The following is a 144,179-nucleotide window of genomic DNA, read 5'->3' on the forward strand; positions in this document are numbered from 1 at the left end:
AGCCAGATTAAGGGGGGCTTGCAAGTCATACAGTACCCCAGGCCCCCTTTTGTTAGGGGGCCCCCCAAACAGAGCACACCGACATCGCTAGCTCTCCCTCTCACGCAGTAGCAGAACCAGAGAGCCAGAATGCGAGCAGGGCAGTGTGCACTGCAGGCAGAGTAACAAATTTTATGAGCTACCAATTGAGCTTTCAGACCAGAGGAGAGATAGGAGGGTGGAGTGACACAGGGATCCCATCTTCTCCTCCCTGCTTGGGTTTCTGGGTCCTATGTAACCTGTTATTTAATTAGGGTCTAGAGAGAGAGACACATATACAGAGTCCTCCTGAATCCTGTACCAGTGTGTAAGTAGTATAGATGCTGCTGCTGCTATTCTTGCATGTGACAAGATAAATTATAGATTTTTGTTTCTATGTGTATTCTAAGGTTGTTTAAGTTGTCTTTGTTCCAATACAAAAAAAACTTTATAAAATAGTTGTCTCTCAATTAGGTGGAGCTATAAACAGTACCCAGGTATTATTCAACTATTAGTTTAAATCTAATATACCCCATTGGATTAAATTTAATATACACAATCCATACATCCTAACATTACCCAGTCCTGGAGGGATAACATGCTATCTTAAATTATGACTGCAATCACCTGTGTTGAAACACCTTTTTAATCTATTAAATAGTTCAACACAGGTGACACCAATCATATATTAATAAGGAAGACCAAGTAGAGAGCATTTTGTTCTTCCTGGAATGGGTCATGTTGGGAGTATGCAGAATCTAAAATACACTCCCCCGCCTTCCACTGGGGGCCCCCTTGTCTTAAGTGCCCCGGGCACCCCTAAGGCTTAATCCGGTCCTGGGGTTGGGCCGGAAGTCCACACATAGGCCTTCTTAAGCTGCAACAGCCTCTAACACAGTAGAGTAAACAATTTTTTGGACAAATTATACTCAATATCTTATAGTAGTATACTGCAATGATAGAGTTCCGAACGAAAAAGGTGAAAGTTCACTTTATTGGAACCCTAAAATTATGTTTTTAAGGCAGTGTCTGAACACACAAACAACACAGTGTTTTATTTTAAAAAATGTTAACAATGCCTGAGGAACACACAATATCTCACAGTGCTCCTATGGCAATGGACCCTATAGCATTTATTTTGCTCCTAACAGTGTTTTTTTAACACAATGCATGAAAATGAAATGCACACAAGACAGTGCCTCACAGTGCAGCAGCTCCCTCCCTCTGATCTCCTGTGACAAAATAGCACACTATCATGAGGGAGGGACTTTTATATGCAATCCAAAACATGTGAGTTCCATTTTGACTTGTTTTGGGAACTGAACATAGTGTGTCGACTCATAACCGTTAATTTCAAGTGTGTTCGGTTTCCTGGAAACTAAACCAGCTCATCTCTAATTTATACCTACTTTGCTGCAAATGTTGCATCAGCCACTGGGCGTTGCCCACAGCCGCTACTTTCCAACTGTGCTCTTAACCAGGACATAGTTACACTCATAGAACAGAAATTTCAAGAGGCCATTTATAAAAGTGCATCTGTCCAACTATCCACATGTCAGAAAGCATTGTCTATAATCCCACTGTGAAGCCAAGTGATCTCGCTGACTGCTTCACCTTTATTCTTCCCTCTATGCAGCAAGCGGTTTCATTAGAAAACAGAGGCTCTTGTAGTGCCATCCTGCACAATGCTATCCTGTACTCAGGGCTCATGCACAGCTGTGATAATGGATTTAGTATGATATCCTGGTTGTCGGGATCCTGGCGGTCAGGAGACGGATGCTGGGATCCTGACAGCTGGAATACCATCGGCGAGCACACTGTGTTCCCTCACGGGCTCGCTGCACTCACCACGCTTTGGGCCCAGTGGCATCCTTTGGTCGCCACAGGGTTATATGCCCCCTCGGAATTTGACCGCCGGTATTTCAATGGGTGTCGGGATTCCGGCGTCGGTATCCTGACAGCCAGGATCCCAACAGCCAGCAAAATGACTGCCTCCCGTGTCATAGCGTGAAATACTCAAATTGGTCCCATGCATTTCCATATTGCGTGCCTCACACTGACTTGTGACTGGAGAGTGGGCAATCTAGTATTGACCGAATACAGTAAGGGCAGGATTTATTCAAATTATCAAAAACAAATGTTAGAAAAAATGGGTATTAGTGTGCCAAAGGCTTAAAGTGGTCCTGGAGAGGTGGTGGAACGCATCTACCCCCCCCCCCCCCCCCACACACACACACATACACACACACACACACACACACACACACACACACACATTATGTGGAGCCATTGCTAGTCTTTTCGGCACCCCCCTGCAAACTATAAATTAGTGCCCCACATCCCATATTTTACAAAGGAACATTGATCTCGCAAAGAAGCAGCATGGTCACATAATAGTTCCCCCAATTCAAATTACACCAAACAGTAGCACAATCTTATTCACATTACACCACATGTATTGTCCCTGATTCATATTACACCACATAGTAATGCCTCTTATTCATGTTACATCACTCAGTAGTGCCCTTTATTCACATTGCACTACACATTGGTACCCATTATACATGTTATGCCACACAGTAGTGCCCCTTATATACATTAGCCACAGTAGTAGTGCCCCTTACACATAATGCCCACAGTTGTAGTGCCCCTTACACATAATGACCACAGTAGTGCCACTTATACACGTAACCACAGAAATGCTGCTTATATACGAAATGCCCTCAGTAGTAGTGCTGCTTATATACAGATTACCCACAGTAGTAGTTCCTCTCAGACATAATGCCACAATAGTAGTGCCCCTTACACACATAATAGCCACAGTAGTGCCCCTTATACACATATCTGCCTCACTCCAGCAGTTCACCACATGTGTCCCTCCAGCAGCTCCATGCCCAGTATCCCTTCAGCAGCTTCCTCACCTCTCTTGTTCCTCCAGCTCCCTCTCATCTTGTGTTCAGGATGCTCTTCTTCATGGCTCCTCTTCACTTCAGCAACAGTGACAGCATGGCATCACATACACCGTGCCGGAAAAGGAAGCCACTGAGACCTGAGGTGGGGACCAATGCTGTCGAACAGACACAGCATGTGTGAGTACCAGGAGGAGTGGGCTGTATATGGAGGAGGATCATGGAGTCCAAAGGACCTGAGGAAGGGTGAGGTGGCTGCAGCTCATCAGCAACACTAGTGTTGCCTGAATCATCTATTGATGTAGGTGATGGGGCAGTTTTTTCAGTTGGAATTACTGTGCAGGGCAATGAAGGTGGTGAAACTAGTTCCCCCTACCATTATAGGTGGTGGAACACAGTTCCACTTCGTCCCCCCCCCCACACTTTAACCCCTAGTATGATCAAAGTCATGAAATTTATACAGCACTATTATTTGTCATGTAAATAACTCATCATCAATACTTATAAGACATCATTAATAAATAACACTGTTATACTCCTATGTTATATTGATTAACACAGGAAAAGTTACAGTATGAATGCCTGTATAACACAAGTCACTTGCTTTATGTTCCATTAAGAGAATGCCAAATATTACACATAAGAACAGGTTATTAAGCTAATCAAGCTAATGTTTTTATTTTCAAAACACTTGCCCAGCAAATAGAACATGACCAAGATATTGTATGTCAAATAATATGCTATTACAGGATTACAAGGGTGCTGGAAAGATGATTCTGTATATTTTTCTCATTGATGTTTTCTTCTGGATAAGAACTTAGCTCGGGTTTTGTTATTACAGTAACTCCACAGACGCATCCAGAGACATTCTGGCATCCAGTAACCTATAGACATCTACAGGAAAATAATGTTCCTTAATTACATGCTGGTTTTTTCCTTAATATAAATTGTTATCAACTATTTATTTTTATTATGACCACTGTTATAACAACACAAGTAAACTTTTAGTAGACTTTCTCTCCCCCAAATGTTGTAAAGTTTAAAATGCAAATTCTCTAATATAACTCCATAACTTGTTGCAACTATCTATGTTAAGTTTTTTTTGATATTGGTGACTTGCATCAGGGGTGGACAAGAGACAGCGGAGTATATTAAGTGCTTAATTGTGACAACCCCCCTTTCACAACCACCACAGCTCTGTCCATACCCATTACATTGTCCTCTATAGGTCCACAAACCAGCTCCTATTCTTACCCTGGCGGCCGGTACTCCTCTCAAAAGTCTGTCCCGTCTACCTCCTTGCAGTGGGAGCCATGGCGATCACCCAAGATTTCATAGCACACGTTTTGAGGAGATGGGACAGACCTTCTACAATTATTGTATGGATTATATCATGAAGTGAAGTATTATCAGACTGAACAAGGGTTAAACACTGACACAGAGCCTAGGCTTGTAGATTGGAATAAAACTCCTTGTTATGACTCTGATGTGACTATTGTGTCTAGCCAATCAGTCAGCTAGTGGGAGGTGGAGTTGGGCCTTAGGAGTCTTTGGTGATCATTCCGAGTTGATCGCTAGCTGAATTTGTTCGTAGCGCTGCGAACAGGCTAAAAAATGGCAGTTCTGCACATGCGTATGCGGTGCAATGCGCACGCGCATTGGCCCTCATTCCGAGTTGTTCGCTCGCAAGCTGCTTTTAGCAGCATTGCACACGCTAAGCCGCCGCCTACTGGGAGTGAATCTTAGCTTAGCAAAATTGCGAACGAAAGATTCTCAAAATTGTGAATAGAAATTTCTTTGCAGTTTCTGAGTAGCTCGACAACTACTCTGCCACTGCGATCAGTTCAGTCAGTTTCGTTCCTGGTTTTACGTCACAAACACACCCAGCATTCGCCCAGACACTCCCCCGTTTCTTCAGACACTCCCGCATTTTTCCCAGAAACGGCAGCGTTTTTTCACACACTCCCATAAAACGGCCAGTTTCCGCCCAGAAACACCCACTTCCTGTCAATCACATTACGATCACCAGAACGAAGAAAAACCTCATAATGCCGTGAGTAAAATACCAAACTTCTTAGCAAATTTACTTGGCGCAGTTGCAGTGCGAACATTGCGCATGCGCAAATAGCGGAAAATCGCTGCGATGCGAAGAAAATTACCGAGCGAACAACTCGGAATGAGGGCCCTTGTACGGGCACAACGAACTATGTAGTTTTGCACAAGGTCTAGCGATACATTTCAGTCGCACTGCTTGCCGCAGAGTGATTGACATGAAGTGGGCGTTTCTGGGTGGCAACTGACCATTTTCAGGGCGTGTGCGAAAAAACTCAGACGTGCCAGAGAATAACACAGGCATGGCTGGAGAAACGCAAACATGGCAGGGCGAACGCTGGGCGGGTTTGTGACGTCAAATCCGTAACCGAATAGTCTGAAGTGATCGCTAGCGCTGAGTAGGTTTTGAGCTACTCTGAAACTACACAAAAATTTTTGTAGCCACTCTGCGATACAACTGTTCGCACTTCTGCTAAGCTAAAATACACTCCCAGTGGGCGGCGGCATAGCATTTGCACGGCTACTAAAAACTGCTAGCGAGCGATCAACTCGAAATGACCACCTTTATGTGTATGCTATGCAGAGACTCAGGGCTCTCTGTTTGCTGGTGACCCTCCCTCCCCTTTTTCTTTTTATGTAGAATTATTTTTGTTGTTAGTACCAAAATACAGCAAGGAAAAAAGAAAGTAATATAAAAAATATAAAGAAAAAGTCAGAAGTAAACTATAGAACCACATTTCAAAAAATAGGTATTTAACATGTTTTCAAAAATAGCAGTTTTATTTAAAGTTAGCTAAAAAGAATAAAAAAGAGAGAAAAATAATAATAATTAAATAAAAAGAAGAAGGGAAAATATAAAAAAATGAAGGCCATAATCTGGGAAAAATATTATATACTAAAATCACAAATGCACATAAAAAATGTCAATAGAAAATAATACAGCAGGGTAATAAAAGCCAAGGACTGAAATGGTTTTAGGATTTAGGGGGGTAACTCCAAGTTGATCGCAGCAGGATTTTTGATAGCAACTGGGCAAAACCATGTGCACTGCAGGGGAGGCAGATATAACATGTGCAGAGAGAGTTAGATTTGGGTGTGGTGTGTTCAATCTGCAATCTAAATTGCAGTGTAAAAATAAAGCAGCCGGTATTGACCCTGCACAGAAACAAAATAACCCACCCAAATCTAACTCTCTCTGCACATGTTATATCTGCCTCCCCTGCAGTGCACATGGTTTTGCCCAGTTGCTATCAAAAATCCTGCTGCGATCAACTTGGAATTACCCCCTAGGAGTGGATCCTGAAACAAAAGTGAACCAAGTGTACCAGACCTTTTTAAACATATTAACTTTATCATGGAGAGAAGCAGTAATTTTCTCCATATTAGCATTAAACTAGATTTTAGCTTTAACGAAATGCAAAGGTGGAAATGAAGGTTGTTTCCAACATTTTGCTAAGGAACATCTATCTGCTTGAAGCACATAAAAAATTAATGAATTTAAAAAATTACTAATCCCAGAAACCGGAAGCCCTAATAGAGCCGTCCAAGGATTCAAATATCACTCAAAAGGTTCCCAATCTCACCCCAATAAGGAATGACCTTAGGGCTGGTCCACCTCCCTCCCCTTTTTCTTTTCTCATTGCAGTGTCGTAGCGGAGGGGTCTTGCAGAACAAATAATATGTGGTGCACAGCAGGTACACTCTCCTTCACAGTGGCTTGTCTGCTGTTAGCCTCTATGCTGGAGATCAGCGACTCCGTCTCACCAGATGGGTCTTACTTTATTGGTGTGGATATGGAGGATATGTTGCCTTCTGAGCCTGGATGACACCTTTTAGACATCTAAGGATGCTGTGGTTGCAGAGTATTTAACCTGATTATATGGGATTGGATTATTACACCACGTACCGTATGACATTATAAGGTTCTGTGGTTGCAGAGCCTGCTATATTACCTGACCATATATTGATATGCCTGCCCCCTTTTTCTTTGCCATAATTTTCTTCTCTTAATGTTATCAATAAATTGGTGACTAATTTTAACTCCATATAGAGTTGTTTGCCGTATGAGAGGTTTTTTTTTTAGTTTGTATGTAATTTATTTTATATCCAACATGCAGCTTTCACATACAGTATATTTATTGCAGTCAATACAACATTCTCTTGTGTGTTAAAATCGCGTCATTATAATATTATTTTGTGTACAATTAGTGTAATGCAACTTTACTGACTTTTACTATCTTATGCTATTGTGGTGTGTAATTATTCACATCTACAGTATTATTATTATTATTATTATTATTATGTATTTATTATTATCCTCTATTTATATGGTGCCACAAGGGTTCTGCAGCACCTAAAAAAAAGTACATAAACGAACAGAACAAGAAAAACAGTGACTTTTAGTACAAGACAATGTAGAATAAGTACATAGTATATAAACATTTTTGCATCAATGGACATGACACTGAAATAAGTATCAGGGTGCCGAGAGAGCTAGGTGCCATTGCAAGGAGTATGGTGTAGGAGATAGTCTAAGTAAGAGAAGGAAAGCACATGATGGAAGAGGGCCTTGCTCGTGAGAGATTTTGAGAGCTCCCTGATGGGGAGAAGCAGACAGACAAGGGTGAAACAAATTGGGTAGATAGTGAGCATTGAACAGAGGATTAGGATGAGACAGCTGGGTTTGATGAAGAAGTGAGTCTTGAGAGCCCGTTTCAAGTTTTGTAGAGAGGTGGAAAGTCTGGTGGGAAGAGTTAGAGAATTCCAGAGATTGGGAGCAGCACATACAAAATCTTGGAGGCAGGAATGGGAGGAAGTAATCAATTGGGAGGAGAGGCAGTATGCATTTGTGGAGCGAAGAGGATGGGTGGGAATGTAAAGGGAGATGAGGTCAGAGATGTAAATAAGAGAGAAATGGGTAAGGGCCTTATAAGTGTGAGAAGCTTGAATTGGATTCTGAAGGGGAAGGAAAGCCAGTGTGGGGTTTGTAAGGTGGAAGTAGTACGTTTGAAGAGGAAGATAAGCCGGGCAGCAGCTTTCAGGATAGATTGGAGTGGATAGAGGTGTTTGTCAGGGAGACCAGATAGGAGGAGATTATAGTAGTCCAATCTAGAGATGACCAGTGAGTGTATGAGGGTCTTAGCAGCATCCATGGTGAGAAAGGGTCTGATCCTGGAAATATTTTTAAGATCGAAATGGCAGGACTGTGAAAGGTACTGAATGTGTGGTTTAAAAGAGATGGAGGAGTCAAGGATAACTCCAAGGCAGCACACTAGGGAAGAGGAGAGAGTTATGCCATCAGTAGATAATGACATTGTGGGGGCTAAGGTTATGCAGGAGGGAGGGAAGATGATCAGCTAAGTTTTTGGCATTTTATGTTTAAGAAAGCACTGGAACATGCAAGAAGAAGTAACAGAGAGATAGTTGGAGATACAAGTGAGGAGAGAGGTGGAGAGGTCAGGAGAGGAAAAGTAGAGTTCAGTATCATCAGCATGGAGATGAAAATCAAAGCCAAAAGACACCTACTGTTTGTGGAAGTAGGGGGGGGAGGTAGAGTCATTGGAGGAGACCGAGAAAGAACAGTCAGAGAGGTAGGAGGACAGCCATGAGAGAGCAGTATCATGCAGATCAAGGGAGTGAAGGATTTGCACGAGGAGAGGGTGGTCCAAAGTGTCAAAAGCAGCAGAGAGGTCAAGGAGAATAAGCAGAGAGAAGTTGCCCTTGGATTTGGCAGCAGGGACATCATTGTGCCTGATGTAAATGCTACTGTTTATGAGATGGGTGCATCTTGAGAAATGCCTGACTTAAAAATGCATGAACATTTGCATGTTCTTGTTTGTGTCTTTCCCCTATGTATGTTACTAGCAGCACATATGCATCACTCCTTAATGAGCCCCCATATCTTTCTGAGTATAAACTTTTATTGCTTTCTTTTCACCGAGGTGCACTCAGTTACAACCGTCTTCTTATGTCCCATTGACAGCTCATATTCCCATCATGTTACCCTTTCCCATGTGCAGTGCTTACCTGGATGGAGTGAGACCAGTGTCCGGTTGTCCTCAGCGATCTCCCTATGGTTCGCACTGCACTATGTGCATACTCTTTAGCAAGTGGAGCCAACAAGGACTTTTTTGTAAAGAAATCAACACATTCTACCATTTTTGTGACAACAAAAAAAGGAGTCAAACTCTGTATAAATATCCCTTCAGTGGAATATTCATACTGTAACGCTCTAGTGAAACGATCCAGAAAAGACTGTGGAAAAAATAAGAGGATGTAATTACATTACTGAGTCTGTTAGATGTTTTTTGTTTGTTTGTTTCAAATAAGTCTTAGCCTTCCCCATGTAGACAGAGTATATTAAGATGGAAACACATTTTGTTTTTAAACAGCATGTGCTATTGTCTTAGGGCCAAATGGAATAGGTCCAGATGTGGAGAAAGTGCAGATGTGTTGTCTGTGATTTTGCAGTGGGATTTGAGGTGAAAAAAATTAGGTTGGTTTTACCATAGAAAATAAATTGTCAGATTAAATTCCATGCCAAAAATATAAACTTTTGCTACATTGTTACCTATTACATTTGTCATCAAGTGTAATAGCCAGGGGCATTTCCCTTACACACCCATAAACCATCACGTCAAATCCTCCTTTACACCATTCCTAGTAGAGATTTACTACATGCAGAGGAAGCCTCACTTTACTCAGATGCAGTAGTACATCTATGGACTGACTGAGTTGAGCACAGATGCGGCCATCTTTGCGTCTGTTGCTGCAGTCACATCTGTGATTTTATGCTAATGTCACCACCAAGCCTAACCAATGGTAGGTGCAGTTTCTCAGTCTGAATACAGTTTCCTATGTGAATGGTTGAGCGTCTCTTTACTCAACTGCTTTCAGGGACCCTCCCATAAGTTTAGCCACACACCCCGTTACCTCCCAGATGCCACCAAGAAATGCCCAATGCATACCTCCCAACTGTCCTGATTTCAGAGGGACAGTCCCGCTATTCGGACACTGCTCCGCTGTCCCACTGGTGGGTCGCAGTTTCCCTCAGGTAGGGGTGGAGGCAGGTTGGGAGAACCAGTGATCACCACTGCTCTGCTCTGCAAAGCAGCCAGTGATCACTGAATTAGATGCCATGCGCATGCGCACGGCATCTAAACAGAGTGGGAGTGAGGTGGGGGCTGCCCAGCTGCTCAGGGAGGGCTGGGCATGCCCCTAAGATGACGAAAAGCGGGTCTCATGCGATGAAGCCCTGCCCCATCTGTCAAGGCCCCGCCCATTCTTGTGAGGCCCCACCTCCTTTCCCGGCCGCGGTCGCGCCTCCGGTGCAGCAGATCCTGCTCCACAAGATTAGAAAGTTGGAAGGTATGCAATGTATGTTAGAGACTGTGAGTCCAAATCTGTACTGCATCTGTGTATAAACACACTTTCCTGTCTGGCATTGCACTCCTAAAATATCTCCTAATTGAGTAGAAGTTTAAGACATTACGTGATTAGCACTGGGTTTGGCGATAAATTTGAGGGACAAAAACTAGAAGATTTATGTACACAGGTGTGTTCACCCTGATATCAGAGTGTAGCTGAGGGGGGATTCCCTTATGTTTGGGTGGCAGGGGAGTGAAAGAAAGCCGGAATACAAGATCTATCAGAGACTGCTGCTAGACCAATGTTATAACATGACAAAATCATTCTGCAAGAGGAGGGATAACAAAACTATATGGGAGAAGTCTATGAGATTAAGGTTTGCTTTATAAAAGGTTTTTACAGAAATTCCCTAGACCCTAGTGTATATCTAGTGCCTTGTAAACCATATAATAAAACTTTTTTGTTATAAATAAACCATTCAGAAAGTTTCTCAATTAAAAAGGATATACTTGAATATTGAATTGACAATGGTCTGACAAAAAATACTGTATATATGTATAGTACTGTGCAAAAGTTTTAGGCAGTTATGGAAAAAATGCTGCAAAGTAAGAATGCTTTCAAAAATAAAAGTGTTTCTTTTGATCAATTAATAAACTGCAAAGTGAATGAACAGAAGAGAAATTTAAATCAAATCAATGGGCCTAATTCAGTAAGGATAGCAAATTTGCAGAATTTGCTATCCTTTGGAGCACATCCTGGGGGCCGCCCATCGCTGGGCAAGGCCGCCCAGCATGCTGATCGGAGCCTCCCCCTCCTTCAACAAGCAGAAATTGCGATCACGTTGCATTTTCTGCTTGTTAGCAGAACAGAGGAAGCCATTTTCCTGATCATGATTGACAATACCGAAGCTGGAACCCTGAAGTGTGAAAGTCCAACTGGGGTGAGGTAACTATGTTCCCCCTTCTCCCCTACCTCCTAACCCTCCTTTCCCGCAGCATAACCCTAACCTCCTCCTATAGTTCCTAACCCTAACCTCCCCACGGTGGTGCCTAAACTTAACCCCCCGTTCCCCGCAGCCTAACCCTATCCCTCCCCCCTTAGTGCCTAAACCTAACCTCCCCCGGTGATGGCTTACCCTGACCCCCTCTCCCTGCAGCCTAACCCTTACCCCTTCACACAGCCTAAGCCCTCTGGGAGGTGCCTAAACCTAACCTCCCTCCCAGCCCTAACCCTAGCCTGTTCGCTATACTTACGTTCGGGATGCCGACTGTCAGGATTCAGGCATCGGTCTCCTTACCCTGTTGGGATTCTGCCATAAGCATTTTGATGGGTGTCGGTATTCCAGCATCTGTATTCCGCCTGCCTGACACCTTAAACTCATCCCCCTGCCTGTATTTCTCCGCATTGAGGAAACCATTAATCCTGACCAAATCCCCAACTCCATTTGCTGAAATGCAGCCCCAAACTTGCAAGGAAACTCCATAATGCTTCACTGTTGCCTGCAGACACTCACTATTGTACTGCTCTCCAGCCCTTCGGCGAACAAACTGCCTTCTGTATCAGTCAAATATTTACAATTTTGACTCATCAGTCCAGAGCACTTGCTGCCATTTTTCTGTACCCCAGTTCCTATGTTTTCATACATAGTTGAGTCTTAGCCTTGTTTCCATGTCGAAGGTATAGCTTTTTGGCCACAATTTTTTTTATGAAGACCACTTCTGGCTAGACTTCTTCAAACAGTAGATGGGTGTAGCTGTGTCTCACTGGTTTCTGCCGGTCCTGAGCTGATGTCACTGCTGGATATCTTTTGATTTTGAAGGGAAGTAAGAATGATGTGTCTTTCATCTAATACACTTGGACAACCACTGCGTCTTCAATTCTCAAAGTTGCGCTTTTTTTGTGCTTCTTCAAAAGAGCTGGAACAGCACATCTTGAATCCTCAGTCTGCCTTGAAATCTTTGCCTGAGAAAGACCTTGCTGAAGCTGTCTTGTTGCTGTGTTCAGACTTGCCGTGGTGTATGACATGAAACTGTCTTCCACAATCTCACCTTTTTAGCAGAGTTTGGCTGTTCCTCGCCCAGTTTTAAGCCTCCTACGCAGCTGTTTCTGTTTCATTTAATGACTGTGTTTCAACCTACATATGAAAATTGATGATCATTATCACCTGTTTTGTATGATTGGTTAATCATACACCTGACTATAATCCTACATGATCCCTAACTTTGTGCAAGTGTACCTAGAAGAATTGATGCTGTTTTGAAGGCAAAGAGTGGTCACACCAAATATTGATTTGATTTAGATTTCCCTTCTGTTCATTCACTTTGTCTTTTGTTAAGCTGTCGCCACCGCTGTTCTGGAATAGCGGGAAGCAGCGTGTACATGTGGGGTTTTATAAAGGTATATTAAGGTAAGACTTGTTTGTTATGCACTTTGCTCCTGATGAAAATTTTATAAAAATGTAAATGTTGACATAAAGGAAGGTGTACCTGCCTCTGCTTTAATAGTAATTACAGTGAGTGCCGCCTACTAGGACGAATACAAATTATATATATATATATATATATACAGATATGTTTGCAGCTCCTAATACCGTACACATATACAGTCAGGAGTTCCAGAATGGTTTGAGGTTGGGAGGTGGCACTGAAAAAGTGACATATGGGCGCTCCCCCAATACCTCCACCTGCTTATCTTTTCCGCCCATCTCTGATCAAAACCCACCATATTTTCAGGAGATTAAACTGTTTTACCTGTGTATAATGCCCACACGAACCATTTGGCTCATATATTGTGTGTAAATCTCACTCTGGTATTAACCAGTGCCTCCTGAGAAATATACGCCACCGCACATCCCTGGTAAGTGCACTCAGGTGTTCACGCTGGTTCTGGAAGGTTTTGCAGGCAAAATGGGTCCTACCTACTGTGATCTGGGTAGGTCTGATGTGGAGCCCAGTGGTACTCCTAGGAGTATATTCACTGATGAGAGTCATCCAAATTGTTTGATCTTCGAAAGATTGCCATCTTTAAAACGGTTCAGGAGTATCCGCGCTCATACAAATCGCATGTCAAACAGCTTTTTTCCAACTGCTGTTCGGCTGTTAAATGATCATTAGGTTGTGTGCAAATGTTTCCAAAATGTAGCATAGTGTTACTGTTATCTTATGGCATTGTGAGGATCTGATTGTATTTTCATTGACATGCTCTGTGGGGCTGGTCTCTGTGCTCTGTGGGACTGGTCTCTTCCAAGTGCTGCTGGGATTTCTAAATGTGAGTTGGAAACAGTAAAAAGGTGAACTCTTATTAATCTCTGTCTATCCATATAGAGATAGTAATTTTGTGAGAGAAAGTAATCTGATTCTGATTGATTGATTGATTGATTGTATCGTATCTATACTGTTTCTTTTTGTTTTAATATATCTGTACTGGGTTTTTTTGTTTTTTTTTCCTTTTGGAGGGAAAAAAATAAAAAAACAAATAAAGTGTGAGGTGATAGCCAGAGGGGTTAACTCAGGTGTGAGTAATCAGGAGTAATCAGGAGGGGGAGGGGCTGATTGAAGCAGCTGGGTGAGCCTATATAAGCAGTGACTAGACTCTTTGAGCCTGCTCTGTGGGGCTGGTCTCTTCCAAGTGCTGCTGGGATTTCTAAATGTGAGTTGGAAACAGTAAAAAGGTGAACTCTTATTAATCTCTGTCTATCCATATAGAGATAGTAATTTTGTGAGAGAAAGTAATCTGATTCTGATTGATTGTTTGTATCTATACTGTTTCTTTTTGTTTTAATATATCTGTACTGGGTTTTTTTTTGTTTTTTTTTCCTTTTGGAGGAAAAAAAATAAAAAAACAAATAAAGTGTGAGGTGATAGCCAGAGGGGTTAACTCAGGTGTGAGTAATCAGGAGTAATCAGGAGGGGGAGGGGCTGATTGAAGCAGCTGGGTGAGCCTATATAAGCAGTGACTAGACTCTTTGAGCCTGCTCTGTGGGGCTGGTCTCTTCCAAGTGCTGCTGGGATTTCTAAGTGTGAGTTGGAAACAGTAAAAAGGTGAGTTAGAATACAGAAAAAGGTGAGTTTTATAATACACAATCAGGAACACACATTTGCAGTACCAGTAAACTTCTGGTGAGGCTGCAAGGGGCTGACCTTGTGAGTGAGTGAGAGGGTCTCTTACTTGGAGTAGCAGAGGGGCTGTGATTGTGCGGGTGTGAGGGGCATTTTTTTTTTTTCTTAGCAGGAGCTGGAAGCTGAGTGAAAAGGAGGAGCAGTGAGCTGGAACAACTGCAACTGCTAAGTGGAGTATAGGTGCCACAGGAGAGAGTACTACGGCTGCATAAAAGTGAAGGACCAAGAACCGCACAAAGATAGATAAGTATAAGCCAGCTTAATTATTGTATAAGTGATATTGCTTGTCTTCTATTTTTTATTTTTGCTGCTTTTTCTTTGAGTGTAACAGGGAGTTAGACCTTGCAAACAATATGGGAGGGGCTGTGATTGAGGACCTCACTCAGTGCATGTCGTGCAAGATGTATGCACACCTGGAGCTACCGGCCCAGTGTGAATACATCTGCACGAGGTGTGTGCGAACGGTTGCCCTGGAAGCCCAGGTAACTGATCTAGAGCAAACTGTTACGCGACTGAGGGAGATTCACAATCTCGAGCGTAGTTTAGACAGAACGGTGGAGGAGTTGCGGGAGGGGTCACTGGTAGAAGAGGATGATGATCAGGTAGCCAGTTGGGTCACAGTTAGAAGGAAGAAAAAGAGGGGGAGGCACGACATCTCCGAACTATCAAACCCGAACAAATTTGCCCGATTGGACGAAGAATCGGAGGATGATAGTGAAGAAATGACGGTGCCGGAGGAGACTGCTCCCTCTAGCATCCAGAGGTGCGGTCCCTCTGGCGCGGTTGGGATAAAAGATAGAGAGGTACCTAGTCAAATGGTGGTGGTAGGGGATTCTATCATCAGGAAGGCAGATAGGGCAATCTGCTACCGGGACCGTGATCGCCGTACAGTCTGTTGTCTCCCGGGTGCTCGGGTACGGCACATCGCGGACCGGGTAGATAGATTGTTGGGAGGGGCTGGCAAAGACCCGGCGGTCTTGGTGCACGTTGGCACCAATGACAAAGTTAGCGGAAGGTGGGATGTCCTTAAGAAAGACTATAGGGACTTAGGAAAGAAACTGAAGGCAAGGACATCTAAGGTAATATTCTCGGAATTATTACCCGTGCCACGCGCTAGTCCAGGGAGGCAGAGGGAGATTAGGGAGGTAAATGTGTGGCTTAGGGATTGGTGCAGGAAAGAGGGGTTTGTGTTCCTGGAACACTGGGCGGACTTCTCAGTCAGGCGCCATCTCTTTTGTCGTGACGGATTGCACCTGACTGAGGAGGGGGCAGCGGTGCTGGGGGGAAGGATGGTTAGAAGGTTGGAGGAGATTTTAAACTAGGAGCCTGGGGGGAGGGTTTAGCTAGAAACTACGGGTCATGCAGTGAGAATAGTGGGGACGGCGGTAGTAAACGAAATGGGGGAGAAGTTGGGGGGAGGGTAAGAGCAGGCAGTAAGGTTACTAACATGGGTACTAAAAGGGATTTTACCAAAGCACTAACCAATGACGATTACAGGTCATCCTTGCCACATAAGGTGAAAGATGTCCCTAACGCAAGGGAAAATACTTATCTTAGTTGTATGTATGTAAGCGCCAGAAGCATTACTGGTAAAAAGGGTGAACTAGAAATACTTGCAGCAAGCAAACAGTATGATATTATAGGCATTACTGAAACTTGGTGGGATGAATCTCATGATTGGACAGTCAATCTAGAGGGCTATACACTGTTTAGGAGAGACAGACTAAATAAAAAGGGTGGAGGGGTGTGTCTGTACGTAAAGCCGTTTTTAAAACCTAATATATGGGAAGATCTTCAGGAGGGGACTGTAGACATTGTTGAGACATTATGGGTAGAAATTGCATGCGGGGAAAAAGGAACAAAAAAGTTAGTATTGGGTGTATGCTATAGGCCGCCTGGTATCAACGCATCTGATGATGAATTGTTACTAAAGAAAATTGAAAAAGCAGCAGGAGTAGGAGACATAGTAGTGATGGGAGATTTTAACTATCCAGAGATAAACTGGAAAAACGATTCATGTGATACTGCTAGGGGCAGTATGTTTTTAAACACACTAAATGATAACTACCTAGTCCAACTAATTGAGGAACCAACTAGGTACAATGCAATCTTAGACCTGGTATTAACAAACAATCAGGATTTGGTATCGGGTATTATAGTAGGGGAACCCATAGGAAACAGCGACCACAATATGGTCACATTCAATATCAGTTTCTACAAACAGCCCTATACTGGCTCAACTAGGACTTTAAACTTTAGCAAAGCCAACTTTGAAATGATGAGGGTATTTTTCAGGGATATTGAATGGGAAGGTTTGTTTTTAGGAAAAAATACTACGGAGAAATGGGAGGTACTAAAATTCCTGCTAGCTAAATATACACTCAAATATATTCCTATGAGTAGCAAAAAAGGGAATAAAAATCATAAACCGATGTGGCTTAACAAAAAGATTAAGGAATTTATGGGCAAGAAAAGGCGAGCATTTAAAAAATACAAATCTGACGGGGATGCAGAGTCATTTCAGCACTATAAGGAATGTAACAAAAATTGCAAAAAGGAAATAAGAGCGGCTAAAGTAGAAACTGAAAAACTAGTAGCAAAGGAAAGCAAAGCGAATCCCAAAAAATTCTTTAAATACATTAATAGCAAGAGATTAAAAAAGGAGAGTATAGGCCCTTTGAAAGACAAGTTGGGAGTCTTAAGCAAAAATGATAATGACATAGCGGACACACTAAATGAGTTTTTTTCAACAGTATTCACTAGAGAGGACCCAATTCAGGGACTGACACACAATCTCAATAATGACAATATCACACTGATAGGTACTTATTTAAGCGAGGAAGTAGTCTGTGACCGATTAAAACATTTAAAGATTAATAAATCACCAGGGCCCGATGGTATTCATCCAAGGGTTCTAATGGAGCTTCACTCTGAACTGGCAAAACCGCTATCTTTGATCTTTGAGGATTCAGTTATATCAGGTATGGTTCCCAAAGACTGGCGTATAGCGGAAGTAGTGCCTATATTCAAAAAGGGAAGATAAGCTGAACCAGGTAATTATAGACCAGTTAGTCTTACATCTATAGTGGGGAAAGTATTGGAAGGTATTCTAAGAGATAGTATTCAGAAGTTTCTTGAAACCAATAAGGTCATTAAAAGGAATCAACATGGGTTTATGAAGGACAGATCCTGTCAAACCAACTTACTTGGCTTTTATGAAACAGTAAGCGCAAACCTAGATCAGGATAAAGACGTGGATGTAATCTTTTTAGACTTTGCCAAAGCGTTCGATACTGTACCACACATGAGACTTATATACAAGCTACAAGAATCAGGGCTAGGAAGCACAATATGCACTTGGGTCAAAAACTGGTTAGATAATAGGAAGCAGCGCGTTGTGGTTAATGGATCTTTTTCAACTTGGACTGAAGTGCTAAGTGGTGTGCCGCAAGGCTCAGTATTAGGACCGCTATTGTTCAATATTTTCATTAATGACCTAACAGAAGGTCTAGAGAGCATGGTGTCAATTTTTGCAGATGATACCAAATTATGTAAGGCTATAAATACAGAGGAGGATGCCGAGTCTCTTCAGAACGACTTAGTTAAATTAGAAGCATGGGCAGCCAAATGGAGAATGCGCTTCAACACAGACAAGTGTAAGGTAATGCACTGTGGTAACAAGAACAAAAATTACACCTACCTACTAAATGGGGTAAAATTAGGGGATTCTGTACTGGAAAAGGACTTAGGTGTCCTCATAGATAGCAAGCTAAGAAGTAGTATCCAAAGTAGGACTGCAGCAAAGAAGGCTAATAAGATATTAGCATGCATAAAACGGGGTATTGATGCTAGGGACGAGAGTATTATACTCCCGTTATATAAATCACTAGTGAGGCCACACCTTGAATACTGTGTACAGTTCTGGGCACCGTACTACAAAAAGGATATCCTGGAGCTTGAAAAGGTACAGAGGAGGGCGACCAAACTAATTAAGGGCATGGAGACGATGGAATACAAGGAAAGGCTTGAAAGACTAGGCATGTTTACATTGCAAAAGCGGAGACTAAGAGGGGATATGATCAACATCTACAAATATATAAGGGGACAATACACAGAGCTTGCGCGGGACCTGTTTTTGGTTAGATCAACACAGAGGACTCGTGGACACTCGCTCAGGTTAGAGGAGAGGAGATTCCGCACAATACAGCGTAAAGGCTTTTTCACGGTAAGGACAATACGTGTTTGGAATTCCCTGCCCGAGGGAGTTGTATTGGCGGAATCTGTCAACACCTTTAAGAATGGGTTAGATAAATTCCTATTGGAAAAGGATATCCAGGGGTATGGTGCATAGTCATGCATTATAGTTACTATAAATAGGGATAAAATGCAATGGCTGACAGCAGCATCAGTCAGAAATTTTAGTCAAATCATCATGCATAGGACACCACAAATAGGTTGAACTCGATGGACAATTGTCTTTTTTCAACCTCAGATACTATGTTACTATGTTACTATTTCGTTGTTGATTTTGTTAATGACAAATAAAGTATATTATTATTACTATTATTATTATTATTACTTTCCCCTGATGTGTTTTGCCAATTCCTGCCTTCGACAGGGCATGAGTGAACCTCTCATTTCCATGGTCAGCTATAAATACCTTAAAATAATGCTCTTTTCTAGGCCGGTGCATCACTTCTGGTGATAGCACTTCTGCCCACCATCCTTCTTCTGGAGCTTCTACCCTTTCCTGATGCCACTTCCTGTTGGTCACTTCCGCACATTCAGTGTTTGGTACCCTGAATCTTCTGGTACACATCATAAAATAAAAATACTATGAATATAGTGCTTTATAGTGCTATAGATAACAGAGCGCTTGTTTGTATGTGAACGCACACCTGTAGGAAAAAAAAATGGCTAACTCGTTTTTTGTTTACTGCTCTTTTGAGTGACAAGTTTTGAGAGTCCCCAGATCGTTACATGAAGGGTTCCAAAGTAATGCTGTTGATGGATGAGTGGGAGTGCGAGCAGGTACTCACCACCGCTAACTTTTCCTATCTCTGTACCTGTGTGGTAAGCAGTTCCCGGCTGGTTCCCTCCTGCGGCTTCTTCCGCCCGCCTGTCGGTGGCAGGTGTAAGACTGACGTCCTCTGGGGTCTGTGGCTGGGGTCTCATTGATGCGCTAAACCAACGCATTTTGGCCAGTATGCCCTTTCTCAAGGATAGAGCTTTGGTTACAATGACTCCTTTTTATTACTAAAACTTTAATCAACTGGTTAAAAAACTGAAGTTGTCTTCCATGTAAAAAGGCGGCTGCCTTGTGTTCCTTTTTGCGGGATGGTCTTCATTTTTTTATCTTTACATTAGGTAGTGCGTATTCTAAAATAAATGTTTCAAATAAAGGTGCATTGTGTGTTAATTTATTATTGATATAAGATGTCAACTAAAGCATTTTCTTGAAAAATAGACTTTTTGAATGTGCTTATAAAAAGGTGTTCAGTCCCATAGGGCTTAGTGTGTTCATATGGTATATCCATTTTGTTTAATTTCTTTTTAATTCTGATACCACATCACCCCCTCTCCAATTTTTACTGATTTTTTAAATTCCTACAAATTTTAGCCCTGAGTGGTCTCTATTGTGGTGGTCTGCATAATGCTTTGACATACTATGTGTGTCCAGACCCTTTTTATATTTAGAATCTGTTCAGATACTCTTCTTTTCAATTATCTTTTCATCTGACCTATGTACTGATACCCACAGGGGCATTCAAGTAAATACATTACTGCTTCGCTGTCGCAGGTGATTTGTTCTTTAATTCTATACAAAAAAATTTCTTACATTTGACTGGAATTCTCTAATCAGACGTGTTGAATTTATTTTGTTGTGTTGCATGATATGCATTTTAAACAATGATAACTTCTATTTCTTTCTTTGTCGATTCCATCTCACGGTTTTAGAAAGCTTTCAACTAGGTTTTGTTTCAAGTTTCATGCTCTCTTGTATATTATTTTTGGGTTTTGCATATAAATGGTTGTAAGGTTTTGTCTAGATGTAAAATGTTCCAGTGTTTTCTTATTATTGCTTCAAATGCGAGATGTTGGCTATTGAACTATGTGATAAACGTGGTGTCGAAGTTTTCTTTAATTTCCCTTTGTATGTAATGAGATCCTTCCTATCAGCTTCTGTAATTTTGTCGATTTATCTTTGTAGAAGTTCTTCATTGTATCCTCTCTCTGTAAATTTCTCCTTCATTGTTTTACTTTGTTGCAGATATGTTTCATGTTGTGTGTTGTTACTTTTTAGTAGAGATGAGCGGGTTCGGTTTTACTCGGATTTACTCGGATCTCAAAACGGCATCTTATTGGCTCACGGATGTCACGTGTTTTGGATAGCCAATCAGAAAAATTCAGATAAAACCGAACTGGCGTTAATTCTGGCGTTAAATCCGAACCTGCTCATCTCTACTTTTTAGTCTTCTAAATTGACCTCCAGGGATGTTATCGATCTATTCAGTGTGGTGGTTACTAATTTTTGACAAAGTGTTGGTGCCATTTACTGTCTTTATATGATTTCTTGTATGTATTTCTTGACATCAATGAATATTTCCAGATCTAGGCAAATTATAATTTCTTTACTCCATACTGATGTGAACTCAAGGCCAAAGGTGTTGTTTCCTATGTATTGTAGGAATTCTTGAAGTATTGTTTCTGGATATTTCCATATGAAAATCAGGTCATCTATGTACCTCCTCGAAATTACCAAATGGACTCAATAAATGGATTGTTGTTCCAAATGCTTTATAGGGTAGATGTAAATGAATATTGTATAGTCCATAGTTTTGATGATTCTTAATATGAATATTGCAAATAATATAAAAATAGCCAAAAAATATATATATAAAAACACAATCAATCTACATACATGACAAATATATGGATCATCAAGTATGGAGGTTTTTAAATAATATTATGTAATACTTTAAGAACTTATTTAAATGATATATTTGATGGGTATCTCTAAATAGGGAATATTTCTTTAGAGAAATTGTACAATTTCAAAGTCCACATAAAGTCCTTTCGGAGTGGCAGTGAAGAAATGATGGAGCTGGAGGAAACTGTTCCCTCTAGCAACTGGTGGAATGGTCACTCCAGCACAGATGGGAAAAAAGAAAGTGAGGTACTGTACTTACTCAGATTGTGGTGCTAGGGGATTCTATTATCAGGAACAGTGCTACTGGGACCGTGATCACCGTACAGTCTGTTGTCTCCCGGGTGCTCAGGTATGATATATTGCGGACTGGGTAGAAAGATTGATGGGAGGGGCTGGGAATGACCCGGTGGTCTTGGTGCACGTTGGCACCAACGACAAAGTTAGGGGTAGGTGGGGTGGGATGTCCTTAAGAAAGATTATAGGGACTTAGTGGGTACTTCAGACTGAATTGCTGCAGCAGCAGCGATCGCAGTCTGAATTTCTTTGTGGGGTGCGCCCGCGCACCCTGGGAGCCCAGTGAGATGCTAAAAGCATCTCAGGGCTGCGACTGCCTTCAGCCTGATTGATAGGCAGAGGTGATCATGGAGTGGGAGGGGGTGTTCCAACGGCATTAGAAAGCAGTTGGCAGGGTGCGGTCCGGACAATGCAGGAATGTCCAGACCTGTTGCGGGGGTGGGCTGCGGCAGCTGTGTGACGTCACACACAGATGCTGCAATCCGGGACATGGTGGGTAGCTCCCTGCCAGAGTGTAGGAGCTGCGCAGGCAGGGAGCTACTCGCCGGGTGCAAAAGCATCACCGCCGTGCGATGCTTTTTCACCCATGCTGAGGGGAGGGAGGGCAGAGCCAGATATGTGGGGCGGACTAGCCCTGTGCTGGTTGTCCCCCCGCATGTCTGAGATTTTGATTGTAGATGTGCTATGGTAATATTACCTGTGCCACGCACTAACCCAGGGAGGCAGAGGGAGATAAGGGAGGTAAATGTGTGACTTAGAGACTGGTGTTGGAAAGAGGGGTTTGTGTTCCTGGAATACCCAGGTGCCATATTTTTTTGTTGCAATGGATTGCACCTGAATGAGGAGGGGGCAGCAGTGGTGGTGGTGGGGGGGATGGTTAAAAGGTTGGAGGAGATTTTAAACTAGGTGCCTGGGGGAGGGTTTAGCTAGAATCTATGGGTCAGCAGTGAGAATAGTAAGGATTGAGGTAGTGAGCTGAATGGGGGTGGAGAAGGGGGGAGGGAAAGAGCAGCTGGCAAGGGTATTACCAAGGGTATTGCCAAATTACAATTTAACGATGAATATGGATCACCAATAATGCATATAGAAAATGAAGTTCCTAGCAGTAGAGGGAATACTTATCTTAATTGTGTGTATGTAAACCATAGAAGCCTTACATGGAAAAAGGGGGAACTAGAAGTCCTTGCAGCAAACAAACAGTATTATATTATAGGTATTACTGAAACTTGGTGGGACAAAACTCATGATTGGACAGATAATCTGGAGGGTTATACGCTGTTCAGGAGAGGCAGATTAAATAAAAGTGGTGGAGGGGTATGTCTTTATGTAAAACCTTTTTTAAAACCTGATATAAAGGAAGACATTTGCGATGGGACTGTAAATACTGTGGAGACTTTATTGGTAGAAATTGCATGCGGGGGAAAGGGAACTAAAAAGATAATTATAGGGATATGCTGCAAGCTGCCTGATATTAATGTGTCTGATGAGGAATTGTTACTGAAGCAAATCAAAAAAGCGGCAGGATTAGGAGACATAATAGCGTTGGGAGATATAAACTATCCAGAGATAATTTGGAGAAATGATTCATGTGATACCGCTACTGGCAATAGGTTTTTAAACACACTAAATGATTACTACTTACTCCAACTAATCGAGGAACCAACTATAATGCAATCTTAGATCTGGTATTAAACAATGGGGATTTGATATAAAATATTATAGTAGGGGAGCCCATGGGAAACCGACCACAATATGGTCACATTCAATATCAGTTTTCAAAAACAGCACTATATAGGCTCAACTAAGACTCTAAACTTTAGCAAAGCCAACTTTGATATGATGAGGGCAGCTTTAAGTGACATTGACTGGGAAATTGTGTTTCAAGGCAAGAATACTACAGAGAAATGTGATATATTAAAAGCATTGCTCGCTAGTTATACTTGTAAATTAATTCCCATGGGCAGCAAATGAAGGAGTAATAATTCCAAAGCAATGTGGCTTAACAAAAAGATTAAGGAACTAATGACCAAAAAGAGGTGAGCTTCCAAAAAGTATAAATTGGATGGGAAGGCGGAGTCATTCCAGTACTATAAGGATTGAAACTAAAAATATGCAAAAAAGAAATCAGAGCATCTAAAATAGAACCGGAAAAGCTAAAAGCAAAGGAAAGTAAATCAAACCCCAAAAAGTTTTTAAATACATCAACAGCCTTTTAAAAGGCAATTTTGTCATCTTAATCAATAACAACAATGACATAGCGGGAAAATTAAACAAGTTTTTCTCATCTGTATTCACAAGAGAGGACCAGGTGGTGGGATTGACGCATAATCTACGCAATGATAATGTCCCACTGCTAAATGCTTATTTAAGTGAGGAAGTAGTCTGTGACCGATTAAAAAAAAAAAAAAAAAAGATTAATAAATCACCTGGTCCCAATGGAATTCACCCAAGGGTTCTCATGGAGCTACACTCCAAATTAGCAAGACCCCTATATTTGATTTTCAATGACTACTGTAACTTACATCAGGCATGGTCCCCAAAGACTGGCGTATAGTGGAAGTAGTGCCGATATTAAAAAGGGAAGTAAATCTTAACTGGGTAATTATGGACCAGTCAGTCTTACATTTATAGTGGGGAAAGTACTGGAAGGTATTTTAAGAGACAGAATACAGGAGTTCCTTGAAACCAATAAAGTTATTAATAGGAACCAACATGAATTTGTGAAGGATAGATCATGTCAAACTAACTTAATAGGCTGTTATGAAACAGTTAGTGTTAACCTAGATCAGGGTAAAGAGGTGGATGTAATCTTTTGATACTTTGCTAAAGCTTTCAATACATCAATACAGTACCTCACATGAGACTTATCTACAAATTAAGAGAACTTGGGCTAGGAAGCATGTGGCAGAGTGGCTCTCTCCCACATTCTGGGGAAGGGGTTAATCAACTGCAGCTCAGGGAGGGTCCACACCCTTTCCTTAGTTAGGACTAGCTAAGATATAAAAACCAGGCCACATGAGTTAGTAAGGGGGGGGGGGGCATGTGTGGGAGAGGCTGCACCTTCCTTTATGAGCTCTCTCTGTCCTGGAGAAATCTGCACCCTGAAACTGCTGTGAATACTCTGCCTGTTTACACTGCTGTCTTCAAGTAAGTTGAATTGTTATTTTGACCTGTTGATGGTATCCTTTGTAAGAAGCTATTACAGTGGCTATGCCTGTCAGCTGGAGATAAAAGCTTACTTGTTTGCAATACTTCTGCCTCCCATTGGTCGTCTGAAACTTACCCGCTACATTGTGGTGTCAGAAGAGGGATAAGTGCATCCTGGGCAAAGGATCCTGAACAGGTGGTCATGGAATCCATTATGCAACAGATGTTGGACTTCTTTAAACAGCAGCAAGCAGTAATGAATGCTCCAGTACTCCCCAAAATGCAGGTCTCAATGATGTGGAGGCCTTTCTTACAACCTTTGAAAGGGTTGCTACCTTGAATGCATGGCCCAAAGAATGCTGGGCCCTACAGATTGCCCTTCTGCTAACAGGGGAGGCCCAAGCTGCATATGCTGTCCTGACGCTGTAAGATGCAAAAGATTATGACCATGTGAAGCCTGCTGTGTCCGACAGATTTGGGCTTTTGCAAGAAATTCAGGTCTGTGTCCTATGACCCTGATGTGAGGCCGCGTGTTGTGGCACAGAGGCTAGCCAGTCTTGCAGTTAAGTGGCTCCGGCCCGGCTAGTGGAGTTGCTCACTGGGTCCAGCTGCATCTGTTTGACACTTTAGACTCTGCAGTCCGGCTAGTGGAAAATGCATTGCTGGCACAGGAAGGTATGGAGAACCTTTCTACTTTAATTACGCCAGAGTCTCCATGTTTGCCCCGCAGCAACCATTGTCTCGGGGTAAGGTGTCCCCATGTCGGGATCCAGATAGATGCCAGTTTCCCTCTCAGATGCTGACCTGAGAGAAATTGAGGCCCACAGCTTCTCCCCTCGCTATGCATAAAGAGGGTGTTCGGCTGAGAGGTCTTTTACAGGTAAGGCATTGGCCGCTCGTTTCCCAGAAATCGGAGGTCCAGAGCTGCTGACTTCCCCAACAACTCCAGCACAGGTTTGTTCCTCATGTTGCAAAGATGAACAGCAAGGGGTATATTTACTAATATTCGTGTTTTAGCCATTTTTAAGGGTGTTTGAACTCGAATGGTATCGGGTGCATTTTATTGCAACTTTTTGAATCCTGATATGGTCATTTACTAAGCTGCATCGCAACATTCATCTTTTCCGATGTCGATGTGATTCGTAATGTCAGGCAGTGTTTTACGGGAGTGATGAGTAAAACACTGCCTGACAAAACACAAGGAATCCCGGCCGGATCTGTGAGATCCATGCAGGGCTTCATTGTGCACCTTTAAAAAAAATAATTAAAGTGTTAAAAATCAAGAAAAAAATTGCGTGGGGTCCCCCCTCCTAAGCACAACCAGCCTCGGGCTCTTTGAGCCGGTCCTGATTGCAAAAATATGGGGAAAAAATTTACAGGGTTCCCCCATATTTTAACAACCTGCACCGGGCTCTGCGCCTGGTCCTGGTGCCAAAAATATGGGGGACAAAAAGCGTAGGGGTCTCCCATATTTTTAACACCAGCACCGGGCTCCACTAGTCAGACAGATAATGCCACAGACGGGGGACACTTTTATATAGGTCCCTGCGGCCCTGGCATTAAATCATTAACTAGTCACCCCTGGCCGGGGTACCCTGGAGGAGTGGGGACCCCTTAAATCAAGGGGTCCCCCCCTCCAGCCACCCAAGGGCCAGGGGTGAAGCCCGAGGTTGTCCCCCCATCCAAGGGCTGCGGATGGGGGGCTGATAGCCATGTGTAAAAATAAGAATATTGTTTTTTGTAGCAGTACTACAAGTCCCAGCAAGCCTCCCCCGCAAGCTGGTACTTGGAGAACCACAAGTACCAGCATGCGGTGGAAAAACGGGCCCGCTGTTACCTGTAGTACTACTACAAAAAAATGACCCAAATAAAAACAGAACTCACACACCTTGAAAGTAAAACTTTATTACATACATGCACACCTACATTCACACATACTTACCTATGTTCACACGAGGGCCAGTCCACTTCTCCAAGTAGAATCCATGGGGTACCTGAAAATAAAATTATACTCACAAAACTCCAGTGTAGATCGGTCCTCTTCTGAGCTTGTAATCCATGTACTTGGTAAAAAAACAAACCGAAAAACCGGAACCACGCACTGAAAGGGGTCCCATGTTTACACATGGGACCCCTTTCCCCGACTGCCGTGACCCCCGTGACTCCTGTCACAGAGGGTCCCTTCAGCCAATCAGGGAGCGCCACGTCGTGGCACTCTCCTGATTGCCTGTGCGCTCCTGAGCTGTCAGTCAGGCTCCGCACGGCAGAGATACAATGTAGCGCATAGGCGCTATATTGTATCCAATGGTGGGAACTTTGCGGTCAGCGGTGAGGTTACTCGCGGTCAACCGCTGACTGCAAAGTTCCCACCATTGGATACATTGTAGCGCCTATGCGCTACATTGTATCTCTGCCGTGCGCAGCTTGACTGACAGCTCAGGAGCGCACAGGCAATCAGGAGAGTGCCACGACGTGGCACTCCCTGATTGGCTGAAGGGACCCTCTGTGACAGGAGTCACGGGGGGTCTCGGCAGTCGGGGAAAGGGGTCCTATGTGTAAACATGGGACCCCTTTCAGTGCGTGGTTCGGGTTTTTCGGTTTGTTTTTTTGCCAAGTACGTGGATTACAAGCTCAGAAGAGGACCGATCTACACTGGATTTTTGTGAGTATAATTTTATTTTCAGGTACCCCATGGATTCTACTTGGAGAAGTGGACCGACCCTCGTGTGAACATAGGTAAGTATGTGTGAATGTAGGTGTGCATGTATGTAATAAAGTTTTACTTTCAAGGTGTGTGAGTTCTGTTTTTATTTGGGTATTTTTTTTGTAGTAGAACTACAGGTACCAGCGGGCCCGTTTTTCCACCGCATGCTGGTACTTGTGGTTATCCAAGTACCAGCTTGCGGGGGAGGCTTGCTGGGACTTGTAGTACTGCTACAAAAAACAATATTCTTATTTTTACACATGGCTATCAGCCCCCCATCCGCAGCCCTTGGATGGGGGGGACAGCCTCGGGATTCACCCCTGGCCCTTGGGTGGCTGGAGGGGGGAACCCCTTGATTTAAGGGGTCCCCACTCCTCTAGTGTACCCCGGCCAGGGGTGACTAGTTAGTGATTTAATGCCAGGGATATAAGGATATAAGTGTCCCCCGGCTGTGGCATTATCTCTCTGACTAGTGGAGCCCAGTGCTGGTGTTAAAAATACGGGGGACCCCTACGCTTTTTGTCCCCCGTATTTTTGGCACCAGGACCAGGCGCAGATCCCGGTGCTGATTGTTAAAATATGGGGGAACCCCTGTCAATTTTTTCCCCATATTTTTGCAACCAGGACCGGCTCAAAGAGCCCGAGGCTGGTTGTGCTTAGGAGGGGGGACCCCACACAATTTTTTTTTAACATTTTTACACTAAACGACCCTTTCCCATAGATAACCATGCACAGATCTCACTGATCCTTGCATGATTATCCAAACTCGCCAGGAAAAAGCAGGTCTATTTTTTTGCTGCTTTTTTTAATGAATCGCAAAAAAAACACCCGCACTTGAGCATTCAGAGACTAACACCCAAATATGAATTAATAGTGAATACCCGTGTTGTATGAAATAACAGCCGCATTTGACCGATGGTCTATTCATTCGTATTTCTGAACTTAGCCTTGAAAACCATAACGAATAGCCCAAACACTGCGGAGATTTGTGCTTAGTGAATTCCCGTGTTGGGACTTAGAAAAAAAAACACAAATCGGTCAAACTCGGATAATTAGTAAATATAGGCCCAAGAGTGGGTATGTCCGTAGATGGATTGTTCTTTCTCCGGTGTCTTCACAGCTGTAGAGACCTGTCATCTCCCACCTAGGATACAGGTATGTATACAAGTCGGAAATAGGCTGGTTGAGGGTTTGGTAGTCTCTGGCTCTTCTACTACCCTGATACAATGGAATCTGTTGTCCCCAGAGTTATTGTTGCCCCATGAACTAGTCCGCATTTGTTGTGTTCATGGAGATGTTCGGCCCTATCCTACCGCCATGGTCCCTTTGATAATTAGGGGAAAGACTGCCAAATTACGTGTGGGCTTTTGTCCATGGTTAAAAGCCCCTGTGTTAGTAGATTGTGACTGGCCTCACTTCCGCGCTGCTGGTTTTGCCAGAGGAACAGGTGCCTGCAGCGACCCTTGGAGAGACATTTCCTTTTTCCCCAGATTTGTTTCTGTCCCGAGTAAGGACTCCTAAATCTGAGAAACAAAGGAGAAGGGATCACAAAGACTGGCTTACTCGTCATGTTTTGGTGGGACAAAAGATCCCTTCCCATAACAATGCTGATTGTAGTGTGCCTGTAAATGTTGATATGCCTGCTCATGCTAATGTGCCTATTAATCCTGATGAACCTGTCAATGCTAATGTGCCTATTAATCCTGATGAACCAGTCAATGCTATTGTGCCTAGACATACTGAGGTCCAGGTAAGTAGTATTAATGAAGAGCTCTTGTCACTTCCCCTTGCGCCTCAGCATGATTTAAGAAAGGGTCAACAGGAAGATCCTGACTTAAAAAGGGCCTTTGAAAGACTTCCGGTTCTGGCTGCATGCAGGACGCTGCTCCTCTCTGAAGCCCGTCTAGGATCATCTTTTCATGGCTTTTATTAGCCTCCAGACCCCATGCTCCCACCTCGTAACCTGCTTGTGCCTGTGATGGACAAGTTCTTGCCCCCGCCAGCTGCTGGTAAACAACCGCTCCCACAGATGCAGAGACAGGAGAAGCGCCGCACCGAATCCAACATGGTGCCGGCAGTGGACTCAGCTCCCCCCTCTCCTGCTTCTAAGAATACTGCTGCCACACTGGACTAGGCCACAGCTCTTCAGGTACGCAGGTCCCCTGACTCCCCTGTAACCTATGTGGATATGGTGGAATCAATCTCTACTACTATGAGACCGCTAGTAGCACAGGCTGTCTAATATATCACAGCAACTACACCAGCTTACCATGGGGGTCTCTACCAATGAGAAAAGGATAGGCTCCCTATGCCATGACATGTCTAACTCCCAATATGAGATAAAAATGCTTCAGAGAGAAAATCATCAGCTGTGGAACAAGATTGATGGTATTGAGAACAGGTCAAGAAGAAACAATACTGTATAAGGGTGGTAGGAATACCAGAATCAGTTAAAGGCGAAGGCTTACTAACTTTTGTCTCTGTTTCACTGCCTAAATTGCTTGGTATTGAAGAGGAATGTAAAGACTTAGTGGTTGAAAGAGTTCATAGTATAGGTCCCCCCCTGGATCACAAGATACCAGACCCAGAGTCACACTGTTCAGATGCCTGAACTATCTTCATAAGCTTGCTTTCTGGAAAGCGTCACGCAAAATTCAAGATATTACATGGGAGGGAAAGAGGATCTGTCTGTTTCAGGACTTTTCCGCTGAACTTACGAGGGCGCACAAGGCCTTTTCACCAGTCTGTTCCCGTTTGGTTCTGGTAAAGAAAAAAATTGCCCTCATTTACCCGGCCAGTCTCAGAATATTTACTGCTATGCACACTTTGATTTCAATAACCCAGAAGATGCTTTAGCATTCCTCAAGGATGACTCGCATACACATCCAGCAGATATTGCTGACCCCCCAGCACCGCGATCATAATACGTGTCTATGTTGGCTTATTTCTCATTCTACCCCTGTATGGGATAAATCATCAGCCTGCTGCTCCATATTTTTCCTATGCCTGATATTAACTTGTTCTCTATTGCAAAGTTTGTTTCTATTGATATGCATTGTGATATTTTATATGTTACTATTGCCATACTTGACTTGAGATTCACATTTTCTGTCTCTACACCAAATCTCTTTAACGTCTTTATGAGGTTCAAATTATGGTGTTGATGCTTTTATTGATGATGTCAGATGTTTTTGCTGATCCTCTTAGTATTATGTATGTTTGCACTAATGCTATTTTTGGAGCCATTCGAATGGTACCTATCACTGTTACACCATATGCTTCCCCCATCCTCTCTCTCCACACTCCCTCCTCACCCCCACGTCCCATTGCCCCCTTGTCCCTTTTCTCCCTCCCCTCTTCTCTCCCCCCTACACCCCCTCCCCCTTCCTCAATATACCTGAACTTTCACATAGTTGTTATATTTTGTTAATATAGTTTGACTCATCTGGAGCTCAGGGGCCCCTTCATGTTTTCTAACCAAGGGCCTTGGAGTATCTGCATTGCTCCGGTTCCCCTCAGGTGTTATTATATGTTTATACTGCAATGTTCTATGTATTTTCTTTTTATGATCTCTCTCTCTGGAAGTCTGGGATGATTCCTTCATCCACTATTCCAGTTGACATGTGGACCATGTCTTCGGCTCAATCTTATTTGTTTCCCTTGTCATTGTCAGTTCCATCATGTGTCATCCTCCTGCCCTTCTTCTATCTCTCTTTGTTTATCTTCATAGATACTATACCTTTGTCCATGGTCAGCTTATGTGGTTCTCATTTAGTTTTATGTCATGATATCGGAACTCAGAGTAGGTTCCTTTAATGTAGGTGGTTTTTCACTACCCCTTCAAAAGACAAAGGTATTACAGGTTGAGTATCCCATATCCAAATATTTCGAAATACGGAATATTCCGAAATACGGACTTTTTTGACTGAGAGTGAGATAGTGAAAACTTTGTTTTTTGATGGCTCAATGTACACAAACTTTGTTTAATACACAAAGTTATTAAAGATATTGTATTAAATGACCTTCAGGCTGTGTGTATAAGGTGTATATGAAACATAAATGAATTGTGTGAATGTAGACACACTTTGTTTAATGCACAAAGTTACAAAAAATATTGGCTAAAATGACCTTCAGGCTGTATGTATAAGGTGTATATGTAACATAAATGCATTCTGTGCTTAGATTTTGGTCCCATCACCATGATATCTCATTATGGTATGCAATTATTCCAAAATACGGAAAAATCCGATATCCAAAATACCTCTGGTCCCAAGCATTTTGGATAAGGGATACTCAACCTGTATTATATTTGGCTAAGCACAAACTAGACATTGTTTGTTTACAGGAAACCCACCTCACTGCCCCGGAAACAGTCAAGCTCCAAATGTTCAAGTGGAAACTAATTGCAGATGCCCCATTTAATTCCAAATCTAGAGGGGTTGTAATATTGGCATCCAAATCTCTCCCTCTTGAAATACTTTCTACTATCTCAGACCCTAATGACAGATTTGTCATAGTCCCCGTAACAATTTTCAACACTCCGTACGTAATTTGCTCATTATACGCACCCAATGTGTACACCAAATCCTTTTTTAGGCATTTGGTAAGCACATTGACCCTATACTCATCCAACACTATGATTCTCAACTGGATCTCAAACCCCACATTAGATAGATCTCATCAGCGCAAATCTGTCCTTACACTCTCCAAATTAGGAGTCCCCTTTTTGCTTTCGTCTTTGCAACTAATTGACATTTGGTGTGTCACTCATGCCACTATAAAGGAATGTACATGTCAATCCACGGCCCATCACATGTTTTCTCGGATAGACTACACCGAGTTGTCTTTTTCTCTCCTTCCCTAAGTTATTGAAGCTAACATAGAACCGATTGTTCTCTCTGATCATTCTTTAATATGGTTTTCCTTTAGAATACACAGAGAACAATCTCCATTTAAAACTTGGAGATTCTCGACCCACCTTTCTAAATCCCCTAAATTCAAAGCTACCTTAGACATGGCTTGGGATGATTTTCATGCAATACACAGTATCTCATTATATCCAACTCCCCCTTGTATTGGATGACAGCTAAGGCAGTGCTTCAAGGGGTCATTCTTTAATATGAAGCTAATTTATGTAATACTTCCTCAAGGGAATATATAACTCTTCAACAAACACTGATGCTTACATGATTTACACTACCGACCCTTCTCACCTGAATAAGACCAAATACCATACAGCAAAAGCGCACTTTGATAACTTACTACATAATATGACTGATAAATATCAGTTTATTTCAAACTATAAATACCATAAGTTTGGCAATTAAACTAGCAAACTCCCCACTACGATCTTGAATGGTACCAGAATTTCAATGATGATTCATCCACTGAATCTGCCAGATGGCTCTCTTAGTTCATCTAATGTGGAGATCTCCTAATTAATGAGAGATTTTTATGCAGGTTTATATTCCCCCCTCCTTCTATCTTGGCTTCAGGCCACTCTTCTACGCATTCTCCTGTTCCTCCTACAGACCCTGGTCCACCCTTCAATTCCCTCAACTCTCCTCAGACCTAGTGGCTACCCTTAGCCATCCTATTACTCTGGATGAGGTCTGCCATGCCATTGCCTCTTCGAATCAGCCAAGGCCCATGGTCCTGATGGATACAGTGAAGAATTTTATAAAATGTTCAAAGACAGAATTGGTTACATTTTAGTCCCAGTTTTAAACCAAAGTCTCATCTCCAAATCTATCCCATTACAATTTAACTCAGCAATTATTAAAGTTCTCCTGAAACCTGGGAGAGACTTTTCCAAGCCTGCATCCTATCGTCCGATATCTTTACTCAACTGTGACTATAAACTGCTCTCCAAAATTCTAGCTGACCGCCTTAATTTACTCCTTCCACTTATTATCCATCAGGACCAGATGGGCTTTATTAAAGGTAGGCACTCTGGGCCTAATTCAGACCTGATCGCTCGCTAGGATTTTTTGCAGTCCTACGTTCACATAGTCGCCGCCCATAGGGGAGTGTATTTTAGTTTTGCAAGTGTGCGAACGCAAGTGTAGCAGAGCTGTGCAAACAGATTTTGTGCAGTCTCTGAGTAGCCAAAGACTTACTCAGCCGCTGCGATCGCTTCTGCCTATCCAGGACCGGAATTGACGTCAGATACCCTCCCTCTGAATGCTTAGGCACGCCTGAGTTTTTCCAACCACTCCCTGAAAATGGTCAGTTGCCACCCACAAATGCCCTCTTCCTGTCAATCTCCTTGCGATTGCTTGTGCGAATGGATTCTTCGCACAAAGCCATCGCTGAGCGGCGATCTGCTTTGTACCCGTGCAACGCGCCTGCACATTGCGGTGCATATGCATGCGCACTTTAGACCTGAACACAGGCTGTACGAAAATGCAGCCAAGCGATCAGGTCTGAATTAGGCCCTCTGTCCTTAATATTCGGAAAGTTCTGACTGTAGTTCAAGCATTTGCATCTTCTGTTTCACACACTTCTCCTCATTTAATGTTGTTAGTCAACGTTGAATAAGCTTTCAACCTTGTACATTGGCCTCACTTGTTCACTACAATGGAAAGATTTACCTTCCCTCCTCTCTTTATCTCTTTCATTCAAACTATATACACGAATCCTTCTTCCCAAATCTCTTGTAATGGGTTTCTATCCTCTCCCTTTCCGATTCTCAAAGGCACCCATCAAGGATGCCTACTATCCCCATTCCTCTTTGCCCTAGAGATTGAACCCCTCACCATTGCTTTAAGATCCTTGCCAAACTTTACTGGTATTAATGTCTCTAAAATCGAACTCAAATTAGCGCTCTTTGCAGACGATATGCTCCTCTTCATATCCAACCCTACCTCTTTGATTCCTGCAATTATGGAAATTAACTCATTCGGCCCTATATCTGGCTTTAAAATTTATATTAATAGCTCAGGAATTCTGCCTATCACCCCTCTCCCTGCATCTACTGTCGCCTCCCTCCCAATATTATCAGATTTTGTACTTCTATTGGCCCATATAAAAAATCTTGGAGTACATATTACAAATGTCCCCTCCTCTTTCTATAAGACAAATTTCTCACCTCTTCCCTCTAAAGTTAAACTACAACTGGATAATTGGTCCAAACTTCCTCTATCTCTCCTCGGCAGAGCCGCTGTTTTGAAGAGCATTATATTTCCAAAAATGTAATACAGTATTTCCTTCAAATGCTTCCCTGCTGCCTTCACAAAACAGATGTTATACTTTTAAACAAACACATGTCAACCTTCCTATGGGGTGGTAAACGGCCCAGAATGTCCTTATTTAAATTAACTAGGGGCCTAATTCAGACCTGATCGTAGCCACCCTGACATGTGGGGGGACACCCGCACAGGGCTAGTCCACCCCGCATGTCTGGCCCTCCACCCCCGCACAGGTACAAAAGCATTGCACGGTGGCGATGCTTTTGTACCTGAAAAGTAGCTCCCTACCAGCGCAGCTCCTGTGCGCTGGCAGGGAGCCACCCGTCGCTCTCTGAGTCGCAGCGGCTGCGTGTGACATCACACAGCCGCCTCCAACCCCCCCCTCCAACAATCCGGGCATGCCTGCATTGCCCGGACCACACCCCCAAAACGGCGGCCCAACACTGCCGGCCCGCCCCCTCCTACCCAGCGACCGCCTCTGCCTGTCAATCAGGCAGAGGCGATTGCTGGGCAGAGATGACAATCGCAACTCTAACATACGCCGGCGCGAAAATGCACAGCATCGACCAGGTCTGAATTAGCCCCTAGGTCTCATCAAAATGGAGGATTGAATTTGCCAGATTTCTCCCTTTACTCGTTAATTACACATTTTAGATATATTTCAGACTGGCTGCTGGAAAAATCCAGTTTTACTAACTTTGATATAGAACAAATTGCTTTTGAGCCATACTCTCCAGTGGCCCTTCTTCACTCACCTAAAAGTCTCATACCTCAACACATACTTAACCATATTCTTTTCACAGACACCTATACTAGCGGGATTAGTATAAACAAAAAATTTGGAAGATCACACACATTCTCCTTATATTCCTGTGTGGGGCAACCATAATTTTCTTCCTTCTCTCTATAACCCAGCCTTCAAATCATGCCATGCTAATGGACTAGATTTGGCTACAAATTTTTTTGATCCTGGCAGGAAAATTCTTCCATTCTTGGATCTATGCAACAAATATGGTCCACTTAAACATAACTTCTGCCTATATCTTCAACTTCGCCACTATGTTAATTCACTGCCTTTGAGTAATGTCCACTCCAGCACCGACCCCTTACTTTCGCTCATCAACTCGTTACAGCTTCGACCTTTTAAAACCAGTTCTTTATACAGTCTTCTTAGATCACCACAAGCCAATTCCCCTCTTACACAACTTGTAACCTCCTGGCAGGAAGATATTCCTGAAATTACTACTGCGGACTCTTTATTCCATCATTTCTCACGCACAATGGGGCTAATTCAGTAAGGATAGCAAATTCTGCTAATTAGCAGAATTTGACAGAGGTGATCTCATTTTCTGCAGCCCCCCTGCAGAAAATGCGGGTGCAAGATGGGCACTGCACATGCTTGTCCATGTGCAGGACGGGTGCTGCGCATGGCCCTCACCTTTTCAGCATAAAATTCTGGTTGGATCGCACACTGCGATCCAACTGGAATTAGCCCCAATGTCTATACTACAATCTTCCTACCTACAGGAAGTTCACTTTAAAACGCTCCACAGACTTTATATAGCTCCTGCACAATGTAAACATATGGTCCCCTCAGAAACTGATGAATACACTAAATGTAGTATGCTCAATGCCAAATTCTACCATTGTATATGGTCTTGTCGTAAGAGACTGAAATTCTGGTGCAAAATTGTAACATTTCTTAATACTATCTTTGGTCTCCACTTGAGCTTGGGCCTCTTGGCATGTATCTGCATTAACTTTAAAAATTTGCCTATCTACCCACATAATGCTACAGTTGTACCTTTCCTTACAACAACCCTTACACTAGCCAAGAAGTTTATTCTAATTTACTGGATTAAATGGTCATCCTCCTCTACTTTCGAATTACAATCTAGACATCTACAATTATTCTACTTCAACAAATATGCTTTGCCATATAGCCCGCACAATCATATTGGCAAGTTTCTACAAAAGTGGGGTTTCTATATACAGTAACTACATTGGATGAAATCACACAGGCTAATGTATACTGCAATGTAGTCCTGCACCCTCCTAATATAACTCTCTCTTTCTCCTAAACCATACGAGCATATGTCTACTTGGTTTTCCATGTCTTAATTATCTTATCACATCAGTCTGCTATCATGACTTTTTTTTATTGTATTATATCTTCTGAGGATATACCTGTGCTTATTACTTTATTGATAACAATGTATTTTTGTTCTGTTTTATTCTTATCTCTTTTGGGGAGTTAATCATCTACTGGAAGACATCCCTTTCTTGAACTGATATATGCATTAGTGCATTTAATCTTGCTAAACATTCCCTTACCTTAATTTCTGATGGAACCTGTATTTCACGAAAGTATTCAGACCTGTCTCTAAATTACTACAGTAAAGTATATCTTAGATATTTGCTGACTTTCATGGACTCCTCCCCTATCTTTGTTCCTCATGTGCCCCTCATGTGTCTAGTCAAGCGTCTTCCCCCACATGCTAAAAATTAAATAGTTGATTGTGTAAGGTTGTCAACATTCTGTAGACTCGGATAACTACTTTTATATCTGGATCTGAACTTTACAGTTTTTGCATATTGTTTCTTTTGATATATTTTTTCAACTAGTGACAAGGTAATCTATTACTAATCTTGTTACCAAAATTACTTTTATGCTCGACTGGTCCTGATTTGTATTGTAAGATATATGTTTTGCAAAAAAATTCTGTATTGCTTGTCATTAAAAATTCCTCAATAAAAATGTTACAACAAAAATAAAAAACAAAAAAGGGGTTTTGAAAATGTTCTTTCAGTGGATGGTGTCATGTTGTCACATGTACCAAAGTTAAAATATCCCCATTTTGTGTTGCTTGGAGAGATTTTATAATGTCTGGACAAGCACAAACGGCGGAGGTGATGCGACAGTTGGTGGTCCCAGGACCATTCAGAAAACAGGTATTGGTTTGGGCTCATGCAGTTCCCAGCGGTGGTCATTTGGGATGTTATAAGATGGTGGAGAGAATAACCTCTCAGTTCTTTTGGCCAGGTGTTTATGCTGAAGTCTCTCGGTTTTGTTCTGCTTGTTCAGAGTGTCAAAAAACAGAGGTAAACCGACAATCTCCTGCTCCACTGATACCTCTTACAATTGTAGGGGTCCCTTTTGGAAAAATAGGGGTTGATTTAGTGAGTCCAATTGAACCACTTTCTAAAAGTTATAAATTAATTTTAGTTGTAGTGGATTGCGCCACACGTTATCCGAAGGTATTTCTCTTGAGGGTCGCCACAGCCAACAGGCCACAACTAAATTGTTGGAGCTGTTTTCCAGGGTTGAGTTACCTGAAGAAATCCTTACCGACCAGGGAACAAACTTTATATCCAAATGAATGCAGGAAGTGTTAAAGTTGTTAAAAAATAAATCTGTCAGAACCTCAGTATATCATCCCCAAACTGATGGCTTAGTGGAAAGGTTCAATCGTACATTAATATCTATGTTGAAGAATTTTATGGACACAGAAAAAAGGTGCTATGAGCTTCTTCCCTATTTCTTGTGTGCAATCAGGGAAGTACCCCAGGCTTCTACTGGCTTTGCCCCTATTGAGCTTGTGTATGGGAGAAAACCACATGGTGTTCTTGATCTTTTGCATGAGCATGGGAAGAACAGCCAATAGAGGGCGAAAGAGTCCTTCAATATGTGGTTCAGATGTGTAATCGCATAGACCTAGTAGGTCAATTGGCCTGGGAGAATTTGGCAAATGCCCAGGAGGCTCAAAAACTTCTCTATAACCGCAATGCCCGAACTAGAGTTTTTTCACCAGGTGATAAAGTCTTTCTGTTGCTGCCTACTCAGGCACATCTTGTCTAGTCTGTCTGCAGTTAACTCTTGCCTTGCCAGCTGCTAAACTGGTATATGTTGTTTTTGTATGTATATACTGAACGTACACCAGTATTAGTAGTTGAGATATTATATCTGTTATCTATATATATATATATATATATATATATATATACACACACACACACAGTGTGTGTGTATGTATATATATATATATATATATGTTGTTTTTTGTCAGATGATTATGTTTTAATATTTAAATAAACCCTTTTCAAGTGAGAAACTCTCTGAATGGTTTATTTGTATTAAAATAGTTTTGTTATATGGTTCACAAGGCACCAGTTATGTGCTAGGAAATTTCTGTAAAAGTTTCATTATTATGTGTACAAGTGGAGGACCTCACATTTCTGGACAGCAGCAGACAAGGTAGTCTGCTCTATTAATACAATGGAAGTCCCTTCTTATACAACATTGCCCTTAAAAATGTTTTTGTTTTTTTTTACCTTGGAGGCAGTATACACAGTCGCAAGAGGCATTGGCTTGCAGCACGTTGCAGAGACCACATTGATAATGGCTCCTCTCTTACGCTGCACCATGCCCGGGAGCACTACATATACCATCATAACAGCTGCAGCAATGTTGACATTGATGATCTCCAAACTTTTAATCTCTGGTACTTCCATAAGGCATGCAGGGTAGTCATAACACACACCAGCATTGTTAACCAAAATTCCGACATCCACGTCATTAAGAGCCTCCTTAATGGGAGGAAACACTTCACGGCCCTTGCTGAAATCAGCCACTATGAAACGAGTTTTCACGCCATAGGCAGATGTTATTGACTCAGACACACTGCAAAGCTTCTCAGTGTTACGGCCTAAAAGGATGATGTTCACACCTTGACTCGCCAGCTCCTCAGCATATGCTTTACCAATTCCGTCTGTGGCTCCTGGGGTACAAATATAATATTGTATTACAACTTGTAACAAAGGTTTGAAGAGTCTAAACATTTTTGAAAATAATTACATACAGTATTTGGCCAATCCTCACTACGTCAAACAGCAATACAGAGGACATTAACATTGGAACAAGCTTCCATTACTTGGTATAGGTCTAATCATCTTGATGAAAATGAATATGTTCCTATGCTTGCTGTACTTATTCCAATCCTTACCAGTTACTAAACCTTTCCAGCTAATGATCAAGACAGCTGCATCCACAATCTTAAAACAGTGATCTCAGAATTCTTGTGGGTTGCTAGGTAAGGTGGTGCAGGAATTCTGAGACAAAGCGGCAGAACAAAGGGACAAGGAAACGCCTTATTCTAAGTGTGAAAGGTACTGATCTAAATTTTACTTATGTCAATAGAGTTTTTCAGAATCAGTAAGATAATTAATATACTTTTTTTTTCAAAATATTTTATTGGACATTCACAAAAAAAATATAAGCATACATCACAATATACAACAACTTAAGGTGATGACAGCGGATCAACATGGCATAATAGAAAAATAGGCATTAGTGGTCAGGCAAAGGAAGAAACGAGTTACAAACTATGTCAGTTTTACAATTCCTAGAATGGGGGGTGACCTAGGATAAGCAATTCAAGATTGTACCAAGTGGTATGTTTTACAGCCTGTCGAAGGGGAGTTTTGATAGTACCATCAAGCATCCGTACATAGGGGAGCCAAATATCAAAGAATTTTTCAATTTTACATTCCTTATCAATAGACATCTCAAGCCACTCCATATGAAATAGATATGATAATCTTGGCAATAACAAAGCTAGGGACAATGAATCAGTAGCTATCCATTGTGACAGGATAGTCTTTTTGCTTGCAGCTGCTATTTTGGTCAATAGCCTGCGATGGCCAAGGGTCAGCTCAGGCGTTGAAGATTGACAGTGGACGTCCCAAATAGCCCATTCAGGGGTGGCCACCACATCGATATGCAGTGTATTTTTAACATAGTTTTGTACTAAATCCCAAAACTTGAGGACTTCAGGACAGCTCCATAAACAGTGATATATATCTGCCTCAGGCGCTCCGAATTTAAAACATTTGGAGTCAGGAGCCGTACCCATTTGGAAACGTAATTTCGGTGTGATATAGGAGCGATGTAATATTTGGTAGTTCATTTCAGCATATGATGTTTACGAGAGAGTTTTGTTGATTTTGTTAAATGCTGTGAGGATATCAGATGTGGTGATAGTTGGGAAGTCCACTGCCCATTTAGTCAGTCCTGATTGTGTAGTTTCCCAGTCTATGGTTCTTTTGAGAAATGTGTAAAGAAAGGCCGTAGAATAGTGAATCTTAGGTGTGGCTTGTAGAACGACATCTAAATTGTTAGTTTTGTCTTGTACTGTCATTGTGGCTAATGATTTGTGGAGATAGCTACGAATCTGAAAATACACAAATAGTGGGATTGGAAGTGGTGGAAACCTCTCGCAAAGAGTAGAATATGTGCAAATCTGGTAGGTGTCTCTGTCAATCAACTGGTACAGTAATCTAATGTCTTGATTTGCCAGAGCAACCAACGTGTTATGTATAGTCGTCCTGCGAAAATCTGGGTTGTGTGATAAGGGGAGAAAGGTGGTGTTATGGCTGGAGACGCCCATCCTAGAACGTGCTTGTCTCCAAGCCGTGCATGTTGACATTAATAGGATGTTACTTTTTATCTGAGGGGGGAAAGAGGACGGACGTGTGTGTAGCAAGCCAACGAGTGAGGTGTCAGGACAAAAGGCCTGTTCCAAGCCGGTGTTATCGAAAACCTCCGTCCCATATATCCAGTCGACTGCGTAACGATAATTTGCAGCCAGCATATAACTTCTGATGCAGGGTAAGTTGACACCACCCATCTTTTGCGATTGGCACAGCTTAAATAGCGAGATTCTAGGTTTTTTATGTGCCCAGATAAATTCACTAAAGGCCTTCTTAAGAGTTTTCAGGTCTGCCTTGGAAATCAGTAAAGGTAACATTTGAATAGGGTATAGTAATCTCAGAAAGGTGATCATTTTAATCAATTGACATCTGCCTAGATAAGAGAGGGTAAGTGCTTCCACTTCTGAAAGTCGTCTAGGATACATGCAATGACCCGTGGGAAGTTGTATCTATATAAATCAGCTGGGTTAACAGGTATTTTAAGGCCTAGGTATGTGATCGTCTGTTTTGCCCATTGAAAAGGGAATTGGTCATCCCAGTCGCGGGTCGCTCCGGGATGGAGGGCTAGAGCTTCAGTTTTAGATTTATTGATCTTGAACCCAGAAATTGATTCAAAAACCGCCAGCAGAGACAATAAGCTAGGAAACGCATCTTTGGGATTCGAGAAGTATAGCAGTAAGTCATCGGCATAGGCCGTGACTTTAAGATCCTGATTACCAATTTTAATCCCGCGCCAGGTGGTATTTAGGTGTCTAATGAGCGGGTCCAGTGCAAGGTCAAATAAAAGTGGGGATAATGGACATCCCTGTCTCGTGCCTCTATGCAACATAAAGTTATCAGTGTTCATTCCATTCATTGTGAGGAACGCGGCCGGAGAAGCATAGATGGTGCGGAAAAATTTAACAAAATCAGCCCCAAATCCCTGACAGTGAAGGACTCTCAGCAGATGTGACCACGACACACGGTCAAATGCCTTATCAGCGTCGCAACTCACCAGCAGGGACATTCCCCCCGGTGACTGGGTCGACGTGGTCAATGCTGCCAACAATTGTCTAATATTATGTACTGAAGTTCTTCCCTTCACGAAGCCGGTCTGGGATGGGTGTAATATCGTGGGTAGTATAAGATGCAGCCTATGCGCCATAAGAGCAGTTAGAATCTTAAAGTCCTGGTTTAGAAGGGAAATTGGGCGATATGACTGGACTTGGGTGGGGTCTTTCCCCAGTTTTGGTAGTACTATCACACGGGCCTGAGGAGGAGCAACATTTCCCGATAAAATGGAATTAATTAGTGATAGGAGATGAGGTGTACTCTGCACTCAAACCGTCTGGGCCAGGAGATTTGCCGTTAGCTAATTGTTTAACCATCGTCAATAATTCTAAATCAGTGACCGGTGCCATGAGGGAAGTTCTGTCATCTTCAGTCAGTGTAGGGGATCCGGCAGAGCGGAGGAAGGCCATGCCACCGATAGGGTCATCCGGTGGGGCAGTGTAAAGTTCCTTATAATAGGTCAAGAAGGAGTCAGCGATGACTGTTGGGTCAGAGGACAGTTGAGGGCCTGCGTGCAGGGATAAAATAGTTGGGGTGGGGCGCTGACTACGAACCATGTTCGCTAGAAGCTTGCCTGCTTTATTACCCCACTTATAATATCTATGTTTTTGAAAATACAGGGCGTATTGTGCCCTTTCCGTGCAGAGAGTATCATAGAGGTGTTTTGTTTCGGTATAAGTTCTACGGTTATCATCTGTTGGGGAAGATAGCAGTTGTGCATATGAATTAGTGAATGCCAGACCCAGGTCCCGATATCGCTGATTAAGGTTCCTACGCTTATTTGCAACATATGCAATTACGTAACCCCTCATCACCGGCTTGGAGGCAGACCAGAAGAGATTTATATCACCTTCGTGCTGTGCATTATCTTTAGCATAATGTATAAAATTAGTCTCTAAGTAAATCTTAAATTCAGGAGATGTGTATAGGTTTGAGGGAAATCTCCAATTAAAAGAGGTAGTTTTGGGAGACTGCAGGTCTAATGTGAACCATGTGGGTGCATGGTCAGAGATGGCAATGTTTTCCACTTTGGAGTCGCCTACCCTGGAGAGCAGTGTATCAGAGAGCATCCAGTAGTCAATTCGGCTGGAAGTAGCATGTGGGTATGAGAAGAACGTATATTCTCGGCCGACAGGATGTTGATGTCGCCAAGGGTCTACCAAATTAAGTGAGGATGATAAAAATTGTAATGCGGCTGGTGTGGAGTGTGTGCGGCCACTAGATGTGTCTGATCTATTTGATCTATCCAAAGTCGGGTGAAGTGTAGAATTAAAATCTCCTCCAATTATTAGCCTGCCCTCCACCCATTCCTGAAGTCGGACATATATGTCCGTGAAGAAAGCGTTATGTTCTGAATTAGGTGCGTATAAAGTCACAAGGGTATAAAGTTCCCCTTCCAGTTGTAATTTTATGAACAGAAACCGGCCTTCGTCATCAGCACGGGTATCTAGTATAGTATATCTGAGAGATTTATGAAATATAATTATCAAACCCCTTTTTTTTAAGTAAACGAGGCCGATTTGTAGTCTTGAAACCAATTGTCCCTCAGGACATTAGGGTCTCCTAATTTCCAGTGCGTCTCCTGTAACATCGCAACATCTGGCCATAGACGCTTAAGGTGCTGCAATATCTTTCTACGCTTAATCGGGGTATTTAAGCCTTCAACGTTCCAAGTAAGGAACTTGAGGCTTGTCTTAGTCTCCGAAGAAACCGTCATTTCAAACAAAAATCAACCGATGCCTGTCCTGTCGGACATACAAAACAATAATACAGTAAACCATGTGGCTCCCCCTATCCCAGCGAGTAGGGAGGTCCAACTATTGTAAATACTGAGAAATCTATACCATGTGATCAGTAGGAAAAACTGTTGTATGCAATATATAGTGGTGTGTCCATTTTCTAATGTTATTTTTTTAACCCAAAACAGTGGTCCAAAGGACACTTTATAAACCATAAACATAATTCTATCTAAATAAACATAAAAGGGAGGGGGAAGAAAGGGGATCAGGATTAAGAAGAGAGGGAGAAGGCGGAGGAGGGGGGGGGGGGGTTGGGGTGTCCAGGAACAGTCAGTTCCACAAATATACTGTGCAGCAATAATCATAACAATAAGGCAGTTTGTAATCAGCCATACATTACCAAACATGAAAGTAGTAAGAAGGATTAGTAATATTCTGAGTCCATGGGAAAACATGTTATAAGTCTTTGTCTCTGGAGGCCGGCGAGGACGGACCTCGTAACGATTCCGCAAACGTCTTGGCTGCTGAAGAGGTGTCGAACTAATACGTTTTCCCATTATATTGAGCACGAAGCTTTGCTGGATAAAGCAAGGCGAAGCGGATTCCCTCTTCAAATAGGATTTTGCAAGCTGGGGAGAATTCCTGCCTTCTCATGGCTACATTATACGAAAAGTCTTGGAACAGAAGCAACTTATCGCCGTGGTAGGCGAGGCCTTGAGCTTTGCGATATGCTTCCATCACCTTGACCTTGTCCGTGTAGTTAAGAAATTTAAATATAACTGGCCGGGGTCTACGGCGATCCGCCTGGAAGTCAGGGCCAATGCGGTGAGCTTGCTCAATCAACATGGATTCGCCTTCCGTCAAACAACCGAGTTCCGTCGGCAGCCAGGCAGAAACTAAGAACATCAACTCCCGAGGTTTAACAGATTCCGGCAAGCCGATCAGCCGGAGATTATTTTGACGATTACGATTTTCTAAATCTTCGAGCTTTTCATGTATTGCAGAGATAGTGGATGTTTGACTATCGACGACAGAATGTGTTGCCGTCAGATCATCTTCCAGGTTCGAGACACGTTGTTCGGCCTCGTCCAGCCGGGAGCTGTGCTCTTTTAGCTGCGTCATGGTGGAGTCAATGGCGTCTTTCAGACCAGCAAGTTTTTTATCCAACAGCGTTGAGAGGATGTCAGAGATTTCCTGCGCCCTGGTCACTGCGTCCGCCGTGTATCTAGAGGGGTCCGGCACACTGTCCAAGACATTGGCGTTGGGTGAAGGAGGTGGAGAACATGCATGCGTGGAGGCCGAGGCCCTAGTCTCCTTAGTTTTCGCCGGTGCGGATCCGCGACCCCCTCGCTGAGATTTCGCCACGTATTTATCCATGACAATAAAAAGAAGATGCGTCGTGTCACGATGAGAAAGTAGGTGAAATCAGTTATCCTGCCCTGCAGGGAGTATTGCGTCTGTTGAGTTACAAGTGCGTAGGCACAGCTGACGACAGAGTGGCACGTCAAGCGCTTGTGGGATAATATATATTCTGTGCGCAGCAACTCCAGAAGTTATGCGAGGGTCAATGATCTCTCCTCTCTCTCCGCAGATAAAAGTGTCGGCACAAATGGGAGGTAGGCAGGGTTGTAGGGAGTACAAGTAATCCCTCTTCTCCCGAGGGGAGCAGAGTAGGAGTGCTGCTCTTATGGTTCTTGTGGCGCCTGTGGTCTGTGAGAGGCACCAGGCAGGGACTCAGGCAGCAGGGGATCATGCAGGGCACAGTCAGCAACGTTAAAGAGCACACTGTGGGTTAATATTGTGTGGTGTGCTTTTATGTTGCTCAGCTGAGGGGTCCGGCACGGACAGAAGCTGTACCTGTAGTGCGGGGGAGGGGGGGGCCTGCACGGTGCTCTCCCCGGACATCAAGCAGCGTCTCCAGCGGCGTCCTCTCTCCGGAGGCTGAGCTCTGTTCCGTTGCCTAGCAGCGTCCGCCGCAACGAGCCGGAGCACAGGGACGTGGGGAGCCGGCTGCAGTCACCCGCTTCGCTCGTCCCGGGAGGCAGGTAGGGTGGGGAAGAAGGGGAGCAGGGCGCCCGGCCACTCTCAAAATGGGGGCCGCGGGCAGTAGACGCCACAGCTGGCTTCCGGAATCTGAGGTTGGAGGCGGTGGGGAGCCGGGGTGATGGTACCCTCTTGCCCACCTCAATCTCCGCCAGGCCCTATGATAATTTGAGGGTCTGGAGTGTGATATAAATCCCCTTATTAAGCAATAAAGAAGCAAGGGGACAGAGAGCTCTGTTAAAATGCGGCCAGTCGTAGGTCCGCCCACCGGAAGTCCTAATTAATATACTTTAACAGTATTTTCTGAAGGCTTTTTATGTTCTTACACTGCTTCTTGAATCAATAATGTAGGCCATACAGTCCCTTGCTAAAGTATTCACCCCCCTTTATATTTTTCATGTTTTGTTGCCTCACAACCTGGAATTAAAATGGATTGTTTGAAGGTTTGCATAATTTCATTCACAGATCATGCCTACAACTTTGAAGATGCTTTTTTTTCATTGTGAAGCAAACAACAAATAGGACAAAATAACAGAAAACTTCAGTGTGCATAACTATTCACCCCCCTAAAGTCATTACTTTGTAGATCCACCTTTTGCGGCAATTACAGCTGCAAGTCACTTTTGATAAGTCTCTATGAGCTTGCCACATCTTGCCACTGGGATTTCTGCCCATTCCTCAAAGCAAACTGCTCCAGCTCCTTCATGTTGCATGGTTTCCGCTTGTGAACAGCAATCTTCAAGTTTGACCACAAATTCTCAATTTGATTGAGATCTGGGCTTTGACTAGGCCATTCCAACACATTTAAATGTTTCCCCTTAAACCACTTAAGTGTTACTTTAGCAGTATACTTCGGGTCATTGTCTTGCTGGAAGGTCAACCTCCGTCCCAGTCTCAAATCACAGGTAGACTGAAACAAGTTTTCCTTAAGAATATCCCTGTATTTAGCACCATCCATCTTTCCCTCGACTCGAAACAGTTTCCCAATCCCTGCTGCTGAAAAACATCCCCACAGCATGATGCTGCCACCACCATGTTTCACTGTGGGGATGGTGTTCTTGGGGTGATGGGACGTGTTGGGTTTGCGCCTGACATAGCATTTTCCTTGGTGGCTGAAAAGTTCAATTTTAGTCTCATCTGATCAAAGCACCTTCCTCCATACATTTGGGGAGTTGTCCACATGCCTTTTGGCAAACTCAAAATGTGCCTTCTTGTTTTTAACACTAAGTAATGGCTTTTTTCTGGCCACTCTTCCATAAAGCCCAGCTCTATGGAGTGCACGGCTTATTGTGGACACGTGCAGATACACCAGTCTCTGCTGTGGAACTCTGCAGCTCCTTCAGGGTTACCTTTGGTCTCTGTGCTGCCTCTCTGATTAATGCCCTCTTTGCCCAGTCTGTGAGTTTTGGTGGCCAGCCCGCTCTTGGCAGGTTTGTTGTGGTACTATGTTCTTTCCATTTGAAAATGATGGATTTGATGGTGCTCCGGGGAATCATCAAAGATTTGGATATTTTTTTATAACCCAACCCTGACTTGTACTTCTCAACAGCTTTGTCCCTGACTTGTTTGGAGAGCTCCTTGGTCTTCATGGTGTGATGCCTCTTGCTTAGTGGTGTTGCAGCCTCTGGGGACTTTCAGAAAAGGTGTGTTTATACTGACAGATCATGTGACACTTAGATTGCACACAGGTGGACTTCATTTCACTAATTATGTGACTTCTGAAGGTAATTGGTTGCACCAGAACTTTTGAGGGGCTTCATAGCAAAGGGGGTGAATACATATGCACATGCCAATTTTCATATTTTTATTTATAAAAATTATTTTTTTATACAACTTAGACTATTTTGTGCAGATAAATAAAAAATTAAATTACAGGTTGTAATGTAACAAAATAGGTAAAAAGCCTAGGGGAGTGAATACTTTAGCAAGGCACTGTATTTGCTCTTCTCACACAACCACATTTCAGATTTCCATTACGTTCCTAGTTTTACTATTTTTCACAATTTTTATCTACTTTTTTTTATCATATTCCTGGTGGGTTTAAGCTCAAATTTTACACCATCATTAATTTTAAGTACAATACATGCTAGCGTGATAAACCAGTGAGAGAGAGAGAAATACCCTGTAAGGCCTTAGGAGGGAAACACTAGGACGTCTGGAGACACCCCAGGGAAGTGATCCACTGGTCTAAAGTGGAAACATCCAAGACACACAGGAAGAGGAGTCTGTATGTATGCACCAACAGAGACCCGGGCTGGGAGAAGTGTTCTGCGGCTGGCAGTGATGAGCTGTGAGATGGAGGTGAGAGGCTCCATGACCGAGCACCGAGGAAACACTAGGAGAGAGGGTCGTGACTAAGGGCAATCAAGAGGAGGTGGCCACTGAGTAAGAGCAACCAGAAAGACAGGGAGCGGCGGCTTGGGCTCTGGAGGTCTAGATTGGGGGCAGCACAGAAGGGCAGCCATTTAAGTGGGATGCCGGATCAATGGTGGATAAAACCCTGAGGTGGCATCTGGTGAGAGGCACAGTGAAAAGGGGCTTCTGGCTGCTGAGAATGGAGGGGTCTGGAGGCAGCGTGGACCGGGTGTTTGTAGAACCCAGAATATTGCATCATCCTGTACTCACCTCACACATATGTTGAAAAGCAGTAGCAGGGGGTTATATTGAGAATGAGAACCACCTACTGTATATGTAGTGAATGCACAGAAGAGTATATCTAAGCCCATTGCAAAGAATATAAAGATATACAGTGCATCCTGAAAGTATTCACAGCTCTTCCACATTTTGTTATATTACAGCCTTATTTCAAAATGGAATAAATTAATTTTTTCCCCTCAAAATTCTACACACAATACCCCATAATGACAATGTGAAAAGTTTTTTTGAGAGTTGTGCAAATTTATTAAAAATAAAAAACTAAGAAATCACATGTACATAAATATTCACAGCCTTTGCTCTATACTTTGTTGATGCACCTTTGGCAGCAATTACAGCCTCAAGTCTTTTTGAATATGATGCCACAAGCTTGGCACACCTATATTTGGGCAGTTTTGCCCATTCCTCTTTGCAGCACCTTTCAAGCTCCATCAGATTGGATGGGAAGCGTCAGTGCACAGCCATTTTCAGATCTCTCCAGAGAAGTTCAATCAGATTCAAGTATGCAAACAAATAAACGATAAAAAACTAGCGCTGCTGATGTTTTATAAATTATTAAAACAGTAGAACTTTCACAATGAAACATCTGATGGGGGAGTTTTAAAAACGAAATGCTTCATCCACAATCTGTCCTCAAATGGCTCCACGTATTTAGAAAGACACTCACATCAATATTCAGCCTCGCGTTCCTATAAGGGTATATTTATGGCTATAGGAAATAGCTGGTGCTCTTTTCAATCACAGTGAACCATAAGAATGACACTTACATTAAAGTTCAGTCTCGAGTGCACTGAAAGGTTTCTTTTTATTTCTCCACTGACTGCAGACAGGAGACAGGCAGACGGTAGTGCTTAAAAATGTACACAAATTTATTCATGAAGCATAAAAACACACGAATACTGCAACACACGTCCCGCAGCTGATGGATGGTCGTCACAGCATAAAAACTTCAACCGGTTTCAAGGATTATCTCCCCTTTGTCAAGAAGTGCTGTATGGATCCCAGGTTCCCAACTTTATCCTGGATGAATTCACCTGTCTCCTGTCTGCAGTGAGTGGAGAAATAAAAAGAAACCTTTCAGTACATTCGAACCTGAACTTCAATGTAAGTGTCATTCTTATGGTTCACTGTGATTGAAAAGAGCACCAGCTATTTCCTATAGCCATAGAGATACCCTTATAGGAACGCGAGGCTGAATATTGATGTGAGTGTCTTTCTAAATACGTGGAGCCATTTGAGGGCAGATTGTGGATGAAGCATTTCGTTTCTAAAACTCCCCCATCAGATGTTTCATTGTGAAAGTTCTACTGTTTTAAAGTTTTAATAATTTATAAAACATCAGCAGCGCTAGTTTTTTATCGTTTATTTGTTTGCATGAGTCCATATATGGGAATTTTTGAAAGGTAAATTCCAATGATTTTAAACCAGCAGCTTTTCATTGCAGCGCAGGGCTACATCTAGTATATTTGTTGCAGATTCAAGTCTGGGCCACTCAAGGACATTCACATGGTTTTATTGAAGCCACTCCTTTGATATCTTGGCTTTGTGTTTAGGGTCGTTGTTCTGTTGAAAGATGAACCATCGCCCCAGTCTGAGGTCAAGCGCACTCTGGAGCAGGTTTTCATCCAGGATGTCTCTGTACATGGCTGCATTCATCTTTCCCTCTATCCTGACTGAGACTTCCTGCCACTGAACAAACATCCTCACAGCATGATGCTGCCGCCACCATGCTTCACTGTAGGGATGGTATTGGCCTGGTGATGAGCGGTGCCTGGTTTCCTAAAAACATGGCACCTGACATTCACGCCAAAGAGTTCAACCTTTGTATCATCTAACCAGAGAATTTTGTTTCTCATGGTCTGAGAGTCCTTCAGGTGCATTTTGGCAAACTCCAGGCAGGCTGCCATGTGCTTTTTACTAAGGTGTGGCTTCCATTTGGACACTGTACCATACTGATTGGTGGATTGCTGCAGAGATAGTTGTCCTTCTGGAAGGTTCTCCTCTCTCCACAAAGGAATGCTATAGCTCTGACAGAGTGACCATCAGGTTCTTGGTCACCTCCCTGACTAGGGCCCTTATCCCCGATCACTGAGTTTAGACAGTCAGCCAGCTCTAGGAAGAGTACTGGTGGTTCCAATCTTCTTCCATTTACGAATGATGGAGGTCACTGTGCTCATTGGGAACTTCAAAGCAGCAAATATTTTTCTGTACCCTTCCCGAGATTTGTGCCTTGAGACAATCCTGTCTCGGAGGTCTACAGACAACTCCTTAGACTTCATGCTTGGTTTGAGCTCATGCACTGTCAAGTGTGGGACTTCATATAGACAGGTGTGTGCCTTTCCAAATCATATCCAATCAACTGTATTTACCACGTCTGGACTTCAATTAAGCTGTAGGAACATCTCAAGGATGATCAATGGAAACAGGATGCACCTGAGCTTAATTTTGAGCTTCATGGCAAAGGCTGTGAATACTTATGTACATGTGATTTCTTAGTTTTTTATTTTTAATAAATTTGCAAAAATTACAAAAAAACTTTTTTCACGTTGTCATTATTGGGCATTGTGTGTAGAATTTTGAGGGAAAATGAATTTATTCCATTTTTGACTAAGGCTGTAACATAACAAAGTGTGGAAAAAGTGAAGCACTGATATTACTTTCCAGATGCACTGTATGTATGTATATATATATATATATATATATATATATATATACATATATATATATTGAAAGAAGAAATGGAGGGCGCAGATTTAAATACAAAGGTTCACAATTCCATTTAATTTTAACATATGCTCACATACATCTTAGTTAAAAACGGTGCACTTAGTCCTCCGGTCTGTCCAGCATCGGACCCGATCTCACCCGTCGATGAATCTCCTTCAACCGCAGGGATCACGGATACCGTTCGCTTCTCCACCGGGACCAGGATCAGTTTTGGACCGTCTGTCCTTTGCTCCACAGGCCACGCCCAACGCGTTTCGTCAATGGACTTCGTCAGGGGGTGTGGCTAAGGTCTAACATCTCCTCACTATATACTAAATCACACACCTGCACTTCATTATCTACTCCATTAATTAACCCGTGCAGTATACAAAGTATTTAAAAACCTCACATCTATACACTTTTAATTCAAAAAATAAAAATAAAAACAAACTGTCATAGTATAATTTAAGAGACTCGTATATATTATGAGCCCTCCAAATACAGTAATACACTATTTAAAACTTTCACATTTATACATTTTTTGTTAGAAGCATAAAACAAACTTTTGTAGTATGGTCTAAGGGACTCATATACAATATGAGCCCTCTAAGCAGCGTGATAAAACGGCACAATATAATCCATAAACTTTTATCATTGTAAAGTCATCATATTTACATAAAAGATACTAACACATCCTAATTTATAAATAAACAGCCACTACTTCTATTATTGCGCAGCGAGCGCTGGCATGATATTGCCTGAAAGATATAAAAAGTTTCCGTAAGAAATTGACACATATATATACATGTTTACAAGCAGCTAATTGGAATTGCACATTCAAAGAAGAAATCCAACAAACATAAATCGCGTAAATACATTCTAGTTCAGAGGCAATCATTAAATACAACCTACTTACTTAACCCCCTCTGTCCTGGATTCTAATACACATACCCGTTGTTTCCATAAGAACTCAAGCTCTTACATGTGGCAAAGGGATCAATGATCCAACTACAGTGCCACACAGAGCGACTTCCCTGGAATGTCCCTAATGTAAAAATGGTGTAATATCATAATTTTCATTCAATCCCAACGGGCTAATTGTTCCTAATGCATGAATCCAAAAGACTTCCCTTCTACTTAATTGCTTTAAAATGTCCCCTCCTCTCTCATCTAACCTGACATGTTCCAATGCCCTGAAGCTAAACTTATTTAGATCCCCTCCATTACATTTCATGAAATGTCTAGGGACACTATGTTCTAAACACTTTTTTACTATACTCCTTGTGTGTTCTAACATGCGGATTTTTAACTGACGTTTGGTTTTACCCACGTATCGTGCTCCACAGGTGCATTCTATCATGTAAATCACACATGTAGTCTGACAATTTATCATTTCTTTTATGTCCCAGTGCTTGCTTTTATCCCTATTCCAGACTTTTCTCCTTTCTTTACTTGTATAGGGGCACATTTTACATTTCCCACAGGGAAAAAAACCAGTTGTTTTCTTTAACCATGAATCGTCCTTTATTTTGGACAGATTACTTGGTGCTAAAGTACTCTTCAGGCTTCTCGCTTTTCTGAACACAACCTGTGGTCTTTCTGGTAATACCTTTTTCAGCACTGGGTCTACTGTTAACACCTCCCAATGTTTTATCAGAATGTTCCTAATTTCCTTACTTTTAGTATTATAACCCGTAACAAAGGGTACTAGTGAATTTCTCTTTTCATTCTTATTCTTATAGGACAAAAGGCTCGTTCTGTCTACCATGTCGGCCTTTGTCTTACATTTTTCAACTAGTTTAAGAGGGTACTTTTTTTCTAAGAATCTAGTTTTATATAGTTCTGTTTGTTGTTCATACATTTCATGATTAGTACAATTACGTTTGACTCTCAAAAATTGCGAATAAGGTATATTCGTAATCCAATTTCTATAATGGCAGCTATTATAATGTACATAATTATTGCTGTCCACCTTTTTTATGTATGTATAAGTACTTATTGGATCTCCTGGACCACATTTTCCTGTATCAATCACGAGGTCAAGAAACTCTATTTTATCCTTTTGGAAATTTGAGGTGAATCTTAAGTTATAGTTATTCTCATTTATATACTTCATAAACATATCAAACTGTTCTTTATCTCCCCTCCATACCACCAATATATCATCTATATAGCGATGATATGACAGGAGAGATCCAGAAAAGGGGTTATTATTATAGATCACCTCCTGTTCCCATTTTCCTAGATATAGATTCGCAAAACTCGGGGCGTAAGGCGTACCCATCGCACTTCCGCACCGTTGATTGTAGAATTGTCCTTGGAACTTGAAAAAATTATTTTTAAGCACTAATTCTACACACTGTACCAGAAACTGTCTAAATTCTTCCGTAAGAGTCAAATCCAAGGCGAGAAAATAATATACCGCTTCAAGTCCCTCTTTATGCGGTATACTGGTGTACAGTGACTCAACATCAATTGTGCACCAGTATAACCCCTCTTCCCACTTCATCTCACTCAAAACTCGTAGTACATGAGTTGAGTCCTGCACATATGACTTCAGTTTTGGAACATATTTTTTTATATATATATCCACATATTCGGAAAGTCTAGAAGTGGCAGACTCTATACCAGATATTATTGGTCTCCCTGGCGGTTTTTCAAGCCTTTTATGAATTTTAGGGAGATAATAGAATATTGCCACTCTAGAATTCACGTTATACACATAATTAATTTCCTCTTTACTTATACATCCATCACAATGTCCTTTATCCAGTAATTGTTTCAGATCACTTAACACCCGTTCACTTGGATCAGCAGAAAGTTTCAAATATGTATCTATATCATTTAGCAATCTATTTGCCTCCTCCAAATAATCAGTCCTATTTATCAGCACTACTCCTCCCCCTTTATCGGCCATTTTTATAACCACATCGTTATTTTGTTCTAAAGTCTTTATAGCATCTCTTTCATCTTTTCCCAAATTATCCCTACATTTTGCATCACCACTGCACAATTCCTCAAAATCCCTCATAACTAATTTAGAAAAGGTTTCTATGTAGCTTCCCCTAGATTCCAGGGGGTAGTAATTTGAACCTAATTTTAAACCTGTTTTATTGTCACTTTCTTTTACATTACTCAAACTTTCATTTTTATTTTTCTCAAAATGACGTTTTAAAGTTAGGGTTCTTATAAATTTATTTGCATCTATAAATAGTTCAAAATTATTTGGGTTCTTATTAGGTGCAAAGGACAAGCCCTTTTGAAGTAGTCTGATCTCACATGACGTTAAATTATGATCTGATAGGTTAAAAATACCCGTAATTAATTTGCCTTCCTTTGTTTGTTTCCCTTTGCCTCCTCTCTTTCCTCTCTTTGTTCTTCCTGTATTTTCCTTTTGAGACCTGCTCTCGGACTGCCTGTATCCTCTATCCCTGTTAAACCCCATCTCTCTCTTCTCCCCCCTCCCCTCTGAAAAAAATTCTGCTGCTGCCCCTCATAATTGGGAGTACTTATGGGGTCATATCTATTTCTAGTGGAAACTGTAAAATTCTCTCTTTTCTGCTCATACTTTCTATTTTTATATGGTATTTTTTGCCATCCCATCTGTTTAGGGGTACGTTCCTGCCATTTATCACGATTTTCATGCATAGACTTTTTATTAAAAATTTTTTTTGTATCATTCCATTTTCTTATATGTCCTTCCTTATAGTCCTGCAAATCTCTTTGAAATTTCCTAACCTTTGTATCTATTATATCTTTCTCTAATTTCTTAACTCTAGACTCACTATCTTTCATTAATTCAATAAATTCTTTCATTTCCTTCACTGGTTTTATTTTTTCATTAAATTCATTTAATTCTAGATCGACTTCTTTTAATTCCTTCTTTCTCTCATGTAGTATTAATCCAATGAGACTAAAGGAACACTCATCTAATATTGCATGTTAGAACACACAAGGAGTATAGTAAAAAAGTGTTTAGAACATAGTGTCCCTAGACATTTCATGAAATGTAATGGAGGGGATCTAAATAAGTTTAGCTTCAGGGCATTGGAACATGTCAGGTTAGATGAGAGAGGAGGGGACATTTTAAAGCAATTAAGTAGAAGGGAAGTCTTTTGGATTCATGCATTAGGAACAATTAGCCCGTTGGGATTGAATGAAAATTATGATATTACACCATTTTTACATTAGGGACATTCCAGGGAAGTCGCTCTGTGTGGCACTGTAGTTGGATCATTGATCCCTTTGCCACATGTAAGAGCTTGAGTTCTTATGGAAACAACGGGTATGTGTATTAGAATCCAGGACAGAGGGGGTTAAGTAAGTAGGTTGTATTTAATGATTGCCTCTGAACTAGAATGTATTTACGCGATTTATGTTTGTTGGATTTCTTCTTTGAATGTGCAATTCCAATTAGCTGCTTGTAAACATGTATATATATGTGTCAATTTCTTACGGAAACTTTTTATATCTTTCAGGCAATATCATGCCAGCGCTCGCTGCGCAATAATAGAAGTAGTGGCTGTTTATTTATAAATTAGGATGTGTTAGTATCTTTTATGTAAATATGATGACTTTACAATGATAAAAGTTTATGGATTATATTGTGCCGTTTTATCACGCTGCTTAGAGGGCTCATATTGTATATGAGTCCCTTAGACCATACTACAAAAGTTTGTTTTATGCTTCTAACAAAAAATGTATAAATGTGAAAGTTTTAAATAGTGTATTACTGTATTTGGAGGGCTCATAATATATACGAGTCTCTTAAATTATACTATGACAGTTTGTTTTTATTTTTATTTTTTGAATTAAAAGTGTATAGATGTGAGGTTTTTAAATACTTTGTATACTGCACGGGTTAATTAATGGAGTAGATAATGAAGTGCAGGTGTGTGATTTAGTATATAGTGAGGAGATGTTAGACCTTAGCCACACCCCCTGACGAAGTCCATTGACGAAACGCGTTGGGCGTGGCCTGTGGAGCAAAGGACGGTCCAAAACTGATCCTGGTCCCGGTGGAGAAGCGAACGGTATCCGTGATCCCTGCGGTTGAAGGAGATTCATCGACGGGTGAGATCGGGTCCGATGCTGGACAGACCGGAGGACTAAGTGCACCGTTTTTAACTAAGATGTATGTGAGCATATGTTAAAATTAAATGGAATTGTGAACCTTTGTATTTAAATCTGCGCCCTCCATTTCTTCTTTCATTATATGCACGCTGGGAGTGGTGGCTCCATTCCCTAAAGGAGGCAGCAGCAGCACACATCATATAGAAAACGGGATCCAGGATATAAATCAAGGACTGGAAGCATTTTTAAGGAAAGTGTGGTGAATGCGCAGCTTTTTATTTCTACATACACTTTTTAACCATGAAGCTTGCAGCATTTATTATGCATTGATTTACATTTGTTTTATATTGTTTTATATTTTGTTATAATTTAGTTCCACAGTGCTAAAATTGTGTGGTTTAAGGTTTGAATATATATATATATATATATTATATATTTTTTAGAAATAAGTATGGATCTAAGACAAAGGAGATTTGATGAACGGCATAAAATCTTTAATGAGTATTTAGGAAATGGTGAAAATAAGGTTACACACACACCTGATGGTAATATGGATCTTGATTCACTATGTTCACAAATAGAGAGACTTCTAATGAAGGAGATGAAAATGAGTTGGGAACTGACCACGCTGGAGAAATATATGGAGGTCAAACGAATCCCTAGGGGATTAAGATTATTTAAAGCACCAACATTTGGAAACGAAAATAAAAAATTTATAGATGCGTGGAATGCAATATTAGATGAGTGTTCCTTTAGTCTCATTGGATTAATACTACATGAGAGAAAGAAGGAATTAAAAGAAGTCGATCTAGAAATAAATGAATTTAATGAAAAAATAAAACCAGTGAAGGAAATGAAAGAATTTATTGAATTAATGAAAGATAGTGAGTCTAGAGTTAAGAAATTAGAGAAAGATATAATAGATACAAAGGTTAGGAAATTTCAAAGAGATTTGCAGGACTATAAGGAAGGACATATAAGAAAATGGAATGATACAAAAAAAATTTTTAATAAAAAGTCTATGCATGAAAATCGTGATAAATGGCAGGAACGTACCCCTAAACAGATGGGATGGCAAAAAATACCATATAAAAATAGAAAGTATGAGCAGAAAAGAGAGAATTTTACAGTTTCCACTAGAAATAGATATGACCCCATAAGTACTCCCAATTATGAGGGTCAGCAGCAGAATTTTTTTCAGAGGGGAGGGGGGAGAAGAGAGAGATGGGGTTTAACAGGGATAGAGGATACAGGCAGTCCGAGAGCAGGTCTCAAAAGGAAAATACAGGAAGAACAAAGAGAGGAAAGAGAGGAGGCAAAGGGAAACAAACAAAGGAAGGCAAATTAATTACGGGTATTTTTAACCTATCAGATCATAATTTAACGTCATGTGAGATCAGACTACTTCAAAAGGGCTTGTCCTTTGCACCTAATAAGAACCCAAATAATTTTGAACTATTTATAGATGCAAATAAATTTATAAGAACCCTAACTTTAAAACGTCATTTTGAGAAAAATAAAAATGAAAGTTTGAGTAATGTAAAAGAAAGTGACAATAAAACAGGTTTAAAATTAGGTTCAAATTACTACCCCCTGGAATCTAGGGGAAGCTACATAGAAACCTTTTCTAAATTAGTTATGAGGGATTTTGAGGAATTGTGCAGTGGTGATGCAAAATGTAGGGATAATTTGGGAAAAGATGAAAGAGATGCTATAAAGACTTTAGAACAAAATAACGATGTGGTTATAAAAATGGCCGATAAAGGGGGAGGAGTAGTGCTGATAAATAGGACTGATTATTTGGAGGAGGCAAATAGATTGCTAAATGATATAGATACATATTTGAAACTTTCTGCTGATCCAAGTGAACGGGTGTTAAGTGATCTGAAACAATTACTGGATAAAGGACATTGTGATGGATGTATAAGTAAAGAGGAAATTAATTATGTGTATAACGTGAATTCTAGAGTGGCAATATTCTATTATCTCCCTAAAATTCATAAAAGGCTTGAAAAACCGCCAGGGAGACCAATAATATCTGGTATAGAGTCTGCCACTTCTAGACTTTCCGAATATGTGGATATATATATAAAAAAATATGTTCCAAAACTGAAGTCATATGTGCAGGACTCAACTCATGTACTACGAGTTTTGAGTGAGATGAAGTGGGAAGAGGGGTTATACTGGTGCACAATTGATGTTGAGTCACTGTACACCAGTATACCGCATAAAGAGGGACTTGAAGCGGTATATTATTTTCTCGCCTTGGATTTGACTCTTACGGAAGAATTTAGACAGTTTCTGGTACAGTGTGTAGAATTAGTGCTTAAAAATAATTTTTTCAAGTTCCAAGGACAATTCTACAATCAACGGTGCGGAAGTGCGATGGGTACGCCTTACGCCCCGAGTTTTGCGAATCTATATCTAGGAAAATGGGAACAGGAGGTGATCTATAATAATAACCCCTTTTCTGGATCTCTCCTGTCATATCATCGCTATATAGATGATATATTGGTGGTATGGAGGGGAGATAAAGAACAGTTTGATATGTTTATGAAGTATATAAATGAGAATAACTATAACTTAAGATTCACCTCAAATTTCCAAAAGGATAAAATAGAGTTTCTTGACCTCGTGATTGATACAGGAAAATGTGGTCCAGGAGATCCAATAAGTACTTATACATACATAAAAAAGGTGGACAGCAATAATTATGTACATTATAATAGCTGCCATTATAGAAATTGGATTACGAATATACCTTATTCGCAATTTTTGAGAGTCAAACGTAATTGTACTAATCATGAAATGTATGAACAACAAACAGAACTATATAAAACTAGATTCTTAGAAAAAAAGTACCCTCTTAAACTAGTTGAAAAATGTAAGACAAAGGCCGACATGGTAGACAGAACGAGCCTTTTGTCCTATAAGAATAAGAATGAAAAGAGAAATTCACTAGTACCCTTTGTTACGGGTTATAATACTAAAAGTAAGGAAATTAGGAACATTCTGATAAAACATTGGGAGGTGTTAACAGTAGACCCAGTGCTGAAAAAGGTATTACCAGAAAGACCACAGGTTGTGTTCAGAAAAGCGAGAAGCCTGAAGAGTACTTTAGCACCAAGTAATCTGTCCAAAATAAAGGACGATTCATGGTTAAAGAAAACAACTGGTTTTTTTCCCTGCGGGAAATGTAAAATGTGCCCCTATACAAGTAAAGAAAGGAGAAAAGTCTGGAATAGGGATAAAAGCAAGCACTGGGACATAAAAGAAATGATAAATTGTCAGACTACATGTGTGATTTACATGATAGAATGCACCTGTGGAGCACGATACGTGGGTAAAACCAAACGTCAGTTAAAAATCCGCATGTTAGAACACACAAGGAGTATAGTAAAAAAGTGTTTAGAACATAGTGTCCCTAGACATTTCATGAAATGTAATGGAGGGGATCTAAATAAGTTTAGCTTCAGGGCATTGGAACATGTCAGGTTAGATGAGAGAGGAGGGGACATTTTAAAGCAATTAAGTAGAAGGGAAGTCTTTTGGATTCATGCATTAGGAACAATTAGCCCGTTGGGATTGAATGAAAATTATGATATTACACCATTTTTACATTAGGGACATTCCAGGGAAGTCGCTCTGTGTGGCACTGTAGTTGGATCATTGATCCCTTTGCCACATGTAAGAGCTTGAGTTCTTATGGAAACAACGGGTATGTGTATTAGAATCCAGGACAGAGGGGGTTAAGTAAGTAGGTTGTATTTAATGATTGCCTCTGAACTAGAATGTATTTACGCGATTTATGTTTGTTGGATTTCTTCTTTGAATGTGCAATTCCAATTAGCTGCTTGTAAACATGTATATATATGTGTCAATTTCTTACGGAAACTTTTTATATCTTTCAGGCAATATCATGCCAGCGCTCGCTGCGCAATAATAGAAGTAGTGGCTGTTTATTTATAAATTAGGATGTGTTAGTATCTTTTATGTAAATATGATGACTTTACAATGATAAAAGTTTATGGATTATATTGTGCCGTTTTATCACGCTGCTTAGAGGGCTCATATTGTATATGAGTCCCTTAGACCATACTACAAAAGTTTGTTTTATGCTTCTAACAAAAAATGTATAAATGTGAAAGTTTTAAATAGTGTATTACTGTATTTGGAGGGCTCATAATATATACGAGTCTCTTAAATTATACTATGACAGTTTGTTTTTATTTTTATTTTTTGAATTAAAAGTGTATAGATGTGAGGTTTTTAAATACTTTGTATACTGCACGGGTTAATTAATGGAGTAGATAATGAAGTGCAGGTGTGTGATTTAGTATATAGTGAGGAGATGTTAGACCTTAGCCACACCCCCTGACGAAGTCCATTGACGAAACGCGTTGGGCGTGGCCTGTGGAGCAAAGGACAGACGGTCCAAAACTGATCCTGGTCCCGGTGGAGAAGCGAACGGTATCCGTGATCCCTGCGGTTGAAGGAGATTCATCGACGGGTGAGATCGGGTCCGATGCTGGACAGACCGGAGGACTAAGTGCACCGTTTTTAACTAAGATGTATGTGAGCATATGTTAAAATTAAATGGAATTGTGAACCTTTGTATTTAAATCTGCGCCCTCCATTTCTTCTTTCATTATATGCACGCTGGGAGTGGTGGCTCCATTCCCTAAAGGAGGCAGCAGCAGCACACATCATATAGAAAACGGGATCCAGGATATAAATCAAGGACTGGAAGCATTTTTAAGGAAAGTGTGGTGAATGCGCAGCTTTTTATTTCTACACATATATATATATATATATATATATAGATATATACATACATACACATATATATATATATATATATATATATAGATATATACATACATACACATATATATATATATATATATATATATATAATGTTAGTGTTTTAGTGATTTTATCTGTCTTTAACTGTGCTCCAACACAATATGCAATATATTTATCCAACACAATATAAAGTACTGTATCTGAGCAAACATATGTTATTTTATATTTGACATATCTTTCCCCCAGTGACTAAAATCTACTCTATAGGTGAGATGTAATAGCATCCGGTATTGCAGGATGATTTCGGATTTTTTTTTAAAGCAGCAGTCATTTACAAGACAAATAAATATATAATAATCTGCAAAAGTCTGTTCCAGCTTGAACATGCATATGTAGTGGGTCTGTCATGTCTCCCACCACTATGGAGATGGGACAGTCCTAAACAAGTGGAGGAGGTCCTACTAGGAATGGGGTAAATGTGGGCAGAGGTGGATTAAGACTTCATGGGGTCCTAAGCAAGACACTGATTTGGGGGCCCCCTTCCTCAAACAATCCCGTCATTGTATGCTACAGCCCCCCAAAAAGGGGCATGGACTAGTGGGGAGGAGGCATGACCACACAATAATACTCCCAATTCAATTTATGCCACACAGTAGTGCCTCTTGCTCACATTACATTGCATAGTAGTGTCTCTTATTCACAGTACACCACATAGTAGTACCCCTTATTCACGGACCCCAGTACCTGCTGTAGTGATCCAGCTCTTTACTGTCAATGAGGAGTAGAGCGGCTCCTGGCTGGCCTCATTCACCCTATTGGTGGGCCCATACCCTCCAACATTTCACAGCTAAAAAGAGGTACACTTGAAACACACCACTTAGTGGCATGTCAGCTAGAGGAGGAGTGTCTTCTTGCCCCAACAATGGATGGCGTTTTTTCCTACACTGGCGCTGGTATCATAGAAACAGAATTTGACGTCATTTAAGAAACACGTGGCCAATCTTTTCTGCCTTAAACACATGTACTTGCACACACTAACACACTAGGGTTAATTTTTGTTGGGAGCCAATTAACCTACCAATATATTTTTGGATTGTAGGAGGAAACTCATGTAAGAGAATATACAAACTCCACACAGTTAGGGCCATGGTGGGAATCATACCCATGATCCCAGTGTTGTGAGGCAGCAGAGCTGTAACTAGACTTTTTTTATTTTTTTCAAAAACAATTTATTGTTTTTTCAAGAAAATAAATATCACACAATACAAACATGGTATCACTGCAAATAATGAACAATACATATAGAAAAAAGATTAATGCAGCAACAATAATCATGTCCGTGCAAATTTACAATACATAAACATAAAAAGAGAGCAAGGGACCGAATGGGGACCCACACAGAAATAGATAAAAAAAGAATAAAGAGAAAAAGAAGAAGAACGGAAAAGAGTAAGGAAATGACAAAACAGGGGACAAAAATAGTCAGTCATGAAATCATCATGGACTGTGGTCATAATATAAACACAGACATATACAGAAACACCAGTGGGAAGAGCACTATCGGTCAAAACTGAACTAATCTATTTAAGAAGAAACCACTTGGTAGATTCAAAAATTTTCTGTAGCTGTTGTTGGATTTTTGTATTGAGCATAATAATATATGGTTCCTATTTTTTTTATAAAATCGTCTGTACCCCCCCCCCCCCCCCCCTTCCCTCTCAACATCTGGCAATTTGGCTTGGCGCTCAAAAAATATAATCTTTAGAATTAAATTTTTGACCTTAAGCAAAAGCAGAGGATCGTTGGCTACCCAATGATTTAAATCAATTTCCTAGATACCGTCAGGATAACTGACAAGATCGGGATAAGTCTCCTATGTTCGGAGCCTAAGTGCCATAGGGAAATATTTAATAATAGGACATAGGAAAGGGTTCTTCACTGTTAGGGCAATAAGGATCTGGCATTCCCTGCCAGTGAAGGTGGTAATGGTGGACTGTATATATGCATTTAAAAACGGATTGGATACATTTCTGACTGAAAAAGATATCCAAGGTTATAGCATTTAAAATATTGACATTTTTAATCTGGAACATGATTTACAGTTGATAACTAAACATAAAACATTACTTCAATTGGAACATTATAATGAACTCGGCTTAAAACAGATTACAGGTTGAACCCGATGGGTATTTTGCATCTTTTCAACCTCAGTAACTATTTAACTATGTAACTATACTATAATAAGCAAGGAATAGGGAGTTTAATCGTGTTTAAAGAAAATAATTGATTAATATATGCAATCACTTTATCCCCAAAATGCCTTATCTTGCCACATTCCCAGAAGTTGTGGTAAAAGGAGGCATCAGTGGCCCCACATTTCGGGCACTTCCCTGATTCATCAGATACCATGTGTTTTCTCTGCGATTTGGAAATATATGCCCTGTGAAGGACTCGTAAATGAACCTCCTGCAAGGCTGCTGAGTGTAAATATTTGAATGAAGTAGAACAGTGTTGTAACCATACATCAGAGGAATCCAATGAGACCAACTTGTAAGAGTACGTGACCAAGAGGCTACAGATCTCGTCTTTAACAGATCAGGATAAAGATATATTATTTTATTCAAATGAAAAAAATGAAAGGATAGATCAAAGGCGATAACACAATCTTTACAGTAAGATATACGTCACATGTTCTGTTGTCCCTTGGGGTGATCGCTGTATCAAAAGTCTCTTAATGTTCAGACGTCAAACATGAAAAAAAGGAGATAATACAATCTATGTGTAATATTGCTTAAAACACTGGAAATAAACAGCTTGTGAGTGTCCAGAAAAAAGAGGTCTAAAGTGCCAGAGCCCAATTTGATGGTAGATAGGGATAGTGTCTCGCCACCACTCCGCAGATAATTTTGGACGTACCAAAACTCACATCAAGATAGGTAAGGACAGGTATATAAAGGTATCTTTTATCCACTATGTCATAAGGCAAGAAAGGAGTTCTAATCAATAAACGTACCCCACTCACTTTTGGAGGGGGATTGTTCCCACGTATAAAGGTATCTTTCAAATCAGGATAGCATCCACGATAATCCAATAAAGTTTTTATTAAAAGTTCATAAAAAACAGCAATGAAAAGTTTTTCTATGTGGTGTCCACTTTCTGATTTGTACAAAAAACATGCAGGTCAGATGTAATAGACAAAAATTGGCATAATCCGGTTTTATGTCAATGCTAGCATGTTGAACATACTTCAAAAATGGTATTCCATAGAAAAAGTAAAAAAACAAAATTGATGAAAGAATCACTACCTGGTTTCACCAACGACGTTTCGACCTCCCTGGTCTTTTTCAAGGTGCCTATCCAGGTAGTGATGACAGAGGTATTTATACCCCCAAACAGGAAATGAGGGTTTTCCCATAGTATGCTGGGTAATGAAATTTGTAAAATTTTATACATAAAATACACATATATTAAATACACATATATTAAAGGACCATATTCATACTGTGCAGGAATAAATATATATTAATGCCTAAAGTGTTTTGTTCCTTAAATAGGAACAATGAAACTGGGAACCGCAAAGACGGACGCCATGCGTTCCGTCTTGCGTTCCACTTGACCGGAAGTGGAGCCGCGTGCGTTCCACGCTGCGTTCCATTTACCGGAAGTGCATCCCGCGGCTCTTCCGGCCGGCGATCTTTTGGGTGTAGTGAAAAATGAGTATCTGTGATCACTTGATATTACAAAAAAAGACAAAAATGGCAGCACATTTTCTCATAATTAAATAAATGAACATGGAGAAACGCTTGTTGTGAATAATATACCTTATCCAACCTCATTATATCACGGAAATAAAAATCCACAAAATTCCACAAAATGTTTGGACTGAAATCTTGGCCATAATTCTATATTTTTTCTTTAATTAAATGAAAATTAGTTTATGAGCTGATGAAATATTGATTCATTGCATGAACCATTTGAGCTCAAAGTCGGAATTTAAACCACTAGGAAGGAGTGTATTTCATTTGAATATCCAATTCATTTCTGACCTGGCCAGATTACCTTCCGTATCTCTGTCTCTCCAATTTGACCTCACTTGTTGAATCCCAAGAAAGAAAACAATTTTTGATGTAGAGCATTTGTGTGTTTTTAAAAAATGCTCAGAAAGAGTGTGTGTTGTTACACCTTTTTTAATATTACGTAGGTGCTCTGCTACTCGGGTTTTCAATGCTCTACCTGTCCGTCCTACATAAAGCAGACCGCATTCACATTTAATTAAATAAATAACATTAGTTGTATGGCATGTTATAAAATCATGGATTTTATATTCGGTGTCGTTTACTGTGAAGGAGGTGGTTTTGGATGTTTCAGATGTTATAGTTCTACATGGTAGACAAGTTCCACATCTGTGAAAGCCTTTAGTACGTATGGGATTAAATGAGTCAAAAGGCATGGCACTTCTAACTAGATGGTTTTTTAAATTATTACTCCTTCTATAAATGAACCTCGGTTTTTCCGGAATTATCTCCTTTAGGATCGGATCTCTTAGTAAGAGATGCCAGTGGTTCTTGATGATACTTTCTTGTTTTTTATAGTCCGCTCCAAAACCTGATATAAAGGCCCATTCAGCAGTATTAGTCTTCTCTGATTTATCATGAGTTTTATACAATAAATGTTTGCGTTCTATTCTGGACACTTCCAATTCTGCCTTCTCCACCACTATAAAAAACAAGAAAGTATCATCAAGAACCACTGGCATCTCTTACTAAGAGATCCGATCCTAAAGGAGATAATTCCGATTCATGCAATGAATCAATATTTCATCAGCTCATAAACTAATTTTCATTTAATTAAAGAAAAAATATAGAATTATGGGCCAAGATTTCAGTCCAAACATTTTGTGGAATTTTGTGGATTTTTATTTCCGTGATATAATGAGGTTGGATAAGGTATATTATTCACAACAAGCGTTTCTCCATGTTCATTTATTTAATTATGAGAAAATGTGCTGCCATTTTTGTCTTTTTTTGTAATATCAAGTGATCACAGATACTCATTTTTCACTACAATCAAAAGATCGCCGGCCGGAAGAGCCGCGGGATGCACTTCCGGTAAATGGAACGCAGCGTGGAACGCACGCGGCTCCACTTCCGGTCAAGTGGAACGCAAGACGGAACGCATGGCGTCCGTCTTTGCGGTTCCCAGTTTCATTGTTCCTATTTAAGGAACAAAACACTTTAGGCATTAATATATATTTATTCCTGCACAGTATGAATATGGTCCTTTAATATATGTGTATTTAATATATGTGTATTTTATGTATAAAATTTTACAAATTTCATTACCCAGCATACTATGGGAAAACCCTCATTTCCTGTTTGGGGGCATAAATACCTCTGTCATCACTACCTGGATAGGCACCTTGAAAAAGACCAGGGAGGTCGAAACGTCGTTGGTGAAACCAGGTAGTGATTCTTTCATCAATTTTGTTTTTTTACTTTTTCTATGGAATACCATTTTTGAAGTATGTTCAACATGCTAGCATTGACATAAAACCGGATTATGCCAATTTTTGTCTATTACATCTGACCTGCATGTTTTTTGTACAAATCAGAAAGTGGACACCACATAGAAAAACTTTTCATTGCTGTTTTTTATGAACTTTTAATAAAAACTTTATTGGATTATCGTGGATGCTATCCTGATTTGAAAGATACCTTTATACGTGGGAACAATCCCCCTCCAAAAGTGAGTGGGGTACGTTTATTGATTAGAACTCCTTTCTTGCCTTATGACATAGTGGATAAAAGATACCTTTATATACCTGTCCTTACCTATCTTGATGTGAGTTTTGGTACGTCCAAAATTATCTGCGGAGTGGTGGCGAGACACTATCCCTATCTACCATCAAATTGGGCTCTGGCACTTTAGACCTCTTTTTTCTGGACACTCACAAGCTGTTTATTTCCAGTGTTTTAAGCAATATTACACATAGATTGTATTATCTCCTTTTTTTCATGTTTGACGTCTGAACATTAAGAGACTTTTGATACAGCGATCACCCCAAGGGACAACAGAACATGTGACGTATATCTTACTGTAAAGATTGTGTTATCGCCTTTGATCTATCCTTTCATTTTTTTCATTTGAGTATTTCTTTGATCTGTTATTTGGACGGATCTGTTGAGGATTTAGATTGGGCTGATAACTTTGCGCCAGGAATTTACACTATTGTTTTTCTTATTGTCATATATTATTTTATACATATAGATTAAATGTAAACAAGTGCTGAAAAGAAAAACATTTAAAGCACAGAAAAATAAATAAAATATATAAAAGAGACAATGTTTAAAGCTCTTTTTTGATATTGTTAAAAAGGGATTACGGTCTTCTCAAGCAGGTGAAAGTGCTTCTGTAAGGTGGCCGCGGCAACTGGGATCGATCCCAGTTGCCACGGCCACCTTACAGCGAACTCTTGCTACACAGCCGGGACTCTCTTGTTTAGTGAAATCGGAGCCCTGGGGACACCACTAATTAGGGTAAGAGTTAGGGCTAGAAGCACTTTCACCTGCTTGAGAGTCCCGGCTGTGTAGCAAGAGTTCGCTGTAAGGTGGCCGTGGCAACTGGGATCGATCCCAGTTGCCGCGGCCACCTTACAGAAGCACTTTCACCTGCTTGAGAAGACCGTAATCCCTTTTTAACAATATCAAAAAAGAGCTTTAAACATTGTCTCTTTTATATATTTTATTTATTTTTCTGTGCTTTAAATGTTTTTCTTTTCAGCGCTTGTTTACATTTAATCTATTGTTACATCTATTTAAAACTGAGCAGCTTTTATATATATTTTTTACACATTAGCGCAGCTTGCTATTTTTATTTACCTATTTTATACATATGTATGAGAATTAAAGACATAACCTTCAGCACAATATTAGTTAAGTGACCAGGTGGGAAAGCCAGGGGTCTTGTCAGGGCAAAATAACTTATTTGCAAATACATTGAAAAAGACTTACTGTATGCAGGATTTTGAAGGTATCATATAGGTAACTAAAAGGACGAATAACTCCACCAGGGTCGAACACGTCCCTTATAGCAGAGATACCCATTTCTTTCCAAGTAATAAAAGTAGGATTATCCAACCCAGGGGTGAAACAGGGATTGCCCTAGAATGTATTATATCGGGGAATTAACATGATTACCTGCGTTTTATTAATAGCACACCAAGCTTTGAATGTGTCACTAAATAAAATATTAGACAGTGTGGATATTGGCACCAAATGTATGGGAGTATGTATCAGGGCACTGGGAGAATAGGGGTAAAATAAAGTCTCTTCCAGCTTGTAATCTCCTATATAATAGCCCTCTGATTCTGTGCCTGGGTCTTTAACGCTGGGCGTGGCTAGGAGCTCTCATTGGGTTAGTGGCAGGTCTAGCACACTCAGTCCGCAGGTGATTGGGTGAGAAACTCCCTCCCACACAGGTTACATCCAATGGGAGGCTCTGCCCTTTGCCTGCTGTGTTTTCACAGAGCAGGATTAGCAATGGGACTGATGGAGCTGCAGCTCCAGCCCCACACCCCAAAATAGACCCCCTGCATCTGCAGCAACATACCAGACCCTCCAACACTTTACACATAAACATTGATACACATTCGAAAAGGGGGCATGGTCACGGGTACAGTGACGTGGTCACGCCCCTTTTTACTATACTTTCAATGGAAGCTTGGAGAGTCAAAAAACGGTACAGACCTTAAAAAAAGGGACTGTACCTGCCAAAAAGGTGCAGCTGGAGGGTATGCCGCTGCATCTGCAGCAAGTCTCTGCGCTGTACATAGGGGGAAAAAACAATACATTTACTGCAGCGTCCTATGGGGGTCATTCCAAGTTGATCGCTAGCTGCATTCGTTCACTGTGCAGTGATCAGGCACAAACTCGGCACTTCTGCACATGCGTATGCAGCGCAATGCGCACGTGCGGCGTACTATTATAACGAACGATGTAATTTTACACAGGGTCTAGCGATGCTTTCCAGTCGCACAGGCAGCCGCAGAGTGATTGACAGGAAGAGGGCGTTTCTGGGTGTCAACTGCCCGTTTTCAGGGAGTGTTCGGAATAACGCAGGCGTGGCTGGCCGAACGCAGGGCGTGTTCATGACGTCAGATCAGGAACTGAATGGTCTGAAGTGATCGCAAGCGCTGAGTAGGTCTGAAGCTACTCTGAAACGACACAAAATATTTTTGTAGCCGCTCTCCGATCCCTTCGTTTGCACTTCTGCTAAGCTAAAATACACTCACAGAGGGCGGCAGCATAGCGTTTGCACGGCTGCTAAAAACTGCTAGCGAGCGATCAACTCGGAATAACCACCAATGTCTTGCTGCCAGTCCACCTGCCCCCTCCGGCATCAACAATCCCCACTCCCTAGCCGTGGCGCAGGTGGAACAAAAGCTGCTGCGGCCACCGGCATAGATGTGTATGAAAGTGGCGCAGCGGAAGCCTTTCATAGCCCTCCCTGCGCTGCATACTCTCTGTACCACTGACGCTTACACACATAATGCCCCCTCTACCAGTACCGCTTACACATGTAACGCCCCCTGTAGCAGTGCTGCTTACACACGTAACGCCCCCTGTACCAGTGACGCTTACACACATTATGCAGCAGTCACACATATACACACACAACAGACACATATATATACAAACACACACACATACATACTGTACATACATTACACACATACACAGTCACACATATATACAGTATACACAGACACTGTATATACACACACTCACTCACTCTCTTTCCAGACACTTATCTAATGAAGTCTGGATGGCCGAAGCTGTAGCAGCTCATCCTCCTGCTGCAGCATGGTCCCGTGTAGCTCCTCCCCTTACTCCCATCTAGCTCTGCCCACTTTGGCTCCCTCCCGGCCACTGAATGTCACACAGGGGAGGGGAAGGGGGAGAGGAGGTTTTGTGCTGACGGCGCCGAGGGGGAGAGGAGGCTTTGTGCTCCCAGCTCCGAGGGGGAGAAAAGGTTTTGTGCTTCTGGCGCCACTGCATGTGTGACAGCAGCCGGCAGCAGCAGCAGGGATAGCAGCAGCAGCAGCTCAGTACAGGGATGCAGAGCAGGGAGAACGCCTCTCCTTCCTGGTGCCTCCCTGCACTGCATCCCTTTGCTGAGCGGCTAACCCCACCCCTGTGTGCAGTGTCACTGACACTGCACAGCACTCTCACCTTTTACATTGATTCAGCGAGTCACTCAGTTCTGCCAGCCAGTCTCTATTGTTTGCGTCGGTGTCCCAACGCGCCGCTTTACAGGGAAGTAGATGCACTAAATAAACTACAGCTCCCAGCAGCCCTTAGCGCCGAAGCATTCTGGCCCTTAGGCTTGCTGGGAGCTGTAGTTTATTGAGTGCATCTTCTATAGTGACTGGCTGCTGTGCGAGTCTCCGGTAGAGCCACTGCCGAAGAGAGGACAGCAGCTTAGCTGCTGACAGGAGGAGAAGCATTACTCACCCCTCCCCCACTCACAGTACCTCCGGGCCCCATCTGTGGCACCCCCACACACCCCGTCCAGCACCCGTGGTAGCTCCGGGCCCTCTCCCCCACCTGCAGCAACCCCGCCCCCACCCACCGCACCACCGCATCCGCCCCTCCCCCACCCGGGACACCCCCGCAACTGCTCCTCCCCCACCCGCAGTGGCACCGGACTACCACCCGTGGCACCCACGCACCCTCCCCCACCTGTGGCACCACCGCACCAGCCCCTCCCCCACCTGCGGCAGCACCGCAACCGCCCATCCCGCGGCACCCCTGGGTCCCATTCGCATCTTCCCCACACCCGCCACTCCCCCAACCAAAGCACCTACTAGGTGATTCATCAGGCCCTGCGTGCACTGTTCACGCCGTTGCAAGGGGCTTCGACCCCTTAACCATTGCACGCCCTTTGTCCGTGCAATATTTAACCACTCACACAATTATGATTGGATGTAATACTCCATATAATAAAAATATTGAACGCCACAAGGGTGTGCAAGGGTAAAGGGGCGTAGCCGTAGGGCGCGATGAATCACCTAGTTAGTAAATATTGATCGTCACATAAACCAATCTGAAATATATCTAAAGAGAGCCGCTTGAGCAAAGGTTGAAGCGTCGGGAAGTCCAAAGCCTCCATCTGATTTGGGGAGAATTAATTTATTAAAAGCGATATGGGGTGTTTTGGTGTTCTAAATAAAGAAGAAAAAAGTTACATAAGATCCTGAGAGTCTCTCGCTTAGAAGGCAACAACGGTAGCATCAGGAGCAAATATGACAATTAAGGAAATACAGGTTGAGTCTCCCTTATCCAAAATGCTTGGGACCAGAGGTATTTTGGATATGGGATTTTTCCGTATTTTGGAATAATTGCATACCATAATGAGATATCATGGTGATGGGACCTAAATCTAAGCACAGAATGCATTTATGTTACATATACACCTTATACACACAGCCTGAAGGTAATTTTAGCCAATATTTTTTATAACTTTGTGCATTAAACAAAGTGTGTCTACATTCACACAATTCATTTATGTTTCATATACACCTTATACACACAGCCTGAAGGTCATTTAATACAATATTTTAATAACTTTGTGTATTAAACAAAGTTTGTGTACATTGAGCCATCAAAAAACAAAGTTTTCACTATCTCACTCTCACTCAAAAAAGTCCGTATTTCGGAATATTCCGTATTTCGGAATATTTGGATATGGGATACTCAACCTGTACTACACTCTTGATAACAGCAATACGACTTATTAATGATAATGGTAACGGTAGCCAGTTAGTAAGCAATTGTTTAATAGATGATAGTATAGGTTTAAAATTAACTTTGTATAAGGAACTGAGGTTAGACGGTATAAAAATGCCTAAATATTTTAATGGGGCTTGACATAAGGAATACTGAGAAAGGACAGGGTCAGTACCAAAAAAATTACTATTAGCACGGATAGGCAGTAATTTTGATTTTGAATAGTTAACCCTAAAGCCAGCAAATTTGCTAAAACTATCAATAATATCTATTGCCCTCATTCCGAGTTGATCCCTCGCTAGCTACTTTTAGAAGCCGTGCAAACGCATAGACGCCACCCATGGGGGAGTGTATTTTCGCTTTGCAAGAGGGCAAACGCCTGTGCAGCCAAGCGGTACAAAAACATTTTATGCAAAACAAGACCAGCCATGTAGTTACTTATTCTGTGCGATGATTGCTGCCACGAAGGTCCCGGAATTGACGTCAGATACCCGCCCTGCAAAAGCATGGACACGCCTGCGTTTTTCCAAGCACTCCCAGAAAACGTCAGTTGATACCCATAAACTCCCACTTCCTGTCAATCTCCTTGCGATCGGCTGTGCAAATGGAATCGTCGCTAGAAGCAATGCAAAACAACGATGCTCTTTGTACCCTTATGCCGTGCGTGCGCACTGCGGCCCATACGCATGCGTAGTTTTGCCTTTTTTTAAATGATCGATACGCAGCGAACAACGGCAGCTAGCGATCAACTCGGAATGAGGGCCTATAATGGCCTTTAAAGACTGCTCTGGGCGTGAAATAAATAATAGCATGTCATCCTGGAAAAGGCCTAATTTAACCTCACAACCACGAACTGAAATCCCTGAGAAAAGAGAAGACGATCTCAACGCTACTGCTAATGGTTCCAGAGCTAATGCGAATAGGAGGGGGAAAAGAGGACAACCCAGTCTAGTTCCTTTTAATATGGAAAAAGGGGGATAATTATTACTTAAAATTTGGGATGAGGAGCCAGCATAGAGACGTTGAAGAATAGAAATGAAATCCTACGGGGCACCAAATATAAGTAAAGAGTAAAATAGATGTTCCCAGGAAATGAAATCAAATGCCTTTTTCGGCGCCTAGAGAAAGAATGGCATATTGTTCCGGGTGCCCCGGAAGATTCCAGCCACTGCAGGACAGTCAGCACTTTCCTAATATTCACAACCGAATGCCGGCCCCAAATAAAACCCGACTGATCTTCGTGAACAATAGAAGGAAGTAGAAGTTTAAGTCTATCGGCTAATATCTTCATAAAAAATGTATAATCTGTATTCAACAGAGATATCGGTCTATAAGATGCATGCAATACTAGATCACGTCCCGCTTCATGTAAAACCTTCAGTAAGCTGATTTAAAAGAAAGTGTGTGTGTGTGGGGGGCGAAGGGGGGGGGGTATCGCTTGCGAGAAGGGAGTTAAAAATGATGTATAGGGTACCTAAACCTAAAATGTTATAATAATCATTAGAAAGTCCATCAGGACCTGGGGCTTTTCCCGATTTTAAGTGGCTAATGGACTTCCGGACCTTGTACAACGTTATAGGAGTCAAAAGAGAAGCTGCCTGCTCAGCGGACATTTCAGGCAAATATATTTTGCTCCAAAAGGATGCCCTCTCTGTCACATCAGTATGGGAAGAAGAATATAGGTTGGCATAAAAGGAGTATGAAATATCGGAAATTGCTTTCCCAAAGTTAACCAAAGATCCATCATTATGTTTCAGAGATTTAATAACAGTAAGGGGGCGTTGGCCCGATAGCAGGATAGAAAGCAATTTGACAGACCTATTACCATGTTTGTAAAATGTATATCCTGAATAATAAGAATATTTAGACTTCCGGTGGGCGAGGCATCTGAGATGGCCGCTTTTTAGTAGAGATGTGCACCGGCAATTTTTCGGGTTATGTGTTTTGGTTTTGGATTCGGTTCCACGGCCGTGTTTTGGATTCGGATGCGTTTTGCCAAAACCTCCCTGAAATTTTTTTGTCGGATTCGGGTGTGTTTTGGATTCGGGTGTTTTTTTTTAAAAAACCCCTCAAAAACAGCTTAAATCATAGAATTGGGGGGTAATTTTGATCCCATTGTATTATTAACCTCAATAACCATAATTTCCACTCATTTCCAGTCTATTCCGAACACCTCACAATATTATTTGAAGTCCAAAAATTTGCACTAAGGTCACTGGATGACTAAGCTAAGCGACCCAAGTGGGCGGCACAAACACCTAGCCCATCTAGGAGTGGCACTTAAAAAAATTAGCCCCAAACATCACATGATGCAGAGATAAATAAAAATAAAAAAGAGGTGCAAGATGGAATTGTCCTTGGGCCTTCCCACCCACCCTTATGTTGTATAAACAGGACATGCACACTTTAACAAACCCATCATTTCAGCCACAGGGTCTGCCACACGACTGTGGCTGATATGACTGGTTGGTTTGGGCCCCCACCAAAAGAGAAGCAATCAATCTCTCCTTGCACAAACTGGCTCTACAGAGGCAAGATGTCCACCTCCTCCTCATCGTCGTCCGATTCATCACCCCTTTCACTGTGTACATCCCCCTCCTCACAGAGTATTAATTCATCCCCACTGGAATCCACCATCTCAGGTCCCTGTGTACTTTCTGGAGGCAATTGCTGGTGAACGTCTCCACGGAGGAATTGATTATAATTCATTTTGATGAACATCATCTTCTCCACATTTTCTAGAAGTAACCTTGTACGCCGAATGCTGACAAGGTGACCGGCTGCACTAAACACTCTTTCGGAGTACACACTGGAGGGGGGGAAACTTAGGTCAAATAAAGCTAGTTTGTGCAAGGGCCTCCAAATTGCCTTTTTTTCCTGCCAGTAAACGTAAGGACTGTCTGACGTGCCTACTTGGATGCTGTCACTCATATAATCCTCCACCATTCTTTCAATGGTGACAGAATCATATGCAGTGACAGTAGACGACATGTCAGTAATCGTTGGCAGGTTCTTCAGTCCGGACCAGATGTCAGCACTCACTCCAGACTGCCCTGAATCACCGCCAGCGGGTGGGCTCGGAATTCTTAGCCTTTTCCTTGCAGCCCCAGTTGAGGGAGAATGTGAAGGAGAAGCTGTTGATTGGTCACGTTCCGCTTGAGTTGACAAGTGTCTCACCAGCAGGTCTTTGAACATGTGCAGACTTGTGTCTGCCGGAAAGAGAGATACAACATAGGCTTTAAACCTAGGATCGAGCACGGTGGCCAAAATGCAGTGCTCTGATTTCAACAGATTGACCACCCATGAATCCTGGTTAAGCGAAAAAAGGGCTCCATCCACAAGTCCCACATGCCTAGCGGAATCGCTCCATTTTAGCTCCTCCTTCAATCTCTCCAGCTGCTTCTGCAAAAGCCTGATGAGGGGAATGACCTGACTCAGGCTGGCAGTGTCTGAACTGACTTCACGTGTGGCAAGTTCAAAGGGTTGCAGAACCTTGCACAACGTTGAAATCATTCTCCACTGCGCTTAAGTCAGGTGCATTCCCCCTCCTTTGCCTATATCGTAGGCAGATGTATAGGCTTGAATGGCCTTTTGCTGCTCCTCCATCCTCTGAAGCATATAGAGGGTTGAATTCCACCTCGATACCACCTCTTGCTTCAGATGATGGCAAGGCAGGTTCAGGAGTGTTTGCTGCTGCTCCAGTCTTCGGCACGCGGTGGCTGAATGCCGAAAGTGGCCCGCAATTCTTCGGGCCACCGACAGCATCTCTTGCACGCCCCTGTCGTTTTTAAAAAAATTCTGCACCACCAAATTCAAAGTATGTGCAAAACATGGGACGTGCTGGAATTTGCCCACATGTAATGCACCCACAATATTGGTGGCGTTGTCCGATGTCACAAATCCCCTGGAGAGTCCAATTGGGGTAAGCCATTCTGCGATGATGTTCCTCAGTTTCCGTAAGAGGTTGTCAGCTGTGTGCCTCTTATGGAAAGCGGTGACACAAAGCGTAGCCTGCCTAGGAACGAGTTGGCGTTTGCGAGATGCTGCTACTGGTGCCGCCGCTGCTGTTCTTGCTGTGGAAGGCAATACATCTACCCAGTGGGCTGTCACAGTCATATAGTCCTGATTCTGCCCTGCTCCACTAGTCCACATGTCCGTGATTAAGTGGACATTAGATACAACTGCATTTTTTAGGACACTGGTGAGTCTTTTTCTGACGTCTGTGTACATTCTCGGTATCGCCTGCCTAGAGAAGTAGAACCTAGATGGTATTTGGTACCGGGGACACATTACCTCAAGAAATTCTCTAATTCCCTGTGAATTAACGGTGGATACCGGACACACGTTTAACACCAACACAGCTGCCAAGGCCTGAGTTATCCGCTTTGCAGCAGGATGACTGCTGTGATATTTCATCTTCCTCGCAAAGGACTGTTGGACAGTCAATTGCTTACTGGAAGTAGTACAAGTGGTCTTCTGACTTCCCCTCTGGGATGACAATCGACTCCCAGCAGCAACAACAGCAGCGCCAGCAGCAGTAGGCGTTACACTCAAGGATCCATCTGAGGAATCCCAGTTAGGAGAGGACTCGTCAGACTTGCCAGTGACATGGCCTGCAGGACTATTGGCATTCCTGTCTAAGGAGGGAATTGACACTGAGGGAGTTGGTGGTGTGGTTTGCAGGAGCTTGGGTACAAGAGGAAGGGATTTAGTTACAGTGGACTGCTTCCGCTGTCACCCAAAGTTTTTGAACTTGTCAATGACTTCTGATGAATGCGCTCCAGGTGACGTATAAGGGAGGATGTTCCTAGGTGATTAACGTCCTTACCCCTACTTTTTACAGCTTGACAAAGGCAACACACGGCTTGACGCCCGTTGTCCGCATTTCTGTTAAAATAATTCCACACCGAAGAGGTGATTTTTTTTTTGTAATTTGACCAGGCATGTCAATGGCCATATTCATCCCATGGACAACAGGTGGTCTCCCCGGGTGCCTGACTTAAACAAACCACCTCACCATCAGAATCCTCCTTGTCAATTTCCTCCTCGGCGCCAGCAACACCCATATCCTCATCCTGGTGTACTTCAACAGTGACATCTTCAATTTGACTATCAGGAACTGGACTGTGGGTGCTCCTTCCAGCACTTGCAGGGGGCGTGCAAATGGTGGAAGGCGCCACCTCTTCCCGTCCAGTGTCGGGAAGGTCAGGCATCGCAACCGACACAATTGGACTCTCCTTTGGGATTTGTGATTTAGAAGAACGCACAGTTCTTTGCTGTGCTTTTTCCATCTTAACTCTTTTCAGTTTTCTAGTGGAAGGATGAGTGCTTCCATCCTCATGTGAAGCTGAACCATTAGCCATGAACATAGGCCAGGGCCTCAGCCGTTCCTTGCCACTCTGTGTCGTAAATGGCATATTGCCAAGTTTACGCTTCTCCTCAGACGCTTTTAATTTAGATTTTTGGGTCATTTTACTGAACTTTAGTTTTTGGGATTTTACATGCTCTCTACTATGACATTGGGCATCGGCCTTGGCAGACGACGTTGATGGCATTTCATCATCTCGGCCATGACTAGTGGCAGCAGCTTCAGCACGAGGTAGAAGTGGATCTTGATCTTTCCCTATTTTACCCTCCACATTTTTGTTCTCCATTTTTTAATGTGTGGAATTATATGCCAGTAATATATCAATAGCAATGGCCTACTGTACTGTACTATATGTATACTGCTGGTCACCAAAATGCTGCACTGTCCTACTATATACTGCTCACAATAATGCAGCACAGAGATAATAAGATTTTAAACCTACCGGTAAATCTTTTTCTCCTAGTCCGTAGAGGATGCTGGGGACTCCGTAAGGACCATGGGGTATAGATGGGCTCCGCAGGAGACATGGGCACTATAAAGAACTTTTAGTAAGGGTGTGCACTGGCTCCTCCCTCTATGCCCCTCCTCCAGACCTCAGTTAGAGAAACTGTGCCCAGAGGAGATGGACAATATGAGGAAAGGATTTTGTTAATCTAAGGGCAAGATTCATACCAGCCCACACCAATCACACCGTATAACCTGGAATATACGCAACCAGTTAACAGTATGAACAAAAACAGTATCAGTCAAAGACTGATCTCAACTGTAACATAACCCTTATGTAAGCAACAACTATATATAAGTCTTGCAGATTTAGTCCGCACTGGGACGGGCGCCCAGCATCCTCTACGGACTAGGAGAAAAAGATTTACCGGTAGGTTTAAAATCTTATTTTCTCTTACGTCCTAGAGTATGCTGGGGACTCCGTAAGGACCATGAGGTTTATACCAAAGCTCCAAACCGGGCAGGAGAGTGTGGATGACTCTGCAGCACCGATTGAGCAAACGCGAGGTCCTCATTAGCCAGGGTATCAAACTTGTAGAATTTTGCAAAAGTGTTTGAACCCGACCAAGTAGCCGCTCGGCAAAGCTGTAATGCCGAGACGCCTCGGGCAGCCGCCCAAGAAGAGCCCACCTTCCTAGTGGAATGGGCTTTTACCGAATTTGGTAACGGCAATCCAGCCGTAGAATGAGCCTGCTGAATCGTGTTACAGATCCAGCGAGCAATAGTCTGCTTAGAAGCAGGAGCGTCAACCTTGTTCGCTGCATACAGGACAAACAGAGCCTCTGTTTTCCTAACCCTAGCCGTTCTGGCTACATCAATTTTTAAGGCCCTGACTACATCCAGGGACATGGAGTCCTCCAAGTTGCCCGTAGCCACAGGCACCACAATAGGTTGGTTCATATGAAACGAAGAAACCACCTTAGGCAAAAATTGAGGCCGAGTCTTCCACTCTGCTCTATCCACATGGAAAATCAAATAGGGGCTATTGTGAGACAAGGCCGCCAACTCTGACACCCGCCTTGCAGATGCCAAGGCCAATAGCATGACCACCTTTCAAGTGAGAAATTTAAATTCAACCGTTTGAAGAGGTTTAAACCAGTGAGATTTCTTGAAACTTAATACCACGTTAAGGTCCCATGGTGCCACTGGGGGCACAAAAGGAGGCTGAATGTGCAGCACTCCCTTCACAAAAGTCTGGACTTCTGGGAGAGAAGCCAATTCCTTCTGAAAGAATATAGATAGGGCCGAAATCTGTACCTTAATGGAGCATAACTTCAGGCCCATATCCACTCCTGTCTGTAGAAAGTGGAGAAAACGGCCCAGATGGAAATCTTCCGTAAGAGCATTCTTGGCTTCACATCAAGAAACATACTTCCTCCAGATACGGTGATAATGTTTCGCCGTCACCTCCTTCCTAGCCTTTATCAGAGTAGGGATGACTTCTTCCGGAATACCTTTTCCCGCTAGGATTCGGTGTTCAACCGCCTTGCCGTCAAACATAACTGCGGTAAGTCTTGAAACACACACAGGGCCCATGCTGCAACAGGTCCTCCCTGAGAGGGAGAGGCCACGGATCTTCTGTGAGCATTTCCTGAAGATCTGAATACCAGGCCCTTCGAGGCCAATCTGGAACAATGAGTATTGTCTGCACTCTTTTTCTTCTTATGATTCTCAAAATTTTTGAGATGAGAGGAAGAGGAGGGAACACATAGACCGACTGAAACACCCACAGTGTCACCAGGGCGTCTACTGCTACTGCCTGAGGGTGCCTTGACCTGGCACAATACCTCTGAAGCTTCTTGTTGAGGCGTGACGCCATCATGTCTATTTGAGGAAGTCCCCAATGACTTGTTATCTCTGCAAAAACTTCTTGATGAAGTCCCCACTCTCCTGGATGGAGATCGTGTCTGCTGAGGAAGTCTGCTTCCCAGTTGTCCACTCCCGGGATGAAGACCGCTGACAGAACGCTTACGTGATTTTCCGCCCAGCGCAGAATCCTGGTGGCTTCCGCCATTTCCACTATGCTCCTTGTCCTGCCTTGGCGGTTTACATGAGCCACGGCTGTGACGTTGTCTGATTGAATCAGCATTGGTAGGTCGCGAAGAAGATTCTCCACTTGTCGTAGGCCATTGTATATGGCCCTCAATTCCAGCACGTTGATGTGTAGACAAGCCTCCTGGCTTGACCATAGTCCCTGAAAATGTCTTCCTTGAGTGACTGCTCCCCATCCTCGGAGGCTCGCGTCCGTGGTCACCAGAATCCAGTATCTAATGCCGAACCTGCAACCCTCTAGAAGGTGAGCACTTTGCAGCCACCACAGGAGAGACACCCTGGCCCTGGGGGACAGGCTTATCTTTTGATGTATTTGCAGATGGGACCCTGACCACTTGTCCAGAAGGTCCCACTGAAAAGTCCTCGCATGGAACCTGCCGAAGCGGATGGCCTCGTAAGCTGCCACCATTTTCCCCAGAACTCGAGTGCATTGATGAACCGACACTCTTTTTGGTTTTAGCAGGTCTCTGACCATGTTCTGGAGGTCCTGGTCTTTTTCCATTGGGAGAAAAACCCTCTTCTGTTCTGTGTCCAGAATCATTCCTAGGAATGATAGTCGAGTCGTTGGAATCAATTGTGACTTTGGCAGATTGAGAATCCAACCGTGCTGTTGTAGCACTCTCAGGGAGAGCGACACGCTCTTCAGCAATTGCTCTCTCGATCTCGCCTTTATCAGGAGATCATCCAAGTATGGGATAATTGTGACTCCCTGCCTGCGCAGGAGCACCATCATCTCCGCCATCACCTTGGTGAAAATCCTCGGTGCCGTGGAAAGCCCAAACGGCAACGTCTGAAACTAGTAATGACAGTCCTGTACAGCGAATCTCAGATACTCCTGATGAGGAGGATATATGGGGACATGAAGGTATGCATCCTTTACGTCCAGTGACACCATAAAATCCCCCCCTTCCAGACTGGATACCACAACCCGGAGTGATTCCATCCTGAATTTGAACTTTTTCAAGTACAGGTTTAGGGATTTTAGATTTAAAATGGGTCTGACCGAACCATCCGGCTTCGGGACCACAAACAGGGTTGAATAGTACCCTTTCCCCTGTTGGACCAGTTTGTAGTCTTTGGAAACAATTCCATCGCCCAAGGATCCACGTCTGACAGAACACAGACCTGGCTGAAGAGTCGAAGACGTGCCCCCACTGGTGCGGACTCCTTCAGTGGAGCCCCAGCTTCCATATGCTACTTTGAGTCGGCATTCCTCCGACCATTGGCGGGTCCACAGCGCCCGCCTAGCTAAGACCGCCATGGCGTTGGCCCTTGAACCTAGTAGTCCGACGTCTCTTTGAGCGTCTCTCATATATAAGACTGCGTCTTTGATGTGACCCAAGGTCAACAAAATGGTATCCCTATCTAGGGTATCAATATCAGCTGACAAGGTATCTGTCCAAGCTGCTACCGCGCTACAGACCCAAGCCGATGCTATAGCCGGTCTGAGTAAAGCACCAGTATGTGTATAAATTGATTTCAAAGTTGTTTCCTGTCTGCGATCAGCAGGATCTTTGAGAGCTGCCGTGTCAGGGGACGGTAGCGCCACCTTCTTGGATAAGCGCGTCAAAGCCTTGTCTACCCTGGGCAAGGATTCCCACCGTACCCTGTCCTGCACAGGGAAAGGATACGCCATAAGAATTCTCTTGGGAATCTGCAGTTTTTTGTCTGGAGTTTCCCAAGCTTTTTCAAATACAGCGTTCAGCTCATAAGATGGTGGAAATGTTAGCTCAGGTTTCTTTTCCTTAAACATGTGTACCCTCGTGTCAGGGACCGAGGGGTCATCAGTTATATGCAAAACATCTTTTATTGCAATAATCATATAATAAATACTTTTGGCCACCCATGGGTATAACCTAGCCTCATCGTAGTCGACACTGGAGTCAGACTCCGTGTCGGTATCAGTGTCTGCTATTTGGAATAGGGGACGCTTTTGAGACCCTGAAGGGCCCTGTTCTCTGGACTCTGCTTTGTCCAATCTCTGATGTAACACGGTCACATTCTCATTTAAAAACATTCCACATGTCCAACCAATCCGGTGTCGGCGTTGCCGACTGAGACCCCCCAATCATTTGCTCCACCTCCTCTCTAGAAGAGCCTTCCATTTCAGACATGCCGACACGCGTACCGACACCTCCACACACACAGGGATTGTATATATTAATATGGAGACAATTCCCCCAATAAGGCCCTTTGGAGAGGCAGAGAGAGAGTATGCCAGCACACACCCAGCGCCAATAACCCTGGTAACCAAATTCCCAGACAAGTAGCTCTTTTATATATTTATATAGATAAATCTATACACTCACTGCGCCTTACAAATGCTTCCCCCCCCCATCCCCTCTTTATGGCCCTCTGTCAACGTGTTCAGCAGGGGAGAGTCCGGGGAGCCAGCTTCTGCAGTGTGCTGTGGAGAAAATGGCGCTGGTTAGTGCTGTGAGATCAAGCCCCGCCCCCTCAGCGGCGGGCTTCGGTCCCACTCAATTTTCATTATACTGCCTGGGGTTAAAATATATACTGCCCCTGTAGCCTATATTCGTATTTGCGCCAGTCCTAGAGGTTTATTGCTGCCCAGGGCGCCCCCCCTGTGCCCTGCACCCATCAGTGCCTTAGTGTGTGTGTAGTGTGGGAGCAATGGCGCGCAGCGTTACCGCTGCGCGTTACCTCATAGAAGATCTGAAGTCTTCTGCTGCCTTTGAAGTCTTCTTTCTTCTTATACTCACCCGGCTTCTAACATCCGGCTCTGTGAGGAGGACGGTGGCGCGGCTCCGGGACGAACGGCGAGGGTGAGACCTGTATTCCGACTCCCTCTGGAGCTAATGGTGTCCAGTAGCCTAAGAAGCAGAGCCTATCATTTAAGTAGGTCTGCTTCTCTCTCCTCAGTCCCACGATGCAGGGAGCCTGTTGCCAACAGTGCTCCCTGAAAATAAAAAACCTAACAAAATTCTTTATTCAGAAAAACTCAGTAGAGCTCCCCTGTAGTGCACCCACTCTCCTCTGGGCACAGAATCTAACTGAGGTCTGGAGGAGGGGCATAGAGGGAGGAGCCAGTGCACACCCATACTAAAAGTTCTTTATAGTGCCCATGTCTTCTGCGGAGCCCGTCTATACCCCATGGTCCTTACGGAGTCCCCAGAATCCTCTAGGACGTAAGAGAAAGTATACTTGACACAGAGCTGCAAGATACAGCAATGGCCTACTGTACTGTACTATATGTATACTGCTGGTCACCAAAATGCTGCACTGTCCTACTATATACTGCTCACAATAATGCAGCACAGAGATACTATACTTGACACAGAGCTGCAAGATACAGCAATGGCCTACTGTACTGTACTATATGTATACTGCTGGTCACCAAAATGCTGCACTGTCCTACACTAGCTTTGATAAAGTCACGTGATCGTGACGAAACGCGTCAGGACCCCGCCTTCCATACACCTGGTCCAGGTGAATTAATCCTGTGCAATCCACACAGCTTCTCTTCCATCCAGCTGACCGGCTGACTGCGGCAAGAAACCGCCTTTGACTCTCCGACAGCAACTTGCTATCACCGCCAGCCAGCGATCACGAGAACAGGAGACGACCGCACATTTCCTCCTGGCGGCAGGTACTCAGCTTTGGGATATCCACCTTTCCACTCCGCTGTACAATCACATTGTGCATCTCAGCAGCTTGCTTTATCGCCGGCTGGCGATCAGGAGTACAGGAGACGATTATACATCACTTTCTATTGGGGGGTGCTCGGCACTGGGCACCGCAACACTCCTCTCCTCTGTGCAGAACATCGGGCAACGCAGGACTCACTAGCCGGGGACGCCCGGCCAAGTTTATACCAGCCCTTGCCGGAGAGGTAGTATACGTTTATATTTATCTGGCACTACATCTACAAATTCTCCTGTTCCCTCCCTATTGCACAATTAGGATTTAATATATTGGATAGCCATTTTATCACACGGCTGAACCTTTATATCACCTGAGACAGATATAGGTGTATTATTAACCTACATGTTTTATAACTATACTGATTAAGATAATAAATTCTTTACATTTTATACGTTGTGCTCTCTATTTTATATAGCTGCTGACACACAGCGCAGCCACTTTTCTTATTCTACTGTCCTACTCTATACTGCTCACAATAATGCAGCACAGAGATAGTATACATGACACAGAGCTGCAAGATACAGCAATGGCCTACTGTACTGTACTATATGTATACTGCTGGTCACCAAAATGCTGCACTGTCCTACTATATACTGCTCACAATAATGCAGCATAGAGATAGTATACTTGACACAGAGCTGCAAGATACAACAATGACCTACTGTACTGTACTTTATGTATACTGCTGGTCACCAAAATGCTGCACTGTCCTATTATATACTGCTCACAATAATGCAGCACAGAGATAGTTTACTTGACACAGAGCTGCAAGATACAGCAATGGCCTACTGTACTGTACTACTATAATTATATACTGGTGGTCCCCAGTCCCCACAATGCAGCACACTGAGCACAGATATTTGCAGCACACAGCACAGATATGGAGCGTTTTCAGGCAGAGAACGTAGATATTTTCAGCACACTGAGCACAGATATTTGCAGCACACTGAGCACAGATATTTGCAGCACACTGAGCACAAATACGGAGCTTTTCAGGGAGAGAACGCAGCCACGTCCTCTCCGTTCAATCTCCAATGCACGAGTGAAAATGGCGGTGACGCGCGGCTCTTTATATAGAATACGAATCTCGCGAGAATCCGACAGCGGGATGATGATGACGTTCGGACGCGTTCGGGTTAACCGAGCAAGGCGGGGAGGTCCGAGGCTGCCTCTAAACCGTGAAAAATAGGTGAAGTTCGGGGGGGGAGAGGGGGTTCGAATCTCGGAGAGTCTGGCGTCCTGCTTTAGGCTTTTTAACCTGCTTTAAAACAGCCCTCTGGTTGTCAAAGACTCACCTCCCGACGGGGGAAACGACAGCGAATGGTAGGACGCTTGTATAGATAGGAGCCGCACTTTCTTCTTCCCCGGAGTCCAGTCAAAACATTTTGCCTTCCTTGGCGCGATGCCCCCCGACGCCATCTTCTTGCCAGTGCGGTGTATCACGTGTATGTAGCAAGGGCCAGTGTACTCGTGCGGTCACTGGCCCTGCTACTAACATGCGCGTCCCTCCTCGTCTGGGACGGCCCGGCGCCGTCCCATGGGGCCGGAGGTAGCGCGGGCTTCGGGCGGTGCTGGGGACCGGACCTGGTCCGGTCTCCTCCTGCCCGGCTAGTTGTAGAGTTTGGCAACGGGCGTGGGGGCGGCGGTGAATGGCCACCGCCGCTCTACGTGGGTGATGGCGGCGGGCCTGCCTCCTCCGGGACGCAGACCCCGCCAATCGCATCGCGGATTTTCTAATTTGGCGCCAGCCGTGAGCCAATCACGGCTCGCGAGCTGGTGACCAATCGGGAATGGCGGCGACGAGCCAATCCCGGCTCGCCGCGTCAAAGACCCGCCCCCCGGCACTGGCTTGTATTAGCCAGCGCCGGGCGCGTGGAGTGGAGTCGGCGACGGAGAAAGAACGGAGAAGAGCTCCTGAAGAAAGAAGACGGCGCCGGAAGTCCCGGAGGGCGGCGGTAGTTGCAAAAGAGCTGAGACACGCCGCCGCCCGCCGGGTGAAGTACAAGGAGCCGACCCCCGTCGGCGAAGACCTCGGAAGCCCTGGGACAGCGAGGTGCAACGCGAAAGAGCTTGCACAGGCCACCGCTGTCCAGGTGAAGTCTCCAGGAAGCCCGGAGGTGGTGGGAGCCATCCCACCTCCGGCGAAGACAACGCGGTGGGCGTGGCCGGACCAGGCTTGGTTCAGCCGTGGCCCTTTGTACGGGTAAGTACAGGCGGTGTCGCCCCCCTTCCCCTAGACCACCAGGAATTCGGGCACCAGGCCCGGGGGGCATGCAGGCACTAGGCCTGAGGCGCATTAGGCGGGCGCTAGGCCCGGGGGACCGAAGGGGGCATTAGGCCCACTAGCCGGAAGCACCTTAGGCGGGCACTAGGCCCGTGGGGCAAAAACAGGCACCAGGCCTGAGCAGCAAAGGGCGTTAGGCCCTCATTATCCCCCCACAGTTAGGCAGACATAGGCAAGGGGCATACAGGGCAAGGAGCCCAACGCTATGGTGGGTACAGTAAGTCGGCGATAGGCCGCAGGTTGCTGAAGTCGGCGATAGGCCGCAGGTTGCTGTAGTTGGCGTTACGCCGCAGGATGCTGAAGTCGGCGTTACGCCGCAGGTTGCTGAAGTCGGCGTTAGGCCGCAGGTTGCTGAAGTCTGCGTTAGGCCGCAGGTTGCTGAAGTCGGCGTTAGGCCGCAGGTTGCTGAAGTCGGCGTTAGGCCGCAGGTTGCTGAAGTCGGCATTATGCCGCAGGTTGCTGAAGTCGGCGATAGGCAGCAGGTTGCTGAATTCGGCGATAGGCCGCAGGTTGATGAAGTCGGCGATAGGCCGCAGGTTGCTCAAGTCGGCGTTACGCCGCTGGTTGCTCAAGTCGGCGCTACGCCGCAGGTTGCTGAAGTTGGCGCTACGCCGCATGTGTGATGAGTTCTCAGTTTTCCCCACAGCCAGGCCCCCATGAAAGGTAGGCTGTCGGAAGTACGCGTTGGTGAGTACCACAAGGTTGAAACAGTATTACGGTGTTGTGCTATAACCTCTGTATAAGTGTCTCTCCGTCATAAAGCGTAAGCAGCGCCACGTCCCGTGGGCTGTGTTGTGTGTTCTCTTACAGGAGCAAAGAAGAAGAAGGGCCAGTCGTCTGGCGGAAGCCGAGTATATAGCTGGTGAGCATAAAGGTGTTTCGTGTGTGTTCGTGGTGTATGTTGCCCCTCCCCCACCTCCCCTTTGGGCGTTTTCGTTCAGGGTCGCACCTGGTGCTTCGCACCACTACGGGGGCACCCAGTCTGAGGCCACAAGTGCCAATGATGACCCTTCACTGAGCCCAGTGTAGGCCACCCCTGCGTAGTGTGTCCCCCATTCGTTTCAGGTCACCCCAGGAAGTTCTTCTGTGTCTGGACGTGTGCCAGTATCGTCTGAGCTACCTCGACGGACTGAAGGTGGAGGATGGGAGGCGTGAGGTACGTAGGCCTGGTAAGTGAGCGCGCCAAACTTTGTTCCCTAGGGCCCCACCCCCGTGCCTCTTACATTTGGCGTAGCCGGCAGGATCTGCGGACGACAGACACGATGTGGAGAACGCCACCAGAACGGATCCACCCCCTGGCATGTGAGGATAGAAGTAACTGGCCCGTCCTCACGTCCGCTGACCTACTACGGGCAGTGCAGCAAGCCGTAAAACGTAACCGAGAGGAGCGCCGCCAGAAGAAGCGTCAGCAAGCCCCCACCGACCCCTACCAGACAGGCCAGCAGATGGAGGAGTATCCCCGGCTACCTGCTGCTAGAGTGGATGTCGAGACGCAGCCGTTGGTCGCAGGGATCCATAGCGGCGGGCATTACTTCGCGACCAAGCCCCCAAGATCAACACCAATCCCTGTGGAAAATACGGGATGGCCCCCCGAATGCAGCGACCAAGTTGTTCAATCAGAGGGACGGCCCTGGCCCCAACAGAGCTGGGACGAGCCTTGGTGCGCGCTCTGTGGAGAAGTGGACCATGCATCGCCGGATTGCCCATACGCCTCCGCCCGGGCGGTTAGGAATTGGCGCCAAGGGCAAGCCGAGAGGAAGGGAGCGTCGGACAGGCAGGAGGAAGAGGGCACACGGCATCAGATGCGAGAGATTAACTGGTCACCCTGTGACGACTACAGCTGCAACCACAAGGGCTGTACCGGAGACGACGACCGGAGCGAAGGAGAAGTACAGCGATGTTTGGGATGCGGCGATCCCGACCACGAACGTCCTGAGTGCCCCTGGCCTAGGGACGACCGATCATCGAGCTGGACAGATCTGGAAGAATCCGACGACGACGGGTGGGAGACCATGTCATCAGATGCGGAATCCAGTGTCTCCGACCAAAATATGGATACCCTTGAAGGCCCTGGCGACGACGGCTGGGAGACCATGTCATCAGATGGAGAACCAAGGGTCCCAGAGGGCCGGGACCAGCTCCAGGGGGCGACGGCCATCGCCATGCAGACTCTACCTCTCACGGTTGTCCCCAAGGGGATAGCACCCACCGCCGAAAGGGGGAAGGTGAACTCTCCTTCCACAGATGCAGGCGCAGACACCCCAGATGGGGCACCGGAACAGGGACGGAGGCCCCGACGCCGTAACCAGGGTGATGGCCAGCTTTGTGGGGACCACAAAGGAAAAAGCATGGAGGAAAGTAGCAAGGGCCAGTGTACTTGTGCGGTCACTGGCCCTGCTACTAACATGCGCGTCCCTCCTCGTCTGGGACGGCCCGGCGCCGTCCCATGGGGCCGGAGGTAGCGCGGGCTTCGGGCGGTGCTGGGGACCGGACCTGGTCCGGTCTCCCCCTGCCCGGCTAGTTGCAGAGTTCGGCAGCGGGCGTGGGGGCGGCGGTGAATGGCCACCGCCGCTCCACGTGGGTGATGGCGGCGGGCCTGCCTCCTCCGGGACGCAGAGCCCGCCAATCACATTGCGGATTTTCAAATTTGGCGCCAGCCGTGAGCCAATCATGGCTCGCGAGCTGGTGACCAATCGGGAATGGCGGCGGCGAGCCAATCCCGGCTCGCCGCATCATAGCCCCGCCCCCCGGCACTAGCTTGTATTAGCCAGCGCCGGGCGCGTGGAGTGGAGTCGGCGACGGAGAAGGAGCGGAGAAGAGCTCCTGAAGAGTGAAGAAAGAAGACGGCGCCGGAAGTCCCGGAGGGCGGCGGTAGTTGCAAAAGAGCTGAGACACGCCGCCGCCCGCCGAGTGAAGTACAAGGAGCCGACCCCCGTCGGCGAAGACCTCGGAAGCCCTGGGACAGTGGTGTGCAACGCGAAAGAGCTTGCACAGGCCACCGCTGCCCAGGTGAAGTCTCCAGGAAGCCCGGAGGTGGTGGGAGCCATCCCACCTCCGGCGAAGACAACGCGGTGGGCGTGGCCGGACCAGGCTTGGTCAAGCAGTGGCCCTTTGGACGGGTAAGTACAGGCGGTGTCGCCCTCCCTTCCCCTAGACCACCAGGGATTCGGGCACCAGGCCCGGGGGGCATGCAGGCACTAGGCCTGAGGCGCATTAGGCGTGCGCTAGGCCCGGGGGACCGAAGGGGGCATTAGGCCCACTAGCCGGAAGCACCTTAGGCGGGCACTAGGCCCGTGGGGCAAAAACAGGCACCGGGCCTGAGCAGCATAGGGCGTTAGGCCCCCATTATCCCCCCACAGTTAGGCAGACATAGGCAAGGGGCATCCAGGGCAAGGAGCCCAACGCTATGGTGGGTACAGTAAGTCGGCGATAGGCCGCAGGTTGCTGAAGTCGGCGATAGGCCGCAGGTTGCTGACGTCGATGTTACGCCGCAGGTTGCTAAAGTCGGCGTTATGCCTCAGGTTGCTGAAGTCGGCGTTAGGCCGCAGGTTGCTGAAGTCGGCGTTAGGCCGCAGGTTGCTGAAGTCGGCATTAGGCCGCAGGTTGCTGAAGTCGGCGTTAGGCCGCAGGTTGCTGAAGTCGGCGATAGGCTGCAGGTTGCTGAAGTCGGCGATAGGCTGCAGGTTGCTGAAGTTGGCGATAGGCTGCAGGTTGCTCAAGTCGGCGTTACGCTGCAGGTTGCTGAAGTCGGCGCTACGCCGCAGGTTGCTGAAGTTGGCGCTACGCCGCATGTGTGATGAGTTCTCAGTTTTCCCCACAGCCAGGCCCCCATGAAAGGTAGGCTGTCGGAAGTACACGTTGGTGAGTACCACAAGGTTGAAACAGTATTACGGTGTTGTGCTATAACCTCTGTATAAGTGTCTCTCCGTCATAAAGCGTAAGCAGCGCCACGTCCCGTGGGCTGTGTTGTGTGTTCTCTTACAGGAGCAAAGAAGAAGAAGGGCCAGTCGTCTGGCGGAAGCCGAGTATATAGCTGGTGAGCATAAAGGTGTTTCGTGTGTGTTCGTGGTGTATGTTGCCCCTCCCCCACCTCCCCTTTGGGCGTTTTCGTTCAGGGTCGCCCCTGGTGCTTCGCACCACTACGGGGGCACCCAGTCTGAGGCCACAAGTGCCAATGATGACCCTTCACTGAGCCCAGTGTAGGCCACCCCTGCGTAGTGTGTCCCCCATTCGTTTCAGGTCACCCCAGGAAGTTCTTCTGTGTCTGGACATGTGCCAGTATCGTCTGAGCTACCTCGACGGACTGAAGGTGGAGGACAGGAGGCGTGAGGTACGTAGGCCTGGTAAGTGAGCGCGCCGAACTTTGTTCCCCAGGGCCCCACCACCGTGCCTCTTACATGTATGCAGTCGGGTGCCTTCTGCGGAAGATTGGATACCTGGATGTCTCCCTCTCCCCCTGCTTACCTCCGCTGTCGAGTGCCTGGTTGATGCGGTGCGGCCCTTCAGGTCCTCGTCTGGTCCACCTGGAGTCCGGGATGAATGGATGCTGGGAGCTCCTGACTAGCGGCTTCTGACCCTGCCGTATCTCCCCTTCTCCTGAGGAGGCTGCACTGCAGCTGAAGCTGGGAAGACCCCTCTCTGGAAACGATTAGTGTCTCGCTCCTCATTTTTACATCTGCCTCATTATTGCCGGAGGCATCCAGAAGGCTAGTATTGTTTGGGTGATATGGCTGCCCTGACAGGATTATAGGAATGCTGTCAGGTTTGTTATCTAGTTATGTTTGTGGTAGATTGCCCAGTCTCTCCCTGGACTCTTGTATCCAGCTAAGATACAATCTACACTTGTTGGTCTTTTTTCCATTTATCCCCCTGTTCTCCCACAGTGACACTTTATCTGTTTGTCCTATACTCTGCCTGATTAATTTTTCTGGCTACATAGATGAGAACTGTAGTTTTTTTTTTCCTTTTTATATATATATAATGGATGCCCACTACTGATGTACACTGTGTTCATTGTTTAACTATTGGCATTAGCCTGTATTTTGGGTGAGATACCTTACCCCTACATTGTGAGACCTGTTACTTCACTGGTGAATCTCATTCTGCAACCGCACTACTAGCAACATCGTCTGAACTGTGCTTGTACCATTCTATGGGGCAGATGTATTAAGCCTGGAGAAGTGATAAAGCAGTGATAAGTGCAAGGTGATAACGCATCAGCCAATCAGCTCCAGTATGTAAATTGAGAGTTTGGAGCTGATTGGCTGGTGCGTCTTCATCTTCCACTTATCACTGCTTTATCACTTCTCCCGGCTTAATACATCTGCCCCTATGTGCGGTATATATATCATAATTGCTTATTCTCATACTTTCCTTTTTATTTTTTTTATTTTTTCTTATTTTGTTGTTTTGTTCTTAGTAGTTCTCTACTGCCATCTAGTGGTAATTTGGGAAACGACACGAGTCTCTGCAAAATTACACTCACATGGTAGGATATTCATTGCAGTATCTCATTATAGTCCTTCTTGACACGAGTACTATTGCTAGCTATTACTTATATTTTAAGTGTCCCATTCATTGCCTTTATGTCAAATTGTTGTTTATTTTATCTCTAATATAGGTATACTAAACTTGCCGAACGTGTTATACCTTTTAGAGAGGTAATCTTTTTAAGGACTTGTAATAGTTATTAGGCTGTATTAGCCTTGTTATTGCCATTCATTTAGACACTAATTGACAGTCAAAGTACAGTAAATGGTGGAGAGTTCTGTTGCTTCATATAACTTCTCTATAATATAGCTATCTAGTTAGTAAGCTCTTACCGCTGCTTAAAGATTGGTTGTGCACTATCTGATAAAATGTGCGCAGCACACGCATAGTATAATTTGGTTTCATTAAGTATCTATCTTAACTGTGTGATATATGTGACTGCCCATTTGCTCTCATTCAAATCCGCAACTAAATACTACTTTACTTGCTAAACATTTGAGATACCTAAAATGTATATGATGCACCCCCAGATAGTGCTCGCTGTATGATTTAGATACACTTAGTAATGTAATAGCTTAAACTCACTTAAATTTCACCTGTTCTAGCCAGACAAATATTGGTTTGATTTTGATCCACAACAAGTGGGTAAATAATAGTTGCCCCAGCATTTCTATTGTGGTGACTGTATTTAAGACTCAGATATTGATATCAGTACTTTAGCAAACATGTAATTGGAAGAGTCATATACAGGGCAGACTACTCTCACTAATTTTCCTCTCTGCATCATTACATGTATTAACAATAGTTCCAAACATTTTTGGTGACCCAGATTAGCTGCTCTTGGTGCATGGACAAATTTCTCAGCAAATCATTACCACCTTTACCACCTAGATTGTCCACCAGAACCATGGTTAAACCCAATGAAGCTCCACACAAGGCGGGTACCTCTCCACCTTCACCAACAGATTCTGATCCTGCTGAAACACCAGGACCTAAAAAAGGGAATGGTAACTCGCCCACAACAGACATAGCTGATCGGCTACTAAATGCTATTATGCCTAAAATAGATGAAAAATTTGATTCCCTGATGCCCGTGATAGATTACAAATTTCGTCAATTTCAACCAAGGGTGGAGGAGAGAACTGACCAATTAATGCCCAAAATAGATAAAAGACTGGATAAATTCCAGGCCTCCTTAGACACCGTACTAACCCACATGTCAGACCACACCAACAATTTGATTCAGTTGAACAGAGAGTTAGTTCAAACGTCATCAGTGTCTTCCACGACCACACTCCAAGCTCTGGTGGACAATTTGGAAAATCGCCACAGTCGGAACAATTTAAGATATGTGGGGATTCCGGAATGTGTCAAAGGCCAGGCCCTATTTGACTACATAAGTATTACACTGGTTACAGCTCTCAATATTCAAGCGGAGCTTCACATTCCCCAAATCGAGAGAGCGCATCGGCTGGGGCCTGAAAGGGAGGGGAACAATGAGAGGCCCAGACCGGTGACAGTGAAATTTCTGTACTACCGAGTCAAAGAGAGGATTCTCTCAGTGCACAAACGCAAAGGAGAGTTAAAAATCGAGGATAGGTGGATCCTCATGTTTCAAGATTTCTCGGTGGTGGTAGCCCAGAAACGTAAGGCATTTTCATCAGTGTGTAGATTCCTGGTGGAGAACAACAAGCGTTTTGCTCTCTTATATCCAGCCAAATTAAGAGTCACTGATAATGGGCAAACATATGTACTTGATGATCCACTGGCAGCACATGATCACTTTCTCCCACAAAGCCCCTCTAGAAGGTCACCTAATCGCACTCCTCCCTGAAGGGAGTAATGTTAATTCATGTTGCCATAAGGTCTTTCCCCCCAAAGTTAAGGTTCACGAGATACTCTAGATTCTCATTGCCACGTATAGTTCTTCATGAACCATGTTCAACACTGTTTGATTCTTAAAGTTTATAATCTATCTGCTAATCTTTTTGATAAATCCATTGACCACTGGATTACCTTCCAGGTCTCGATTACTTATGTTTTTGGTTGGGAAAATGTATGAAAATTTATTGAGGCGTGTTATTTTATTTATGTATGTGATGCATGCAATATTGTTTCTATTTGTAAACTCAGACACATGTCCCCATGGCCACTTACTGGAATCTGGGATAATGACAATCCCTCCTGCTTGCTGGGACAGGTAGGATCTTTTTCTGATTATAGAATCCATAGTTATTTCACTCTCCTTGGTCGGGGTAGGTTAAATATGCCTATACACACAACATCAACACAACAATCACCTACTCCCCCCTCTTTTAAACTGACTTCCTGGAATGTAAGCAGACTCAACACTACCATAAAGCGGAAAAAAAAAAAAATCTTTCTTAAAAAAGATGAGATCGGATATAATTTATCTTCAGGAAATACATTGGAAGGCAGATAGTGGTTCTGCTTTATGGGAGGTGTGGATAGGAGAATGTATTTCAGCCTCCTGCCATTCTAAAGCCCTAAGAGTAGCTGTAATATTTGCTTGAAATCTCCCATATACCATTTTAGACACTACACTGGACACTGATGGTCGGTATATGTTACTGGACGTACAGATACATGATGTAAAATTCACACTGCTTAACATATATGCACCTAATTCAGGTCAAGAGGTTTTTTTTCAACAAATATCTTAGTTATTATCATCGAGGCTAAATTATCATCTCCTCAAAGGAGGTGATTTCAATACTGTAGCCAATCCTTTAATTGATAAATTTCCAGCTCTGAGCACCCCCTCATCGCTCAGCTGGAACCATATAAAAAAATTTACTCTTACACATTCACTGGTGGATCCTTGGCGACTCTTCAACCAGAATGATAAAGCATATACTTTCCACTCGGGGGTGAACGGGCCTCTCTCTCTTATAGATTATATTTTAATCAATTATACTCTACTTTCAGAGGTCATGAATGTTGTCATTGGGGACATTGTGATATCAGACCATGCCCCTGTTTCAATCTCGATTCTTTTGCCTTGAGCTACTATTAGGACAGCCACTTCATATTCCCTTCATATTTATTTCATTCAGAACAATTCCAAAAGTTTCTCACCGCAAAGTGGACTGAATTCTTGGATGACAGCTTGGGTGATTGGGACAACCCTGTCTTGCTATGAGAGACCTCTAAGGCCGTTATGAGGAGTCATATCCTATCTTACATGACAGCACAAAATAGGGAGATTAAGGCCCAATTGGCTACCTTACAACAAACAATGAGAACAGCAATGGAAAATTGCATCTCTACGCCAAATGAAGTCACGTATAACATATATACCCAATCCAAGAAGCTACCGGACAGTTTTCTTTTGACATAAGCACAGTTAAAGTTAGATTATACCAAACAGAAATATTTCCAATGGGGTAACAGGGAGGGTACTCTTCTGGCCAGTATGAGCAAAACATACAAACATCGCTAACATATAGCGACTATTCAAGATCCAGTATCTAGTACCCTTTGCCTGAAATCTGATGACATCGCTAGGGTATTTAAGACATATTATGAATTACTTATACCAAGCTTCTCCATCTGACCGTGGACTCATGGCCAAACTGCTGGATGAGGCAGGACTCCCTCATCTCACTTCGGAACAAATAGAGACATTAGAGGCCACAATCATGGAAGAGGAGATAGCACATGCCATTTCGTCCCTTCACACTAACAAGCAGAGCTGTAACTACCTGTGTGCCAGGTGTGCCTGGCACACAGCGCAGTTGCCCTGAGGGCGCCTGTTCTGTGCCGTGCGCCGCGCTGGAGGAGAGAGCAGCGCCGGAGGCAGCGGAGAAGTAGGAGGAGGGAGGGGGACTGGAGCCGCAGCAGCGCTATGTACTTGGTTGTAAGCGCTGCTGCAGCTATCCCCTCTCCTTCCGTATTGGCTGGCCGGCGCTGCTGTGAATGCTGGGATGTGCTTCCCTCATCCCAGCATTCACAGCGCCAGGCAGCCAATGCGGAAGGACAGGGGACAGCTCCAGCGGCGCCACTACCAAGTACCTAGCGCTGCTGTGGCTCCAGTCCCCCTCCCTCCTCCTCCTTCTCCTCTGTATCCGGAGCTGCCAGCACGAGGAGCCTGACTGCCAGGGGGAGAGATGGTAAGTCTCTCTCTCTCTCTCTCTATTTCTCTCTCTCTCTATTTCTCTCTCTATCTCTATTCTGTCTGCCACAATATGTAAAAAGGGGGAGCTGGCTGCCATGATGTGTAAAAAGGGGGACGCTGTCTGCTGCAATGTGTAAAAATGGGGACGCTATCTGCCACACTGTGTAAAAAGGGGGATGCTGTCTGCTGCAATATGTAAAAAGGGGGACGCTGTCTGCCGCAATGTGTAAAAAGGGGGACGCTGGCTGGCATAATGTGTAAAAAGGGGGACGCTGTCTGCTGTAATGTGTAAAAAGGGGACGCTATCTGCCGTAATGTGTAAAAAGGGGGACTGGCTGCCATAATGTGTAATAAGGGGGACGCTGTCTGCCGTAATGTGTAATAAGGGGGACGCTGTCTGCCGTAATGTGTAATAAGGGGGACGCTGTCTGCCGTAATGTGTAAAAAGGGGGACTGGCTACTGTAATGTGTAATAAGGGGGACGCTGTCTGCCGTAATGTGTAAAAAGGGGGACTGGCTGCCGTAATGTGTAATAAGGGGGACATTGTCTGCCGCAATGTGTAAAAAGGGGGATGCTGGCTGCCGTAATGTGTTAAAAGGGGGACGCTGTCTGCTGTAATGTGTAAAAAGGGGACGCTGTCTGCCGTAATGTGTAAAAAGGGGGACTGGCTGCCATAATGTGTAATAAGGGGGACGTTGTCTGCCGTAATGTGTAATAAGGGGGACGTTACCCAATATCACAACATACAGTCATGTGGCACATTTACGGTATTTAAGAGATTGGTAACACAATACAAACATATATAGTAATGTATCAATAGAATCTGCCTTTTTAGAGGGGACTATTCTGACTGCATTTATACATTTACATGACAGTGAAATATCCCTAACGGTTCAAAATAACCCATTATTGATATCAATTAGAAAATTGTGGCACATTCTTAGGCACAAACATCTTTTGAATCCATGTGTATCGCTTTTTTTACCCTTATTAAATAATTCTGGCTTTCAGAATTGAAAAGAAAGGCATCCCTTTACTTTATGGTCACACGCGGTCCTTTTATGTGTGCGTCAATTTACTGACCCCTCCACTAAAAAAACCTATGCTATATTCAAAGGCAGTTGATAAGTACCCAATCTTAAAATCTTACCCAGTATCATTCCTACAAGTTCAATATTATGTTGCGACGCTAATTAAAAAATGAACGCCAGCAGACTGGGACAACCCTTTACATGGAATACTAAAGGAGGTAAATTCCTCGTATAAAGCCATCTCTCTACAGTATTCACTTTTACGCACTACACTTCAATATGATACAATTACCAAAGGCCTGGCTCAGTGGAGGGAACAATTTCTAACATTAACTAACAAAGTTTTGTTGAAAACTTTGGCTCAATCTATTAAATTGGTCCCTGCAGCAGCGTACGTGGAACTTTTTCTAAATATATTTCATAAAACATATCTTACCCCGCATCGTAGACTCTTAATGGGATTAGCAACGACTCACGCTTGTCCCAGATGTGGGTCCCCAAGAGCGGAACCAAATATAGCGCTATGTGACTAAGCATTTACTTAGCTACTTACCCCTAACACCAGAATGGGCCATATTCGGTTTTATACCGAGTGGTATAAAAGTATCACAAGAATTTAGAAAATTACTAATAATAATCTCGGCAGTTGCTAAGAAATCTATTCTGCAATTATGGATTCAACCCTCCATACCGCCATTCTCCAATTTTTGGGAAAAATTATTTTATATATTCAGAATGGACTGGTTGGAAGCCTCCCAAAAAAAAGAAACATTCACAGAAAAGTTTTTTAACACATGGGAAGCAATATTGACACTTTATCTCCAACAATTAAAAATCAACTTAGGGACTGCTTCAAAAACACCCTATGGTACGGGACATGGGTATGTTCGTTTGATCCTCCGATTATTGACAATGACCCGGTGTAGGTGGTCATGGGGCGTGGGTTCGAGAAACAAATAAATCTTTTGTCTTAATTTTAAGTGTATGCATACCAACTATAAACGTAATCAAAAGTATTACTCAGTTTGAGATATTTGATAACCAAATGTGATCAGTTGCTTGTTTCAAATGATACTTGCAATGTCTATATATGTAAATCACTGTACAACACACTATATGTTCATGCTTCAGTAAAGAAAACATTTAAAAAAAAATATTTAGACTGAGATTCAGCCAACATGGAGTCAAGTACTAATTTTTGCGTTAAGTAATGTTCACAGTTTGTAGGCGTGGGGGAGTCCTTGTAGGACTGATAAGCAGAAGTGAGAGTTGACTGTATTTCAATATAAGAATTTTTAAACATCTTGCCCCTTTTAGAACAATATTTTCACCCCTCAGGACTGGTTTGGATGCCTGCCAGAATAAGATCGGAGAAGTTAATGGTTAGCATTACTGCCTCACAGCAATGAGGTCATGGGTTCGATTCCCACCATGGCCCTAACTGTGCTGAGTTTGTATATTCTCCCCGTATTTGCGTGAGTTTCCTCCGGGTACTCCGGCTTCCTCCCACAATCCAAAAATATACTGGTAGGTTAATTGGATCCCAACAAAATAAACTCTAGTGTGAGTGTGTGTGTGTGTGTGTGTGTGTGTGTGTGTGTGTGTGTGTGTGTGTGTGTGTGTGTGTGTGTGTGTGTACATAGAAATATAGAAACATAGAATTTGATGGCAAATAAGAACCACTTGGCCCATCTAGTCTGCCCCTTTTTTTATATCCTTTAGGTAATCTCAACCCTTTTTTAACCTTAATTCTTTGAAAGGATATTCATATGTCTATCCCAAACATATTTAAATTGCTCTACAGTCTTAGCCTCTACCACCTCTGATGGGAGGCTATTCCACTTATCCACTACCCTTTCTGTGAAGTAATTTTCCCTTAAATTTCCCCTGAACCTGCCTCCCTCCAGTTTCAGTGTATGCCCTCGAGTTCTAATACTTCTCTTCCTTTAAAGAATGTTTCCCTCCTGAACTTTGTTTAAACCTTTTTTATATATGAAAGTTTCTATCATGTCCCCCCTTTCCCTTCTCTCCTCCATACTATACATGTTAAGATCTTTTAGCCCTTCTGGGTAAGTTTTGTGATGTAGGCCATGCACCATTTTCATTGCCCTTCTTTGTACACTCTCTAATGTATATTTATCCTTCTGGAGATATGGTCTCCAGAACTGGACACAGTATTCCAGATGAGGCCGTACCAATGACCTATACAGTGGCATTAACTCCCTAAGCAACCAAGCATCTGACTTGCCTTTCTCATTGCTTTGTTGCATTGCTTTCCTGCCTTTAAGTCACTTGAAATAGTGACTCCTAAATCCCTTTCCTCCTCAGTAGTTTCCATTATAGTACAATTGATACTATATTTAGCCTTTGAGTTTTTGAGACCCAAGTGCATGATTTTGCTTTTCTTTTTTTTTAGCATTAAACTGTAGTTGCCTCGTTCTTGACCATTTTTCGAGCCTAGCTATGTCATCAATCATTTGTTTTACCCCTCCTGGTGTGTCTACCCTGTTTCATATCTTTGTATCATCTGCAAAAAGGCATACTTTCCCTTCAATACCATTTGCAATGTCACCAACAAAGATATTAAAGAGAACTGGTCAGAGTACAGATCCCTGGGGTACTCCACTGGTAACATGTGGTAGGGAATATAGATTGTAAGCTCCACTGGGGCAGGGACTGATGTGAATGGCCAATTATTCTCTGTAAAGTGCTGCGGAATATGTGTGCGCTATATAAATAACTGGTAATAAATAAGTTAACTCACAGTCCTGATTATTATGTTTATATGACATCCAGGAGGCATCCAAGGCATCCCTGAATTTCAATGAATGAGACAAATGCAAGGGAAACCTCCACTACCTAAAAGGACCTCTATCCACATTAAGAGCAATTTTTACCCAACATAACGCATGATCTGAAATACATATGGTTTCAATATTAGAATCTAAAACACATGAAAAAAGATGAGAAGACAATAAAAGATAATCTATTCTTGAGAGAGAGCCATGGACAGCTGACAAGCATGTGAACTCTCGCTTCAGGGGGTGGGATGCCCTCTAAATGTCAATTAAATGGAGATGACAGAGGATATAACTAATACTGATTTTAGGCGGCTGCAAAGTGGAAGGGGTAAGTGATGATTTATAAATACGAGGAGCAGCAACTCTGTTAAAATCCCCCCATAAAATGATGGGAATATCACCAAAAGAATGTAAATGTGCTACTATATGTAGAAAATAGTCTTTGGAGTATACGTTTGGTGCATATATATTGCATAGCACAAACCTAGAGGAGTCCATTGTTACATCAGCAATAGCATTGCAACCCTGAGGATCAATTATGGAAGAGTGTAAAACAGAAGTAATATTATAATTGACTAAAATAACTACACCTCTAGCCTTGGATGTAAATGGGGCAGAGATAAGGACTTTCCACTTCATAGAATTTAATTTCAAAATCTCTGGAGGTAATAAATGAGACTTTGCAGAAAAACTACATTTAAATGCATTCTGTTAAGATAAATTAGCACCTTCTTACACTTAGGGGGTGATTCCGAGTTGTTCGCTCACTAGCTGCTTTTAGCAGCATTGCACACGCTAAGCCTCCGCCTACTGGGAGTGTATCTTAGCATAGCAGAATTGCGAACGAAAGATTCGCTAATTTTCTCGTAACGATAACCCCGCAGTTTCTGAGTAGCTCCAGACTTACTCTGCCACTGCGACCAGCTCAGTTCTTTTCGTTCCTGGTTTGACGTCACAAACACACCCAGCATTCGCCCAGCCACTCCCCCATTTCTCCAGACAGTCCCGCGTTTTTCCCCTGAAACACCTGCGTTTTTCTGCACACTCCCAGAAAATGGCTAGTTTCCGCCCAGAAACACCCACTTCCTGTCAATCACACTCCGATCAGCAGAACGATGAAAAAACTTAATTACGCCGTGAGTAAAATACCAAACTTTTGTGCTAATTTACTTGGCGCAGGCGTGCTGCGTACATTGCGCATGCGCAGTTTGCGACTAGTTGCTCTGTAGCGAAAAAAAATAACGAGCGAACAACTCGGATTGACCCCCTTAGCCGGAGAAGTAAAGACCCCAACATTGAGGGATTCAATCTTCAAGCTAGTCATAGAAACAACTAAACATTGGGAACATTATAATAGTGCACAGAAGCATAAAAAAACTAGTGATGAGCGGGTTCGGTTTCTCGGAAACCGAACCCCCCCGAACTTCACGCTTTTTACACGGGTCCGAGGCAGACTCGGATCTTCCCGCCTTGCTCGGCTAACCCGAGCGCGCCCGAACGTCATCATCCCGCTGTCGGATTCTCGCGAGGCTCGTATTCTATCACGAGACTCGGATTCTATATAAGGAGCCGCGCGTCGCCGCCATTTTCACACGTGCATTGAGATTGATAGGGAGAGGACGTGGCTGGCGTCCTCTCCATTTAGAGTAGACTAGAGAGTAGTAGAGAGTAGAGACACTTGATTTACTAATTTTGGGGAGCATATTAGGACGGAGTACTACTTGCTGATAGTGTGACCAGTGACCACCAGTTTAATTAATCCGTTCTCTGCCTGAAAAAAAACGATACACAGTGTGACACAGTCACATACCATATCTGTGCTCAGCCTCAGTGTGCCCTCAGTGTGCTGCATCATCTATGTAATACTGTATATCTGACTGTGCTGAGTGCTCACTGCTCACACAGCTTAATTGTGGGGGAGACTGGGGAGCAGTTATAGCAGGAGTACATATTTTAACAGTGCACACTTTTGCTGCCAGAGTGCCACTGCCAGTGCCAGTGTGACTGACCAGTGACCACTGACCACCAGTATATTGTGATTGTCTGCCTGAAAAAGTTAAACACTCGTCGTGTGGTGTTTTTATTCTATAAACGCATTCTGCTGACAGTGTCCAGCAGGTCCGTCATTATATAATATATACCTGTCCGGCTGCAGTAGTGATATATATATATTTTTTATATCATTATCATCCAGTCTATATTAGCACTGCAGCAGACGCAGTACGGTAGTCCACGGCTGTAGCTACCTCTGTGTCGGCAGTCGCTCGTCCATCCATAATTGTATACCACCTACCCGTGGTGTTTTTTTTTTTTTTCTATCTTCTTGATACTAGTAACTTACTTTAGGAGTCTGCAGTGCTGAGCTGACAGTGTCCAGCAGGTCCGTCATTATATAATATATACCTGTCCGGCTGCAGTAGTGATATATATATATTTTATATCTCATTATCATCCAGTCTATATTAGCAGCAGACGCAGTACGGTAGTCCACGGCTGTAGCTACCTCTGTGTCGGCAGTCGCTAGTCCTTCCATAATTGTATACCACCTACCTGTGGTGTTTTTTTTTTCTATCTTCTTGATACTACTAGTAGCTTACTTTAGGAGTCTGCAGTGCTGAGCTGACAGTGTCCAGCAGGTCCGTCATTATATAATATATACCTGTCCGGCTGCAGTAGTGATATATATATATATATTTTATATCATTATCATCCAGTCTATATTAGCAGCAGACGCAGTACGGTAGTCCACGGCTGTAGCTACCTCTGTGTCGGCAGTCGCTCGTCCATCCATAATTGTATACCACCTACCTGTGGTGTTTTTTTTTTTTTTCTATCTTCTTGATACTAGTAGCTTACTTTAGGAGTCTGCAGTGCTGAGCTGACAGTGTCCAGCAGGTCCGTCATTATATAATATATACCTGTCCGGCTGCAGTAGTGACATATATATATTTTATATCTCATTATCATCCAGTCTATATTAGCAGCAGACGCAGTACGGTAGTCCACGGCTGTAGCTACCTCTGTGTCGGCAGTCGCTAGTCCATCCATAATTGTATACCACCTACCTGTGGTGTTTTTTTTTTCTTCTATCTTCTTGATACTACTAGTAGCTTACTTTAGGAGTCTGCAGTGCTGAGCTGACAGTGTCCAGCAGGTCCGTCATTATATAATATATACCTGTCCGGCTGCAGTAGTGATATATATATATTTTATATCTCATTATCATCCAGTCTATATTAGCAGCAGACGCAGTACGGTAGTCCACGGCTGTAGCTACCTCTGTGTCGGCAGTCGCTAGTCCATCCATAATTGTATACCACCTACCTGTGGTGTTTTTTTTTCTATCTTCTTGATACTAGTAGCTTACTTTAGGAGTCTGCAGTGCTGAGCTGACAGTGTCCAGCAGGTCCGTCATTATATAATATATACCTGTCCGGCTGCAGTAGTGATATATATATATATTTTATATCTCATTATCATCCAGTCTATATTAGCAGCAGACGCAGTACGGTAGTCCACGGCTGTAGCTACCTCTGTGTCGGCAGTCGCTAGTCCATCCATAATTGTATACCACCTACCTGTGGTGTTTTTTTTTTCTATCTTCTTGATACTACTAGTAGCAGCTTACTTTAGGAGTCTGCAGTGCTGAGCTGACAGTGTCCAGCAGGTCCGTCATTATATAATATATACCTGTCCGGCTGCAGTAGTGATATATATATATTTTTTATATCATTATCATCCAGTCTATATTAGCAGCAGATGCAGTACGGTAGTCCACGGCTGTAGCTACCTCTGTGTCGGCAGTCGCTCGTCAATCCATAAGTATACTAGTATCCATCCATCTCCATTGTTTACCTGAGGTGCCTTTTAGTTGTGCCTATTAAAATATGGAGAACAAAAATGTTGAGGTTCCAAAAATAGGGAAAGATCAAGATCGACTTCCACCTCGTGCTGAAGCTGCTGCCACTAGTCATGGCCGAGACGATGAAATGCCAGCAACGTCGTCTGCCAAGGCCGATGCCCAATGTCATAGTACAGAGCATGTAAAATCCAAAACACCAGGATGAGGAGGATATGGGTGTTGCTGGCGCTGGGGAGGAAATTGACCAGGAGGATTCTGATGGTGAGGTGGTTTGTTTAAGTCAGGCACCCGGGGAGACACCTGTTGTCCATGGGAGGAATAGGGCCATTGACATGCCTGGTGAAAATACCAAAAAAATCAGCTCTTCGGTGTGGAAGTATTTCAACAGAAATGCGGACAACATTTGTCAAGCCGTGTGTTGCCTTTGTCAAGCTGTAATAAGTAGGGGTAAGGACGTTAACCACCTCGGAACATCCTCCCTTATACGTCACCTGCAGCGCATTCATCATAAGTCAGTGACAAGTTCAAAAACTTTGGGCGACAGCGGAAGCAGTCCACTGACCAGTAAATCCCTTCCTCTTGTAACCAAGCTCACGCAAACCACCCCACCAACTCCCTCAGTGTCAATTTCCTCCTTCCCCAGGAATGCCAATAGTCCTGCAGGCCATGTCACTGGCAATTCTGACGAGTCCTCTCCTGCCTGGGATTCCTCCGATGCATCCTTGCGTGTAACGCCTACTGCTGCTGGCACTGCTGTTGTTGCTGCTGGGAGTCGATGGTCATCCCAGAGGGGAAGTCGTACTCGTAAGACCACTTTTACTACTTCCACCAAGCAATTGACTGTCCAACAGTCCTTTGCGAGGAAGATGAAATATCACAGCAGTCATCCTGCTGCAAAGCGGATAACTGAGGCCTTGGCATCCTGGGCGGTGAGAAACGTCCATCATTACTGCAGAGGTAACTAGAGACTTGTTGGAGGTACTGTGTCCCCGGTACCAAATACCATCTAGGTTCCATTTCTCTAGGCAGGCGATACCGAAAATGTAAACAGACCTCAGAAAAAGACTCACCAGTGTCCTAAAAAATGCAGTTGTACCCAATGTCCACTTAACCACGGACATGTGGACAAGTGGAGCAGGGCAGGCTCAGGACTATATGACTGTGACAGCCCACTGGGTAGATGTATGGACTCCCGCCGCAAGAACAGCAGCGGCGGCACCAGTAGCAGCATCTCGCAAACGCCAACTCTTTCCTAGGCAGGCTACGCTTTGTATCACCGCTTTCCAGAATACGCACACAGCTAAAAACCTCTTACGGCAACTGAGGAAGATCATCGCAGAATGGCTTACCCCAATTGGACTCTCCTGTGGATTTGTGGCATCGGACAACGCCAGCAATATTGTGTGTGCATTAAATATGGGCAAATTCCAGCACGTCCCATGTTTTGCACATACCTTGAATTTGGTGGTGCAGAATTATTTAAAAAACGAGAGGGGCGTGCAAGAGATGCTGTCGGTGGCCAGAAGAATTGTGGGACACTTTCGGCGTACAGGCACCACGTACAGAAGACTGGAGCACCACCAAAAACGCCTGAACCTGCCCTGCCATCATCTGAAGCAAGAAGTGGTAACGAGGTGGAATTCAACCCTCTATATGCTTCAGAGGTTGGAGGAGCAGCAAAAGGCCATTCCAGCCTATACAACTGAGCACGATATAGGAGGTGGAATGCACCTGTCTCAAGCGCAGTGGAGAATGATTTCAACGTTGTGCAAGGTTCTGCAACCTTTTGAACTTGCCACACGTGAAGTCAGTTCAGACACTGCCAGAGTCAGGTCATTCCCCTCATCAGGCTTTTGCAGAAGAAGCTGGAGACATTGAAGGAGGAGCTAACACAGAGCGATTCCGCTAGGCATGTGGGACTTGTGGATGGAGCCCTTAATTCGCTTAACAAGGATTCACGGGTGGTCAATCTGTTGAAATCAGAGCACTACATTTTGGCCACCGTGCTCGATCCTAGATTTAAAACCTACCTTGGATCTCTCTTTCCGGCAGACACAAGTCTGCTGGGGTTCAAAGAACTGCTGGTGACAAAATTGTCAAGTCAAGCGGAACGCGACCTGTCAACATCTCCTCCTTCACATTCTCCCGCAACTGGAGGTGCGAGGAAAAGGCTCAGAATTCCGAGCCCACCCGCTGGCGGTGATGCAGGGCAGTCTGGAGCGACTGCTGATGCAGGGCAGTCTGGAGCGACTGCTGATGCTGACATCTGGTCCGGACTGAAGGACCTGACAACGATTACGGACATGTCGTCTACTGTCACTGCATATGATTCTCTCCCCATTGAAAGAATGGTGGAGGATTATATGAGTGACCGCATCCAAGTAGGCACGTCAGACAGTCCGTACTTATACTGGCAGGAAAAAGAGGCAATTTGGAGGCCCTTGCACAAACTGGCTTTATTCTACCTAAGTTGCCCTCCCACAAGTGTGTACTCCGAAAGAGTGTTTAGTGCCGCCGCTCACCTTGTCAGCAATCGGCGTGCGAGGTTACATCCAGAAAATGTGGAGAAGATGATGTTCATTAAAATGAATTATAATCAATTCCTCCGTGGAGACATTGACCAGCAGCAATTGCCTCCACAAAGTACACAGTGAGCTGAGATGGTGGATTCCAGTGGGGACGAATTGATAATCTGTGAGGAGGGGGATGTACACGGTGATATATCGGAGGATGATGATGAGGTGGACATCTTGCCTCTGTAGAGCCAGTTTGTGCAAGGAGAGATTAATTGCTTCTTTTTTGGTGGGGGTCCAAACCAACCCGTCATTTCAGTCACAGTCGTGTGGCAGACCCTGTCACTGAAATGATGGGTTGGTTAAAGTATGCATGTCCTGTTTATACAACATAAGGGTGGGTGGGAGGGCCCAAGGACAATTCCATCTTGCACCTCTTTTTTCTTTAATTTTTCTTTGCGTCATGTGCTGTTTGGGGAGTAGTTTTTTGAAGGGCCAGCCTGCGTGACACTGCAGTGCCACTCCTAGATGGGCCAGGTGTTTGTGTCGGCCACTTGGGTCGCTTAGCTTACTCACACAGCTACCTCATTGCGCCTCTTTTTTTCTTTGCGTCATGTGCTGTTTGGGGAGTAGTTTTTTGAAGGGCCAGCCTGCGTGACACTGCAGTGCCACTCCTAGATGGGCCAGGTGTTTGTGTCGGCCACTAGGGTCGCTTAGCTTACTCACACAGCTACCTCATTGCGCCTCTTTTTTTCTTTGCATCATGTGCTGTTTGGGGAGTAGTTTTTTGAAGGGCCAGCCTGCGTGACACTGCAGTGCCACTCCTAGATGGGCCAGGTGTTTGTGTCGGCCACTTGGGTCGCTTAGCTTACTCACACAGCTACCTCATTGCGCCTCTTTTTTTCTTTGCGTCATGTGCTGTTTGGGGAGTAGTTTTTTGAAGGGCCAGCCTGCGTGACACTGCAGTGCCACTCCTAGATGGGCCAGGTGTTTGTGTCGGCCACTAGGGTCGCTTAGCTTACTCACACAGCTACCTCATTGCGACTCTTTTTTTCTTTGCGTCATGTGCTGTTTGGGGAGTAGTTTTTTGAAGGGCCAGCCTGCGTGACACTGCAGTGCCACTCCTAGATGGGCCAGGTGTTTGTGTCAGCCACTATGGTCGCTTAGCTTACTCACACAGCTACCTCATTGCGCCTCTTTTTTTCTTTGCGTCATGTGCTGTTTGGGGAGTAGTTTTTTGAAGGGCCAGCCTGCGTGACACTGCAGTGCCACTCCTAGATGGGCCAGGTGTTTGTGTCGGCCACTTGGGTCGCTTAGCTTAGCCATCCAGCGACCTCGGTGCAAATTTTAGGACTAAAAATAATATTGTGAGGTGTGAGGTGTTCAGAATAGACTGAAAATGAGTGGAAATTATGGTTATTGAGGTTAATAATACTTTGGGATCAAAATGACCCCCAAATTCTATGATTTAAGCTGTTTTTGAGGGTTTTTTGAAAAAAACACCCGAATCCAAAGCACACCCGAATCCGACAAAAAAAATTCGGTGAGGTTTTGCCAAAACGCGTTCGAACCCAAAACACGGCCGCGGAACCGAACCCAAAACCAAAACCCGAAAAATTTCCGGCGCTCATCACTAAAAAAAACAGAAATGAGCGTATAATCACAGAAGTCACTGGCAATTGCATAGACTGAAGCCAGTCAGCACATGAAACATGACAAGACACACGAGGGAAAGTAAAGAGGGGTTGAGAGAAATAGATACAACAGCAGAAAGAGAACAACAAAAATTGTGAGTGTTGGTATCCTCAAGAGGATCCAAACCACGGAAAAAATGAAAACAGGACAACCAGTAATATATCCAGACCCTAAACAAAAAGGTAGAGGGTCACTAAAACTAAAATATCAATGGTCACTTACTTTCAGCAGCCCACAGCTACCTGAAGAAATACATATTATTAACAGAGTACAAAAGCAATTGGAGAAAATCACACCGAGCCTAAATGTGAAAAAGGCACAATATTGTCGAAAAACAGCATAATATAATTCTGATAAACATTATGGAGAATTATGAGGAAAACTGGGGCCGATTCCAAAGGTCGACCATATTAGCGGAGCAATAGCATAAAAAGTACTGGAAATGGGCATAAAGAAGGAGAAAAACACTCAAATGTAAAACATACAAGTGTCAGTTTATCATGCAGTCAAAAAATGATCAATCTGCAAGGTCATTGTATTAGCAATACAGGGAGTGTCGTCAGCTAAGGAAAGTCAATATACTGTAGCAACAAAAATAAGTCAAAATGATCTCACTCATCCTCATCATCAGCTTGAGATGAACGAGGAGAGCCCTCCGCAGCAGATGAAATCTCACGCAAGTAACCTACTGCATCATCTACTGTAGTGAAATCATGGTAGGAGGTGCCGTCAAAAAGACGTAATATCGCTGGGAACAAGAGGGCAAACTTTTTCTTTTCCTTCACAAGCTGGGTACAAAGGGGAGAGAATTCTTTCCTGGCACGTGTTACCTCTGAGAAATAGTCTTGAAAAATGAAAATTCTCGCACCATCCCATCATATATCTCTGTGCCGGCATGAAGCGGACCATATAGCTTCCTTATGTACAAAACTGAGGCACTTGAAAATCACCACCCGGGGCTTTCTATCTGAATGCGGGAGTACAGGGCCCAGTCTATGAGCCCTGTTAACAATTATACCAGAGCATGCCTCCTGTATATTCAACAGTTCTGGGAGAGAGGTTTGCAAAAATGTGAATAAAGCAGGGCCCTTAAGTGTTTCAGGGAGCCCTACAATGAGTAGATTACATCTCCTAGATCTGTTCTCTAAGGGGTCTATTTACTAAGCCTTGGATGGAGATAAAATTGCTGGAGATAAAGTACCAGCCAATCGGCTCCTGTCATTTTTCAAACACAGCCTGTAACAAGGCAGGCGCCGATTGGCTGGTACTTTATCTCCAGCGACTTTATCTCCATTCAAGGCTTAGTAAATAGACCCCTAAATCTTCTACTTTAGTCAATAACTGTGTGACTTCTGTAATGCATCATGTTTTAGTATAAGGTCAGACACATCTTGAAAAGTCTCTCCCAAGCGTTGTTCCATGACAACAACTTTCTTGGAGAATTGTTTAAGTTGGGATTTCACATCAGAAACTCCCTGCTGGAGTTTAGCAGTGTTTATGTCCATAATGGGCCCCATGGCAGCCCTGACTACATCTGCATAGGTGAACGGGTCCCCACGGACCGATCACCAGAGTCTAACATCCCTGAAATAGACTGGGACAGAGGATGGGTGTTGCTGGCAGCATGTGCTCCCACCTTTGTAACATCGGCAGCCATCTTGTCTCCCTGGGAGCGCTTCTCACAGCGCGAGCGCTGCAGCTTGGAAGGCATGGACACTGACAAAAATCTGTCCATGCGGCTCTATAGATGTTCCCCTGCAGGTGTGGGCTGGATTCACTGGTGAAATCAGTGGTGTGGCAGCTCGGTGACTCCCGGTAGCTGTGGTGGCAGGAGAGCTGAGAGAGCTGTGTCGCCTCACATCAGAGCCGGAACCGGAAGTCCATAACTAGACATTTTAAACATTTTTAGACATTAACTAGACATAAGAGCGTGGCTTCATGGGGAAGGGGAGTGACCACAGAATAGTACCAATTCACATTACACCACACAGTAATGTAATGTCTGTTATTCACATTATACCACACAGTAGTACCCCTTATACACGATATGCCAGGTAGAGCCCCTTACACAATTTATGCAAGGTAGAGTCCCTTATACACGTTATGCCAAGTAGAGCCCCTTACATAAATTACGGCAGGTAGAGCGCCTTATACACATTATGCGAGGTAGAGCCTCTTACACAAATTACTGTACGCCAGGTAGAGCCCCTTACACACATTATGACAGGTAGAACCCATTACACACATTATGCCAGGTAGAGCCCCTTATACACACGAGTGGCACGCTGAGGTGACCCAGCATATGCCATAGTGGTCTTATAATACTGGGTGTTCGTCAAGAGACAAGGATAGATTTGCTGCTGCACCAAACTATAACACCCACACAGGATAAAATATCTATAGTGTTCTCTGTTATAAGATCCACAGGAGCAAATAAAATATAATTCTACTCTATATCTGACATATAGATCCCACTCACCAGTGACTACAGCCCACTCTCCATATTGCCTTATAATGCTGGTGTTGCTAAACAAAAACTGGCAGATCTGCTGCTGAACCAGGCTGTAACACCCGCACAGGAGTTTCAGGATTATCCAAACTGCGTAGCTAGTTCCCACCATCGCCAGGATCTCCATGTGATTGTAGTAATACTGCGACCCCTCCTGCATTATTGATGCAAAGGCACTTCTTACAGCAATCACCATCTCCTTTGCACTGCATATAGACATCTAAAATGACAACAAATGGGATAGTATTAGTGGAAATGATCAAAGATTCAGTAAGATGCTGGTAGTGATTGTAATCTACTTTAAGTATAGCACTGTCAGGTTTCATTAAACATGGATAAAACTGCCCATAGCCTATTATCTATCACATATCAGGCCCACATCAGGTTTTACCATCTGTATAAGATGTCTACGTAGTTTTGTATATCTGTCAAACTCCGTTTCACACAGGGCTGGATTAATGGGGAAGAGACAGGGGCGGTCGTTCCGGGTGCCTCCACACACTGGCCCTCATTCCGAGTTGATCGCTCGCTGCTGTATTTCGCAGCGTAGCGATTAGGTGAAAAATCACCAATTCTGCGCATGCGCATGGTACTTTCACACAAAACTTTGTACTTTTACCCAAGCTCGAGCGACGTTTTTCAGTCGCTCGAGTGTTCGTAGTATGATTGACAGGAAGTGGGTGTTTCTGGACGGCAACTCAGCGTTTTCAGGGAGTGTGCTAAAAAACGCAGGCTTGCCAGGCAAAACCGCAGGAGTGGCTGGAGAAACGGGGGAGTGGCTGGCCGAACGCAGGGCGTGTTTGTGACGTCAAACCAGGAACTGAACAGACTGCAGTCATCGCAAGATAGGAGTAGGTCTGGAGCTACTCAGAAACGGCAGGAAATTTTTTAGTAGCAATTCTGCTACTCTTTCGTTCGCACTTAGCGTTTGCACTGCTGCTAAAAGCAGCTAGCGAGCGATCAACTCGGAATGAGGGCCACTGTCTCCACAATTGCAACATGGACCATAGATTACAGCATTTCCCTGCCTCCAGTCCTGTCCTCGGCAGCTGAACTGTTCTGTACCCAGCAGCCGCCGCAGAGCTTCACTGCATTCAAATATCATGAGATGTGTCATCATATTGTTAGACTGTGTCCAGACCGTAGCAGAGGCAATACCATCAGGGAGGCGTCTGATTGGCTCCAAAATTTATTCTGCAGCAGGACAATGACCCCAAATATACAGCCAATATCATTTAGAACTATCTTCAGTGTAAAGAAGAACAAGGAGTCCTGGAAGTGATGATATGGCCCCCACAGAGCCCTGATCTCAACATCATCAAGTCTGTCTGGGATTACATGAAGAGACAGAAGGATTTGAGCAAGTTTACATACACAGAAGATAGTGGTTAGTTCTCCAAGATGTTTGGAACAACCCCCCTGCTGAGTTCCTTTAAAAACTGTGCAAGTGTACCTAGAAAAATTGATGCTGTTTTGAAGGCAAAGGGTGGTCACAACCAAATATTGATTTGATTTAGATTTCTCTTCTGTTCATTCACTTTGCATTTTGTTAATTGGAAAAAAAAAAAACTATTAACACTTCTATTTTTGAATACATATATATCTATATCTATATATAGTAATTGATAGGGGACCCCACAAGTTTTTATGCCCCCAAACTATGGGGATGGCTGATGCGAGGTCTGGTGATGGGAAAACAGGAGATATTTCAGACAAAAAAAAAAAACAACACACACACCCTCCATGCCCAGAACTCATGCATTTACACAATCACGGTTGCCTAAATATTTAAATCCTTTAATTTATTCTACTCAACACTCTCCTATCAGCCAAAAAGTAAAAACTAATAAAGATAATACCATATACTCTTGAATATGTGACATATCAATTGCCTAGAATTACTGATATATCAACTGGGCCATTCAGGGCAGTAGAGAGCCTGGCTGGGCCCAGGTACTTTTCAGTGGGCACATCCTAATCACAGGAGGCGTGGCCATGCACCCTTAGAAAAAAATACAGAATTTTAATTTTCATTTTAAGCACTTTCCTGGCCACACTGCAGCCCAGCACACAGCAGCGTGTGTTGTGCTGAGAGGAACAGCTGCAGCTGCTCCTTCCAGGTAAGGAGGAGGGGGCGGGACCTTGGGCCCAGGTAATATGTACCCTCTTCCCCCCTCTCTCAGCGCCACTGGGGCCATGCACAGAGAACTGTGTATCACATCAGTGCAAAGCTGATACAGTACAGGGGACAATGATTCCTGATTCATGTTTGTAAGTAAAGCAAAAAAGCAAGCAACTGGGCAAAACCATGTTGCACTGCAGGTGGGGCAGATGTACCACATGCAGAGAGATAGATTTAAGTGGGGTGTGAAATCTTAATTGTAGTGTAAAAATAAAGTTGTCTAACAGTTGTGGGCTACATGCAAAAGCAGCCAGACCATGTTTACGGGTGTGGTCAGTCTCCAGAAGGGAGTGTGGCCAGCCACCAAACTGGTTTGCCTAACCATTAGAACGTGCATGAACTGGGCCCATAGTCCTGTACAGTGACATATGTACAGTGGTATCACTAGGCGGGCGCGAGGGTGCGGCCCGCACCTGGGTGTGACACCTGGAGGGGGGTGACACCAAATGTCAGCTCCTCCAAAGTGACAGGAGCCATGTGCTGCAGTGTGAAAGTCTCCTACAGCACCTGGCTCCTGTCATAGAAAAGGAGCTGGCTGCACATGGAGACTGTCTCCGGGGCAGCCCAGCATCTCTGGAGATGCTGGGCATGCCCCCAGAGTGAAGATTCTGGATCCCAGCGAGGCCATGCCCCCTGTCTATAAGGCCACACCCTATTTTTTACTGCGAACGCCCCGGGATATCAGGGTGCGCACTGGGTGTCACCACACCTGCTGATGCCTCTGAATATGTATATGTATAGTTTAAGAGCACAGTCTGGAACCTTATCCCTAGAGGAGGATGTGGGCCACTGATGTTTCCCCTGTACCACTGTGGACCAGTCCAACCCTGAGTAGATGTTAAGTTTGTTTACTAATTATTCTTAAACCTTATTCACAATATACTTAAAGGTATTGCATTATGTTTTGCCACATCCGTAGCAACCACTGAGCCAATAATATATAGAAGGAGTCAGGGCTGCCATCAGAAATTGTGGGGCCCGGGACTGACAAAATAGGCAGTGTCCCCACCCCCCCGCCCCCCACTGTAGAGGAGTCAGCTTTAGAATTGCACCAGTTAACGTGTGTGTGTTATATACACACACATGCATGCATGCATACATACATGTGCCACTCTCGGGAAGGCCCGGGATGCTGATGCCGCTGCCTGCCCACCTCCATCCTCGCTGTTCTGCTGCTCTCCTCCGTCCTCCTGCAGATGTATTGAAAATGTCCCTCCCAAAATGGCCGCCGCCTCAGAGGAGACAGTTATTCAAGATACTAGAGGGCTCCTCATGATCTTGAATAACTGTCTCCTTTGTGGCGGCGGCCATTTTGGGAGGGAAATTTTCAATACAGAGCTGCTGGAGGGTCGGAGAACAGCGGCAGAACAGCGGGGGCAACCGTGGAACAGCGGGACTGCGGGGGGCGGGCAGGTGGCTGCATGAGCATCCCGGGCCCTCCTCTCTCTGTCAGAGAGGCTGGGTCCGGGACAGCTGTGCCCCCAGCACCCCCCTGATGGCGGCCCTGGAAGGAGTACTGATTAGCACACCAATTAGAAATCGCTACAAAATCTTTGTGCCAAAATACTTTTTAATTTTAAATTGCGTTTGAAGGTAATGGGACTCTTAGGAGCTGATACGGTGTTGCAGGTAATACAGTTGCATGGTTAAATCTATTATTAGGACCGTAGAACTATTATTAGTACTGTGCATGCTCCATAGCCAAGCACAGGCATCTACAGGTGGCACCAAGTCACATGCATCTCAGTTGCACTTTCAGGCATGCTATGTAGACTAAGGTCAATGTGCGTGTGTGTGTGTGGGGGGGGGAGGGGTTTCAATGCATGTAGATGGAATTGCGGCAACATTGAATTGCACCAATACAGAGATACTGTTAGGCGCGGTGGTCTTCGGCCGTGCCCTGACTGAGCAGCGGTCACGGCCGCCGCGCCTCTCTCCTTCCCTGTCCCCGCACGGCGCCTAGCAACGCCAGGACGCCATGCGCACGATAGCCGCCGGGTCCCTGGCAACGCAGGACGCCGTGCGTGCAGGGCCGCCAGGTGCATAGCAACGGGGACGCCACAGGTGGACCGCGTTTCCCGTTGCTAAGAATAGTTAATTAGGTTGCTCGTGCAGCAGGGCAGCTGCACAGCAACTAGTAATTAGGGTCTGGGGGCTGGTCCTGCTGGCCCTCCTGTTATTGGCCAGCAGGGCCTTTTTATGTGAGCCAGCACACTGCAGCCCCGCCGGTGATAGCTTCTTGTATGCTGTTCCTGCCTTGCAGAACTCTGTTCCTGTTAGCCGTGTTTGGTGGATCTTGCTCCCTGCCCTTTGGTACTTTGGAGGTCCGAAGCCGGTCCTGGGAATCCTTCTAGTCCTTGCGAACCTGTTTGTCATCTGGGGTTCTCGCCCGGTTTCGTGAGTAGCGGCTTCTGCCGCGTGTTGCGGCCTATGCCGCTTAGTGTTTACTTTACTGTGAATTGGTGCATTTGCGGAGGTTTCCGCTTTCACTGTCCTCCCCGGAACTCGGCGGTGCCGTGTAGGGGAGTGGACAGTGGTTTCTTTGTAGTTCTTTTTCCTTTGGCGGCGTGCCGCACATACGTTTAGTTTTTAGGTAGTTTATAGCCCCTAGCGTGGTTGTTTCAGTTAGAGATCCCCTTGTTATTACCCTGTCTCAGTTCACGCCTTGTCTCTCTTTAAGACCTGAGGGGGCATCGGAGTTGGGCAGACCTAATCCGCCCTTCAAACGCGGCTGCCATGGGCCCAAGAAATCATAGTCGTTCAGGCGTGAATTGATAACACGGGTAAGACAACGGAGGTAGGGTGCTAGGGGCTATTTCCTTCCCATTTCCCAATCCCAGCATTCCGTCTTGGTGCTCAGGACTCACTACATAAGATCTCCCCTGTCCTGAGCATCAGGATCGTAACATTATCACCGGCCCACATAAAAAAAAAAAGGGGGTTAATTTTTTCCGTTGTATTGGTGGGCCTAGAAATTCGGCCTCATGAATCCGGCAGGTTTTGGGCCAAACCCCAGTCAGCTTTTGGTTAATCAAATACAGGAATTAACTCAGATGGTTCAGGACCTTACTCTTCGGGTGAGATCGCAGGAAGATCTTTTGCGAGCCTCCCCGAGTATGGTTCCAGAACCAAAGATGCATTTACCTGACCGTTTTTCGGGTAACCGAAAGGATTTTTTTAATTTTAAGGAAGCTTGTAAGCTCTATTTTCGTTTAAGGCCCCGTTCCTCTGGTACTGAGTCTCAGCGGGTCGGGATTGTGATGTCTCTACTTCAGGGTGATCCACAGACCTGGGCGTTTGGGCTAAGAGCGGATGATGCTGCTTTGTTATCAGTAGACGCCTTTTTTAAATCCTTAGGCCTCTTATATGACGACCCAGATAGAGAAGCATCAGCTGAGAGTCACCTGCGTGCCCTTAAGCAAGGAAAAAATCCAGCAGAGGTGTATTGTACCGAATTTCGCCGTTGGTCGAACGACTGTGGCTGGAATGACCCGGCCCTGCGCAGTCAATTTCGCCTCGGACTGTCAGAAGTGATTAAAGACAGTCTCCTTCAGTACCCCGCTCCTGAGACTCTAGACAAACTCATGGAGCTCGCTATTAAAATTGATCGTCGTCTCCGAGAGCGGAGGGCTGAAAAAGGAACAACTTTTAGGCCTAATCCATGTGTATATACTTTTCCTGAGGACGTCGAGGAGCCCATGCAAATGGGTCTCTCCCGGCTGTCCCCAGAGGAAAGAACCAGAAGGTTAAGTTCTGGTCTTTGTTTGTATTGTGGTGGTAAGGGACATATCGCACGTAACTGCCTGAACAAGCCGGGAAATGCTCTGACCAAGTGAATTGTGAGGGGGTTCACTTGGGTCTGCAGTTAATCTCCTCTAATAATTCTCTATTAGTTCCGGTAAAGATTTCCTTTGGCAGCCTCAGTTCGTTGGTGTCGGCCTTCGTCGACAGTGGAGCTGCAGGAAATTTTATGGATTTAGCTTGGGCTAAGGCTTTAGGCGTTCCACTTATACCCTTAGATAGACGTATCACCATGCACGGCTTGGATGGGGGTCCGCTTTCCAATGAGGTTATTATTTACCGCACACCTCCAGTATTGCTGACAGTGGGGGACCTACATTCAGAAGAAATAGAATTTTACCTTACACATTGTCCGGCAGTTCCAGTAGTTTTGGGTCACCCCTGGCTTGCCTTTCATAATCCCACCATAGATTGGCGGTCTGGGGAGATTTCCCAATGGGGTCCTTTTTGTGTTAAGGAGTGTATTTCCCATCCTGTCCGGGTTGCGGCAGTTACCCCAGAACTTATTCCCCTGGAATATCAGGATTTTGCTGATGTGTTCTCCAAGGGTAATGCGGACGTTCTGCCTCCCCATCGGTCCTATGACTGCACTATAGATTTAGTTCCCGGGGCCACTTTACCTAAGGGGAGATTATATGCCCTCTCCGGGCCAGAAACCACGGCTATGGATAACTATATCCAGGAAAGCCTGAAAAAAGGCTTCATTAGGCCTTCGAAATCTCCTCTGAGTGCAGGATTCTTTTTTGTTGAGAAAAAAGATGGGTCGCTCAGACCATGTATTGATTTTCGAGCTCTGAATAAAATTTCTGTTAAAAACACCTACCCTTTGCCTTTGATTTCAGTTCTTTTTGATCAGTTACGCTCTGCCGTTATCTTCCCAAAAATCGATCTTAGAGGAGCTTACAATCTCATCCGAATAAGATCTGGGGATGAGTGGAAGACGGCTTTCAGCACACAGTCGGGTCATTATGAATACCTGGTGATGCCCTTTGGGCTGTCAAATGCTCCTGCGGTATTTCAAGACCTCATCAATGATGTTCTTCGTGACTTTCTTGGAAAGTTCGTTGTCGTTTATTTAGACGACATTTTGATTTATTCTGAGTCTATGGAACAACATATTACCCATGTGCGTCTGGTTCTTCAAAAACGACGGGAGAATCATTTATACGCAAAACTAGAGAAATGTGATTTTCACATCACGGAAGTGTCCTTCTTGGGGTATATTATTTCTCCCCAGGGATTTTTCATGGAACCGAAAAAACTCCAGGCCATCCTTAATTGGGCGCAACCCACAAATTTAAAAGCAATTCAGTGCTTTTTAGGGTTTGCAAACTATTATAGGCGGTTCATTCATACCTTTTCTGATTTGGTCGCTCCTATAGTAGCATTGACTAAAAAAGGAGCGGACCCTTCCAATTGGTCGCCTGCAGCCGAGTCTGCCTTTCGGGCCTTAAAACAGGCCTTTGTCTCGGCTCCTGTTCTCAGGCACCCTAACCCGGTGCTCCCCTTTATAGTCGAGGTAGATGCCTCAGAGGTTGGAGTGGGGGCTATCCTATCTCAGGAAGATCCGGAGTCTCAGGAATTACACCCTTGTGCCTTCATGTCCAGGAAATTCTCCTCCGCAGAATCCAACTATGACGTTGGTAATCGAGAATTGCTGGCAGTTGAATGGGCTTTCGAGGAGTGGAGGCATTGGCTGGAGGGAGCTAGGCATACTATTACAGTGTTTACTGACCATAAGAACCTGCAGTATATTGAGTCAGCTAAACGGCTTAATGCTCGGCAGGCACGTTGGGCATTGTTTTTTACTCGTTTCAGGTTTATTATCACCTTCAGGCCCGGTTCCAAAAATACTAAAGCTGATGCCCTGTCACGTTGTTTTCTTCCGGTTCACAATAACCATCCTGCTACTACCCCCATCAGTGGCGCACCCAGGGTGGGTTTCCGAGCACCCAGAAACCCCCCTCCACTAAAAAAAAAATATATATATATATATTTTTTTTTTAGCTGCATGAGTATTATTAATGGCTTTCTAGCGTCCTCTGCAGCCTGCTGTCTTCCTGGTGGCACTTGTAAGTGCAATAAAAGTTTACTTTATTTTAATTATAGTACATATATATCCATGTGCATACATATATACACATGTATATACATACATACATATAAACACACACATATTATATATATATAAATGTGTATATATACGTTTACTGTATGTGTATATATATATATATATATATATATATACATATATATATGCATGTTTAATATGCTATGTATATGTGTATATGTATGTGTGTGTATGTGTGTGTATATATATACATATATATATATATATATATATACACATGCACACACGGTATATATATGGGGTGGTCTTCAGTATGCCGACTGACGGGATCCCGGCGCATAGTATACCGGCGCCGGGATCCCGACAGCCGGCATACCGACAATTGTTCTCCCTCGTGGGGGTCCATGACCCTCCTGGAGGGAGAATAAAATAGCGTGTAGCGCGCCACCGTGCCCGTAGCGTGGCGAGCGCAGCGAGGCCGCAAGGGGCTCATTTGCGCTTGCCACACTGTCGGTAAGCCGGCGGTCGGGCTCCCGGCGCCGGTATGCTGGTCGCCGGGAGCCTGTCCGCCGGCATACCATAGTGAACCCTATATATGTGTAGATATGTATATATATATATATATATTTTATATATATATATATAATATATATACACACACACACCGACACACTAGTTTTACGGACCCAGCATATACTGGGTCACCTCAGTCCCCACCCCCGTGATTGGCTCCACCCAGTTCTGGAAACCCCGCCATGCAAATCCTGCGTTTGCCACTGCCCATATTTCCATCATCTGTCATCCGGGCAGGCCTCACACAGGATTTATTTACTCAGTTAGTCCAGCTTCAACAGCAGGCTCCTAAACCGACTCCTGCTGATCGTCTCTTTGTCCCTGAATTTCTGAGAGGCACTGTTTTAGCTTAGTTTCATGACAACAAAGTCTCTGGTCATCCAGGTATCACTAAGACCTTGGAGTTAGTCTCTCGCTCGGTGTGGTGGCCTAGTCTTTCTAAAGATGTAAGGGAATTTGTCCATTCCTGTCAGGTTTGTGCACGGCATAAGGTTCCTCGTTCATTGCCGATCGGGCAACTCGTACCTTTAGCCGTTCCTCTCAGGCCATGGTCACATATATCCATGGATTTCGTGGTGGACCTTCCTCTTTCAGCCGGATTTCGAGTCATTTGGGTGGTAGTAGATCGTTTTAGTAAGATGGCTCATTTCATTGCTCTTCCCCGATTACCCTCTGCTCAAGGGTTGGCAGTCTTGTTTCTCCGTCATGTGTTCAGGCTCCATGAGTTGCCCAGGGATATTGTCTCTGATCGGGGTCCGCAATTCATTGCTCGTTTCTGGAAACGTTTTTGTGCCTCATTAAATATGAAACTCTCTTTAACATCTGGGTACCATCCACAATCTAACGGACAAACCGAACGAGTTAACCAGTCATTAAAACAGTATTTACGGTTGTATTCGGCCAAACTCCAGAATGATTGGTCTGAATTTCTTCCGTTAGCCGAATTTGCTTATAATAACTCTTGTCATTCTTCCACCAAGGTGTCCCCATTCTTTTCAGTCTTTGGCTTTCATCCTAGAGCCAACTCTTTTTTTCCTAATTCTCCAGTCTCCTCGTTGACCTTAACCTCCCATCTCAGAACAATTTGGAGAAAGGTGCACCTTGCCTTGAGAAAAGCTGCCTTCCGAGAAAAGAAATTTTCTGATAGGCTCCGACGTCCTTGCACTTTTAAGATGGGAGATAAGGTATGGTTGTCAACTCGCAACATCAAGCTCCGACAACCTTCGGCTAGATTGGGACTCAAATTTATTGGACCATTCCTTATCATTAAGAAGGTCAACCCAGTTGCTTTTCGGCTACGCTTGCCGAGATCTCTCAAAATTGGCAATACTTTTCACTGTTCTCTTTTGAAACAGTATTTTTCTTCCAGGAGATTTCCTCAGAGGATTTCCCAGGGTAGGTCTCCGGTGGATGTTCAGGGGCAACAAGAGTTCTTGGTGGAGAAGGTTTTAGATTCTAAGCTTTCTCGGGGTCGGCTCTATTTTTTGGTCCACTGGAAAGGTTATGGCCCTGAAGAAAGATCTTGGGTGTTGGATAAAGATTTACATGCTCCCAAGCTGAAAAGGATTTTCTTTCAGGAGTTTCCTCGGAAACCTGGCTCTAGGGGTTCTTTAACCCCTCCTCAAGGGGGGGGTACTGTTAGGCGCGGCGGTCTTTGGCAACGCAGGACGCCGTGCGTGCAGGGCCGCCGGGTGCATAGCAACGGGGACGCCACAGGTGGACCGCGTTCCCCGTTGCTAAGAATAGTTAATTAGGTTGCTCGTGCAGCAGGGCAGCTGCACGGCAACTAGTAATTAAGGTCTGGGGGCTGGTCCTGCTGGCCCTCCTGTTATTGGCCAGCAGGGCCTTTTTACGTGAGCCAGCACACTGCAGCCCCGCCGGTGATAGCTTCTTGTATGCTTTCCTGCCTTGCAGAACTCTGTTCCTGTCAGCCGTGTTTGGTGGATCTTGCTCCCTGTCCTTTGGTACTTTGGAGGTCCGAAGCCGGTCCTGGGACTCCTTCTAGTCCTTGCGAACCTGTTTGTCATCTGGGGTTCTCGCCCAGTTTCGTGAGTAGCGGCTTCTGCCGCGTGTTGCGGCCTATGCCGCTTAGTGTTTACTTTACTGTGAATTGGTGCATTTGCAGAGGTTTCCGCTTTCACTGTCCTCCCCGGAACTCGGCGGTGCCATGTAGGGGAGTGGACAGTGGTTTCTTTGTAGTTCTTTGTAGTTCTTTTTCCTTTGGCGGCGTGCCACACATACGTTTAGTTTTTAGGTAGTTTATAGCCCCTAGCGTGGTTGTTTCAGTTAGAGATCCCCTTGTTATTACCCTGTCTCAGTTCACGCCTTGTCTCTCTTTAAGACCTGAGGGGGCATCGGAGTTGGGCAGACCTAATCCGCCCTTCAAACGCGGCTGCCATGGGCCCAAGAAACCATAGTCGTTCAGGCGTGAATTGATAACATGGGTAAGACAACGGAGGTAGGGTGCTAGGGGCTATTTCCTTCCCATTTCCCAATCCCAGCATTCCGTCTTGGTGCTCAGGACTCACTACATAAGATCTCCCCTGTCCTGAGCATCAGGATCGTAACAGATCTGTCTCATTTTAAATGCTCATAATTCTCCTCAACAGCAAAACATAATGGAATTGTCAATATAACAGCCATAGAGGATCAGATCTACCTCAGTCACCTACCCACCCATATGTGGATTTGATACCCACCCAAATGTGGACTCCTCATTTAGACACTAGCATGGCTAGGGTGGACCGGGTCCCCATGGCAATCCCCATCACCTGCAGATATTAATTGCTGTCAAACAGAAAATTAAATCTAATCTAATATGAACAGCTGGTGTCTTCCTGAGATCTCCCCATCTGTAGAACATTTCTGAGAGTCTTAACTCCCTGAAAAGTGAAATGTTGGTGTATAATTAGAGATGAGCGGGTTCGGTTCGTCGAGATCTGAACCCCCCCGAACTTCACCTATTTTACGCGGGTCCGAGGCAGCCTCGGATCTTCCCGCCTTGCTCGGTTAACCCGAACGCGGCCGAACGTCATCATCCCGCTGTCGGATTCTCATGAGATTCGTATTCTATATAAAGAGACGTGCGTCGCCATCATTTTCACTCGTGCATTGGAGATTGAACGGAGAGGACATGGCTACGTTCTCTGCCTGAAAGGCTCCATATCTGTGCTCAGTGTGCTGCAAATATCTGTGCTCAGTATGCTGCAAATATCTGTGCTCAGTATGCTGCAAATATCTACGTTCTCTGCCTGAAAAGCTCCATATCTGTGCTCAGTGTGCTACAAATATCTGTGCTCAGTGTGCTGAATTTTGGTGACCAACAGTATATAGTTGTACAGTACAGTAGGCCATTGCTGTATCTTGCAGCTACGTGTCCCTGCAAGTATCCATTCCATATCTGTGCTTCATTTTTGTGAGCAGTATATATAGTAGTACAGTGCAGCATTTTGGTAACCAACAGTATAAAGTTGTACAGTACAGTAGGCCATTGCTGTTTCTTGCAGCTCCGTGTCACTGCAAGTATCCATTCCATATCTTTGCTGCATTTTTTGAGCAGTATATATAGTAGTACAGTGCAGCATTTTGGTGACCAACAGTATATAGTAGTACAGTATGCCATTGCTGTATCTTGCAGCTCAGTGTCACTGCAAGTATCCATTCCATATCTGTGCTGCATTTTTGTGAGCAGTATATATAGTAGTACAGTGCAGCATTTTGGTGACCAACAGTATATAGTTGTACAGTACAGTAGGCCATTGCTGTATCTTGCAGCTCCGTGTCACTGCAAGTATCCATTCCAGATCTGTGCTGCATTTTTGTGAGCAGCATTTATAGTAGTACAGTGCAGCATTTTGGTGACCAACAGTATATAGTTGTACAGTACAGTAGGCCATTGCTGTATCTTGCAGCTCCGTGTCACTGCAAGTATCCATTCCATATCTGTGCTGCATTTTTGTGAGCAGTATACAGTATATAGGCCCTCATTCCGAGTTGTTCGCTCGCAAGCTGCTTTTAGCAGCTTTGCACACGCTAAGCCGCCGCCTACTGGGAGTGAATCTTAGCATAGTAAAATTGCAAATGAAAGATTCTCAAATTTGCGATTACACACCTCTTAGCAGTTTCTGAGTAGCTTCAAACTTACTCGGCATCTGCGATCAGTTCAGTACTTGTCGTTCCTGGTTTGACGTCACAAACACACCCAGCGTTCGCCCAGACACTCCTCCGTTTCTTCAGCCACTCCCGCGTTTTTCCCAGAAACGGTAGCGTTTTTTCGCACACACCCATAAAACGGCCTGTTTCCGCCCAGAAACACCCACTTCCTGTCAATCACATTACGATCACCAGAACGAAGAAAAAACCGTGAGTAAAATTCCTAACTGCATAGCAAATTTACTTGGCGCAGTCGCACTGCGGACATTGCGCATGCGCATTAGCGACTAATCGCTCCGTTGCGAAAAAAAAATAACGAGCGAACAACTCGGAATGACCCCCATAGTAGTACAGTGCAGCATTTTGGTGACCAACAGTATATAGTTGTACAGTAGGCCATTGCTGTATCTTGCAGCTCTGTGTCACTGAAAGTATCCATTCCATATATGTGCTGCATTTTTGTGAGCAGTATATATAGTAGTACAGTGCAGCATTTTGGTGACCAACAGTATATAGTTGTACAGTACAGTAGGCCATTGCTGTATCTTGCAGCTCCATGTCACTGCAAGTATCCATTCTATATATGTGCTGTATTTTTGTGAGCAGTATATATAGTAGTACAGTGCAGCATTTTGGTGACCAACAGTATATAGTTGTACAGTACAGTATTGATATAATAATATTACTGGCATATAATACCACACATTAAAAAATGGAAAACAAAAATGTGGAGGGTGAAATAGGGAAAGATCAAGATCCACTTCCACCTAGTGCTGAAGCTGCTGCCGCTAGTCATGGCAGAGACGATTCAATGCCATCAACGTCGTCTGCCAAGGCAGATGCTTAATGTCATAGTAGAGGGCATGTAAAATCCAAAAAACAAAAGTTCAGTAAAATGACCCAAAAATCTAAATTAAAAGCGTCTGAGGAGAAGCGTAAACTTGCCAATATGCCATTTACGACACGGAGTGGCAAGGAACGGCTGAGGCCCTGGCCTATGTTCATGGCTAGTGGTTCAGCTTCACATGAGGATGGAAGCACTCATCCTCCCGCTAGAAAACTGAAAAGAGTTAAGATGGCAAAAGCACAGCAAAGAACTGTGCGTTCTTCTAAATCACAAATCCCCAAGGAGAGTCCAATTGTGTCGGTTTATATGCCTGACCTTCCGAACACTGGATGGGAAGAGTTGGCTCCTTCCACCATTTGCACGCCCCCTGGAAGTGCTGGAAGGAGCACCCACAGTCCAGTTCCTGATAGTCAAATTGAAGATGTCACTGTTGAAGTACACCAGGATGAGGATATGGGTGTTGCTGGCGCTGAGGAGGAAATTGACAAGGAGGATTCTGATGGTGAGGTGGTTTGTTTAAGTCAGGCACCCGGGGAGACACCTGTTGTCTGTGGGATGAATATGGCCATTGACATGCCTGGTCAAATTACAAAAAAAATCACCTCTTCGGTGTGGAATTATTTTAACAGAAATGCGGACAACTGGTGTCAAGCCGTGTGTTACTTTTGTCAAGCTGTAATAAGTAGGGGTAAGGATGTTAACCACCTAGGAACATCCTCCATTATACGTCACCTGGAGCGCATTCATCAGAAGTCATTGACAAGTTCAAAAACTTTGGGTGACAGTGGAAGCAGTCCACTGACAACTAAATCCCTTCCTCTTGTACCCAAGCGCCTGCAAGCCACTCCACCAACTCCCTCAGTGTCAATTTCCTCCTTAGACAGGAAAGCCAATTGTCCTGCAGGCCATGTCACTGGCAAGTCTGACGAGTCCTCTCCTGACTGGGATTCCTCCGATGGATCCTTGAGTGTAACGTCTATTGCTGCTGGCGCTGCTGTTGTTGCTGCTGATCCCAGAGGGGAAGTCGGAAGACCACTTGTACTACTTCCAGTTAGCAATTGACTGTCCAACAGTCCTTTGCGAGGAAGATGAAATATCACAGCAGTCATTCTGTTGCAAAACGGATAACTCAGGCCTTGGCAGCTGTGTTGGTGTTAGACGTGCGTCCGGTATCCGGCGTTAGTTCACAGGGACTTAGAGAATTTCTTGAGTTAGTGTTTCCCCGGTACCAAATACCATCTAGATTCCACTTCTCTAGGCAGGCGATACCGAGAATGTACACAGACGTCAGAAAAAGAGTCACCAGTGTCCTAAAAAATGCAGTTGTACCCAATGTCTACTTGACCACAGTTGGTCGTTGGTCGTTGGTCGTTTGTGTAGTGTATGCTCATGTCGTTTGCTCAGCTGTTCAAGGGAAGTTCAAAAGTTCAAGGGAAGTCGTTGACGACGGTCGTTGACGATGTGTGCATCGTCAAGTGTGTATGGGCCTTTACAGTACAGCACAAAAGAAATTCTTTAATTCTCTAAACAGAATATTTGGTAGAAATGTTTAGAAGCCCATTTATTATATTAACACTATTTTTTCTAAAATTATGTGAAAAGGGTGTTTTCACACCCTTTTCACATTATTTTAGTATCACCTTCTGTAAATGTGTTAAAGGGCATTTGGAACAGTTTTCATGAAAAACTGCTACAAACCCTTTAATTCACTTTTTTTTTAGTAAGCCACATCGCATTCCCCATACTTATAATGAGAAATGTGATGTGGCCAAATTTACTAAAAAAATAGGATTTTAATACCTACCGGTAAATCCTTTTCTCCTAGTCCGTAGAGGATGCTGGGGGTCCACTTCAGTACCATGGGGTATAAACGGTTCCGCAGGAGCCATGGGCACTTTAAGACTTTTCAAGGGTGTGAACTGGCTCCTCACTCTATGCCCCTCCTCCAGACCTCAGTATAGGGACTGTGACCAGGGAGACCGACATTTCGAGGAAAGGATTTACTTTTAAACTAAAGGTGAGATTCTTACTAGCTCACACCTCAACCATGCTGCACAACATGGATTTCAACATAACACACGCCAACGGGCATGTGTCACAACTGAGGGCCTGAGCTGACGGGAGGCAGCCTCAGTTGTAGGGGCTGAGATGTACCGGAACCTGGGAGGTTGTATCAGACCCCTGGACATGTAAGTAACATGAATAATAACTGCCCGAAGGCGTGACCACGACAACTTGGATAAAAGTCAATGATGTTTATTATGACAACTCCGCAACACAGCAGCAGTAAAAGAAAACGTAAAAGTCAGCAAATAATAAATACAGTTCCTGGGTACTACAGGATGGCAGGAGCCACAGGGCACTGGTAGTGTGAGATAGTTCTTATGATCTTCTAGATGGAAAGTCCTTACCAGGCCCGACTGTAGCAATGGAGATAACCCAGGATTGTGCCAGCTGGTGTTCCAGGAAAAGCTGGGTTGCTGAAGGTAAAACAGCTGCTGTGGATACTGGCTGGAACCAGACTGTTGTTAGCACGGAGTGGATACTGGCTGGAACCAGTTAAATAATAAATGAACTTGGGAGCGATGAAATATGAACTGAAATGTAGAACTTGAGAGCGGAGAAATAATAATACCGGTGGAGAGTGGTAAAGTGTAGAAAGGACACCGGCCCTTTAAGGGAAGCTGTACTCTGCTGAAAGCTGAGCTGGAAGCAGGTAATGTTGTAGCTGGAAACAGATGAATCCACAATGGATTGGAGAGTCAGGCTACACCGCAGGTGGAATGCTGGTGCGGGTCTCTATGGTGGAAGTCTTGAGACAGGAGCTGGAACCTGGAAGACAATCACAGGAGAGAGACAAACAGGAACTAGGTTTGACAACCAAAGCACTGACGCCTTCCTTGCTCAGGCACAGTGTATTTATACCTGCAGCAAGGAAGGGATTGGCTAGGCAATTATGCAGATTAACAATACTGACAACAGATTGGAGGAAATGATCAGCTGACAGAATCCAAGATGGCTGCGCCCATGCAGACACTTGGAGGGAAGTTTGGTTTGTAATCCATGTGGTAATGAAAACAGTAATGGCGGCGCCGGCCACTGGAGACAGGAGACGCCAGGCTGACAAGTGCACATCCAACCACGCGGACACAGCGGAGGCCGCGGCTGACGTAATCGCCACTCTGACACTCTGCATGCAGAAGCTCAGGGACGGCGGCGGAGGCCGCGGGAGACGCCATGCCAGATGTAATATGGCGTTACTGTGACAGCGTCTCAGAGAGACAGGAGAGGATACAGGAATGTACACATCAGGATAACAGATGGGATCCGGTCCTGGAGCGCTGAGCCAGCCTTAGGAGGCATCTGATGGGTAAGAAATGGCGTCCAGATACCCGGATCGTGACAGCATGAACCACAGCAGCAACATGCTGAAATAATCATAACACAACATTAGTGGAACTACAAAATAACAACTGCAGGTAAAGTATGCACTGGGTCGGGTGCCCAGCATCCTCTACGGACTAGGAGAAAAGGATTTACCAGTAGGTATTAAAATCATATTTTTTCATACGTCCTAGAGGATGCTGGGGTCCACTTCAGTACCATGGGGTTATACCAAAGCTCCAGTACGGGCGGGAGAGTGCGGATGACCCTGCAGCACCGATTGACCAAACTTGAGGTCCTCATCGGCCAAGGTGTCAAACTTGTAATATTTAGCAAACGTGTTTGACCCTGACCAAGTAGCTGCTCGGCAAAGTTGTAAAGCCGAGACCCCCGAGCAGCTGCCCAGGATGAGCCCACCTTTCTTGTAGAATGGGCATTTACCAAGTTCGGTATCGGCAATCCTACGTGGAATGAGCGTGCTGAATCGTCCCTCTGATTCAGCGCGCAATAGTCTGCTTAGAAGTAGGACACCCAATCTTGTTGGGAGCATACAGGACAAACAGAGCCTCTGTTTTCCTTATCCGAGCTGTTCTCGTGACATAAATTTTCAAAGCTTTAACCACATCATGAGACTTTGACTTAGTGAAGGTGTCAGTAGCCACTGGCACCACAATAGGTTGGTTCATATGGAAAGACGAAACCACCTTTGGAAGAAATTGTTGGCGAGTTCTCAACTCTGCCCTATCTTCATGGAAGATCATGTAAGGGCTCTTGTGAGACAAGGCCCCCAACTCAGACACCCGCCTTGCGGTTGCCAATGCCACTTTCCAAGTGAGAAACTTCAATTCTATCTCCTTCAGAGGTTCAACCTAATCCGATTGAAGGAACTGCAACACCACATTAAGGTCCCATGGTGCCACTGGAGTCACAAATGGAGGCTGGATGTGCAGCACGCCTTTCACGAATGTCTGAACTTCTGGAAGAGAGGCCAATTGTTTTTGAAAGAAAACTGATAAGGCCGAAATCTGGACCTTGATTGAACCCAATCTTAGGCCTGCATCCACACCAGCCTGCAGAATATGGAGAAAACGTCCTAACTGAAACTCATCCGTAGGAGCCTTCTTGGATTCACACCAAGACACATATTTTCTCCAAATACGGTGGTAATGTTTAGACGTTACTCCTTTCCTGGCCTGAATAAGAGTGGGGATGACTTCCTTGGGAATACCCTTTCGGCTAGGATACGGCGCTCAACAGCCATGCCATCAAACGTAGCTGCGGTAAGTCTTGATATACACACGGTCCCTGCTGCAGCATGTCCTCTCGAGGAGGAAGAGGCCGAGGATCTTCTATAAGCAACTCCTGAAGATCTGGATACCAAGCCCTCCTTGGCAAGTCTGGGGCAATGAGGATTGCTCGAACCCTTGTTCTTCTTATGATTTTGAGAACTTTTGGTATCAGTGGAAGTGGAGGGAAGACATATACCGACCGAAACACCCACAGGGTCACCAGTGCATCCACTGCTATTGCTTGAGTGTCTCTCGACCTGGAACAATATCTCTGAAGCTTCTTGTTGAGACGAGATGCCATCATGTCTACTTGAGGAACTCCCCAAAGACTTGTCACCTCTGTGAAGACTTCTTGGTGGAGGCCCCATTCTCCTGGATGGAGATCGTGTCTGCTGAGGAAGTCTGCTTCCCAGTTGTCCACTCCCGGAATGGAAATTGCTGACAGAGCTCTTGCATGCCTTTCTGCCCAGAGGAGGATCTTTGTCACCTCTGCCATTGCCGCTCTGCTTTTCGTTCCGCCCTGACGGTTTATGTACGCGACTGCTGTTACATTGTCTGACTGGATCTGCACGGGTTGATCTTGAAGAAGATGTACCGCTTGTAGAAGGCCATTGTAAATGGCTCTCAGTTCCAGAATGTTTATGTGAAGGCAGGTTTCCTGACTTGACCATTTTTATTGTAAGCTTTCCCCCTGTGTGACTGCTCCCCAGCCTCGGAGACTTGCATCCATGGTTACTAGGACCCAGTCCTGAATCCCGAACCTGCATCCCTCTAGTAAGTGAGAACTGTGTAGCCACCACAGGAGCGAAATCCTGGCTTTTTAGGACAGGATTATCTTCCGGTGCATGTGTAGGTGGGATCCGGACCACTTGTCCAACAGGTCCCACTTGAATATTCTGGCATGGAATCGGCCAAACTGTATGGCCTCATAGGCTGCCACCATCTTCCCCAACAATCGAATGCATTGATGTATTTACACTCTTGTTGGCTTCAAAATCTGTTTGACCATTCTCTGAATTTCCAGAGCCTTTTCTACTAGAAGAAATACTATCTGAACTTCTGTGTCCAGTATCATCCCCAGAAAGGACAATCTTGTTGTCGGTTCCAATTGTGACTTCGGAAAATTCATGATTCAACCGTGTTGTTGGAGTACTGACAGGGAGAGTGCAATGTTCTGGACCAACCGTTCCCTGGATCTCGCTTTTATCAGGAGATCATCCAGGTAAGGAATTATATTAACTCCTTGTTGTTGAAGGAGGACTATAATCTCTGCCATCACCTTGGTGAATACTCTCGGTGCCGTGGAGAGCCCTAACGGCAACGTCTGGAACTGGTAATGGCAATTCTGTATTGCGAATCTCAGATAAGCTTGGTGAGGAGGATAAATGGGAACATGCAAGTAAGCATCTTTTATGTCTATCGACACCATAAAGTCCCCTTCCTCCAGACTGAAAATCACTGCCCTCAGAGATTCCATCTTGAACTAGAACCTTTTGAGATAGAGATTCAGATTTTTCAGGTTTAAAATTGGTCTGACCGAGCCGTCCTGCTTCGGAACTACAAAAAGGCTTGAATAAAAACCTTCTCCTTGCTGTGACAAGGGTACCAGGACAATGACTTGATCCTGACATAATTTTTGAATTGCAGCTGTTACTACTTCTCTGTCTGGAAGAGATGCTGGCAAGGTCGATTTGAAAAATCGGCATGGGGACATCTTGAAACTCCAGTGTGTATCCATGGTACACTATTTGTAAGACCCATGGGTCCAGGCCAGATTGAAGCCAGATCTGACTGAAAAGTTTCAGATGTGCTCCCACCCGAGCGGACTCCCACAAGGGAGCCCCAGCGTCATGCTGCAGATTTGGCAGAAGCAGGTGTTGATGTCTCCTCCTGTGATCCTGGAGACGCTGTGGATTTCTTTCCTCTTCCCCTTCCTGTACCTGCAAAGAAGGGGGAACCTTTGGCCTTTTTGTATTTGTTGGGCTGAAAGGACTGCATGTGAGAGTGATGTGTCTTTTTTGCCGGTGCAGGAGCATAAGGCAAGAATGTCGACTTACCTGCGGTAGCCGCAGAGACTAACGCATCCAGCCCATCTCCAAACAAGGTCTCACCTTTATACGGGAGAGCCTCCATATTTCTTTTGGAATCTGCATCAGCATTCCACTGGCGAATTCACAACGCCCTCCGAGCTGATACTGCCATGGTAGTGGCTTTTGAACCTAAAAGTCCAATATCTTTCATGGCTTCTAGCATGTATGCAGCAGTGTCTTTTATATGACCTAACGTTAGGAGTATCTCGTCTCTATCTATCGTGTCAATTTCCGATGACAAGTTATCTGACCATTTCTCGATAGCCCTACTCACCCATGCGCAAGCAATGGTGGGCCTGAGCAGTGTACCATTGGCCACATAAATAGATTTTAACGTAGTCTCCAACTTGCGGTCTGCCGGCTCCTTCAGTGAAGCCGTCCCAGGTGCAGGGAGAATCACCTTTTTAGTTAACCTTGACAGGGCACTGTCTAATACAGGGGGTGACTCCCATTTTTTCCTGTCCTCTGCCGGGAAAGGATAAGCAACCTGAATACTTTTGGGAATCTGAAATTTCTTTTCAGGGTTTACCCAAACTCCCTCAAATAGAGTATTTAGCTTGTGAGAAGGAGGGAAAGTTACATTAATTTTCCGTTCTTTATAAAAATAAGCTTTTTCCTGAGGTACAGGAGGGCTTTCCGTAACTTCCAAAACTTCCTTTATAGCAACAATCCTATATTGAATGCTTTTTGCCATTTTAGGATCTATCCCCCTGGATCACTATCGTCGACACAGGAATCAGAGTCCGTGTCGGTATCAGTATGTACTATTTGTGCAAATGGTCTCTTATGTGACCCAGCGGGGTCGCCTGTGGATGAAGAGCCAGAAATATGAAAAATCCCATCTTCTACTGATTTTCTCCAGCTCTCTGCATGAGACTCAGACTTATCTAATCTCTTACTGATATGATTCACACTATCACGTAATTCTTTCACCCATTCAGGCTCGTGGTGTGCTGGCAATGCCACCACATTACAAATCTGTGTCCCTAAAATGGCTCCCTCAGGGGAAGAGCTCCCTGCCTCAGACATGTCACACACGTGCACAACCACACCACAGACACTCCGGGACTTATAGGGGACAGACCCACAGTAAAATCTGTCAGGAGGACGCAGATAGGATTTGCCAGCTCACAACCCAGCGCCAGTAACACAATGTCTGTGAAACACAAAATGCCCACTGACATGCAGCGCTTTTATAATGTTAATCACACAATTATATAGCACCAAATTCACTGTGGCCCCCCTGTTTTCCACCCTGATACTTGTTCAGCAGTGGAGGCGGACCAGCGTTCTTCTCTGCAGCCTGGAAGGAGAGAAAATGGCGCTGAGCAGTGTGCTGGCTGACTGAGGAGGAAGCCCCGCCCCCTCAATGGTGCGTTCCTCCTCAGCATTTATGAGGTAATTTTTTATACTGGCGGGGGTAGGACTGTGCCTCAGCAACTTATGCCCCTTATTATGCCAGTTTCAATAGGTTTCATGCTGCCCAGTGCCCCCTCCCCCCCGCACCCTGCACCCTGCACCCTGCAGTGCCTGTGTATGTGTGGGCAACATGGCGCGTTGCTACCTTTAGCCGTCACTTTGATTGAAGATCCTTTCTTCTAACACTCACCTGTCTTCTGACTTCTGGCTCTGTAAGGGGGGTGACGGCGTGCTGTGGGAGTGAGCACATAGCTGCAGCTAGCATTCACTACCCTTCAGGAGCTAATGGTGTCCTGTCAGCCAGAAGCAGAGCCGTGAAACTATTCAGGAAGTTGGTTCCCACTTCTGCCCCTTCAGTCCCACGAAGCAGGGAGACTGTTGCCAGCAGTTCTCCCTGAAAATAAAAAACCTAACATAAGTCTTTTCAGAGAAACTCAGTAGAGCTCCCCTGGAGTGCATCCAGTCTGCCTGGGCACATTTTCTAAACTGAGGTCTGGAGGAGGGGCATAGAGGGAGGAGCCAGTTCACACCCTTGAAAAGTCTTTAAGTGCCCATGGCTCCTGCGGAACCCTCTATACCCCATGGTACTGAAGTGGACCCCAGCAACCTCTAGGACGTATGAGAAAAAATGTGAGAAAATACTGCAGTGTGCCCTGTGATAATCTCGTCAGCTTGGGCTGGCAAGATTACAGGTCAGCACTGCAATGTGCACCCTTTTACCCAGCTTTCTCTGAGTGGGGACCCAGCTCTAGTGATCAGGTATGTGTGCCCAATGGACACACAAGCTGATCAAAGTGTTAAAAAAACAGAAAAATAAAGAAAAAAACCCAAAAATCATACTTACCTTTCCAGGGAACCAGTGTCCGCTGCTCTGCTGAGTGCTGCCGGGCGCTGGGTCCCCCATGTGCTGCGCTGGGACCCCGGTGCAGTAAAGTGACGCTGCAAAGCAGCACCTGGGGTCACCGCAGAACACAAGATCCGGCACCCGGCAGCCCAGCAGGAGCAGCGCAGACTGGCTCCCTGGACTGATAAGTATATTGACCTGCTGGGGGCGCGGCGTGTGGGGGTACCCCGGACGGGGGCATCGACCGGGTGGAGGCGGTAGCAGAGCATGCGCAGCAGGACATCGTGGTATTTTTTAAGAAAATACCCCAATGATGCTGCGGAGTGTCATCACAGGGACAGAGCTTGCTTGCAAGCTCTGTCTCTGCATGTGATAATTGATACATCCCTGCAATGTAATTAATTATCACAGTGCGAGATTGGGCGATTCTGTCACATGACATCCACATCCAAGTATGCGGATTGTGATAAATAGGCTCCTTAATCTTTAAGCATTGGCTATAATTGTATCTGTGCTCAGTGCAAGATTATTTTACACAATGGAAATGAATGATAATACAGGTTGAGTATCCCTTATCCAAAATTCAAAATCCCACATTTTTGGTACCCCTCAATTATATATTATGTGTATATATAAATATATTATATAGATATATAATATAATATACATATTAGAGATGTGCACCGGAAATTTTTCGGGTTTTGCGTTTTGGTTTTGGATTTCGGTTCCGCGGCTGTGTTTTGGATTCAGACGTGTTTTGGCAAACCTCCCTGAAAATTTTTTGTCGGATTCGGGTGTGTTTTGGATTCGGGTGGTTTTTAAAAAGAAAACCTCGAAAACAGCTTAAATAATAGAATTTGGGGGTCATTTTGATCCTATAGTATTATTAACCTCAATAACCATAATTTCCACTCATTTCCAGTCTATTCTGAACACCTCACACCTCACAATATTATTTTTAGCCCTAAAATTTGCACCGAGGTCGCTGGATGACTAAGCTAAGCAACCCAAGAGGGCGGCACAAACACCTGGCCCATCTAGGAGTGGCACTGCAGTGGCAGACAGGATGGCACTTAAAAAAATTGGCCCCAAACAGCACATGATGCAAAGAAAAGAGAAAAAGGTGCACTGTGGTCGCTGGACGGCTAAGCTAAGCGACACAAACACCTCAATATCACAGGAATTATTTGTTCTAATCAATGGTATTATTTGTCCAAATCACTGGAAGAAAAGGACAAAATCACAGGAATTATTCGTTCTAATCAATGGTATTATTGGTCCAAATCACTGGAAGAAAATGACAAAATCACTGGAATTAAATGGCAGTAATGTCGGGAATTATATCAAATGGCAGTACCACTGGACATATACGGAAGTGTCAGACAGGATGGCACTTAAAAAAATAGTCCCCAAACAGCACATGATGCAAAGAAAAGAGAAAAAGAGGTGCACTGTGGTCGATGGATGGCTAAGCTAAGTGACACAAACACCTCAATATCACTGGAATTATTTGTTCTAATCAATGGTATTATTGGTCCAAATCACTGGAAGAAAATGACAAAATCACAGGAATTATTCGTTCTAATCAATGGTATTCTTGTTACAAATCACCGGAAGAAAATGACAAAATCACTGGAATTATTAGTTCTAATTAATGGTATTATTATTGGTCCAAATCACTGGAAGAAAATGACAAAATCACTGGAATTATTCGTTCTAATCAATGGTATTATTGGTCCAAATCACAGGAAGAAAATGACAAAATGACTGGAATAATTTGGCAAGATCACTGTAATTAATAATTAATTATAAATCACTGATATTAATTGGTAAAATCTCGCTATCGCCTGCCTAGTGAAGTGGAATCTAGATGGGATTTCGTACTGGGGACACAATAACTTCATCAATTGTCTAAATCCCAATGCACTAATGGCGGAAAACGGGCGCAAGTCTAACAGCGCACTGATTATACTGAGCACTGATTATACTGAGCACTGATTTTACTGAGCACTGATTATACTGATCACTGATTATACTACGGAGAACTGACACTGAGCAGCAAGAACAGCACTGGACTATTGTACTGTAGTATACTGGTCACCACAATGTAGCACTGACACTGAGCACAGATATTAAGCACTAATCAGGATACTAGAAGTGACACAGAGCTGCAAGATACAGCAATGGCCTACTGTACTGTACTACTATATATATACTGGTGGTCCCCAAAATGCTGCACTGTACTACTATACTGCTCACAAACAATGCAGCACAGATATGGATACTTGAAGTGACACGGAGCTGCAAGATACAGCAATGGACTACTGTACCGTACTACTATATATATACTGGTGGTCCCCAAAATTCTGCACTGTACTACTATACTGCTCACAAACAATGCAGCACAGATATGGATACTTGAAATGACACGGAGCTGCAAGATACAGCAATGGACTACTGTACTGTACAACTATATATATATATATATATATATATATACTGGTGGTCCCCCAAAATGCTGCACTGTACTACTATACTGCTCACAAACAATGCAGCACAGATATGGATACTTGAAGTGACACGGAGCTGCAAGATACAGCAATGGACTACTGTACTGTACTACTATATATATACTGGTGGTCCTCAAAATGCTGCACTGTACTACTATACTGCTAACAAACAATGCAGCACAGATATGGATACTTGAAGTGACACTAGAGATGAGCGCCTGAAATTTTTCGGGTTTTGTGTTTTGGTTTTGGGTTCGGTTCCGCGGCCGTGTTTTGGGTTCGAACGCGTTTTGGCAAAACCTCACCGAATTTTTTTTGTCGGATTCGGGTGTGTTTTGGATTCGGGTGTTTTTTTCAAAAAACACTAAAAAACAGCTTAAATCATAGAATTTGGGGGTCATTTTGATCCCAAAGTATTATTAACCTCAAAAACCATAATTTACACTCATTTTCAGTCTATTCTGAATACCTCACACCTCACAATATTATTTTTAGTCCTAAAATTTGCACCGAGGTCGCTGTGTGAGTAAGATAAGCGACCCTAGTGGCCGACACAAACACCGGGCCCATCTAGGAGTGGCACTGCAGTGTCACGCAGGATGCCCCTTCCAAAAAACCCTCCCCAAACAGCACATGACGCAAAGAAAAAAAGAGGCGCAATGAGGTAGCTGTGTGAGTAAGATTAGCGACCCTAGTGGCCGACACAAACACCGGGCCCATCTAGGAGTGGCACTGCAGTGTCACGCAGGATGTCCCTTCCAAAAAACCCTCCCCAAACAGCACATGACGCAAAGAAAAAAAGAGGCGCAATGAGGTAGCTGTGTGAGTAAGATTAGCGACCCTAGTGGCCGACACAAACACCGGGCCCATCTAGGAGTGGCACTGCAGTGTCACGCAGGATGTCCCTTCCAAAAAACCCTCCCCAAACAGCACATGACGCAAAGAAAAAAAGAGGCGCAATGAGGTAGCTGACTGTGTGAGTAAGATTAGCGACCCTAGTGGCCGACACAAACACCGGGCCCATCTAGGAGTGGCACTGCAGTGTCACGCAGGATGTCCCTTCCAAAAAACCCTCCCCAATCAGCACATGATGCAAAGAAAAAGAAAAGAAAAAAGAGGTGCAAGATGGAATTGTCCTTGGGCCCTCCCACCCACCCTTATGTTGTATAAACAAAACAGGACATGCACACTTTAACCAACCCATCATTTCAGTGACAGGGTCTGCCACACGACTGTGACTGATATGACGGGTTGGTTTGGACCCCCCCCCAAAAAAGAAGCAATTAATCTCTCCTTGCACAAACTGGCTCTACAGAGGCAAGATGTCCACCTCATCTTCACCCTCCGATATATCACCGTGTACATCCCCCTCCTCACAGATTATCAATTCGTCCCCACTGGAATCCACCATCTCAGCTCCCTGTGTACTTTGTGGAGGCAATTGCTGCTGGTCAATGTCTCCGCGGAGGAATTGATTATAATTCATTTTAATGAACATCATCTTCTCCACATTTTCTGGATGTAACCTCGTACGCCGATTGCTGACAAGGTGAGCGGCGGCACTAAACACTCTTTCGGAGTACACACTTGTGGGAGGGCAACTTAGGTAGAATAAAGCCAGTTTGTGCAAGGGCCTCCAAATTGCCTCTTTTTGCTGCCAGTATAAGTACGGACTGTGTGACGTGCCTACTTGGATGCGGTCACTCATATAATCCTCCACCATTCTATCAATGTTGAGAGAATCATATGCAGTGACAGTAGACGACATGTCCGTAATCGTTGTCAGGTCCTTCAGTCCGGACCAGATGTCAGCATCAGCAGTCGCTCCAGACTGCCCTGCATCACCGCCAGCGGGTGGGCTCGGAATTCTGAGCCTTTTCCTCGCACCCCCAGTTGCGGGAGAATGTGAAGGAGGAGATGTTGACAGGTCGCGTTCCGCTTGACTTGACAATTTTGTCACCAGCAGGTCTTTCAACCCCAGCAGACCTGTGTCTGCCGGAAAGAGAGATCCAAGGTAGGCTTTAAATCTAGGATCGAGCACGGTGGCCAAAATGTAGTGCTCTGATTTCAACAGATTGACCACCCGTGAATCCTTGTTAAGCGAATTAAGGGCTGCATCCACAAGTCCCACATGCCTAGCGGAATCGCTCCCTTTTAGCTCCTTCTTCAATGCCTCCAGCTTCTTCTGCAAAAGCCTGATGAGGGGAATGACCTGACTCAGGCTGGCAGTGTCTGAACTGACTTCACGTGTGGCAAGTTCAAAGGGCATCAGAACCTTGCACAACGTTGAAATCATTCTCCACTGCACTTGAGACAGGTGCATTCCACCTACTATATCGTGCTCAATTGTATAGGCTTGAATGGCCTTTTGCTGCTCCTCCAACCTCTGAAGCATATAGAGGGTTGAATTCCACCTCGTTACCACTTCTTGCTTCAGATGATGGCAGGGCAGGTTCAGTAGTTTTTGGTGGTGCTCCAGTCTTCTGTACGTGGTGCCTGTACGCCGAAAGTGTCCCGCAATTCTTCTGGCCACCGACAGCATCTCTTGCACGCCCCTGTCGTTTTTTAAAAAATTCTGCACCACCAAATTCAAGGTATGTGCAAAACATGGGACGTGCTGGAATTTGCCCATATTTAATGCACACACAATATTGCTGGCGTTGTCCGATGCCACAAATCCACAGGAGAGTCCAATTGGGGTAAGCCATTCCGCGATGATCTTCCTCAGTTGCCGTAAGAGGTTTTCAGCTGTGTGCGTATTCTGGAAAGCGGTGATACAAAGCGTAGCCTGCCTAGGAAAGAGTTGGCGTTTGCGAGATGCTGCTACTGGTGCCGCCGCTGCTGTTCTTGCGGCGGGAGTCCATACATCTACCCAGTGGGCTGTCACAGTCATATAGTCCTGACCCTGCCCTGCTCCACTTGTCCACATGTCCGTGGTTAAGTGGACATTGGGTACAACTGCATTTTTTAGGACACTGGTGAGTCTTTTTCTGACGTCCGTGTACATTCTCGGTATCGCCTGCCTAGAGAAGTGGAACCTAGATGGTATTTGGTAACGGGGGCACACTGCCTCAATAAATTGTCTAGTTCCCTGTGAACTAACGGCGGATACCGGACGCACGTCTAACACCAACATAGTTGTCAAGGACTCAGTTATCCGCTTTGCAGTAGGATGACTGCTGTGATATTTCATCTTCCTCGCAAAGGACTGTTGAACAGTCAATTGCTTACTGGAAGTAGTACAAGTGGGCTTACGACTTCCCCTCTGGGATGACCATCGACTCCCAGCGGCAACAACAGCAGCGCCAGCAGCAGTAGGCGTTACACGCAAGGATGCATCGGAGGAATCCCAGGCAGGAGAGGACTCGTCAGAATTGCCAGTGACATGGCCTGCAGGACTATTGGCATTCCTGGGGAAGGAGGAAATTGACACTGAGGGAGTTGGTGGGGTGGTTTGCGTGAGCTTGGTTACAAGAGGAAGGGATTTACTGGTCAGTGGACTGCTTCCGCTGTCACCCAAAGTTTTTGAACTTGTCACTGACTTATTATGAATGCGCTGCAGGTGACGTATAAGGGAGGATGTTCCGAGGTGGTTAACGTCCTTACCCCTACTTATTATAGCTTGACAAAGGGAACACACGGCTTGACACCTGTTGTCCGCATTTCTGGTGAAATACCTCCACACCGAAGAGCTGATTTTTTTGGTATTTTCACCTGGCATGTCAACGGCCATATTCCTCCCACGGACAACAGGTGTCTCCCCGGGTGCCTGACTTAAACAAACCACCTCACCATCAGAATCCTCCTGGTCAATTTCCTCCCCAGCGCCAGCAACACCCATATCCTCCTCATCCTGGTGTACTTCAACACTGACATCTTCAATCTGACTATCAGGAACTGGACTGCGGGTGCTCCTTCCTGCACTTGCAGGGGGCGTGCAAATGGTGGAAGGCGCATGCTCTTCACGTCCAGTGTTGGGAAGGTCAGGCATCGCAACCGACACAATTGGACTCTCCTTGTGGATTTGGGATTTCAAAGAACGCACAGTTCTTTGCGGTGCTTTTGCCTGCTTGAGTCTTTTCCGTTTTCTAGCGAGAGGCTGAGTGCTTCCATCCTCATGTGAAGCTGAACCACTAGCCATGAACATAGGCCAGGGCCTCAGCCGTTCCTTGCCACTCCGTGTGGTAAATGGCATATTGGCAAGTTTACGCTTCTCCTCCGACAATTTTATTTTAGGTTTTGGAGTCCTTTTTTTACTGATATTTGGTGTTTTGGTTTTGACATGCTCTGTACTATGCCATTGGGCATCGGCCTTGGCAGACGACGTTGCTGGCATTTCATCGTCTCGGCCATGACTAGTGGCAGCAGCTTCAGCACGAGGTGGAAGTGGATCTTGATCTTTCCCTAATTTTGGAACCTCAACATTTTTGTTCTCCATATTTTAATAGGCACAACTAAAAGGCACCTCAGGTAAACAATGGAGATGGATGGATTGGATACTAGTATACAATTATGGACGGGCTGCCGAGTGCCGACACAGAGGTAGCCACAGCCGTGAACTACCGCACTGTACTGTGTCTGCTGCTAATATATAGACTGGTTGATAAAGAGATAGTATACTCGTAACTAGTATGTATGTATAAAGAAAGAAAAAAAAAACCACGGTTAGGTGGTATATACAATTATGGACGGGCTGCCGAGTGCCGACACAGAGGTAGCCACAGCCGTGAACTACCGCACTGTACTGTGTCTGCTGCTAATATATAGACTGGTTGATAAAGAGATAGTATACTCGTAACTAGTATGTATGTATAAAGAAAGAAAAAAAAACCACGGTTAGGTGGTATATACAATTATGGACGGGCTGCCGAGTGCCGACACAGAGGTAGCCACAGCCGTGAACTACCGCACTGTACTGTGTCTGCTGCTAATATATAGACTGGTTGATAAAGAGATAGTATACTCGTAACTAGTATGTATGTATAAAGAAAGAAAAAAAAACCACGGTTAGGTGGTATATACAATTATGGACGGGCTGCCGAGTGCCGACACAGAGGTAGCCACAGCCGTGAACTACCGCACTGTACTGTGTCTGCTGCTAATATATAGACTGGTTGATAAAGAGATAGTATAATCGTAACTAGTATGTATGTATAAAGAAAGAAAAAAAAACCACGGTTAGGTGGTATATACAATTATGGACGGGCTGCCGAGTGCCGACACAGAGGTAGCCACAGCCGTGAACTACCGCACTGTACTGTGTCTGCTGCTAATATATAGACTGGTTGATAAAGAGATAGTATACTCGTAACTAGTATGTATGTATAAAGAAAGAAAAAAAAACCACGGTTAGGTGGTATATACAATTATGGACGGGCTGCCGAGTGCCGACACAGAGGTAGCCACAGCCGTGAACTACCGCACTGTACTGTGTCTGCTGCTAATATATAGACTGGTTGATAAAGAGATAGTATACTCGTAACTAGTATGTATGTATAAAGAAAGAAAAAAAAAACACGGTTAGGTGGTATATACAATTATGGACGGGCTACCGAGCGCCGACACAGAGGTAGCCACAGCCGTGAACTACCGCACTGTACTGTGTCTGCTGCTAATATATAGACTGGTTGATAAAGAGATAGTATACTCGTAACTAGTATGTATGTATAAAGAAAGAAAAAAAAACCACGGTTAGGTGGTATATACAATTATGGACGGGCTGCCGAGTGCCGACACAGAGGTAGCCACAGCCGTGAACTACCGCACTGTACTGTGTCTGCTGCTAATATATAGACTGGTTGATAAAGAGATAGTATACTCGTAACTAGTATGTATGTATAAAGAAAGAAAAAAAAACCACGGTTAGGTGGTATATACAATTATGGACGGGCTGCCGAGTGCCGACACAGAGGTAGCCACAGCCGTGAACTACCGCACTGTACTGTGTCTGCTGCTAATATAGACTGGTTGATAAAGAGATAGTATACTCGTAACTAGTATGTATGTATAAAGAAAGAAAAAAAAACCACGGTTAGGTGGTATATACAATTATGGACGGGCTGCCGAGTGCCGACACAGAGGTAGCCACAGCCGTGAACTACCGCACTGTACTGTGTCTGCTGCTAATATAGACTGGTTGATAAAGAGATAGTATACTACTAATATTATATATACTGGTGGTCAGGTCACTGGTCACTAGTCACACTGGCAGTGGCACTCCTGCAGCAAAAGTGTGCACTGTTTTAATATAATATTATGTACTCCTGGCTCCTGCTATAACCTATAACTGGCACTGCAGTAGTGCTCCCCAGTCTCCCCCACAATTATAAGCTGTGTGAGCTGAGCAGTCAGACAGATATATAATATATATTATATAGATGATGCAGCACACTGGCCTGAGCCTGAGCAGTGCACACAGATATGGTATGTGACTGACTGAGTCACTGTGTGTATCGCTTTTTTCAGGCAGAGAACGGATATATTAAATAAACTGCACTGTGTGTCTGGTGGTCACTCACTATATAATATATTATGTACTCCTGGCTCCTGCTATAACCTATAACTGGCACTGCAGTAGTGCTCCCCAGTCTCCCCCACAATTATATGCTGTGTGAGCTGAGCAGTCAGACAGATATATATAATATTATATATAGATAATAGATGATGCAGCACACTGGCCTGAGCCTGAGCAGTGCACACAGATATGGTATGTGACTGAGTCACTGTGTGCTGTGTATCGCTTTTTTCAGGCAGAGAACGGATTATAAATAAAACTGGTGGTCACTATCAGCAAAACTCTGCACTGTACTGAGTACTCCTAATGCTCCCCAAAATTAGTAAATCAAGTGTCTCTCTAATCTATTCTAAACGGAGAGGACGCCAGCCACGTCCTCTCCCTATCAATCTCAATGCACGTGTGAAAATGGCGGCGACGCGCGGCTCCTTATATAGAATCCGAGTCTCGCGATAGAATCCGAGCCTCGCGAGAATCCGACAGCGTCATGATGACGTTCGGGCGCGCTCGGGTTAACCGAGCAAGGCGGGAAGATCCGAGTCGCTCGGACCCGTGAAAAAAAACATGAAGTTCTGGCGGGTTCGGATTCAGAGAAACCGAACCCGCTCATCTCTAAGTGACACGGAGCTGCAAGATACAGCAATGGCCTACTCTACTGTACTACTATACTGGTGGTCACCAAAATGCTGCACTGTACTACTATATATAATATATATAGTATATACTGGTCATACAACAATGCAGCAGATATTGAGCACTGATGATCAGGATACTGTCTAGAACTGAGTCTGACACGGAGCTGCAAGATACAGCAATGGCCTACTGTACTGTACTACTATAATTATATACTGTGGTCCCCACAATGCAGCACACTGAGCACAGATATATGCTGCACACTGAGCACAGATATGGAGCTTTTCAGGCAGAGAACGTAGATATTTGCAGCACACTGAGCACAGATATTTGCAGCACACTGAGCACAGATATGGAGCTTTTCAGGCAGAGAACGTAGCCACGTCCTATCTGTTCAATCTCCAATGCACGAGTGAAAATGGCGGCGACGCGCGGCTCTTTATATGGAATACGAATCTCGCGAGAATCCGACAGCGGGATGATGACGTTCGTCCTCGTTCGGGTTAACCGAGCAAGGCGGGAAGATCCGAGGCTGCCTCGGACCCGTGTAAAATAGGTGAAGTTCTGGGGGTTGCGGATCTTGACGAACCGAACCCGCTCATCTCTAATACATATGTGTCATTACCTCAGTAGAGGAACCAAAAATGCGTGATTTTGAATTTTGGATAACCTGTACATGACTCTTCTGCCTGCATTGTCATGTTCCAATATAACATCTGTCACTTAATATAACATGATTCATAATTCTAAAGACAATCCTCCAACCTAAAGGTCCATACACACTGGGCGATTTTGAGCTGAAAGCAGCTCACTTTTGGTGTTTTGAGCTGCTTTCAGCTCAAAACCGCCCAGTGTGTATGCCATGGCGATGAGCGATGAGCGATGAGCGATGATCTGCTCCCCTGCTTCATCGCTGGTGGCCACCGTTCATCTGCTGGTATTACCAGCAGATGAACGGCAGGGTGGACGGCTTTCCATAGTGTCCTGCTATGGAAAGCCGCTCACCCCCGCTGATGGGGGAAAAGCGCTCAGTGCGTATGCACTGAGCGATTTTCAGCCCAGCGAAGTCAGCGATCATCGTTGTGCATACACGCTGGGCAAAAGCCCAGCCCAGTGTGTATACACCTTTAAACAAAGAGAAAACCCCTCTTGGCTGTCAGTCTTGTGTTTTGGAGAGGAGCCATTGAGTTAATTTAACCCTAATGTAAACAATACATCCACTGGAAAACAATCGGAAAATGTCGGTGATTACTGATTAGCAGACACCTGGGCAGAGACAGTGTTTTGGCCTGTCCTTGCCAGGGAAAATACAGGGGATTATATTGGGCTACATTTCTTTATATTTTCTCATACGTCCTAAAGGATGCTGGGGACACTTCAAGAACCATGGGGTATAGTCGGGATCCGCAGGAGACATGGGCACTTTAAGACTTTGAATGGGTGTGAACTGGCTCCTCCCTCTATGCCCCTCCTCCAGACTCCAGTTAGATTCTGTGCCCAGTGAGACTGGATGCACACTGAGGAGCTCTACTGAGTTTCTCTGAAAAAGACTTAATGTGAGGTTTTTTATTTTCAGGGAGACCTGCTAGCAACAGGCTCCCTGCATCGTGGGACTGAGGGGAGAGAAGCAGACCTACTTCTGTGAGTTTCAAGGCTCTGCTTCTTAGGCTACTGGACACCATTAGCTCCAGAGGGTCTGATCGCTAGGTACGCCTAGATGCTCGTTCCCGGAGCCGCGCCGTCACCCCCCTTGCAGAGCCAGAAGTCAGAAGACGGGTGAGTAGAAGAAGATCAGAAGACTTCAGTGACGGCTTTAAAGGTACCGCACAGCGGCCGCGCTGCGCGCCATGCTCCCACACACACACAGCAGCACTACAT

General features: G+C 44.4%; 1 protein-coding gene across 1 annotated transcript; it reads right to left on the bottom strand.

The window, feature by feature from the left end:
- Positions 1-3,629: 3,629 nt before the first annotated feature.
- On the bottom strand, positions 3,630-110,206 carry LOC134970146 (inactive hydroxysteroid dehydrogenase-like protein 1). The gene is made up of 4 exons (XM_063946190.1): positions 109,963-110,206; positions 39,063-39,508; positions 9,006-9,233; positions 3,630-3,821 (listed from the first exon to the last, which is right to left on the bottom strand). The coding sequence occupies exons 1-4, from the start codon at positions 110,186-110,188 to the stop codon at positions 3,717-3,719; spliced, it is 1,005 nt and encodes a 334-aa protein (XP_063802260.1). The 5' UTR covers positions 110,189-110,206; the 3' UTR covers positions 3,630-3,716.
- Between the last annotated feature and the right edge of the window lie 33,973 nt (positions 110,207-144,179).

The sequence above is a fragment of the Pseudophryne corroboree genome, chromosome 11 (assembly GCF_028390025.1).
Source record: "Pseudophryne corroboree isolate aPseCor3 chromosome 11, aPseCor3.hap2, whole genome shotgun sequence".
In the NCBI taxonomy this organism is placed as follows: Eukaryota; Metazoa; Chordata; class Amphibia; order Anura; family Myobatrachidae; genus Pseudophryne; species Pseudophryne corroboree.

Coding starts and splice junctions, on each gene's coding strand:
- LOC134970146 (XM_063946190.1), bottom strand. CDS start 110,188: ATGGTGATTGCTGTAAGAAGTGCCTTTGCATCAATAATGCAGGAGGGG. Junction 39,509..109,962: donor AGAGTGGGCTGTAGTCACTG/GTGAGTGGGATC, acceptor TTTGTACCCCAG/GAGCCACAGACGGAATTGGT. Junction 9,234..39,062: donor CTGTGTATACTGCCTCCAAG/GTAAAAAAAAAC, acceptor TTTTTTCCACAG/TCTTTTCTGGATCGTTTCAC.